Below are 142,481 nucleotides of genomic sequence, written 5' to 3'. Positions count from 1 at the left end.
CTGGCGGGATGACTTGAGACCTCAGTTTAAAACCCCGCGGGCTCTGGTGTTTGGCACCATCTTCACCCCCCTCCCCTGGGCCCTGAGTAAAGGTCCAAGCTAAAAGCTGTCTCCATGGTAGCTTCTACACAGAGCTCTGTCTAACACTACACTGACCCCTAGGTGCAGGTCATGTGTTCTCTTACATTACGGTGTGGGTGGTACTGTATTCAGTCCCATGTTATTCCTTTATATGCCAGGCCCTTATACTACAGTTTCCACATGCATGCTGCCAATGCTCAGCTTTCTTACCATCACTTCACTTGACCCTCCACTGCCTCTAAGTTGTCAGACTGCTTGTCCAACAGTCAGTTGGGTGAGCAGGAATTTCTTCTAATTAAATATTGGGAAGTCCAAAGCCATTGTCTTTGGTCCCTGCCACAAACTCTTTCCATAAGCCACTGACTCCATCCCTCTCCCCACTAATAGTCTGATGCTGAACCAGGCTGCTCGTAACCTTGGTGTCATATTGACCTTGAGATGAACTTCTGACCACATTTTCATGCTGTCACTTAGACTATTTCCACCTCTATCATCGCCAGACTGTACCCTCCCCAACCCCCAACTTATCTACTGAAACCCTCATTCATGCCTTTGTTACCTCTGGATTTGACATTCCAATGCACTCTTGGCTGGCCTCCAGCAAGTTGTTGTTGTTGGAACAATGAGCCATTTTATGAAGAGGAAATGGTTCGGGTCCAATCTAGGTACATTTTCACAGGTGGAAAGTGAAGGCAACTAAAGCCAGACCTCCCTGGAAGATGGAGTTAGGGTGTTGGATGAAGCAGAAAACAAAAGTGTATGACAGTACCAATTTGATAATATACAGGAGATTCAGACTGAATCTAAAATGTACAGAGGAGAAGTGAAAAAGAAACGAGTGGCAAAGAGTCAGTATAAGAATAGATTGTCAGCTAACAAAAAAGAGAATCCAAATGTTTTCTATAAACATATTAACAGTAGAAAGGTTGACAGAGGAGTGGTGGTGGTGGTGGTGCCAATTAGGGGCCAAAATGGAAATCTATTGGTGGAGGCAGATAGCACGGCCAAGTTATTAATGAGTACTTTACATTGGTATTTACCAAGAGACAGGCTTTTGCCAAAGCTATGGTAAATTAGGAGGTTGCTGTAATACTGGATAAAAATGGATAGAAATAATGTACTATGAAGAAACTTACAAATGGATATGGACAGGTTAGGTGAAAGGGCCAAAATTTAGCAGATGGAGTTTAATGTGGATAAGTACGAGGTTATCCATTTTGGTCGGAAGAATAAAAAGGTGACTTATTATTTAAATGGAGAGAAACTTCAGAATGCTTCAGTGCAGAGGGATCTGGGTGTCCTCGTGCATGAATTGCTGAAAGATAGTTTGCAGGTACAGTAGGTAATAAGGAAGGCAAATGGAATGTTGGCATTTATTGCTAAAGGAATAGAGTATAAAAATAGGGAAGTGTTGTTGCAACTGTACAAGGCATTGGTGAGACCGCACCTGGAGTACTGTGTACAGTTTTGGTCCCCTTACTTGAGGAAGGATGTAGTTGCTCTGGAGGCAGTTCAGAGGAGGTTCACTAGAATGATTCCAGAGGTGCAGGGCTTGTCTTATGAGGAGAGATTGAGCGGTTTAGGTCTATACTCGCTAGAGTTTAGAAGGATGAGAAGAGATCTAATTGAGGTATATAAGATGCTAAAGGGGATAGACAAAGTAGACGTGGAGCAGATGTTTCCCCTTGTGGGGCATTCTGGAACGAGAGGCCATAGTTTTAGGCTAAGGGGTGGTAGATTTAAATCAGAGATGAGGAGGAATTACTTTTCTCAAAGGGTTGTGAATCTGTGGAATTCACAACATCAGAGTGCAGTGGATGTTGGGACGCTGAAAAAATTTAAGGAGGAGATAGACAGATTGTTAATTAGTAATGGGTTGAAAGGTTATGAGGAGAGGGCGGGAAATTGGAGTTGAGGCCGAAATGAGATCAGCCATGATCGTAATGAATGGTGGGGCAGGCTTGAGGGGCTGAATTGCCTACTCCTGCTCCTAGTTCTTACGTTCTTATGAAGGCTGGCAGTACTAAAAGTGGATAAGTCACCTGGTCCAGATGAGGTGCATCCTAGATTGCTGGGGGAGGTAAGGGAGGTAAGAAATTGCAGGGGTGCTGGCCACAATCTTCCAATCCTTCTTAAAGACGGGTCCAGTGCCAAAGGACGGGAGGACTGTAAACGTTGTACCTTTGTTAAAAACACAGGAGAAGGATAAGCCTGGCAATGACATCTTAGTCAGTTTAACGTGTATGGTGGGGAACCATTCTAAATAATAATGAGAAAAAAATAACTACCACTTGGATAAGCAATTCAGGGCCAATGAAGAAGAGCCAGCACAAACTTCACAGAATCTTAATGGCACAGAAGGAGGCCATCCGGTCCATCATGTCTGCACCAGCTCTCCAAAGGAGCATTATGACCTAGTGCCATTGCCCTTTTTGCCGTACCCTTGCACTATTTCTATTCTATTCTATGCACTTTCTATTCAAATAATCATCATCTAATGCCCTCTTGAATGATTCGATTGAGCCTGCCTCCACCACACTTCCAGGTAATGCATTCCAGACCCGAACCACTCGTAGTGTGAAAAAGATTTTTCTCACCTCACACTTGCTTCTTTTGCAAATCACGTCAAATCTGTGCCCTCTTGTTCCTGATCCTTTTACGAGCAGGAACAGCTTCTCCCTATCTAGTCTGTCCAGCCCACTAATGATTTTGAACGTCTCTATCAAATCTCCTCTCAGCCTTCTTCTGTCCAAGGAGAACAGTCCCAACCTTTCCAATCCATCGTCATAGCTGAGTGTTTCTCATCACAGAATCACAGAATCACACAGTGCAAAAAAGGCCCTTCAGCCCATTGAGTCTGCACCTACACGTGTGAAACACCTGATCTACCTACCTAATCCCATTTACCAGCACTTGGCCCCTGGCCTTGAATGTTATGATGTGCCAAGTGCTCATCCAGGTACTTTTTAAAGGATGTGAGGCAACCCGCCTCCACCACCCTCCCAGGCAGCGCATTCCAGACCGTCACCATCCTCTGGGTAAAAAAGTTTTTCCTCACATCCCCCCTAAACCTCTTGCCCCTCACCTTGAACTTATGTCTCCTTGTGACTGACCCTTCACCTAAGGGGGATAGCTGCTCCCTATCCATCCTGTTCCATGCCCCTCATCATCTTGTACACCTCGATCAAGTCGCCCCTCAGTCTTCTCTGCTCCAATGAAAACAACCCAAGTCTATCCAACCTCTCTTCATAACTTAAATGTTTTATCCCAGGCAACATTCTGGTGAATCTTCTCTGCACCCCCTCCAGTGCAATCATATCATTCCTATAATGTGGAGACCAGAACTGCACACAGTACTCCAGCTGTGGCCTCACCAAGGTTTTATACAACTCCAACATGACCTCCCTGCTTTTGTAATCTATGCCTCGATTGATAAAGGCAAGTGTCCCATATGCCTTTTTCACCACTCCACTAACATGCCCCTCCGCCTTCAGAGATCTATGGACACACACGCCAAGGTCCCTTTGTTCCTCAGAACTTCATAGTGTCATGCCGTTCATTGAATACTTCCTTGTCACATTACTCCTTCCAAGTGTATCACCTCACACTTTTCAGGGTTAAATTCCATCTGCCACTTATCTGCCCATTTGATCATCCTGTCTACATCTTCCTGTAGCCCAAGACACTCAACCTCAATGTTAACCACCCAGCCAATCTTTGTGTCATCCGCAAACTTACTAATCCTACCCCTACATAGTCATCTATGTTGTTTATATAAATGACGAATAATAGGGGACTCAGCACAGATCCCTGTGGTACGCCACTGGACACTGGCTTCCAGTCACTAAAGCATCCTTCTGCCATCACCCTCCGTCTCCTACAACTAAGCCAATTTTGAATCCACCTTATCAAATTACCCTGCATCCCATGTGCATTTGCCCTCTCAGCCCTTTACACAGTCACTGTCCCAGTCTATATTTGGGTAATTAAAGTCCCCCATTGTAACTACTCTATAATGCCAGCATCTCAATGTAATTTCCCTGCAGATTTGTTCTTCTATGTCCTTCTATAGACTACACCAACCAATGGAATTGCATCCTTTTTGTTCCTTAGCTCTAGCCAAATTGGTTCTGTCCTTGAACCCTCTGGGATACCCTCTTTCTCCATATTGCCACCCCTCCTCCTTTCCTATCTCTTCTGATCACCTTGTACCCGGGAATATTTAACACTCAGTTCTGCCCTTCCTTGAACCAGGTCTCTGTTATCACCACAATATTATATTTCCACATGGCAATCTGTACCTTTAACTCCCCAATCTTATTTACTACACTCCGTGCATTCACATACATGCATAGTAACCCTGATTTAGATTTTGGTACTTTCTCCCTTACCCCAACTTTACCTATTAACTTACTATTCTCTATGCTAGTGATATCTGTCTCTCCCAGTATTTTGAGCACCCTGGTATTCCTCTCTAATATTTTCTCTAGGTTCCCACACCCCTGCCAAGTTAGCTTAAAGCCCTCCCAATAGCACTAGTAAAACGTCCCACAAGGAACTCAGCCCAGCTCTGTTCAGGTGCAACCTGTCCGGCTTGTACAGGTGCCATCACCCCCAGAGCCAGTCCCAGTGTCCCAGGAATCTAAAGCTCTCCCTCTTGCACAATCTTTCCACCCATGCATTCATCTGCCTTATCCTCCTATTTCTGTACTCACTGGCACGTGGCACTGAGAGCAATCTGGAGATTACTACATTAGAGGTCTTGCTTGCTAATTTTCTTCCTAGCTCCCTAAATTCTAATTGCAAGACCATATTCCCCTTCCAATGTAAGTCATTGGTAGCAATGTGGACCACGACCTCTGGCTGATCGCCCTCCCCCAGAAGAATGTCCTGCAGCCGCCCTGTGACATCCTTGACCCCAGCACCAGGAAGGCAATATACCATCCTGGAGTCATGTCTACGGCCACAGAAACGCCTATCTGTTCCACTAACCTACGGCCACAGAAACGCCTATCTGTTCCACTAACCAAAGAATCCCCTATCACTATAGCCCATCCTTTCTTCTTTCTCCCCCCGCACCGAACAGCCATAAAGTCTGACTGCACTCCTCTGAGGAACCAGCGACCTCACCAGCTCCCAAACCAGAAAACCGATTTGTGAGCAGGACCCAGGAGACTCCTACACTACCCACCTACTTCTCTTGGACTGTCTGGTGGTCACCCATTGCCTCTCTGTCTCCAGGCTCTTAAGCTGACCGCCTCTCTGAACGTGCTATCCATGTAGTTCTCAGCTCTCAGCCATTGTGCCACAGTGACTCCAGCCACCGCTCGAGCTCTGAAACGAGCTCAAGTTTCTGATCACATGTGCACTTCTTGCACATGTGGTCAGCTAGGACAGCAGTGGCGTCCATGACTTTGCACATATTACAGGACCCGCATTCCAGTTGACTGTGTTGCCCTGCCTTGTCTTAACTCTACTTCCTTTACGTTGTCGTTATTCTACATTGGATTATTTATATTACTTTATTATATTGGCAGTTAAATTTCCCTTATTTCCCTCATCTGCAAATTTGGAGATATTACATTTAGCTCCCTCATCTAAATCATTAATATATTGTGAATAGCTGTGGTCCCAGCACCGATCCTTGCGGTACCCCACTAGTCACTGCCTGCTATTCAGAAAAAAACCCGTTTATTCCTACTCTTTGTTTCCTGTCTGCTAACCAGTTTTCTATCCACCTCAATACACTACCCCCAATCCCATGTGCTTTAATTTTACACGCTAATCTCTTACATGGGGCTTTGTCGAATGCCTTCTGAAAGTCCAAATAAACCACATCCACTGGTTCCCCCTCATCAACTCTACTAGTTATATTCTCAAAAAATTCCAGTAGATTTGTCAAGCATGATTTCCCTTTCGTAAATCCATGCTGACTCTGTCTGATTCTGCCACTGTTTTCCAAGTGCTCAGCTTTTAAGTCTTCTGTAATGGACTCTAGAATTTTCCTCACTACCGACGTCAGGCTGACTGGTCTATAATTCCCTGTTTTCTCTCTACCTCCCTTTTTAAATAGTGGGGTTACATTAGCCACCCTCCAATCTGTAGGAACTGTTCCAGAGTCTATAGAATCTCGGAAGATGACCACCATGCATCCACTATTTCTCGGGCCACTTCTTTAAGTACTCTGGGATGTAGATTATCAGGCCCCGGGGATTTATCGGCCTTCAATCCTATCAATTTCTCCAACACCATTTCCCTACTAATAATGATTTCTTTCAGTTCCTCCCTCTCACTAAACCCTGTGTTCCCCAACATTTCTGGTATGTTATTTGTGTCCTCCTTTGTGAAGACAGAACCAAAGTAAGTATTTAATTGGTCAGCCATTTCTTTGCTCCCTATTATAAATTCCCCTGTTTCAGACTGTAAGGAACCTACATTTGTCATCACCAATCTTTTTCTCTTCACATACCTTTAGAAACTTTTACAGTCAGTTTTTTATGTTCCCTGCAAGCTTACTCTATTTTCCCCTTCTTAATCAATCCCTTGGTTCTCCTTTGCTTAATTCTAAAGTGCTCCCAATCCTCAGATCTGTTGTTTATTCTGGCCAATTTTTATGCCTCTTCCTTGGGTCCAATACTATTTCTAATTTCCCTTGTAAGCCATGGCTTGGCCACCTTTCCTACTTTACTTTTGTGCCAGACAGGAATAAACAATTGTTGCAGTTCACCCATGCGCTCTTTGAACATTTACCATTGCCTATCCACCATCATCCCTTTAAGAAACGTCTCCCAATCCATCATAGCCAACTTGCATCTCATAACATTGTAGTTTCCCTTTTTAAGATTCAGGACCCTAGTCTCAGAATCAACTACATCACTCTCCACCTTGATGAAGAATTCTATCATAATTATGGTCGCTCATCCCCAAGGGGCCTCGCACAACTAGATTGCCAATTATTCCTTTCTCATTACACAATACCCAGTCTAGGTGATGGCCTGTTCTCTAGTTGATTCCTCAACATATTGGTCCAGAAAAACATCCCGTATACACTCCAGGAATTCCTCCTCTATGGTATTGTTACTAATTTGATTTGCCCAATCTATATGCAGATTAAAGTCACCCATAATTACAGATGTTCCTTTATTGCATGCATCTCTAATTTCCTGTTTAATGCCATTCCCAATATCACCACTTCAGTTTGGGGTCTGTATACAACCCCCACTAACGTTTTTTACCCCTTAGTGTTTCTCAACTCTACCCATACAGATTCCACATCGTCGGAGCTAATATCTTTCCTCACTATTGCGTTAATTTCCTCTTTAACCAGCACTCTACCACCTTTTCCTTTTTGTCTGTCCTTCCTAAATGCTGAATACCCCTGGGTGTTCAGTACCCATCCCTGGTCACCCTGCAGCTATGTCTCCGTAATCCCAACTATATCATACCTGTTTACATCTATTTGCACAGTTAATTCATCCACTTTATTGTGAATGTTCCTCGCGTTAAGGCACAAAGCCTTAAGGCTTGTCTTTTTAACATTACGTCCCGTTCCCATTATTTTTCACTGAGGCCCTGTTTGATTCTTGCCCTTGATTTCTCTGCCTATCACTTTTCTTATTCCCCTTTCTGTCTTATGTTCTTGTCCTCAATTCCCCCTCCTCTGACTCCTTGCATAGGTTCCCATCCCCCTGCCATTTTAGTTTAAACCCTCCCCAACCACTCTAGCAAATATTCCCCCTAGGACATCAGTCCCAGTCCTGCCCAGGTGTAACCCGTCCAGTTTGTACTGGTCCCGCCTCCCCTAGAACCGTCCCAGGAATCTGTAACCCCCCCCCACTCACACCATCTCTTCGGCCACATATTCATCCAATATATCCTGCTATTTCTACTCTGACTGGCACGTGGCACTGGTAGTAATCCTGAGCTCACTACCTTTGAGGTCCTACTTTTCAACTTACTTCCTAACTCCCTATATTCCTCTTTTAGGACCTCATCCCTTTTTTTTTACCTATGTCGTTTGTACCAATGTGTACCACAACCACTGGCTGTTCACCCTTTCCTTTCAGAATGTCCTGTAGCCGCTCTGAGATATCCTTGACCCTAGCACCAGGGAGGCAACATACCATCCTGGAGTCTCGTTTGTGGCCACAGAAATGCCTATCTATTCCCCTTACAATTGAATCCCTTATAACTATTGCATTCCTACACTTTTTTACTCCTCCCCTGTACAGCAGAGCCAACCATGGTGCAATGAGTTTGGCTGTTGCTGCTTTCCCCTGAGAGGCCATTCCCCCCAACAGCGTCCAAAGCGGTATATCTGTTTTGCAGGGGAATAGCCACAGGAGATTCCTGCACTGTCTGCCTAGTCCTCTTGCTCTACCCATTCCCTTCCTGCCTGTGGACTCTTAGCCTGCGGTGTGACCACCTATCTATACGTGTTATCCACGATACTCTCCACCTCATGGATGTTCCACAGTGTCCCCAGCCGCTGCTCCAGCTCCGAAACCTGGGCTTCCAGGAGCTGCAGCTGGAGACACCTCCCGCACACATGCTGGCCCTGGGCACTGGAAATGTTCCGGGCTTCCCACATAGAGCAGGAGGAGCACACCACAGCTTTGAGCTCTCCTGCCATGACTTACTCCTTTAAATTAAATTAAACCTTTTGGAAGATACTTAATATCAAACAATATCAATTACTTCTTCCCTTCTTCCCTGCTCCTCATTGTTACAGAAGATAACCCTTACAAACGATGAACCACAAAATAACACCTTAAAAACTATAAGCGATAAAAGTAGTAAATACTTATCCGACCATACTCACAGTACTCAAAGCATCACCTCGTTCCCTCCTCATCAAACTCCCTCAGTCACCTCTGCTCTCCCGGCTCCTTTTCAACAACGCACTCCTCTCGCGCTCCTTTTCAACTCCCGACTCCTCTCGCCCTTCTCTTCCTTAATCCCTAATCACTCAGCACTTACCAGCTACTGCAAAAAGTTGCAGGAAATAAAACAAGCCCAGCAATGAGATGAAGAATGTCTTCAAATCCAAGATTATTGTCTGGAAGAATGGCCAAACTATAGTCCCACCTAATCTGATACTACGGCAGTTCTTTGAACAACACCTGACTAATCTTCAATGAGAGAATAGTCATATCAAGAAAACTTTGTTTTGATATTCTTCAAAGACTTCACCAAGGTCATCTAGGAATACCAAAATATGCAAGAGCACAGCAATTAGTCTGATGGCCAGGCAATACTTGCTTTATAGAAGAAATTATTTCTAACTGTCTTACTAGTGCCGTGGCAAAGAACAAAAGAACCGTTATTACCTTCTGCTTTTCCATAAAGCTGTGGGAACACCTGAGAATGGACTTATTTGAATTTAGAGGGAAAACCTTCCTTATTATCATTGATTACTACTCACAATGGATTGAAGTAAACAGCTTAAACAATATCTCAGCAGAAGCAGTCATCCAATCCCTCAAGAGAATTTATACAACACATGGCATCCCTGACATTGTAGTGTAACAATGGGCCGCAATTTTGCAAATGAATATAGCTTCGTTCAAATAACCAGTTCACTTCGCTATCCTCAAGTGAATGGAGAAGCTGAGAGGGGTACAAACTCTCGAAGATTTATTGAAGAAAAACAAAGGCCTTAATCTAGCTCTTCTGAGTTATTAAAACCTCACCACTACAAAATGATTTCTCACCATCAGAGTTACTAATGGGTGGGAGATTTCATTATGTATATAGCTTCCATCTCTAACGAGAAAACTCAAACACAACATCACCACGAACGACACAAGAGGGTAAAATAGTGTGAGGAAGAACAGAGAAGCAGCCAGGCTCGGAACTTTAATCACAGGCATAGAGCATTTGTGTTATCAGTGCTGAAGCCAGGGGAGAGTGTATGGGTCTGAGACCAACAGAAGGAAGGCACAATCATTGAAAAAACTCCACAAATCTAGATCGTACAGGATTGAGGCAGACAAGGGTATCATAAGGAGAACTGGCAGAGCCCTAATATCCTTGGAGAGAAAACCAATAGAAACTTGGGCTTACTGCTCAGGTCTTGATGATGAAGAAGAAAGACTACAAGCTGTACAGCCACCCTGGAGAAGATCACTCACACTGACAGAAGGGAGAGTACGGAATATCCTCGATCTTAAAAAGTAAATCAAAATGAGATCAAGGAGATTGATCAAGGCTCTTCAGAGACTAACCCCATAAACTCTGAGACTTTGGGGGGAGGTGCAGGATGATGTAAATATGATAGGGATAAAGACTTAGTGGGGAGATGTAGAGTAAAGGGTTAACATTAGAAGCATACATGATGTTGATGTAATAATAGTGTCAGATTACATGACAGAGAAGTAGGAGAGATCTGGAAGGAGGAGAAACTCCAACCTCATATAGAGGTCCAAATGTGTAAATATTTGCTGTAAATAAAGTGTAATGGTTTTGAGAAACTACAGACTCAAGTAGCATACTTTGGGAGAATAGACAGTCCCCAAAACCATGTCTAGACCCACGCACACAATAAAACAGTTACTGGGTGGCAAGGTCTATCTGCTGACCACCTGGCACATGACTCCAGTATGTAACCTGTGCGAACATGTACATAATGAAAGCTATGCTGCTAAACGGCATGTCATTGAGCAGATCACTGAGGTGATTAACCAATGCTTCTGCTGCCTGAACCTTGTGCTTGAGGAGCCCTGCAGTACTCGAGAGAGTGCGAGTCATGATTCATCGTGGCATTTTGCACAACTTCGCTATCATAAGAGCACAGCCCTTTATACCAGATATAAGATGAGCAGTGGAGAAGGGGGAAGAAGGGACAAGGGAACCAACACATACTCTTCAGGCTGCCCATGACTGACTCTTCTGACTGTGATATAAATGAATACCACCCCAATTTCTCATCTACCAACAGTCTCACACCTTCCCTTCACTCTGTTACTGATCATCACAACATCCTCTTGGCCACAATACTAAAATAACAGCCACAAGAAAACAAGCATTCAAAACCAGCTTTATAAAACAAACTGTTCAATATTCCAAACAAAAGTCAACTAATCACCCTTGTGCATTCCCTTAGTGCCTATCTTCTGTATGTATTTGCCTGGCCACTGCTCTTACACAGTGCTGCCCCAGTGGCTGCAGCATAGTTGGTGGAAGGCTGCTGACTTTCAGTGGGGGAAGACTGCAGATGGCCTTGCAGGGCAACCTAGCATCACTCTAGCCTGAGAAGGCCAAGCTTTGGACTGTACTACCTTGGCATGGACAGCTGCAATCTGGGCTGGCTGGTTGACAGGCAGTGGTGGAGTGGCCATTGTGGGACGACGAATGCTATCATCCTGAGGACAGCAGGTTCATGTTCCCATGGATCCACTGTCACTCCGCCAGGTGGTGCCTCAGCAATTCTAGTAATAAGCTGGAGCACAGATTGCTGAACTGCTGTGAGACCCCGAAAGCCTCTTTGAACACTGGTATCCACAGCCATGATGGCATAAGTCAAGACTGTGCTGCAGTCAACTGGAAGTCACGGACTGGTGTTCCAAAGTGAACTGACTGCTTCCACTGCTTTTGCTAAGTATTATGTTTTTGTACTTATTGTAATTAACTTAATAGATTCTGTGAAACTTGTGACATTATACTCATTCCCAGCGTGGTCTGTAGCTAGTTGGAACTCCAAGTCCCTTTCAGATCCGCTCTCCCAACTCACTCTAACAATTGTAATTGACTTAAGTCTTACAATTAAATTAAAGAGTACCCCAGATCTTACAAGGGTGTGCGGGAATGATGTGACCTCTGTCCTCTGAGGTCGACTGTCCACTGAGTATTCACTGACATCATTCTCAGAGGTGGGGTTCTGGCTTGCAGTAGACTGCAGGCAGCATGTCTACTGACTGCAAGCAGCTGTAGTGGAGAACACAATTAGCTAGAGGTAATGCAAAATCCCATTTCCCAGTGCAGTGTCACGCGTGTCTCTTGTATGCCCGGTTCTCTATACCAGGTTGGAAACATCCTCACTCTGTTGTCTTCACAATCTGGCCTCACCATCCATAACTAAGCACCTGCCCTGCTCTCCAGTCAGGTTGATCACCTCCTCCTCTGCAGGGGTCAATATGAGAAGTTCAGGGATAATGCCACCTGTCTTCAAGCGCTCCCTGGCGTTATGCACTCTTTTGTCCTTTAAGCAGACAATAGACAGCAAACCCCTTTAAGAGCATGCATGCCTATGACAATGAACGTCACTTCCTTAGTAAGTGTTCCACACGCACTGTCCTACAAATGGCACAACTTTCACAGCATGAACTGGCTCCCACACATTCACTGCACATCTCCCACCTGGTACTGAGGCCTAGAACCCAAACTCCTGCATAGCATACATACCTCTCTACTTACACAGTTATATTGATGCCATCATGAGCACCATTTTGCAATGACTACAACGTGTCACTTACGATTGCATGAGGTTTTTTTTATTCATTCATGGGATGTGGGCGTCGCTGGCTAGGTCAGCTAGCTCATCCCTCATTGCCCTTGAGAAGGGGATGGTGAGTTGCCTTTTTGAATCGCTGCAGTCCATGTGGTATAAGTACACCCTCAGTTCTGTTAGAGAGGGAGTTCCAGGATCTTGTCCCGGCGAGTGAAGGAACAGTGTTAAATTTGCAAGTTAGGGTGGTGAGTGGCTGGGAGGGGAACTTCCAGGTGGTGGTGATCCCATTTGTCTGCTGCCTTTGTCATTCTAGATGCTAGTGATTATTGGTTTGGAAGATGCTGGTAAGGAGCCTTGGTGCTGGTACACATTGCTGCCACTGTGCGTCGGTGGTGCAGGGAGTGAATATTTGTGGATGGGGTGCCAATCATGTGGGCTGCTTTGTCCTGGATGATGTTATGCTTCTTGAGTGTTGTTGGAAATGCACTCACCCACGCAAGTGGAGAGTATTCCATCACACTCCTGACTTGTGCCTTGTGGATGGTGGGCAGGCTTTGGGGAGTCAGGAGGTGAGTTAATTCTGTACAGAATTCCTAGCTTCTGACCTGCTGTTGGAGCCATTTATATGGCTACTCCAGTTCAGTTTCTGGTCAATAGTAATCCCCAGGATGTTGAAAGTGGGAGATTCAGCAATGGTAATGCCATTGAATGCCAAGGGGCGATGGTTAGATTCTCTCTTGTTGGAAATGGTCATTGCCTGGCACTTGTTTGATGCGAATGTTACTATCTACTTGTCAGCCCAAGCCTGGATATTAGCCAGGTCTTGCTGCATCTGGACAACTGCTTCAGTATCTGAGGAGTCACAACTGAACATTGTGCAATCATCAGTGAACATCCCCTTCTGACATTATGATGGAATAAAGGTCATTGATGAGGCAGCTGAAGATGGCTGGGCCTAGGACACTACCCTGAGGAACTCCTGCAGTGATGTCCTGCAATTAAGATGATTGATCTCCAACAGCTACAACCATCTTCTTTTGTCTAGGTATGACTCATCAGTGGAGAGACTCCAGTTTTTTAGGACTCCTTGATGCCACACTCGGTCAAATGATGCCTTGATGTCAAGGGCAGTGACTCCCACCTCACCTCTGAAGTTCAGTTCTTTTGTCCATGTTCTCATTTGGAGCTTCAGGAGGAGGAAATTTAAACTGATACAAGTGTATAGATGTAGAAAAATGTGATGTCCAAATACCTCACCTGAAGTGTGATGCGCATATACCATTTCTGCCATAAGTCTAGCATATTCCCAGTTATGTTGCTCACAGTGGCCCAAATCTTCTGGACTCCGGATCATCGGAGCACCTGACTACCACCCCACAACCACCTGACTATCTGCATGACCCGAAGGCCACTCAGATCCAAACCGACTACTGCCTCAAACCATCTACCCCAACCCATCCCAGCTACCCCCCGACCAGCCAACTATCCCCCAACCCGACTACCACCCCAACCCAATTCAACTACCTTGCAGAACCAACCTGACCCAATCCGACTATACCCCTGAACCGACTACACCCTGACCACCCACTGATCTATCCCGAATAGCCCCTGACCACCCTTCCCAACCTCCCAATTTCCACTGCGACCCGACTACCCCGACAGGACCAGACTCCTCCTGACCACACTAATACCCCCAACCCGTCCCAAGTAGCCCCTCAACCACCGAACTAATCCCTGGCCCGTCTCGACCCAACTCAACCCGATTACACCCCCCAACCATCTGAAAAACCCCCTGACCTGCCTGCACCCACGACCATCCCCACAACCAGACTACCCCACCCAACCCAACCATCCCCCAAACCAACCAGACTATCTGAATACCCCCTCGACCACCTGACAACCCTCTGACCCAACCCGACTACCCCCGGACCCAACTACCCCCTCATCCACCAGCATATGCACCCAGCTCAATCACCAACACTCATCCACCTCATCCACTCAACCACCTATTCACATACCCACCTACCCACTCATCCACTAAAAGACTGGACCTTTAAATACTTACCACAATATGGTAACTAGTGCCTAAAAAGGGTGCATGTCCCCTCTTCCCCAACTCTAATCCACTCCAACGGAGTTCCCTGGCATACACTGTGCTGTACATTTCCTTGACAGCCAGGATCAGAAGATCCCGAAAGAAAAACGCAGCAGCATTGGGTCAGGAGAACCGTCATGTGCAGCATTAATGCTCAAAAGATTCAGGCCAGTACGTCAGATGATATCCTCTGCTGAAAGGGTAGGAATGTGTAGCATATATTGCATATTGTGTTATTCTGTTACTAAGATGAAGCTATGGGCGGAATTTTCCAAGCCCGCTGGCGGTGGGGCATGATAGGTGGCATGCTCGGAAAATATGGCACAACCTGATTCACGACGGCGTGAAGGCAGGTCACTATCATCCGCTCAGCCCGCCAATGGCGGGCCGCGTTTCCTGCTATCGGTCGGCAGGGAGCTAATCGTAATACATCAGCATTTAATTAAAAGGCCATCCTGCCAGGCTCTTGGAACCCTGCCGTATTGTCAGTCCTCGTTGGTGGGAAAGTAGCCGACGTGATTCACAACAACACGCGGGTGATGTGCACTTCGTGGCCTTCACTTTGGGGAGCAGAGGTGAATTAAAAATTTTTTTAAAAAATTACAAAAAGAGTTTAGAAGGATGAGGGGGGATCTGATTGAAACTTACAGAATACTGAAAGGCCTGGATAGAGTGGACGTGGGGAAGATGTTTCCATTAGTAGGAGAGACTAGGACCCGAGGGCACAGCCTCAGAGTAATGGGAAGACCTTTTAGAACAGAGATGAGGAGAAACTTCTTTAGCCAGAGAGTTGTGAATCTATGGAATTCATTGCAACAGAAGGCTGTGGAGACCAGGTCATTGAGTGTATTTAAGAGCGAGATAGATAGGTTCTTGATTGGTAAGGGGATCAAAGGTTACGAGGAGAAGGCGGGAGATTGGGGTTGAGAAACTTATCAGCCATGATTGAATGGCGGAGCAGACTCGATGGGCCGAATGGCCTAATTTCTGCTCCTATGTCATATGGTCTTATGGGCGGGGGCAAGTCCTGGTCAGCCTGCTGAGGGTGGGGGCGGGGGTGTCCAGGGGTGTGCTAGCCAACCTCGGAGGCGGCTGCTGAATGACACGGGATGTCCGGGGGCAAGTGCTGGCAGCCTCAGAGGCAACCGTTGTCGGTTGGGGGGTCAAGTGCCGACCTGGCGCTGCAGTCTGTGCACAGGCAATCGAGTGGGGGTCAGGGTAAACAAGGGAGGTAGCCCACGCATTAGGATCAACTGTATAAACTGACCATGGCTCTGGAACTGAGACAAATCAGGTGCAGTCACAGTGATATGAATGGGGTCAGGCTGCTAGCCTGCCTGTCCATGGAAGCAACGCGGAGGCACCAAAGGGCCACCAAGCACTTCATGCCTTACCCCCACCCCCCCAACCTCCTGGCACAGACTTTGAGTCCGCCACCACTTTATTGGACTGTGGAGCAGTTGGACTGCACACGTTGTACAATCTTCTCGCCAATGCTGGCCATGTAGCAGTCACTGCTGGAGGTGCTCACAGCCCCTTGCAATCTGGTTAGGACCTGTCTCCCCCATGTTGCAGGTTGACAAGCCCGAGGGGTGACCAGCACTCTCCGGGAAGCATTAGGAGGAGGTCACACAGGGCCAGGAAAGGTGATAATACAGTTATGATAACCACATCTCTCTCTCTCTTTCATGCTGGAGAACCACGACAGGATCACGGATTTTGGTGACCTAACCGTATGCTTGATGGTCTACAGAGACTGTAGAAGACTGAGGAGAGAGCGACTGAGGCTCCTGACTGCACAAAGGCAGGAGCAGCAACGGCTCCCGCACACGCTGCCCAGGAGTGACAGCAAGCTGTGGCTGGTCGGCGCCTAGCGACTCCCAGAGTCTATAGACGCCGCCTTCCATTCCTGAAGCTGACTGAGAACCAGTGTTGCTGACGACTGCACATGTCTAGGGACCTGGTGGCTCACATCTGCCACTTACTGCAGGGCTTGGCGCCAAAGGAACATGAAGGGCATCCACTGCTAGTGGCTGTGAAAGTGACCGTGGTGCTCAATTTCTATGCCAGTGGCTCCTTTCAGGGATCCACAGGTGACCTCTGTGGGATCTCACAAGCAGCCACCCACAAATGCATCCATGAGGTCACGGATACCATCTTCTCCATGGCACACAACTTTGTGCATTTCGCCCGGGACCGGGACAGCCAGGATGCAAGGACCATCGGATTTGCCCTGATCTCGGGATTCCCACGGGTGCAGGGTGTGATTGACTGCATTCATGTGGTGCTTGGGTTTCCGTTGCTACACTCAGTGGACTTAATCAACCTCAAGGGCTTCCACTCACTGAACGTGCAGCTGGTATCCTGCAGGTGTGCGCACGGTTTCCAGGGAGAGTGCACAAAGCCTACATCTGGAGTTGCTCGTAGTTCTCTGCAGTCTTCCAAGGTCCACAGAGGCTGCAGGGCTGTCTCCTGGGGACAAGGGCTACCCGCAGAGGCCATGGCTGAAGACACCTGTGTGGTGGCCTCAGGCTGCAGCACAGTGACGCTAGAATGAGGCTCATGCAGCAGCTTGCAACTTGGTGCAGCAGACCATTGGGATGCTGAAGATGCGATTCCAGTGCCAAGATTGGTCTGATGGAGCCCGGCAATACAATCCACAGAGGGTGTCACGCATCATCGTCGTCTACTGCGCCCTTTACAACCTGGCATTCCAACGGGGAGTTGAGCTGGCTGAGGAGGTGATGTAGGAACTGGAGGTCTCCTTGGATGAGGACGACGCTGATGAGGGTGAGGGGGTCCTTGGTGGTGATGATGACGGGGATGAGGCTCTCGCACAGACTCGGCGAGACAGGCGCGCTCGGGAGGTCCTCATAGCTGCCAGATTTGTGGAGGATGATGATGGCATGCAGTGATGTGTCCCCATTGATCCTTGCCTCACAGTTGTGAATGTTTGATTCCAGTCTGGCTTATGGTAGCGCCAATACCCTCTGAGAATGCTCCTGTCATGGAGAATCAGTGGAGGCACTAATTGTCGCTCGATCGCAGGATGATGACAACATGCAGTGAGGACACTCCATAGATCTTCACAAAGCCTCTGAGAATGTCTGACTCCGGTCTGACCGAAGGCAGCTCGCTTATGCTCCATGATCAGGGCCATCTCAGAGACGCAGCTATGAAACTTTAGACGCATCTGATGCTGTGTCTGCCTTCAGCACCTCAGCCCTTCAGGAGCTGGTGCACAGCATCAGTGGTCATAAGTACTAGTGTGATGGGGGCCAGCCCCACCTTAAAGGTGCTGAGAGCACCTAGAGAGAATGAGAGTGCTCTGTGGCACCTGCTCACTACATTTTGGCAGCAATGACCAGAACCGTCAAGGTGCAGGCATCAGTAATGTTTCCAGGGACTGTGAGGCTGGACCATCACTGTGGTCTGAAGGCTGCATGGAGCACAGGGAAGAGGCCATGGACTGAGACACCTGCCTTTTATCTTGTGCAGAAAGGTTTCACATCTGAGTGACAAGAACACAGAACAAGGAGCCACAGGCAGGAAGACATTCTTAGGAGATTATTGACAATAATGAACAGAATGTACAAGTGATCAACACCTGTGCCCAGGCTGTGCAACTACTTTTACTTAATTCCTGAACCCTGCCGCTACATCTTGGTGCACCCCGGACATCCACAGCAGAGGTGCAGGCAGCCTGTTGACTGTGATGCCATATCTGTGATGACTTTGGCGGGTGTCTTCTCGGGGGCTGACACTTGGTGGGCCCCAGCCTGTTTTCGGGGTCCTGCTGTGTGGCAGTGACACCCTCCTCGGCCTGTGAAGCTGGAGCTGTGGAGTTCACGGGAAGTGGGAATTTGGATGGGCCAGTCACTACCAGAGTCACCAGGGTGGATAGCGCTGGAGTGTGCACCTGCCAATCCTCCTCCCTATGGTGCCCAATGGCTCCTGGCTGACTCCGTGAGCGGAAGGGGCAGCAGGAGTGAGATCGAGCTGCCCAGCACTCCTCTCGCATACACACTGGAGGCCAATTATAGTACCAGCAATGGAGTTCAGCCTGCACAGCAGTGACATCCTGGACCAAGGCAGCCGCCATCCTGCCAGTGTTGATTTTGGTGCATTGCAATACTAGTGCTATGCCTCAGCCTGAAGACGGACAGACTCCTTCATTATGCCTTTCAATCTGAGGGATGCAGGGGACATCCCTTCCTGATGTTCCCTAGCTTGCCTTTGCAGCTCCAGCAACTGTGACATGACCAAGCCCAGTGGCTCGTCATCTGACTCAGACTCAGCAATATTCTGGCCTCCAGCAGTCCTCGGAGTGCCAGGGACCTGGGAAGTCCCTGCTTCCGCCTGCTGTAGATCAGAAAGTGCAAAGTACTGACCAAATTGTGATCCCGAGGCTACTCTAAAGCTAGGTCCCACCGAGGTGTTTGTATCTGCGCTGGTGGAGGATGTGGTTGAGAACTGTGTTGGGACTTTAGGAAGTGTGCCTCCAGATTCCTCTTCTGAGGTTCCTTCAGGGCTTGATTGGAGGCCCTGGATCATGGACTCTGTCAGCTGTTTGGCAGGTGTGCCTGCGAAAGCAAGGGGAGATAATTAGTGCATGGCAGTGGCCTGTGAAAGAGGACACATCACTCATGGTATGGTTGTCTGATGGATGTTGCACTGCTGGATCCTCACTTGGTAGAGCAGCACTGACCACACCATTAGCACAGGACCAGTCCCAGTCATCGCCGGCCAGCTGGATGGCTCTGTTTTCGAATTCTGTCAGAACTTTGATCTCTGGCATCCCTCCACTTGTCTGTGACCTTTCCCTCCTGTTGTGTGCCAGTTTATCCTGCATGGGTGGAGGTGGGGAGTGTGTACCAGGACGCTTGCCAGGCCAGATGATAAATATGTCTGGCTTGTGTGGGTGGTGAGTGGTCCCATGGACGGGCTGAGGACAATGCAGGCGTGTGTGAGAGTGAATTGTGATGTCTCTTGCACTGGCAATGAGTGAGGGCCCTGTGGATGTGTGATGGGTTTGTGAGTGTGTGAGTTGGGAGTGATGAAAAGAGTGACTTACCCTGGCGGAACAGAGGACATAATTCATCCTTTTACGGCACTGGGTAACTGTCCTCCTCTACAGGGCATTTGCGCTGACCACCACTGCCACTGCCTCCCAGTCGGGAGCCGGGTTGGTGACTTTGCTGTCCATCCTGCGGCCAGAGTGGGGGTAGAGCACATCCTGGTGGGCCTCCACTGCATCTAATAGTCACTCAAGGGACCCGTTGAATCGGGGGGCTGCAGTCTTTTCTCCTTTGCTGGCCATGTCTCCCGAGCAGCAGTGGTGAGCTGGTGGCGATGAGCGCTTTGCTGGCGGCTGCCTTTTAAAGATAGCGGCCAGGCAAATGAGAGCCTGCCTACCATGTTTCATGGGAGCGAATAACTAATGAGGTGGGCTTGGAACGTTACGGCATGAAAATCCGCCATTTTCGTTGGCGGATAGGACTCCATCTTACCCACCCGCTACTGCACTTAGTGCAAATCTGGGAAAACTCCACCCTATGTCCTTAGAAGGCCATAAAATCTAATTAAGTCAAAGGGGTTGTGAACAGAATTTAATTGCTCTCCAGGCTCAGGGCTCTAACATTTTATACTACGCTTGGTTAATTAAGTCAGACATTACTGGGGTTCTGGCACCTAGGTCAACCAAAGTGTTTTCAATTGCCAATGGACTTTTTCTGTACTTGTTGCTTTTCTAGTGAAAATTGATTGAAGAATTTAATTTGTGCAAATTGCCAGTTGCTAGTGTCCATTGAAACTAAACAAAATAGGCTCTCCCAAAAGCAAATTTCTCCAGTTGTTCTGGGAGTGGATTGGATCCATTCATCTACCATTCAAGTTTGCCTTCTAGAAGGTAGGCTATCTCTCTCACAACTAAAAAAGGTTAGCATAGATATGGGAGGCTAATCTAGCAAGGAAAAGTGTAAAATTAATCATCCAGTTTGCATGTTGTCATTAGTAGACAAATACAAAGAAACAAGCTTTAAAATAACTCTGGAAACTTCTATTCAGTTGTGATATAAATGTATATTGCCTGCTCCTTTCCCAGCCTCTTCACTTTTTGTTTCACTTTTCCAAAATCGTACTAATTCATGAAGATAAAGCCAAAATGGCTATTATAATGCAGTAATCAACAGCAGATTAATTTTATGAGCTGTGTAAAGGTTAGATAAGCAGGTTCCGTATTAATTCATTATGGCTGATTATGCATTAAAGGTAGAAATAGTAAATAACTGGGCTAGATTTCCTAGCCTGAGAGTTTTTCACCAAGTGTAATGTTTTGGATTGACTAAAATATATTTATATTGTAACTAAGTGGATTATTTTTATGTACACCTATTAACTTGTTCTCAGTTTCTGAATCCATTTACCAAATGCCTATATAATACGTAACAAAACTACCAGTTCAAAAAGATATTAAGCATTTTATCAAACCCTATTAATCTTACTGGGTCTAAATTGTATCTGTCTAAATATTACAAACACTGTTTAATAGAACAATGATTCTCTATTATTTTATTATTTATGTTAAGGCAATATTTCATGACATTGGACATGATATAAATGAAGATAGTTTCCAAATAGGGCAATTAATCAGCAAGCCTAATGCGAATTGTTGTTTTAGTTTATATTGCATAATAGTATATTTTGTTAATTAAAAAAAACAATCACTGTGAACTATTTGCAAGAGCAGAACCGGTTATCCTGTTAGAGTATAGTGTCACAAGAATTTTGGAGGCTGGCACGGATCATGAGCTGCATCAAGGTGAAGGAACAAGGTCCATAATGCCGGATACAACCAAAGTTAAAGCTAAAAGAAGTTGAGGTGAAACAGGGAATCGGTAATGTACATTGCAGTATTGTGTTGGTTACGACTTCTCTTGATTTGTTTGTTATTCCACTCCCGTTCAATGAACCATTGAAGCACTGTTCATGTATGAACACACCCTGCAGGTACAATCATTTCCTGTTAAATGACTAATCTATTTACCAAGTATAGATTCATGTAATGTGCATGAATGCATCTGGAATTGTAAATACCATAAAGTACTATACATCAGATGCAATGGTGCAAGTAAGTGATCAGCGAAGATGTGAATTGTTGGATTTAATTTAATTATACATCATGAGAAAAACCTAGGATTTTAATTCACTGGCCAGTACTCATTAGGGTAGATTTTTCACTCCATTGATTTCAATGGAATGAATATCAGGTAGATTCTAGAATGTACAGATGATCTGCTCTGTTAAATTATGACAATTGGGTGGTGAAGAGTAAAATCTACTCCATTATTTCTTGAAACATTGTTCAGGTGGGGAAATTTTTTTTCTTGCATTTATACTTTCTCACCACAATTTATTGACTTTGGGTTGGATTTTCATGGAGTTGGGGGGACTCCACAGGAGCTAAAAAATGGTGGATGGAACCTGTATTTGGAAATCCCATTCAATTTCTGGCATGCGACATTTTCACAGCTGGGGAAAAGGGGCACACAGGCTAGGAGAAAGTGTAGCATAAAGGCACCATTTAGAAATCGGCTGCACCATTTAAGCATAGTATAGAGAAGCTGACACAATTTTCGCTCCAAGAACGTCCTCAACTTGCAGTGTGTGTTCCATGATTTTGTGCTGGAAATGTGAACGGCTCTAAAGGCCTTAGTGAATGGTTCTTAAGACTTAAAGAGAGCTGTACAAAGTACCATCTTAAAAGCTGTTCTTGCCTCTGAGATTGAGGCTGCAGTCTGACCTGCAGTCAGTGACAGTAGCCCAAGCAGCTTTGGCTCAGAGCCATTGAGCTGGAGGCTAAGCTACAGACACTGCAATGCATCAGGGAGGGGCAAAGTTACAGCGACACTTTGCCTGCTGGGACAATCATACACCTTAGGACAGAGTTCTCTGATTTGGTCCAGGACCAGGGACAGGAGGATATACTGTGAGTGAGCCAGGTAATGGGACCAAGAACGTAGAAGTGGAGGAGCCTCAGCCCTCGCAATTGCCCAACAGGTTCAATGTTCTTGCAGCTTGTATGATTGAGAGCAGGGGTTGCAAGGTGATGAGCGAACTGACCATGGTACCGTGGTACATGAAGACATTTAAGCGGGGGAAGTAATTAGCAAAGTAATGGTAGTAGGAGGTAGTATGAAGATAGACGCAGTTCTGTGTAGCCGAGAGCGAGAGTCCAGAGGCTGTGTTGCCTCTGGTGCCAGGGTTCAGGACATCTGAGGCTGGAGAAGAACTTGCAGTGGGAGGGGGAGGATCCAGTTGTTGTGGACAACGTACGTACCAACGACGTAGATAGAACTAGGAAAGAGGTTCTGTATAGGGAAAATGGGCAACTAGGGGCCAAATTAAAAAGCAGAACATCAAAGGTAAAAATCTCTGGTTATATTACCTGAGTCACGAACAAATTGGCACAGGGTAAATGAGATTGGAGAGATGAATGCATGATTCAAAGACTGGTGTGGGAGAAATGGGTTTCGATTCATGGGGCACTGACACCAGTACTGGGGAAAGTGGGAGCTGTACCATTGGGACAGGCTTCACCTGAAATGGAACCAGTGTCCTGGAGATTTGCACAACTATGGGGGTAGAAAGAGCTATAAACTAAGAAGTGGGGGGAAGGGATCATATTAGAAGAGATGTGGTAAATCAAAGGAAAATAACAAGGTAACAGAGCAGAGGAGCAATTTGGGTAATGATAACCCAAATGAGTGTGTGGCAGGAAGGGACAGAGCACACAAACTCGAGAGAGTACCAGCAGATAAGGCCAGACTTTGCAAACATGGTAGATAGACAGAGTTAAAGGCTCTCTGAATGCGCATAGCATTTGTAACAAAATAGATGAATTGTTAATACAGATTTGCATGACCTGATGGCTGCTACAGAGACATGGTCACAAGGTGACTGAGGCTGGGACCTGAATATTAAAGGGTATTTGACATTTTGAAAAGACAGGATGCTGGGAAAAGGTGAGTAGCTCTGTTGATTAAGGATATCATTAGTACAGAAGTGAGAGATGACCTTACCTTGAAAGAGCAAGATGTAGAATCAGTTTGGGTAGAGTTAAGAGATTCTGCTGAACCCCCTCCCTCCGACCACCGGTCTCCCCACTGGACCCCTAGACTACCCCACTGATCTCCTGACTACACCCCTCCCCAACCACTGGACTACAGCCCGACCCAATTGCCACCTCTAAGACCCCACCACCCCCTGACCCCCGACTAACCCCAACCCGACTACCCCTAGCCACCTAACCACCACACTAAACCGCGCACCCCGCCGCCACCCCCCCCCCCCCCCCCCCCACCCCCAACCTCCCGGCCACCTGATTGACCGCCCAACACAGCACCCCTGATTACCCAACTTCCCTTCCGAACCAACTACCCTCTGACTGCCCCCCCCCACTAACCCTAACTACTCCCTGATCCAACTATGCTGACCACACAACTACCCGACCCACCCTACCTCCTCACTCACCCAACTGTCATCCTACGTCCTCACCTACCCACGTGCCACTCTACCACCCACATAATTTCCACCCTACCCCCCCATCTACCCACCTTCCATCCTATTCCCTCACCCACTTACCTTCTATTCGTAGCTTCTCAACGTGGTTTTGGGACCTTTAAACTCTCTGCTTACCAGAATACATCAGCATGTGCCATAAAAAAGAGGTTTAGTGTTGTAAATTCACTGCTCATTCATTGAGTAAAAGGGGAATATGGAGCCACTCCTTCCTTAACTTATGTTTATTCACAAAACCCCAGAGAACACAGGCACAGATTTCCTTTTTCTTTCCCACACACAAATGGAAACCAGTTCTTATATATACTTAAGAATAATGCCCTAAGCTTTCCCCAGTTAGTTACAGCTTCTCTCATTTACAACTAGAACATGCACTTCTTTGTGACAGGATTACAACATTTAACATTTCTTAAAGAAAAAAAAAGTACATATTTACAGATAAATTTTCAAAACAACTGGAAGAGAAATAAATTGTACACTCTCAAGACTCATATCATGAATCAACCTTCTTCTAAGACGCCCAATAACTTCTTACTGGAAGTGTTCCTTTTTGTAAAGCAATCAGACAACTGAGGGCTTGTGTCAACCCATTTAAGTTTGGAGATCTCCTTTTCTCCAACATCTGTTTCAGACTTGTGATTTCAATTTTTAATCTCTTCTCATTCGCACACTTTGTGGAGTGCACATTACCCCAAAGGGAACAATTGTCAAGATAACATTCTATTGGTACGGTTTCTTTGGCATCTCCCTGATATCCTAATATCTTTGATAAAAAGAACGCCATGTCAATTTCCTCAACAAGTGCAAGAGTTTCGGCAGCCAGGGTACTTTTTACTACTTTCTTTTTTTTTGGCTTCCTAAGCCAAGGGGCAACATTTCCTACTTTTTCCCATAAGAAATATTATAAAACTGGCGGCGCTTGAAAACCCATCACAAAGGTTTGCATGAGAGGCATCACGAGAAACGATCAATTTTATATTCTTAGGGTCACCCAAAGATGGAAATTTTAAGCATAAGTTTCTCCATCTTTAATTTTTAAAATTTTTGTTCCTCCATAAATTTCCTCGAACTTTGGATGTTTCATTACAGTACTCGGTTCTAAGACATAAAAACTTGCATCTGGCATTGTCCGTGTGCCCAGCCAATTCAATTGCCCAGTTAAAATTCGCAGCTGGTCCGTCTCAGCTTTGGAAGCATCTGCATCTTTTTGTAAGGACCTGGCACCTGTGATGAGGTTAATACTTTCCATGTAAGATTGTTGATGTAAAACATCAGACCCACACTGCCTTATTTCAAACCCAATACATTTAAAGGTCCCAGAAGCCTGATTTCCAATCTTAAATTCCGCTCTAATTCTGTTAATAACATTGTCTTGGAACTTCCTAGTACCACCCCATAAGAAGTAATCAACATGCATCATAAATGTCCCTGACAGTTTCCCACCGTGGTACCAATAAAAATGGCAGGATCTGCCTTCAGTTGGAGTCAACCCAACCTTAACAAAACTGATCTAACTGAAAAATATCATGCTCTAGAAGCATTGTTCAAATCATAGACACACTTACTTAACTTCCAAAGTCTTCCTTTAACATCTGGCACCTCCTTGGGAGGTTTGAGAAACACTTCCCTCTGGAGGTGATCCCCCTGCAGAAATGCCGCTTTTATGCCTATTGACTTACATTCCCAAGAAAACATTGCTAAAAGGGCCAAAAAAAAAATTCAATATTACCTTTCCTGCTGTGGGCTAGTCCACACTGACATCTTTATCGCCAAAGCATTCTTCAAAACCCTTGGCTACATATCCTAGCCTTAGCCTTATAAGTTCCAACCAGTAGGACCTTTTCTACTCCCTATGCCACTCTCTCTTGCAATGAACTAGATCACGGGAAATAAAGTCTACCTCAGAGGCTCTTATGCGATGTCGCACTGCTCTCCAAATTCTTTCCAAAACTTCAGCCTTGATAAAAGCTTTCCTGCCTGCATGTAATGCATTCAAGTTGGCAGAGAAAATAGAACTAATGATGCTTTCCCCTGTCCTAGGAGGAACTATCAGAAAGCACTGAAGGCAACTTTGGATTCCTTTCATATACCAGTTGGTACAGGTTATACACTCCCACCCCCAACCATCTCCCATGCCAGCGCCATTTGCAACTTGCAATCCGGTTGAATGGCCAGTATCTTATGCAAATCTTATCAATTACTGTGTGATTCCTCTCACACAAACCATTGCTGAACAAGATCTCAGCTGCATATTCATGTATATAATATTCAAATTCCCACATGTCCTGAAATCCATCATTTCTGAATTCTCCTGTTATCCATCAAAAGTTTCATTGGCATTCTTAGTCCAGCACCAACCCACTTCTCCATGGCCTTGTCTACGATGGTCTGCTTGTCCTTGCCATTTATCACCGGAGATAGGTTGAATCTAGTTGCCACATCCAGAAAGTGTAACAAAAATTACCTCAATCCTTGTCCCATGTCTTCATGTCCATAGCCACTACGTCATTAAATTAGCAGGTCTGGCAGCATCGGCGGAGAAGAAAAGGGTTGATGTTTCGAGTCCTCATGAATGGTCATGAGGACTCGAAACATCAACTCTTTTCTTCTCCGCCGATGCTGTCAGAACTGCTGAGTTTTTCCAGGTAATTCTGTTTTTGTTTTGGATTTCCAGCATCCGCAGTTTTTTGTTTTTATATTTACGTCATTAAATTATCTGGCCAGTGGAAAATTTACAGCAGGAGGTGTTGGTGTCCCCCGATATTTGACACAAATGTCACATTGAGACATAACTTGCTCAATAAGAGTTTTGTATTCCCTATCCAGCATCCCGCAGCAGAACTTTTAATTTAGTGACTAAGGATGTGTGAATTGTCTATGTAATTTCCAAATAATTATTTTCCTGTCAGCCAAACTCTTATTCCCTGAAGTCAACAATACTGCCTGAACTTCTCGATGAGAAACATCTGGTTTCCTCAATGGTATGCAATAATGCCCTGATCGAATGAAATATAAATACACAGCTTTCCCAAATATAAGAGCCTTGATATTTTCCATATCTAGTTTCAACTGTGTTTTTTTTTCACTGGAGGACTTGCTCAATAATAAAGGTAACTCACTGGAGACCGCATCACAACTAATGAAGAGACTTATCCCAGCTATCTTGAATGGGGAAAACACTCTTTTGAAAGTCTTTAGCATATTGTCGTCCTCAAACCTAAAGCAGGCAAAACAAAAACAGAAAATGCTGGAAAATCTCAGCAGGTCTAACAGCATCTGTGGACGGAAAAAAAAGTTAATGTTTTGAGTCCGTATGACTCTTTAGAGCAGACTTGAAACATTAGCTGTTTTTTTTCTCTCCACAGATGCTGTTAGACCTGCTGAGTTTGTCCAGCATTTTCTGTTTTTGTTTCAGATTTCCAGCATCCACAGTATTTTGCTTTTATCTAAAGTGGGTGAAGCTTTCACACTCTATCCATATGCTGAAATTTCCTGTCAAGAGATTCCAAGTAGCAACTCAGCCAGTACACCCCACATACTGTAGAGATGCAACTGCTATCCAACACCGCACAGTTGAACTAATCAGCGACCAAAACGGTCATCCCTGGACTCAAGCTTCCAGTAATCAATACAATTCCTTCAGGCCAGTCATCCTCATCATCTTCAGCATCAGAATTGTCTGTTTCATGCGTTACCTCAAAGATTCGATTTTTGCGCTTTGGGAAATTCATTGCATAACAATATTTGGAAACACAACAAAAACATGTTTAAGCATTTCCCATGCATTTCCACGGTTCAAACACCTACGGTCACCACCCAGACCCGGTTTGTCTTAATTCTCAGGTGGACTAAAAGTGTGGCCCTCTTCAGACTGCCTATCAGCAACCCCATTGTCGTACCGATGTCTGTGTCTAGTATTTAGGCGATCTCAAAATTCAGCAACCATGGAGTCCTCCATTCTTTGCATCACTGCATAGTTGCCTGTATTTGATCTGGAAATAGCTGGAAAATGGCTGCTTTCCCAAAAAATCTTTTTAGGGCAGCAGCCTTTTGGTCTAGAAGAGAGTCTTTTCCATGAAACAGAACCCCTGTCAATACCAGAAATCTATTTATATGCAAAATCTGTGCATAATTCAGTAACTTGAATGCAAGCACAGACTTGGGGATCTTTAGGCTTAACTTTGTCAATCTCTTATACAACCTATCAGAGTTCACGGCTGGATTTTCCATGCCTGCCAGCATTGAGCATGTTCGGTGGCGTGAGCAGACAATATGGCGTGATTGGTTTCATGAAGGCGTGAAACCAGTTCGCAATCGTCTGCTTAGCATTCTCCACCATCGGATGTTGGGAACCTCATTGTAATACATCAGCATATCATTATTAGGCCCGCCCCCACGGAATTGTTCTTCCCCTGCTGGATCGTCTGACCATGTCGGCGGGAAAGCACACCAGTGTAGAACACATCTTGACAAATGTGACGTGCAGAAGTTGGGCTTTTCTCATATCGTTGCCATCCGAGGAAAAGGAAGATGCTGAAGCCCGACACCAACGGCATACTGGAGGAATGTCCATGGATGCTGGGTTGATTCTCATAGGCATGGCTCTGGTGCAAAGCAGCTCACGGAAGCTGGATAATCATCGCTGATGCTCACAACAGGTGATGGTCAAGGGGGTGGGAGAGGAAGGGCTAGGATCGGCTGGGAGAGGAAGAGGTGTCTGGACGGTGAGGTTGGCGGGGGTGGGGGGGTGTGGTGGGAATGAAGGTGTCATCATTTTCAGGTATACAGTGAGTCAGTATGGTATGTAATTGGAAAAAAAAAGGCATATTTGGGTAATGAAGGCACATTTGGGGACAATGGAGGAATTCAGCTGTAAGAAAGAGGGCTGGTATAATTCCGAACAAAGGTTACACATTTAGCTGAAAGCGAATAAAATAAGAGATGAGGAGAAAGTAAATGTTCTTCTTACCACGATGGGGCCAGATGCTTTTGAGGTAGTGCCAAATCAGTACCGCCCGTGAGAACCCAATACTATATAATATGCTGAAATTAACAAGTTGAAAATCAGTGAATGGGCTGCACCCATTGTGCTAGTTCAAAATGCAGATGGGTCTGTTTGGATTTCGCGACATCACAAGCAAATGGTAAATAAAGTGGTTGAGACTGATACCTACCTGTGAAGATTTGGTTACTAATTTAGTCAATGGAAAGCTGTTCAGCAAGATAAATTTGTCAAATGCATATTTGTAATTAGAATTAACTGACAAGAGCAAGGAACTGCTTATCAATGAGTTGTACCAGTATGAAAGGCTGCTATTTGTGATGTTTACTGCTCCCGCAGTGTTCCAGGGCATCATGGGTCAAGTACTAAGTGTGATGAAAAGCAGTGTGCTGATTCTTAGATGAATTTTAATTAGAAGTAAGACAGAGGAAGAGCACATTGTAAGTTTGAGCAAAATCCTAGATCGCCTTCAAGAGTATGGCATCAGAGCTAAAAAGTACAATTCATGGTGTCAAGTGTAACACACCTGGGTCACCAATTAGATGGTGAAGATATCTACCCAACACAGGAAAAGGTTGAGGGGATTTTAAAGCAAAGAGGACAGAGAACAAATAAGAACTTAGAACATTCATATGGGTTGTTGTGTATTATTCTAAGTTCATCCCTGACTTAGCTAACATATTCGCTCGATAGCCTGCCAACTCCTCAAAGATTAAATAGCTAGGGGGTGGTCTGTCGAGCGTCAGAAAGCATTTGAAGAAGTGAAGTTGTTATGCCCAATGAAGGCATGTCCTATTCATATGGACTGTGTTTGCATGGAACATAGCTGCAGGAGTAGGCCATTCAGCCCATCGAGCCTGCTCTGCCATTCAATACAATCATGGCTGATCATCTATTTCAATGCCTTTTTCCCACATCAACACCATATCCCTTTATGTCATTAGTATTTAGAAATCTGTCAATCTCTGCTTTAAACATACTCAATGACTGAGCTTCCACAACCCTCTGGGTAGAGAAATCCAAAGATTCACAACCCTCTGAGTAAAAGAATTTCTCCTCATCTTAATCCTAAGTGGCTTTCCCCTTATTTTGAAATTGTGTCCCCTGCTTCTAGATTCCCCAACCTGGAGGAAACATCTTACCTGTATCTACCCTGCCTATCTCGAAGTATTTTAAGGGTTTCAATGAGATCACCACTCATTCTTCAATATAGGCCCAATTTCCCCAATCTCTCTTCATAGGACAGTCCCGCCATCCCAGGAACAAGTCTAATGAACTTTCATCGCACTCCCTCTATGGCAATAATATCTTTCCTAAGGTAAAAGGACCAAAACTGCACACAGTTACTCCAGTTGCGGTCTAACCAAGGTTCTACACAATTGAAGCAAGACTTCACTACTCCTGTACTCAAATCTTCTTGAAATAAAGACTAACATACCATTAGCCTTCGTAATTACTTGCTGCATCTGCATGTTAGCTTTCAGTGACTTATTGATGAGGACACCCAGGTCCCTTTGTACATCTACACTTTCTAATCTCTTACGATTTAAGAAATACCCTGCACATCTGTACCTCCTACCAAAGTGGATAACCTCACATTTTTCCATATTATATTTCATCTGCCAAGTTCTTACCCCCTCACCAAGTCTGCCCAAATCCCCTTGAAACCGCTTTGCATCCTCCTCAGAACACACATTCCCTGTTAGCTTTGTGTCGTCCGCGAACTTGGAATATTACATTAGTCCCCGCATCCAAATCATTGATATATATTGTAAACATCTGGGGCCCAAGTACTGATCCTTTTGGTACTCCACTAGTCACAGCCTGCCAATGTGACAATGACCTGTTTATTCCTGCGCTCTGTTTTCTGCTTGTTAACCAATCATTAATCCATGTAAGTATATTACCTCCTATCCCGTGTGCTTTAATTTTGCTAACCAAACTTTATCAAAAGCCTTCTGAAAATCCAAGTATACTACGTCCACTGACTGCCCTTTATCAATTCTGTTAGTAACATTCTCAAAAATCTCCAATAGGTTTGTCAAACATGATTTCCCATTCATAAATCCATGTTGATTATGCTAAATCAGATCATTATTATCCAAGTGTTTTTTATCACATCCTTTAAAATAGATTCCAGTATTTTCCCTACTACTGATGTAAAGCTAACAGGTCTGTAGTTCCCTGTTTTCTCTCTCTCTCCCTTCTTAAATAGTAGGGTGACATTTGCTGCCTTCCAATCTGCAGGAGCCATTCCAGAATCTATAGAATTTTGGAAGATGATCTCCAATGCATCCACTATCTCCATAGCTACCTCTTTCAACACTCTGGGATGTAGAATATCAGGTCCTGGGGACTTGTCAACCTTCAGTCCCAACAATTTTTCCAATACAGCCTTCTTATTAATACTAATTTCCTTCAATTCTTCATTCTCCCTAGTTCTTTGGATCTCTAATTCTGGGAGATTTCTTGTATCTTCCTCAGTGAAGACAGACAGAAAGTAATCATTTAGCTTCTCTGACATTTCTCTATTCCCTATTATAAATTCTCCTGACTCTGCCTGTAATGAAGCCACATTTGTCTTAGCCAAATGCTTCCTTTTAATGTACCTATAGAAGCTTTTACACTCCGTTTTTGTTTTTTGCTAGTTTACATTCATGTCCTATTCTCCCTTTCTTTATCAATTTCTTGGTCCTCCTCTGCTGTATTCTAAAATCCTCCCAATTCTCAGGTTTACTATTATTTCTGGCAACTTTTTGGTGTTTTTTTACTCTTATACAATCCTAACTTTCTTTGTTAGCCATGGGTTAACTGACTTTTCTTTTTGGGTTCTTGTGCCTTGAAGGAATGTATAGTTGCTGTACACTATGTAATAATTCTTTAAAAACTATCCGTTGCCTATGTACTGTCACACCTTTTAATGTATTTTCCCAATCTAGCTCAGCCAATTTGCCTCTCATACCTTCATAATTTCCTTTGTTCAGGTTGAACGCCCTGGCTTCAGGCTGAACTACTTCGCTTTCAAACATAATGTAAAATTCTATCTCATTCTGGTCACTCATCCCTAAAGGTTCTTGTGTTTTCATTACATACTATTAGATCTAAAATAGCCTGTTCTGTAGTCGGTTCCTCAACAGACTGCTCTAGAAAACCATCCCTAACACACTCCAGAAACTCGTCCCCCACAGCATTAGTGTTCATTAGGTTTACCCAGTCTATACGTAGATTGAAGTCACCCATGATTACTGTCTTACCCATGCTACATGCTTCCCTAATCTCCTGTTTAACACCATTCCCCACTCTACCACTACTGTTTGGTGGCCCTTGCTGTTTCTTAGCTCCACCCAAATAGATTCCACATTTTGTTCTTCCAATCTGAGATCCTCCCCAACAGCACTAGCAAATCTCTATTCAAGGATGTTAGCCCGGTCCTGTTAAGGTGTAACCCATCCATCTTGTACAAGGCTCACCTGCCCCAGAACCGGTCCCAATGCCTCAGAAATCTACTGCCCTCTCTCTTATACCAATTCTCCAGCCATGTGCTCAATCAATCGATCCTCTTATTCCTATGCTCACTAGCACGTGGCAATGGAAGTAATCCTGAGATTACTGCTCTTGAGGTCCTGCTTTTTAATTTCTTTCATAGCTCCCTAAAATCTGCTTTCAGGACCTCATCCCTCTTCCTAGCTCTGTAATTGCTATCAATATGGGCCACAACTTCTGACTGTTCACCCTCCCCCAGAAGGATGTCCTGCAGCTGCTCTGTGATATCCTTGACCCTGGCACAATGAGACAACCACCATCCTGGAATCAAATTCACCGCCACAGAAATGTCAGTCTGATCCCTTGACTATCGAATCCCCATCATTATTGCTCTTCCACTCTTCTTCCTCTCCTTTTGTGCAGCTGAGCCACTCATGTGGTGCCACAGTCTTGGCTCTAGCTGTACTCCACTGAGGAACCATCGCAAGTATCCAAAATGAAAAACCGATTAGCAAGCAAGATAGACTCAGGGGACTGCTGCCTGGTTCTCTTAGACTACATGGCGGTCACCCATTCCCTCTCCACCTATACGCTCCTAACTTGCGGTGTGACCACCTCCCTAAACGTGCTATCCATGTGGTTCTCAGCCTCGTGGATGCACCACAGTGACTCCAGCTGCCGCTCGAGTTCCAAAACCCGGAGCTCAAGCTTCCGTAGCCGGTGACACTTCCTGCAGATATTCTCATCTAGGGCACGTGGTGCACTCATGACTTCCCACATACTTCAGAATATACATTCCACTGAGCCAAGCTGACTTGCCATACTATAACTGTAAAAAACTATTTATTACAATTAGAATAGGTAGAATAGCTTACCAGTTACTCACCAATCAGCTTCTTCCTCTGTACAATTACTGGAGGCTGAGGAAAAGGTAGAAAAAAAAAGTAGCACCTCCTTCCCCTCTTCACCAAACTCCCTCATTCACCAAACTCCTGATTAACACTCTGCACTCAAAACACCAGTCACGGCAGATGAAACAGCACTGAGGAAGGCCTGTTTTTATACTTTCTGAAAAACAACTGATTCAAGCTTCTGAGAACCAGTTTAAGTTAGCTACCTAGCCCCTGGAACTGTCTTTTTTTTTAAATGAACACAAACAAGGTGGTTAAGATGGCTGCCAAGAGTCAGGTGACCATTACAACTTTGACACAAGATTATTTCAAACTTCCAGAAAGTTCCTAATTGAATCACACAGGGTGGAGTCTACCTGCTGAATGGAGATGCCCAGACAATGAATGCCCCTCTGTGGAATTCACACTTGTCACTGTTTGAAGTTTATTCCAAACTCAAGATCAATGGAGCTGCAGACTTCACGTCTCCCAGTTTGCTATTTAACAAAAGAGAATGCAGAAAGCAAGTTAACTACGAGTGGGTATGAAGAGCCATCATCCATCTCCATTATATTGCGGTGGTTCTCAACTTTAAGCCATTCTGGGTGGACAATAGCAGTTGATCACGCAACCAAAATTGGCTTCCGATATCAAAGTCCTTTATCATCCAAAGACCCAGAGCGACATGGGCAGTCTGCAAAGAATACCGCTGCAGAATATCAGCTGCAGACCAAGGCACTAACATCAAAGCCTTTTTAAACATAGCGGCTGCTACATCTTAAAAAAAAGCCTCCCAGCCTGATTCCTAAATCCAAGCCTACTTTTGAAGAAATCTGACCTCCTGGTACAAAAACCAAAATGCCCAACTTCATGACCTGCTAAACATCATCTCTTCAAGGGAATCCTGCAATAATCCTGATGTCCGACTCCAGCTATTTGAACCCATCTAAATTACAACTACCGGATTGGAAAAGACTTCTTTCTTTAATGGGCCCACAATGACTGCGACCTTCCAAGACGAGGCAAACATGTGAACTGTTAGCTACAATTTTGTTCACAACTTGTAAAAGTGCATTATTATAACTATAATTTCTCTCGAGCATGTGTTCGTGTGCTGAGTGACATAGCGTTTGACTATCGGGTGAATGTGTCAATAAATGATCCCTTTATTTAAACCCATGAAAGCTTGCTGCTGTTAATCAAATCAACGACTCACTCAAGGGGCTAAGAGACACGCACACCTTCTTTTCCAAAGCCACATTGATTACTGACAGCAAGGGAAATAGTATAAGGGTTTCAGTTCTCTCCCGACCCTGTCCGTAACAAAGTATTGAATAGTCTTGCCCACTATGAGCCCAAGAAACAATTGGTTTTAGCCTGCGATGCCTCACCACAGGAGTTAGGTGTGGTGTTTTCTCACATAGCGGAAGATGGTGTGGAGAAGACAGTAGTATATGCTTCACCTACTTCAACAAAATCAGAGCAAAATTACTCAACTTGAAAAAGAGGTATCATCAATCATATATAGTACTAAGTTTCACAAATACTTGTAAAGTAGGAAGTTCACTTTGTTGAATGACCACTAAGCAGTAGGAAGAAGCTATTTTTGGTATCCAAAGGTAGCTATAGTGTGAAAAGTTGTGGTGTGTCTCAGAATGAGCAATGATCCAATCAAGGTTCCTTTCATGCATGGTCAAACACAAGATCAGATCTAAGTTCTGCAGTCCTGCCACATCCAGTTGTGAATGGTGGTGGACAATTAAACAATTCACTGGAGGAGGAGCCTTCACAAATATCCCCATCCTCAATGATGGGGCAGCCCAGCACATCAGTGCAAAAAGTAAGGCTGAACCATTTGCAACAATCTTCAGCCAGAGGTGGATGATCCAACTAGGCCTGCTCCAGAGTCTCCAGCATCACAGATGCTAGTCTTCAGTCAATTCGATTCACTCCAGGTGACATCAAGAAATGGCTGAAGGCACTGGATACTGCAAAGGCTATGGGGCATGACATATTCCGGCAATAGTGCTGAAGACTTGTGCTCCAGAACTTGCTGCACCCTTAGCCAAGCTGTTCCAGTACAGCTACAATACTGACATCCAGCCAGCTATGTGGAAAATTGGCCAGGTATGTCCTGGACACAAAAAGCAGGACAAATCTAACCCGGCCAATTACCTCCCCATCAGTCTACTCTTGATCATCAGTAATGGAAAGGGTCATCAACAGTGCTATCAAGCGGCACTTGCTTAGCAATAACTTGCTCACTTACGCCCAGTTTGAGTTCCGCCAGGGCCACTCAGCTCCTGACCTCATTACCATTTAATCCCAAATCCTGACCATTTAGTTCAAACATGGACAAAAGAGCTGAACTTCCAAGGTGAGGTGAGAGTGACTGCCCTTGACATCAAAGCAGCATTTCACAGAGTGTGGCATCAAGGAGCCCTAGCAAAACTGGAGACAATGGGAATCAGGGGGAAAACTCTCCGCTGGTTGGAGTCATACCTAGCACAAAGGAAGATGGTTGTGATTGTTGGAGGTCAGTCATCTCAGCTCCAGGACATCACTGCAGGAGTTCCTTCAGGTAGTGTCCTCGGCCCAAACATTTCAGCTGTTTTATCAATGACCTTGCTTCCATCATAAGGTCAGAAGTAGGGATGTTCGCTGATGATTGCACAATGTTCAGCACTATTCGCAACTCCTCGGATACTGAAGCAGTCCATGTGCACAATGTTCAGCACCATTTGCAACTCCTCAGACACTGAAGCAGTCCATGTCCAAATGCAGCAAGACCTGAATAATATCCAGGCTTGGACTGACAAGTGGCAAGTAACATTTGGCCCACACAAATGTCAGGCAATGACCATCTCCAACAAGAGAGAATCCAATCATCGCTCCTTGATGTTCGATGGCATTACCATCACTGAATCACCCACTATCAATATCCTGGGGGGGGGTTACCATTGACCAGAAACTGAACTGGACTAGCCATATAAATACTGTGGCTGCAAGAGCAAGTCAGAGGCTAGGAATTATGTGACGAGTAACTTACCTCCTGACTCCCCAAAGCATGTCCACCATCTATAAGGCACAAGTCAGGAGTGTGATGGAATACTCCCCACTTGCGTAGATGTGTGCAGCACCCACAACACTCAAGAAGCTTGACAATGTCCAGGACAAAGCAGCCCACTTGATTGGCACCACATCCACAAACATTCACTCCCTCCACCACTGACGCACAGTAGCAGCAGTGTACACGATCTGCAAGATGCGCTGCAGGAATTCACCAAGGCTCCTTAGACAGCACCTTCCAAACCCATGCCCACTAGCATCTAGAAGGACAAGGGCAGCAGATAGATGGGAACACCACCACCTGCATGTTCCCCTCCAAGTCACTCACCATCCTGATTTGGAAATATATCGCTGTTCCTTCACTGTCGCTGGGTCAAAATCCTGGAACTCCCTTCCTAACAGCACTGTGGGTGTACCTACATCACATGGACTGCAGCAGTTCAAGAAAGCAGCTCACCACTGCTGTCTCAACGGCAACTAGGGATGAGTAAAAAATGCTGGCCCAGCCAGCAAAGCCCACATCCTGTGAATGAATAAAGAAAAATGGTGTTTGTTGTGGAATTGCTTAGCTCTGTCTACCGCTTGCTGCTTATGCTGTTTGGCACATAAGTAGTCCTGTGTTGTAGCCTCACCAGGTTCATACCTCATTTTTATGTATGCCTGGTGCTACTGTTGGCATGCCCTCCTGCACTCTTCTTTGAACCAGGGTTGATTCCCCCTGGCTTAATGGTAATGGTAGAGTTGGAGATATGCCAGGCCATGTGGTTACAGTTTGAGATTGTGTACAGTTCTGCTGCTGCTGATGGCCCACAGCACCTCATGAATGCCCAATCCTGAGTTGCCAAGTGTGTTTGAAATCTATCCATTCGGCATGGTGGTTATGCCACACATGATGGGGGGTATCCTCAATTGAAGATGGGACTTCTCTCCACAAGGACTGTGCAATGGTCATTCCTACCGATGCTACCATGGACAGATGCATCTGTGGTAGACAGGTTGGTGAGGATGAGCTATGTTTTTCCCGATTGTTGGATCCCTCACCACCTGCTGTAGACCCAGTCTGGCAGCTGTGTCCTTTATGACTCGGCCAGGTTAGTTTGTTGTGGTGCTACTGAGCAACTCTTGGTGATGGATTTTGAAGTCCCCTGCCCAGAGTACATTCTGCACCCTTGCCACCCTCAGTGCTTCCTTCAAGTGCTATTCAACTTGGATTAGCATTTGGGAGTGGGGTGGGTTTACATGGTAATCAGCAGGAGGTTTCCTTGCCCATGTTTGACCTGATGCCATGAAACCTCATGGGGTCCAGAGTCGATGTTGAGGACTACCAAGGCAACTCCCTCCTGACTGTATACCATTGTGCCGCCGCATCTGAAGGGTCTGTCCTGTCCGTGGGACAGAATGGAGATGGTAGTGTCTGGGACATTATCTGTAAGGTTATGATTCCATGAGTACGGCTATGTCAGGGGGTTGCTTGATTAGTCTGTGGGACAACTCTCCCAATTTTGGCACAAGCCCCCAGATGTTAGTAAGGAAGACTTTGCAGGGTTGACATGGCTGAGTTAGCCATTGTAATTTCCGGTGCCTGGGTTGATGCCGGGTGGTCCGTCCTGTCTCATTTGCTTTGAGACAACAGAGTGGCTTGCTAGACCATTTCAAAGGGAATTTAAGAGTCAACCACATTACTGTGGATCTAGAGTCACAAGTAGGCCACTAATGAACCAGATGGGTTTTTACGACAATCAACAATGGTTTCATGGTCATCATTAGATTTTTTAATTCCAGATTTTTATTGAATTGAAATTCTACCATCTGCCGCAGTGGGATTAAAACCTGGAGCATTACCCTGCATTTCTAGTCCAGTGACAATACCACACACCACTGCCTACCCATATGGATTGCACTGCAGACCTGCCCTGACATGTTGTTTGGGGTTGTCAAGGTCCACTTCAAAAAAGGACTCTTTGAAAAGAAGGCATTAAAAATGCAAAGTGCTTGGCTTTAATCAACTGTAATCCTGTTAAGACAATGGGAACTGCTAACTAGCCAGATACCCAACAGACATTCAAAAACCCCTGTGGAGGACAAAATTTCCTATCTCCTTTTGGTTTCTACTATCTTGAAATGTGTCAAAAGTTTTTGAGATGAAAGATCAAACATTTGTTTGACTGTAAGACACGTTAATCAAATTCCTTCTTGGAATATACAGACAGTAGGTTTAAGAATTGATTCTGCCAAGCCAGAAAAAAGAGAAGTCATCTGGAAATACTGCTGAACAGAGCAGTAAGGAATCACTCACTCTCTCTGAAGCTAAGACTGATTCCAGCAAAGTGCAGTTACTGAACTTCAACTCAACTCCAGGATTTTAAAGCAAGCTAGCTAACTTCAAATGGCTGAAATGTTCAACAATCTATACCTCAAGGACAAAGAACTTAATTGTATATTCTTTTAACTTTTACTTGGACTCTAACCTTTCTTACTTTTGATATATGTGTGTGTGTGTCTTTTCTTTGGGTTCAGTAACTAATAAACTTTCTCTTTGACTCATGAAAACCTGGTTTGATTGGCTCCTCATTAAAAAGTAAATATATTTGGATTGGAAAAGACATTTACAAGGAAAAGAAAAAAAAACCTTTGTTGTGACTAACTGAGGGGACTAAATAAAGGGGAGCCAGCTCACTCCTCCTCACCCGGTCGTAACAATAGCAAGTGGATAAATGTTGAGTCAATGCCCAACAACACAAGCGTCAAAATTATTAAGGTTTTGAGAAGTTGGTTTGCAATTTATATATTGGCAGAGGTGTTGGTGTCATACAGTGGTCCACAGTTTACAACAAAAGAGCTTGAAATGTGTCTAAGGAAAAATTGAATCAAACACACTCCAATGCCACCATATCACCCAGCACTGAATGGTGCTGCAGAAAGAAGCATACAGATTGTGAAGAGGTCTTTGCAGGAGTATTTGTTAGGTGGCAAGCTAGGCAGTAATTTCCATGTTTCTCTTTGACAGAGCCTGGACAATTTTCTGTTCTCTTACAGATTAATCCCACAGTCTAAAGCAGGTTGCTCACTTTAAGAGTTAGTGTTTAAGCATGCTCTTCGAACAAGGTTTGGTTTGTTTAAGTCTGATGTCAATAGCTAAGGTGAATAAAAAGCAAAACGGTGAAGATAAATTAGGGTACACGAGGCACGAAACTTAGGGCTCCCATGCCAGCATGTTTGAAGGTGGGGAGTGGCTCGTAAAATTCAGCAGGTGACCTTCAGCAGATACTGCCCACCCACAACCCAACTGAAATTTTATGGGTGGTGGGGCGTGGGGGTGTTGTCGGAGGGCTCGCATGCCCTTGGACCTATTGAGACCCTTAAGTGGTTAATTAATGGCCACTTAACAGCCTCATACCATCCCTGCCAATATTTTACCCATGGTGCAAGGAGGGGCCTGGCCTCTCAAACCATACTCCTACCCCTTCACTGGGGCATGCCAGTCTAGCCCGAGTGATACACCAGACGTACCTCAAGAGTCCAGGCTCCTCTTCGTTGGACTACCTGCAGTCCCAGCAGCAGTCACCTGGTGCTAGGGACTGCACCAACTCCCGAGATAGGGGTGGAAGTCTCATCTTAAAGCAATTGACCCTGCTCCCAGCATTAAATCAATGTGGGGCAGCAATCAGAATTTTGGGTGGGCTTGCCACCAATGTTTTTTCTGGGGGTGGAGGGGTAGGGGTGTGTGGTGTGGAGAATTCTGCACTTCGCAGCTTCCAGCCCTTAGAGTTTGACGCTAGTCAGAAGATCATGGTGAGAAACCATTGAGGTGATAATGAGAAGTATGTGATTGGTGCTGTTGTAAAGAGACTAGGTGTATTCACATATCTAGAGACGATTGCAGAGCGAATCTGTCGTGCAGGTCTTTGTTTTAACAAGCAAATCGGACAAAGGGAGAGCATGAGAAACCTCCTATAGTCCAGAATTTTCCTCTGCCCAAAGTAGAAGTCAGAAACCAAGGGAAAGTCACAAAGATAATGAAAATTTGCTAGTATCAGAGTCCACCAGTAGAGCAAAGTAAGTCAGGGTTTTGATGAAGTCAAATCAATCAACGTAACAGTCCCAACAATTAAGTGAAGTCAGTAGACAAAGTTCAGATTTGATACAGTCAGGGAGCGCAGAGTCAGAAATAGGAGATATTCAGACAAAAAAAGAACCCAGATAGGTTAACTGATAGTCTGTAAGAAGGAAGAAGAAACAAAGTTCTTTTCATTACTCCTTGTCAAATGATGAATTTTTTTGTTAAATGCATACTGGTGTTAAAGAAAACCATTTTTTAAACATATGAGCAAAATTATCAGAATAATTTATATGTTATTTTTCTTGTCATTAAAGTAAAAATAAATACGTAACCCAACCTGTTAAATTTCAGGTAATGCTGGATGTTAGTTTAGTCATATTGAATTTTGGAAATGTCTAAGTTTTTTGAAGTTGGAAGGGAATGTGTTATATTGTGATATCTGAGCATTTTATTCTGCTGCTCTCGCTGCTGCCTTCTCCGTTGGGGAGGTGTAAATAAAGTTCTGTTGAAGGGTCATTCGGACTCGAAACGTTAACTGTGTTCCTCTCTGCAGATGCTGCCAGACCTGCTGAGTTTTTCCAGGTATTTTTGTTTTTGTTTTGGGTTTCCAGCATCCACAGTTTTTTGCTTTTATCTTAGTTCAATAATAGCTGCCTGTAGCTGAATGTGTAATCCTACTCAAGTCCTTGACTTGTAACCAACCAAAACAAAGAAGGTTAATCTGAGAAGGCAGTGAACACAAGCAGACTTCGTCAGGAATTGTGCAAAGTTGAGGTGTCAGAGTGCGCAGAAACGGCTACCCAACCCTTCAAGCACCACCTGCCCTGCATGTGGTAGAGTTTTCAGATCGTTCATTGGACTTCTCAGAACCTAACAAACCAGAGTAAGACATCCTTGATCTCGAAAGACTGCCTGAGAATACACAACAGGATACATATTTCAACCATAAGCTATAGTGCCCTTGTGAAATCAGTATTCATAAGAACACACTAATTCTCAACATCAAGTCGCATAGTTAGAACAGATGATAAAGTTCCAAGCCACAATAACATTTAGCTGAGAAAAAAACAGAAAAACAAATAACCACTAGCAAGTTTTGGCTTTAAATTTCGATATAATTAGTTACTGCTCGCAATAGGCCAACATTCCGAAATAAAATCAGAAAATTCATGGGAACACGCAATTGTACAGGTATTATCTGTTGTGAGAAGACGGGGTTAACCTCCGTCAACAACATTCTGCTATGGATCTGTTGAACCTAACCTTCAGTGCCTGCCACGTAGCACTTTGTGCCGAAGAGGAGCGCAGCTCCCACTCTATGTCCTCTACTGGCCCTGACACTGGCTTGGACAATAATGGGACCCTGTGTATAGTTGGACTTCCTTTCCCTTGTGGTTCCCATGTGATATCGTCTTCTTCTTAGAGCCCCTCCTCCACGGAGAACAGACATTCTTCGCATTTTCTCGGAACTAACACCAGCAGCTGGAATTAGTCTATCTCCATTGTGTTTGGCTTCCCTAAGCGCGGCCTTAAAGGGATGGTGGACATTCCTGCTCGCGCTACCCCACCCCCTTATTATTGTGATGTCAGCGATCCCCGCCCGGACCCCACGCGCTCTCTGCGTGCTGACGTAGGGACGTTGATCCAGGTCGTCGTTGGAAGGGACGCTGCCACCGGGCCCCGGCTTCCCTGTCGTGTCGTTGTTTGCGGGGGTGGGTGAGTTTGCTTTAGGGGCCCAAATAGCAGCAAAAGTTGTGCCGTTGGTAGCCGCCATTTCAGTCCATCGGAGGCTTTGATTTATCCCGCTTAGTTAAGAGGAGCAGGAGGGGAAGGAGAAAAAAAACTTGGTTCGTTGAGCTGTCGCAGACTTGTGTGTTTATTATTTTAATAGAAATTGTTGAAAAATTACAATGAGAAGGACAAACAGCAGCTGCGGTCGCCCTAGTCTGTATCTTATGATTGAAGCGCTGTCTTGCTAATCCCGGTGTGACGAGACGGAGGAGTGAGCCGGGCCGGACCGCCGAGAACCTGGCAGCGACCATGTTGGGTAAGGGGAAATTCGGGATACAATGGAGGGATCGACAGCCGCGGGGGGGTGGTGGTGGGGGGGTTAACATGGAGCACTTGGTAACCGGCCTCCTTCATCACAACTCTACCAGTGTCACGATTGTTTTATACGATTGATTTTGTTTTGTTGGTTCTTAAGCTTTTTTCCCTCCCATTTTTGCATGTATTTTCTGGGGGACTGGAGCGGTATGATCCTTCATTGACCTGTTAATATGTTTTGAAACAGTTTAAAGAATCCTTAAAAATAAAATGATTATGTAACTGAATTGGAATTCGCGCTTATTTGATGCACAAAAATATGTCTCGATAAAAATAAGGATTCTGGGTTTCTGCTTATAGTGGGGGAGGGTACTAGGCCTGCAGGAAGATGTCTGTAGGAGATGACATTGGAATGCCCAGTACAGCACTTAAGATGGTTGGAAAAGGGAAACTATGAAAATCATCAATGGTAATTTATACACTATCATTTTATTTCATCTCTCATTCTGTGGATCGAGTTACAGTCATCGTAAGTCGGGTGAAATGATGCAACGTATTTTTATGAATTGTTATACACCAGGTTGGTGTTTTATAAACCTGCCGTAATGCACTATGTGAAGCCCGGGGAATTTTACATTTTGTTTGCGGTGAAATTGCCGCAGCTACCTGTGTAATTTTAAACCTCAGGCTCGTTTAGTTATACGGTGCTGTAGTTTTTTCTGGTAGTTTGTTCCGTAATCTGGATCTATCAAATGAAGAAAAATTAAGCGATGAATTTACATATACCTGTAAATTTGATCTATGTAAATCTACAAGGGAAATTCGCAGTTTCAGTCCTGAAAAATATTGCTAAAACCAATGATAGGTAGCTCAAATAATTGTCGATTATATTTATATTCCTTCAAGTCGATAACCATTAGGAGTTTGTACAGTATAGGTCAAGCCAAAAGAACTTGAACATTCCAATAAAACATACCTGCGACAATGTTTTTCAGTGAGTTTTAAAATTTCACTAATGAGTGATTATATGATTGAGAACTACAAAGGGTGGTATTGCTTTTGGTGGAATACAAATTCCAGTGAAAGGCTTTGTCATACTTATAATTATTTGAGTGTTTCAAGTTTTAAATTGATTTTTTTCGACTGCTTTGCTTCTGAAAGTTAAATATGAGATCATATTTTCACTTATGTCACTGCCACAATCTGATTGCATGAAGCAATGCAGTACAACATAATGCACAGCCAGTAGTCAGCTGGTAACTTTGTTCAAGTATGGGGCTGATCGAAAACCCATTGTAGACTATTTCATCTTCATATCACATTGATAAGATATGTCATTTTATTTATCCTGTGCAAGTTAAATGGAAATAAGTAATTAATCACTAGTTTGTTTGAGGCAGTTTTTTTTGGAAGTGATCAATTCAGCTAACTATCTGTTTGTTTTAAACAGAAATTAAGTTTTGAGAAGCTGTGGATAGAAGTAAAATTGAGGAGGAAAAGTGCATTTTCAGTGAAATGGAATTCAAGTTGACTGGTCCTGAACAGATGCACTGTGCATGGGCTCACTACAGAATAAGAAGCACTTTCCAATGCTGTCTTTAAATGTAATGGGATGAGTGGAGAAACATGATGGCGAAAAACAAAGAACTGCGTCCCCCAACATACAGTATTAGTGTGGTGGGATTATCAGGGACCGAGAAGGAGAAAGGTACAAGTGGTGTTGGAAAATCTTGTTTGTGCAATCGATATGTGCACCCAAAAGCTGATGATTATTATCCAGAGCATACCTCTGTACTCAGCACAATTGACTTTGGAGGCCGTGTTGTCAACAATGACCATTTTCTGTTCTGGGGTGACGTAAACCACACAAGTGAGGAAGGAACTGAATATAAAGTACAAGTCATTGAACAGACTGAGTTTATTGATGACCAAACTTTTCTGCCTCATCGAAGCACAAACTTACAACTATATATAAAACGAGCAGCTGCATCAAAACTGCAGTCAGCTGAGAAGTTGATGTACATTTGTACTGATCAGCTAGGTTTAGAGCAAGATTTCGAGCAGAAGCAGATGCCAGATGGAAAATTGACCATTGACGGCTTCCTCTTATGCATTGATGTAAGTAAAGGGTGCAATAGGAAATTTGATGATCAGCTTAAGTTTGTAAATAACCTTGTTGCTCAGTTGGTTAAAACAAAAAAACCTGTTGTTATAGCAGCAACAAAATGTGATGAATGTGTTGATCATTACCTGCGGGAGGTGCAAGCTTTTGCAACAAATAAAAAGAATATGCCTGTGGTGGAAACTTCAGCACGTTTTCATGTGAATGTAGACTTGTGTTTTGCTACTTTAATCCAGCTGTTGGATAAAACACGGGGTAAACCGAAGATTATTCCATATCTGGACGCTTATAAGCAGCAGCGACAACTTGTTGCTTCATCAACAGACAAGTTTGAAAAGTTGATTGTCCAGGCAGTGAAAGATTATCATTCAGAGTGGAAAACTGTGAGTAATAAATTGAAAAACCACCCTGATTATGAAGAGTACATAACTTTGGAGGGGACAAAGAAGGCAAAAAACACTTTTTCGAAGCACACGGAGCAACTCAAACAAGAACATATTAAAAAACGACGGGAAGAATATATCGCTTTGTTGCCAAAAGCCCTTAATACACTGCTTCCTGAGCTTGAAGAAATTGAGCACCTGAACTGGCCGGAAGCTCAAAGTGTTTTGGAGCAAAAGCCTGACTTTCCCCTCTGGTTTGTTGTGCTAGAAAAAACACCCTGGGATGAAACTGACCACATAGATAATATGAATGATAAAAGACTTCCCTTTGATTTGCTGAATACATCAGAAGGAGAAAAGGTTTATCACAATCATGTGCAACATTTAATTTCTGAGAGGAGAAGGCTTGAAATGAAGGAAAAGTTTAAGAAACACCTTGAAAAGGTACAATTCATAACACCTGGTAAGCCCTGGGAGGAGGTTTTATGCTTTGTCATGGACAATGAAGCCTGCAAGTTTATAACTGATGCTGATCGTAGAGAGGTTTATAGTAAACATCAGCAAGAAATAGTTGAAAAAGCAAAAGAGGAATTTCAAGAAATGCTTTTTGAACACTCTGAACTTTTTTATGACCTGGACCTCAATGCAACACCCAAAATGAGTGAAATCAATACTGTCCTCAGTGAAGAACCAAGATACAGAGCTTTACAAAAACTTGCACCAGATCGAGAATCTCTTTTGTTAAAGCACATAGGATTTGTGTATCATCCAACTAAAGAAACTTGTCTAAGTAGCCATAATTGCATGGACATTAAAGTAGAACAGCTGCTTTCTACCAACCTTATAGAGTTTGATAACAACCGGCCAAACATTTATCAGGATAGTGCCAATATTGATAAACTTAACCTTGTTCTCTTGGGTCGGGATGGGCTTGCACAAGAACTAGCCAATGAGATTCGAGCTCAATGCACTGATGATGAGTACACTTTGGATGGTAAGATTTATGAACTGGATCTTCAGCCGCTTGATCTAAACACTTTTGTAATGTCCGGTTTGACGTCGACCTATCAACCTCATGGATACTTCTGTGTTTATAACTCTACAGAGTCATTTAGTTGTATGGCAGATTGCATAGAACGAATAAGAAGTGAAAGTACCCCAAGCAGGAAAGGCAGGTTTATAGCCAATCTTCCATTTACACTGATATTAGCAAACCAGAGAGACATTGGTTGCAAGAACTTGCCTATTTTAAGACTACAAGGGCAGCAACTTGCTAATAAGTTGCAATGTCCATTTGTTGATGTACCCTCTGGAACCTATACTCGCAAATTTCATGAATTCCAAATAAAACAAGCTCTTAGAGGACTTCTTGAAGCATTGAAACACAATTTGAATGTTGTTAGTTCCTTGCCTAGTATTAAAGATCTATCAGAAGCTGACTTGAGAATCGTAATGTGTGCCATGTGTGGGGATCCGTTCAATGTTGACCTAATTCTTTCACCATTTCTGGAATCCCAGTTTTGTAGTGCTGCTCAACCTGGTCACAATAATTCACTTCTGCTTGAAAAGATTATTGGTGAAAAACGTAAACGAATCCAGATTACAATACTTTCATACCACTCATCCATTTGTGTAAGGAAAGATGAGTTAGTCCATGGGTATATCCTAGTTTATTCAGCAAAACGAAAAGCATCCATGGCAATGCTCCGTGCGTTTTTGGCAGAAGTACAAGACGTCATTCCGGTTCAGCTTGTGGCAGTTACTGACAGTCAGGCTGACTTTTTTGAAAATGAAGCAATTAAAGAGTTGATGACTGAGGGCGAGCATATAGCAACTGAGATATCTGCAAAGTTCACTGCTATATATTCTTTATCACAATATCACCGGCAGACAGAAGTCTTCACACCATTCTTCAGTGAAGTTCTGGAGAAGAAAAATAGTATTGAAAATTCATATATGTACGATAACAACAGGGAATCCACAAATGTTAGTGAAGACTTCTCCTTATCACCTCGGGCAAGTTCTCCAACTTACAATTATTACCCAGATTCAGAAGATGACAATGAAGCACCCCCACCATACAGTCCTATTGGAGATGAGGTACAATTGCTTCCATCATCCAATGATCGTTCCAAACATCGACCAGATTTTGAAGGAACTGAATATCCAGTTCACAGCAGTCCAGTTGTTAATCATGATAACCATAAAGTGCCTCCACCCATTAAACCTAAACCTGCTATTTCGAGGCACGATGTGAGAAAACTTGATCCAAATCTTGTGAAAACCATTGAACAGGTTATTGGTAAAAATCCAAAGAGACACAATCGAGGACCTTTTGGCTATCTGGATGATCTAGATCCATCTGACAATTACTCTGTCCCAAGAGATGCTGTGTTAAAACCCAAAGTGGACGATGAAATATATTCGACCCCCCAGGATTCAAAGACTAAAATCATGCGAAAGCCAAATTTGATTGGGGGAAATAATTCTCAAGGTGAGGAAGAAAATGGCTTAATTGATAGATTATCAAAGCCACCGATAACACGGAAGCCTTCAAAGTACAAGTACAAATCACAGACTCTTTTTAGAAAGGCCAGATTGTACTATAGAAGGAGAGAGCGCTTTGATGTTAGTGACGATGAAACTGTGCCGCCTTCCTCACGTAAGCCAAAGAAGGGAAAAACTCATCGTGGGAGTGAGGAAGATCCTTTACTGTCCCCAGAAAATTGTGGGAAAGCGGGAATTGATAACCCTGCTATTGCATCTGATCCAGAAGTTGATGACGTAAGGCGGCACAGAAAAGATAAGAAGCCAGCAAAACCAAAGTCACAAAAGCCAAACAAAAAGGCAAGTTTTATAATTGAAATTTGTATTGCTTGCACATAGTTGTGCGTTATAAATAATAGCCTGAATGATTTAAAATTATTCAGATACTTTAACATTATACACTGCTTAGATTGTTTTTATTAAGGAAAGCTGAATATTCAGAAAGTAATTTAAATTATAAAATAAACCTGGACTGTAGCTTGCCCAAGTTGGGTGGTGGATTATTTTATCAGAGTTTCATTTTTTAAGATGCAGCTGTTCCCATTCTCTCTTCCCACCCAACCTCAAATCTGCTCCTCCACCCAATTGTAGATGTATCAGTTTTCCAAATATCTCCTTTTCAATTTGAGTTTGTTATACTCTTATTAGAATGAACAAACTAGTTATCTCTCTATCATGTTTCTAATTTAGAATATCTATTAATATTTAAAGGCAGTATTTTAGAGAAATGAATGGACTCTTAAGTACATACGTTTTTGGATCATAGAGATTATTTCTACTAGAAAACAACAGTTGATAGCAGTCTGACCTGACTGTTGTCTTCCAGCATGTACAATATTCTCCAGATTTGATGAAAGGTAAAGAGCATTAAATTTGTGGAAATTTACTGTCATTTCTGGGGGGCAAAAAGTAGCAAATTGACAAGCAATGCCTCTTTTACAGAATGCACCAAATGTGAAAGGCTTTTGAAATAATTTTAGTTACCCGATAGACCATCAAGTTCTACTCCACATGAGCTCTACGTATGGAAAGCTAATTGAATTAACATTTTAGTTTTATAATTACATACCAAACTAATTGGATTGACAATTTTGCGTTTTTATAATTGTTACCCTTCAAAGGGACAGAAACCTACATTACCATCAAGAAGAAATTGGGACAGCAATTACTTTGGAGTGCCCCTTGAAGACGTGGTTACTCCTGATCACCTTGTACCATATTTTATTGAAAGATGTGTGGAGTACATTGAATCTACAGGTAGGACCTGTGTATTATACTGGAAATGAGATCTAACAGCATCTACAAAATATTTAATAAAATCATTGTTGGAGCACAGAAGAAGGCTATTCTGACCGTTGTGCCTGTGCCGGATCATTGAAAGCGCTCTCCAATTAATCATACTGCCCTGCTCTTTCCAGTATAGCCCTTGCAAATTTTTTCTTTTTGAGTATATATCCAATTTCTTTTTGAAAGTTACTATTGAATCAATTTCCACTAACCTATTAGTTCCAGATCATCATAACTTGCTGCATTTAAAAACAAACTCATCTACCCGCTGGTTCTCTTTTGTCTAATAATCTTAAGTTTATGTCCTCAAGTTATTGACTTGCTCACCAGTGGAAATGGTTTCTCCTTATTCACTCATTATAATCCCCCATAATTTTGGGTACCGGCATTTGATCTCCATAACCACTGCGCAAAGTATAACAATCCCAGTTTCTCTAGTCTCTCCATATAATTGAATCTTGGTACCATTGTGGTAAATCTCCTTTATATGCTTCTCTCTAGTCTGAAAAAACAACCAAATGCCGCTATTCTCAGTTTTCTGTCCCTGAGCCAACTTTGTATCTGAGAACTGTCGGCGTGACATTAATCGTCTCAATTTCTCTGCTCCTCTCACCCATTCTAACCTGTCTCTCTCTGAACTTACTGCACTCCGTTCTCTCAGGTCCAACCCTAACATTGTCATCAAACCCGCTGACAAGGGTGGTGCTGTTGTTGTCTGGCACACTGACCTCTACCTCGCGGAGGCTGAGCGTCAACTCGCAGACATTTCCTCCTACCTCTCCCTGGACCATGACCCCACCACTGAACATCAAGCCATTGTTTCCAGGACTGTCACTGACCTCATCTCCTCTGGAGATCTTGCTCCCACAGCTTCCAACCTGATAGTCGCCCAACCTCGGACTTCTACAACCCGCTTCTACCTCCTACCCAAAATCCACAAACGGGACTGTCCCAGCAGACCGATCGTGTCAGCCTGTTCCTGCCCCACGGAACTCATTTCCCGTTATCTTAACTCCCTTCTCTCTCCCCTTGTCCAGTCCCTTCCCACCTACATCCATGATTCCTCTGACACCTTACCTCACATCAACAATTTCCAGTTCCCTGGCCCCAACCGCCTCCTCTTCACCATGGACGTCCAATCCCTCTACACCTCCATCCCCCACCAGGAAGGTCTGAGGGCTCTCAGCTTCTTCCTCAAACAGAGGCCCGAACAATCCCCATCCACCACTACTCTCCTCCGTCTGGCTGAAGTTGTTCTCACACTGAACAATTTCTCCTTTAACTCCTCTCACTTCCTCCAAATAAAAGGTGTGGCTATGGGTACCCGCATGGGCCCCAGCTATGCATGTCTCTTTATGGGGTAAGTGGAACATTCCTTGTTCCAGTCCTACTCCGGCCCCCTTCCACAACTCTTTCTCCGGTACATTGATGATAACTTTGGTGCTGCTTCATGCTCTCGTCGGGACCTGGAAAAATTTATTAATTTTGCTTCCAATCTCCACCCCGCCATCATTTTCACATGGTCCATCTCTGACACTTCCCTTCCCTTCCTTGACCTCTCTGTCTCAATTTCTGGTGATAGACTGTTCACCAATATCCATTACAAGCCTACCGACTCCCACAGCTACCTCGACTACAGCTCCTCACAACCCGCTTCCTGTAAGAACTCCATCCCATTCTCTCAGTTCCTTCGCCTCCGTTGCATCTGTTCTGATGCTGCTACCTTCAAAAACAGTCCCTCTGACATGTCTTCTTCCTTCCTTAACCAAGGTTTTCCACCCACGGTCGTTGACAGGGCCCTCAACCGTGTCCGGCCCATCTCCGTGCATCCGCCCTCACGCCTTCTCCTCCCTCCCAGAAACATGATAGGGTCCCCCTTGTCCTCACTTATCACCCCACCAGCCTCCGCATTCAAAGGATCATCCTCCGCCATTTCTGCCAACTCCAGCATGATGCCACCACCAAACACATCTTCCCTTCACCCCCCCGGCGGCATTCCGTAGGGATCGTTCCCTCCATGACACCCTGGTCCACTCCTCCATCACCCCCTACTCATCAACCCCCACCTACAGCACCTTCCCATGCATATACAAAATACGCAACACTTGCCCCTTCACTTCCTCTCTCCTCACCGTCCAAGGGCCCAAACATTCCTTTCAAGTGAAGCAGCATTTCACTTGCATTTCCCCCAACTTAGTTTACTGCATTCGTTGCTCCCAATGCGGTCTCCTCTACATTGGAAAGACCAAACGCAAACTGGGCGACCGCTTTGCAGAACACCTTCGGTCTGTCCGCAAGAATGACCCAAACCTCCCTGTCGCTTGCCATTTTAACACCCCACCCTGCTCTCTTGCCCACATGTTTGTCCTTTGCTTGCTGCATTGTTCCAGTGAAGCTCAACGCAGACTGGAAGAACAGCACCTCATCTTCCGACTAGGCACTTTACAGCCTTCCGGATTGAATATTGAGTTCAACAACTTTAGATCTTGAACTCCCTCCTCCATCCCCACCCCCTTTCTGTTTCTTCCCCCTCCCTTTTGTTTTTTTCCCCCCAATAATTTATATAGATTTTTCTTTTCCCACCTATTTCCATTATTTTTAAATTTACACCTTTTATGCCCTTTTAGTCTTATTTCACCCCACCCCCACTAGAGCTATCTGTACCATGCTATCCATTCTTAATTAGCACATTCTTTTAGATAATATCACCACCTTCAACACCCCTTTGTTCTTTTGTCTGTGACATCTTTTGATTATCTGCTCCTATCACTGCTTGCTTGTCCCTACAACCCCAACACCCCCCACCCCCCACTCCACTTCTCTCCCCCCACCCCCCCACCTTAAACCAGCTTATATTTCACCCCTCTCCTATTTTTACTTAGTTCTGTTGAAGGGTCATGAGGACTCGAAACGTCAACTTTGTTCTTCTCCGCCGATGCTGCCAGACCTGCTGAGTTTTTCCAGGTATTTCTGTTTTTGTTTTGTATCTGTGCTACTATTGCCCTTTTAATCACATGGGCTTCAACTTTGCTAGGACATTTACTATGTGGCATCCTATGCAACACCTTTTCAACAGTCCATATATGCAACACTTCCAGTAAAAGGTGCTATTGTGACTTCAGGAAACATTGTTTTTAATTGTTTATTTTAGGTGTACACAAAACTTGGGTACTCAAGTTTTAAGTTACGTTGTGATACAGTATAGGAAAAAGATAATGTGGAACAAAATTACTCCTTGTGTATTTTCCTAGTTGGAAAATTTCAGTAGAAGCAGTGGTGTTCAGGACATTTTGGCATACTGTGAGAATCCTGCTTAAGGATGGATGGAAACTTGTGTTTTGCTGTTGAGGTGTGATGGTGGAGTTCATTATGAATCTGTTTATTGTCATGATGCCAATTCTGCAATACTATAATTTTTCAGTTAATAATTGTCAAAAATTATAATTATCTCATGTTATGCCAGCACAAGTTTGCTTAAAATTAAAGTTAATTTGATGCAGAGCACAGCAGATTTCCAGTTACTTGATCACCGGGTAAAGAACTATGACCATTCTAACTGCTTTGTGCAAAAAGAACGTAAACTGGTTAAGTAATGTGTAAATAAAAATTCTGTCTTTGGAGCTTTTTTGAGGATTCTTGGAAATCACGGAATTCCATGCTTGTTACAGCACAGAGGGAAGCCATTCAGCCTGTCATCTCTCTGCTGGCTCTCTGAGCAATGCAGTTAGTACCATTCCTGCCTTCTCCCTGTGACCATCCACATTCTGCCTTTGCAGGTAAAAATCCTTCATTGAATCTGCCTCCACTATATTCTTAGGCAGCACAGTCCAGATCTTAATCATTCGCTGCATGAAAAATTTTCTCCTCCTGCCTCTGTTGCTTCTTTTACCAGTTACCTTAAATCTGTGCCTTCTCTTTCTCGATTCTTCCACCAGTGGGAGCAGTTTTTTTCCCATCTACTCTGTTCAGATCCTTCATGATTTTGAATACCTTGATCGAGTCCCCTCTCAACCTTCTCTTCTCTAAGGAGAACAATCCCAACCTCCAATTTTTCAAAGTAACTGAAGTTCCTCATCACTAGAACCATTCTCGTGAATCTTTTCTGCACCCTTTTTGATGGCTTCACATCCTTCCAAAAGCATAATGCCCAGAACTGAGGACAAATGAGCGTTTTGTACCAGTTTACCATAACTTCCTTGCTTTTGTCCACCGTGCATGTATTAATAAAGCCTAGGATGCTGTGTGCTTTTTTAACTGCGCTCTCAATCTGTCCTGCCTCCTTCAAGGACTTAATGCATGTATACATCCAAATCCCTCTGCTCCTTTTAGAATTGTACTCTTTATTTTATATTGTCCCCCTGTGTTCTTCCTACCAAAGTGAATCACTCCACACTTCCCTGCATTGAATTTCAGCTTCTACTTCATGGGTTTACAACGTTCCCAAGTTTTGTATCATTTGCAAATTTTGAAATTGTGCCCTGTACATTAAGGTCTATGTCATATATATCAGGAAAAGCGAGGGTCCAATACTGATCCCTGGGGAAGAAACCTTCCTTCAGTCTGAAAAACATCCTTTGACCTCTGTTTCCTGTCACTCAGCCAATTTAGTTTCCACGTTGCTACTGTCCCTTTTATTTCATGAGCTATAACATTGTTCGTGAGTGTTGTGTGGCAGTGTATCAAATGTCTTTTATAAGTCCATGTACACCACACCAACAGCATTACCCTCATTAACCCTTCCTGTTACCTCTTCAAAAAGCTCCAGCAAGTTAGTTAAATTTGATTTTTCCTTGACAAATCCGTGCTTTATTAACCTGCATTTGTCCAAATGACTATTAATTTTGTCCTGAATTAATGTTTCTAGAATTATCCCCACGACTGAAGTTAAACTGGCTGAGTTTATCTTTACATCCTATATTGAACAACAGTGCAACATGAATAGTGGTAAATGGTTGTTTTTCAGATTGGAGGAAGGTTTGTAGTGGAGTTCCCCAGGGGTCAGTGCTGGAACCCTTGCTCTTCCTAATGTATATTAATGACCTAGACTGTGGTGTTCAAGACATGATTTCAAAATTTGCAGATGTTACGAAGATTGGAAACATTGTCAATTGTGATGAGGATAGTCCTTTAACTTCAAAAGGACATAGACATGTTGGTGGATCGGGCAGACAAGTGGCAGGTAAAGTTCAATGCAGCGAAGTGTGAGGTGATTCATTTTGGCAGACGAGTATGGACAGACTATAAAATAAAGGGCGAAACTCTAAAGGAGGTGCAGGAACAGAGGGACCTCGATGACATTGAAGATAGCATGGTATGTTGATAGAGCCGTTAATAAAGCATAAAGTTTCTATAAAGCATTATAATAGAGCATATAGTAGGGCGCAGATTCAAAATAATTGGCAAAAGGAATAGTGATGAGGAAAAATTTTTCACTCAGAGGGTGATTGAAGTCTGGAACGAATTTCCTGAGAGGATGGTGGAGGCAGTTTTGATTGAGGTATTCAAAAGGGAATTGGATTGCTATCCAAAAAAAGAGAATGTGCAGGGTTATGGTGATAAGATGGGTATGGGACAATGTAGAATGCTCTTTTCAGAGAACCAGTATAGACTCAAATGGGCCTCTGCACTGTAAAGATTCTGTGATGTGCAATTATCCAGCCCTCTGGCATCACCCCTGAGTCTAAGGAAGACTGGAAAATTATGCCAGTGCCTCTTTCACTTCCTTCGATATCCTTGGATGCATCTTCACTGGCTCTGGAGTCATTTTCAACTTACAAGCGCAGCTAGTCTATCCAATACCATTTCCTTATCAATTTTAAACTCTTCCAAGTATCTGAATTACCTCCTCTTTCACTATGACCTGGGTAGCATCTTACTTGATAAGGTATTCATTGAATAACTGTTACGCTCCTGCCTCCATGGTAAATTTCCTTTTTGGTTCCTAATTGGCCCTACTTCTCCTTTTATCACCCTTTTGCTATTTATATGCCTTTGCAGCCTTTTGAATTCCCTTTTATGTTGGCTGCCATTTTCCTTTCATTCTCTCTCAGCTTCTCTTCTTTGCTTTTTCAACTCCCCCCTGTACCTTCTGTATTCAGACTGGTACTCAGTTCTATTATCCAGCTGACATCTGCCATAAGCACATCTTTTTCCCGCCTTCATTTTAATCTCTATCTCTTTTGCCATCCAGGGAGCTCTGGATTTGTTTTGCTACATCCTTCCCCTTTGTGGGAATATACCTTGAGTGTGCCTGATCTATCGCTTCTTTGAAGGCAGCCCATTGTTCCATTACCATTTTTCCTGCCAACCTTTCAGTCTACTCCAGATAAGTTGGAATCATTCTTTATCACATTGAAGTTTGCTTTCCTCCAGATAATCGTTCTTACTCTAGATTGTTCTTTGCACTTTTTCTAAATCTTAAGATGCAACGATCACCAAAATGTTCTCCTACTGAAACCTGATCCATGTGGCCCACCTTATTCCCAAGAATCAGGTCTAGTAGTGTCTCCTTTCTTATTGAGCTGGAAACATACTGCTGTAGAAAATTTTGCAGAACGTGATATAGGAACATGCCTCTTTTGCCCTATACTACTATCCCAGTCTGTCAAAATAATTAAAGTCCCCCATTATAACTACTCTATAAGTCTTGCACCTCTCTGTAAATTCCTTGCAAATTTGTTGTTCTTCAACTTTCCACTAGTTGGTGGCCTACAGACTACACCAAGCAATGCAATTGTACCTTTCTTGATCCTTAGATCCAGGCAAGTAGATTCTGTCCTTGACCCATCTGGGACACCCTCCCTCCAGCACTGAAATGGTCTCCTAAATCAATACCAACACCCCATCCCATCTGTTTTTCTTTCCTATATTTCCTGAATATCTTGTATCCAGGAATATTTAATACCAATCCTGCCCTTATTGCCAGGTCTCTGTTATAGCCACCACGTCGTATTTCCACGTGGTAGTCTGCATCGATAAACCACCAGTCTTAATTACTCTGTGCACTTCCGTGCATGCACAAGTAACCCTGATTTAGACTTTATTACTTTCACCCTTCATCTGAATCCATCTAATAACTTAGGATTCCCTATTCCAGTGCTATCTATCTCTCCTAGCATTCTGTGCACCTCGGTATTCCTATCTGATATTGCTTCCTGGTTCCCACACCCTTGCCAATATAGTTTAAATCCTCCCCTGTGCCACAAGGAACTCAGTCCCAGCTCTGTACAGGTCCAATTTTCTCGAGAGCTGGTCCCAATGGCCCTGGAACCTAAAGCCCTCCGTCCTCCACCATCTTTCCAGCCACACATTCAAATGCTGTATCCTCTTACTTCTAGACTCACTTGCGCATGGTGCTGGGAGTAATCCAGAGAGTACTACTTTTGAGTTCTGCTTGCTAATTTCCTATCTAGCTCCCTAAATTCTGACTGCAGGACCACACCCCTCTTTCTGCTTATGCCGTTTGTAACAATGTGGACCATGACTGCAGGCTGTTCATGCCCCCGACTCCCTTCCTCCCCACACCACAAGGGTGCAGCACTTCAGTGACATCCTTGACCCTGGCATCAGGGAGGCATCACATCATCCTGGATTCACTTCCTATGGGTGCAGAAATGCCTGTCTGTTCACCAAATTATTGAATCTCCTATCACTATTATTCTTCTAGCCATCTTTGTGCCTCCCTGTAGAGCTAAGCTACCTATGGTGCCATGAACTTGGCTCTGGCTGCGTTCCCAGGTGAATCATCATTACTGGGCGGAGAGTGCATGCACTCGGGAGACTCCTGCACTACCTGCCTGTTTCTTCAACCATTCCCTCTCTCCTTGCATGTTCTTAAGCAGTGGGATGACCACATCTATTAGCATGCCATCCGCGAAGCACTGAACCTCATGGATGCACCGCAGTGACGCCAGCTGCTGCTGAAGTTCCGAAACCCAGAGCTCGAGATGCTACAACTGATGACACATTCCACACAAATAGTTATCCAGGACATGGGAAGCATCCTAGAGCATAGCATGGGATGTGCAACTTTGAGGTTGGAGCAGCCCTGCCATTACTGTTAGATAATAAACCTTGCTACTATTAATAAACTTTACTGCTGCTCATAAACCTTACTCCTATTAATAAATTCACTCACTACTATAGTAGGCCGATTTAAATTCTTCATTTCTTAGTTCCAAATTTGAAACAAATACATAGAAAAATACTCACCAACTAATCACATGCCCAGTTTCCTGTGATGCCACTCTTGATTTTCTTAGGAGTCTTCTGATGGCCTTGTAGTGACTTTCTCTCGCTGTTCCTTTTATCCCCAATGTGCCTCTCCAGCAGTGTGACACTCTCTCTCTCTCTCTCTCTCTCTCTCTCTCTCTCTCTCTCTCTCTCTCACACACACACTGTCCGCCATTCCTTTTATTTCTCACGTCTCTTGCTGGCCTCGCAGTGACTCAGCTAAAATTTGGATCCACTCCAGCAAAGACTGAAAGGACTAGCCGCTCAAAACTGGAGCCAGTGTTAGATGTCAAGAAAATAAATGTCGTTGCTTTTATTTTGATCAATCTAGCTTTACAAATTACTGTATTTATGAAAGTGTGATGGTGCCTGCTTTTATGGAAGAAGGGGAAATTATGCCAGGTATACTGCGTTCATTCATTTCCATCATTTGCAGCAATTTGTAACTGCACTGTTATTATCAGTTCAAAGACTTGTTTTTGCTGTGAAAATATATTGCTGTTTGAATGTATTTCAAATATGTCAATATAAAGCATATCTGAAGGACTGTCAGCTGAGAGCCAAAGGGCAGTTTCTGGGTGGCAGGAGGTGCCTATAAAGCCTGTAAGACAGGCGAGTGGATTCACTGCTACTATTTCTTGCATCACTACATGAAATGCCGTGTTGCAACTAAATCCGAAGGCATTGTGGCATTGATGACAAGGATGTATGGCTGTCTCAATTTTTTCTTGGTCATTCCACATCTGAAAATAGAGAAAATAGAGGAGCATTATGGGCAAGGCTGATTATCAGACAACAGAGTATATGAATCCCGAGTATGAACAGTTGCTAAATCATTAGACTGTTGTCCATTGCCCTGTATTGGATGATCAGCAATTTCCTCCAACTCAACATTGGGAAAACCAGAGTCATTGCCTTTGGTTCCTGCTGCAAACTCTGTTTGCTGTCTGCTGCATCCATCCCTCTACCTGGCAACTGTCTTGAGCCTGTTCACAACACTGAGATGAGCTTCTGACCACACATCTGTGTCATCACTAAGACGGCTACTTCCGCCTCCATAATATCATCCGACTCCACCCCTGCCTCAGCTCACCTGATAAAACCCTTACTTTTGTTATTTCTGGACTTTACTATTTCAATGCACTCCTGGTCAGCCAGTCACATTCTCATTCTCCGTAAACTTGAGGTTATCCAAAGCTCTTCTGCTAGTGTCCTTATTTGCATCAAACCCCATTCACCCATCCTGCCTGTGGTCTTGGTCAAGCAACAACTCAATTTTAAAATTCTACTCGTTTTTAAGTACCTCCATGGCTGGACCTTCCCTACAGGCTGGAAGTCTGCTGTGTCTTCCAGCCCCACAACCCTCAGATAGCTGCACTCGTCTACCTCTGGCTAATTCTGACCTCTTGAGTGTCCCTGATTTTAATTGTGCCCGTGCCTTAAACTTATTTGGTCTAATGGGTGTATGAGCGTGTGTGTACGAGTGTGTGTGTGTATATGTGTGATGGTAATGCCATTGAACATCAAGGGGCGATGACTGGATTCTCTCTTGTTGGAGATGGTCATTGCATGACACTTTGTGGCATGAATGTTACTTGCCACTTGTCAGCCCAAGCCTGGATATTGTCCAGGTCCTGCTGCATTTGGACATGGACTGCTTCAGTATCTGAGGGGTTGTGAATGGTGCTGAACATTGTGCAATCATCAGCGAACATCCCAACTTCTGACCTTATGATGGAAGAGAGGTCATTGATGAAGCAACTGAAGATTGTTGGGCCGAGGACACTATCCTGAGGAACTCCTGCTGAGATGACTGACCTCCATCAACTACAACCATCTTCCTTTGTGCTAGGTATGATTCCAACCAGCAGAGAGCTTTCCCCCTGATTTCCATTGACTTCAGTTTTACTAGGGCTCCTTGATGGCACACTTGGTCAAATGCGGCCTTGATGTCAAGGGCAATCACTCTCACCTCACCTTGGGAGTTCAGCTCTTTAGTCCATGTTTAAACCAAGGCTGTAATGAGGTCAGGAGCTGTGTGGCCCTGGTAGAACCCAAACCGAGCGTCAGTTATTAGCAGGTTATTGCTAAGCAAGTGCCACTTGATAGCACTTTTGATGACTCCTTCCATCTCTTCACTGATGATTGAGAGTAGACTGATGGGGCGGTAATTGGCCAGGTTGGATTTGTCCTGCTTTTTGTATACAGGACATACCTGGGAAGATGACAGTGTTGTAGCTGCACTGGAACAGCTTGGCTAGGGGCATGGCAAGTTCTGGAGCACAAGTCTTCAGTACTTTTGCTGGAATATTGTCAGGGCCCATAGCCCCCATGGCCTTTGCACTATCCTGTGCCTCCAGCCATTTCTTGATATCACATGGGAGTGAATCAAATTGGCTGAAGACTGGCATCTGTAATGTTGGGGACCACCGGAGGAGGCCGAGATGGATCCACTTGGCACTTCTGGCTGAAGATTGTAGATAGATTTTTGTAAAATCGGGGAGTTGAGGGCTACGAGGAGCTGACACACGAGGAGTTGAGGCCGATCATCTATGACCTTATCGAATGGCGGGGCAGGCTTTAGGGGCTGAATGGCCTACTCCTATTTCTTATGTTATCTTTTGCACTGATGAGCTGGGCTCCTCCATCATTGAGGATGGGGATGTTTGTGGAGCTTCTTCCTCCAGTGAGTTGTTTAATTGTCATCCACCGTTCACGACTGGATATGGCAGGACTGCAGAGCTTACATCTGATCTGTTGGCTGTGGGGTCGTTTAGCCCTGTTTATCACTTGCTGCTTATGCTGTTTGGCACGCAAGTGTTCCTGTGTTGTAGCTTCACCAGGTTGACACCTCATTTCTAGGAATGACTGGTGCTTCTACTGGCATGCCCTCCTGCACTCTTCATTGAACCAGCCTGATCTCTGTTCATCATGGCTGAAAGTGGAAACTCAGTAGCCAGGGGAGTTATGCCTGAGTTCGGCATATCTACAGTGTCATCATTTAAGTGGTGGGAAATTTACTGCACTTGGCTTTTCACAGTGGAATCGAATATCAAGGATATAATATTTTCAGGCAGAGTAATCAGATGGGATGGTCTGGGCTTCTACCTTCTGTGCAAATGCCTTTCTTGATATGTTGTGATCAACTAACATGGAACTGTCTTGTAGGGTGGGCATGGTCTTTTTTGTTTTTCCTTTATTCTTTGGAAAGTTACTGTAAAATTCTTCACAGTCTCCTCATTTTGAAATTGCTTAATCAAATTGTATTCTAAAATGGCTTGTATATAGTTTAAATGACTGAATAATTTGACGTACTTTTGTAATTAAAAAATGACAAAGAATTAACAAGAGTAGACTCTACTTCTCTGGTAGAGAATACGTGAAATGGACAGCTTATGTAAATGCCAGCAATTGAATTTGGAGTTCCCAAGTTCACTTCAGGTAGGTTTGGCGAACCCATTCATACTGGAACCTCCAAAATTTAATCTGAGACCTTTTGGATTTGAGTGGTGATGCCATGCCATGATAGTGCATGCACAGTAAATGCTTAAGCCAATTTTAGATGATTTTTAACATCATCCCAGAAAGGGTAAGGAAATTTAAAAATTGCTGGAAAAAGACATTTTGTCAGAGCTTTTCGCCTTGCACTCATCAGGTCAATCGCAAGAATACCAATGTCAGGGGAAGCATATACTGTATGAGGAGAGAGTGTTGATTGGTTGGCAAGTGGACTCAGTTTGGTAGAGGCAGTGCCATGGAGAAGGTACCAATTAATGGTGACTGACTGCCAAACATTGTTTGAAATTTTAAACTAGGCAGCTTGACTCTGGTCAAGGCATTGCCCTGAGGAGTGAACCAACAAATGGCTTTCACTTATTTTGTTTAGTTGAAACAAGTGCAATGTGTGTACGTGTTCTCTCCTGTTTGCAAAGAACAGGGTCCTGTGTATTAATGTATGTGGCTTCCAGTACACGCAAATGCGCCACACTGTGAGCCAAACTGACCATCTTAAATTGGTTGTTAGCGTAATTTTTAGCACACAGAATTATTTAACAAATGTTGTCCAATCGCGGAATCACATCTAATGTTGTACACTGTTTTGAGTTTTGCAAGCCTGGGCTGGTTGGGTATGGTCTGTACCTTGCCCATTGCGAACAGCAGAAGGGACATGCTGTTGCACTCCGCCAGTCTTTGGGATGTATGGCCTACATACCTAACATCACACTGGCACTGAAATTCATATACCACATTATTCATTTGTGTTATAGTCTTTTTGACTTGATGGCAGCATACTGTTAGTGGCGAATACCACTCTTGTTGCTACTGCATAGTAGCAGTGTGAAACAGCTAACTTCATCTGTTGCTCAAATTTTTTGAGATACCTTGCCCTTCCAGGGTAATCTGAGGTAGATTGGGCACTTTTCGAGACTGAAAGTGACGGCCTTAAGCCTGTTTATGAGTTTGCGAACATACGAACAAGGAGCAGGAGTTGGCTATTCAGCCCCTCGCGCCTTCTCCGCCATTTAATAAGATCGTAGCTGATATGGTAGTAATCTCAAATTTGTATCCCGCCTACCCCTGATAGCCTATCATCCCCCTTGCTTACCAAGAATCTATCCACCTCTGTCTTAAAAATATTCAAAGACTCTGCTTCCACCACCTTTTCAGGAAGAGTGTTCCAAAGACTCATGATCCTCAGAGAAAAAAAATTGCCTCATCTCTGTTTTAAATGGGTGATCCTTATTTTAAAACAGTTCTAGATTCAGATTCTAGTTCTAGATTCTCCCACAAGAGGAATCATCATCTCCACATCCACCCTGTCAAGACCTTCAGGATCTTATATTTCAATCAAATTGCCACTTGCTCTTCTAAATTCCAGCAGATACAAGCCTAGTCTGTCCAACCTTTCCTCATAAGACAACCTGCCCATCCCAGGTATTAGTCTGGTAAACTTTCTCTGAACTGCTTCCAAAGCACTTATATCCTTCCTTTAAAAAGGTAACCAATACTGTACAAAGAACTCCAGATGTGGTCTCACTAGTGCTCTGTATAACCTTGCTACTTTTGTGTTCAATTCCCCTTGCAATAAATTATAACATTCTATTAGCTTTCCTAATTACTTGCTGCACCTGCATACTAGCCTTTTGCCAGATCCCTCTGCGCGATATACAGCGTGAAATGATCTGTTCCGGGTAGCCATTATTCCGCAGGATGCCTTTGATGCGCCCTATTTCAGCATCAAGCTTGCATGGTGAGCAAATGGTTTTGGCCCAATTTACGAGGTTGCCAATAAGGCCAATCTTATAGCGCACGGAACTGCAAGAATCCCAATGCGTGTATTGACCAGTGAAGTTAGGCTTGCAGTAGACCGTGGTAGAGAACCCCCGGGCAGATTTCTCAACTAGTACGTCAAGGAAGGGGAGTTCATTTGACTGCTCCATTTCAAAGGTGAATTTGAGTGCAGGATGGAGCCCATTAAGACATGCAAGGAAAGTATTACATGCTGGTATGGATTTAAATATAGCAAATGTATCATCCACATATCGGAAGTATGCAAGTGATAGGTTAGGTGTCATTCCATAAAAGACACGTTTCTCATGGAACCCAACAAAGATGTTTGCGAGAGCTGGGCCTGGTTGGGATTCTATGGCAACACCATGTATTTGGGCATACATGGTGTCGTTAAAGCTGAACTCAACTGCGCGAGTTGCTGAGTTCATAAGCTCAGTGAATACTGATTCACGTAATGGTGGCAGGTCTAGATCACCATGATATAGTGCTGCAACACAAATATCTATGGCTTCCTTAAGTGGAACATTTGTGAATAGGCTGACAATGTCAGATGAGCACATGGACACAGCATTGCTATCGTATTGCAAGTCCTGTATCCTCTATGCAACTGTGAAGGAGTCCTTCACCGTGTATCTGGAAAACCTGTTCAAAACTGGCTGTAACAACTCGCCCAACCACTTAGCCAATTCATGTTGTGCAGAGATCATAGATAAGATAGAGCGAAAAGGGACATCGCTTTTGTGTGTCTTGGGCATCCCGTACATACGTGGACACACTGAGCTGTGAGGACAAACCCTGTCATATATATCATGTGGCAGCTCATTGCTCTTACACAAATTCAGCAAGCCTTTTTTTAAGCTTACTTTTGAACAAGGCTATCCGGTCATGTTGAGCAGCAGGTCCAATGAATACGAATTTGGGCCCGTCATTAAGAATGGCGTATGTTTTGTTGATATAGTCACACTTGTTAAGGATGACTATTCCTGTCCCTTTGTCAGGTATACTGATGTGTATATCCAGGTTAGTCTTAAGGCCTCGCAATGCTGTAAGACATTCATGTTACATGTGAAAATCGGACAGGTCGTTCAGAATCCCGCAATATGCAAGTGCTAGGTGGAATGGCACCTAATCTCCTAGATTATTCCTGCCCTGATGATTTTATGATGTACCTACCTTTTATATGACATCCCAGCCAGAAACTGGTCCAGCTCTCAATTGAAAGAATTTGGCAAATTTGTGTCCAAACTCACAAGCAGGCATTCTGTTCCAGATATCCATTATTCTCCAGGAGTCGAACCACTTCCTGTTATCCATCAGCCTTGTGGAGCTTAAAACTGTTGCCCCTAATCCTTCCAAACATATTTAATTGGAACAAACTGTCAACTGAGATACACATTTGTTTCCCTCATCATCTTCTAAACCTTGATTAGATCATGCCCAAGTCTACACTTCTGTAAAATGCAGAATCCCAGCTCTTTTATTCTATCTTGATAATTTAAGATGCTTTAATTAATCTCATGACCTTCCTCTGTGCCCTTTTCAACGCCTCAATATCACTCACCACGTGAGGAGACCAGAACTGGACACAATGATCTAACTGTTGCTTGACCAAGATCTTGTGAAGGGAGAAGTTCTATGTTTAGCCTCGTAACCAAGTGTCCAATGAATGTACCCATAACACACTATTTGTACTAACAATTGCTTCATGGCATTGTTCGTGAATCTTTAGAGATCTATGTGCTTGGAGCACTCATATCTCTTTCTCTGCTTGCTTTAATGTTTTTCCCTGAAGGGTATATGTGTGTTCAAAATTCACCCTTTCACATGCGTAACATTGTACTTTTCCAAGTTAAACATAATTTGTCAGACACAAACCAAGCCCCCGATCTTTAAGATCCGCCTGAAGCAGTCAAGCACCATCTTGACACTTGCACAAAACTTTCATCAGCTGCAAACTTGCAAATTGTATCCTCAGCACTTACATCTAGATCATTAACACCTGTGGGATACCACGGATGCCTCCAAGAGATTAAAGCATATCTGTAATTACTACCTGCCTATGGCCTTACAGCCTGTTCTCAATACATTACCATTTAATATAATAGACTCGTTAATAAAATTAAAGTCCATGGAATTAAAGGGACAAGGTTAACAGCATGGTACAAAATTGGCAAAGGAACAGAAAGCAGAGAGTAGTGATAAATGTTCATTTTTTTTTCAAACTGGAGGGACGTATGCACTAGTGTTCCCTAGGAGGTTGGTATCAGGCCCACTGTTGTTTTTATTTTGGACTTGGGTTGTACTTTATTCTTTCATGGGTTGAGGGTGTCACTGGCAAGGCCAGCATTTGTTGCCCATCCCTAATTGTGTTTGAACTCTGGCTTCCTAGGCCACTTCAGAGGGCAGTTAAAAGTCAACCACGTTACTGAGAGTCTGGGGTCACATGTAGGCCAAACCAGGTAAGGGTGGCAGATTTACTTCCCTAAAGGACATTAGTGAACCAGATGGGTTTATATGACAATTGATAGTTTCATGGTGACCATTACTGAGATTAGCTTTCACCTCCAGATTTATTAACTGAATTCAAATTCTAGCAGCTGCCATGAACCCATGTCCCCAGAGCAATAGCTTGGGTCTCTGGATTACTAGTCCAGTTACCACTAAGGCACTGTCCCCTCTATAGGTAATAATTTAAAAGTTTGTAGATGATACAGAACTCTGAAATAGAGTGAACAATTAGGTGGACAGTAACAGACTTTGCGTAGAATATACAGTATGGAAGTAAGCTATTCAGCCCAACCAGTCCCAACCTCTCCTTACCCTTTCTCATCTATCTACCAGCATAATCCTCTATTTCCTTGTCCCTCACATGCTTATCCAACTTCCCTTTAAATGCATCTATTGTATTCGCCTCATTACTTCCTGTGATAGTGAGTTCCACATTCTCACCAATGCAATGGGGCTAAAACCTTACACTATATTTTTATGCAATATGTATATCATCATGACTAATTCTGAAAATTTTAAAATTGGAAAATGACCTTTTAAAATGACTGAAGCCATCTCTGGCTGTGACCTTCGAACAATAGGAACTAATCAGGCAGTACTGAAGAAATTTATACATCTACATTTCATATGCCAGGCCTGGCCAATCGGAGTCTACTAGTCTGCTAGGACAAAGAACCCTGCAATCTTCCTTTCAAGTTCTTAATGGTTGGAACATGAACAATCTCAGGAACCCAGCCAAAGGGATTATACACCCTTTGTCAAAGCCAAAGTGGAGCGGTGGAAGTCATGTGACATGACCCTCCACCACAGTTGATGGAACCTCCAATATTGCCTTGTGGAGCTGCAAATCAGACTACCATCTACCAAACTGCAGCACAGAAAATGGGCTCTGCCCAGTTTTGAATGCCTAGCCCCAATATACACTTTGTACTGGAACTTCTGAACTTCTATACAATCGCCTTCAAGACTAATTAATCTCTGTGTGCTTATCTCATTGTGGAAGCCAACACTACTGGAATAGTGAATTATCCAGCATCAGTTCAACCCCTGCCAACCCCTGAAGGAATTCTCCATTGGACTTTTGATTCTGGACTCATGTGAAAGAATAATTCGTTTCTCTGTGGTCCTTTCCCCATAAATCTTTCTTTCTCTATCTTTTATTGTATGAATACACAGGACGCTACGTTGCGACCCTCCTCCTGCGTTTCAGTGTATGCAAATAAACTCTCAGTCCATCCTATCACGAGCTTGCTGTGGGATTATTAATAGAACTGGATAATACCAAAACTGAGGGATTGGGAATTATGCCACCGCTTATAATACTCAAAATCAAAACACCTTTCTGTTTGCGGGCAGGTGGTGAGAGGAGAAATCAGGACTGTTTAAGTTATACCCCCTCCTGTCTGTAACACCAGCCTCTTGAGTAAAAAAGTTTCTTCTTAATTCCCTACTTGATCTCTTGCTTGCTCGTATTAATGGTCTCTAGTTTGCTCTTCACTGGGATACTATTTCTGCCATGACAAGTAATTGGCAAGTTGTGTGGTTGCTCTTTAATATGTTTTAGTAACACAATGCTTTACCAATTATTTTCCAGGCAGGCATGCTTTAAACAGAGGACTTTTATCTCTCCTCATCCCTCTTATCCACCTCCCAGGCACCCTGGGATCAAAAACATGTTTTTGATTTTGTACTGGTAGAATTTCAAACTCCTGCTAAAAACTTAGACAGTTAAAGGGAATTACAAACATAGATTCATTTTCAGTGTGTAGATGTTTCAAGTTGCCTGTTTGTACCTGTGTAAATGTTTCTCTTGCCAATTTTTAACTGGAGTATATCCCAATGAAGCAGTCAGCCTTCTAGTGCCTTCATTTTTTATATGAGAGTTTTGAGAGAAAGTATAAGCAGGCTTTTCAGCTGCCTGAGCATATTGCAACTAAGCTTGAGGATGTGCCACCTGACACTCACACATGCCCACTTCTAGTTTGGGTTGTTCATTTGCCACTCCGTAACCCACTGAAACCAATGGAGCACCAATACTGGTACTCCAGGTATGGACTGGAGATTGACCTGGCAGCCTTATTTTTTTTTTGAGGGTTTGGATTGTAATTGTACTTTCTGCTGTTATATTTTCAACAACATGATGCTTACTAAGTAGTTTGAAAAGCCAGATCTCCTAAAATATATAAATGTTTGTCAAACATTTTAATTTTAAGATTTTCATGTCTTGTGTACAATCTATGGACCTTAAACTAGACATTTTTTGTCACGTTTAACAAGGGTAATGTGCCAACAAATTGAAGTTGACTGCTGGAATTTAAGTAATCAGACTCAAACAAACATCATTTGCAGTTTAGAACTTTTATTTGACATTTTGTGGAAACCCTTAAGCCTTTTAACACTGTTCTTCAAAAATTCAATTTAATTTTTCAGTGGAACTGTAAAATTGAACCAAACTAATTTGCCTAATAGTGGTTATTTGCTTTTGACTTGTCCATAAGTTGGTAGTAGGCAATACTAAATACAACCTTGAATTCTATAACTGGAGAAATGCAACTTGTAGGCAAGACAAAAGGTTTGTGCTGAATTTTATGCAAACTCTGCCTAGCTATATTACTGAAATACTTAACATCTTCTAACAAGGTGGATACCAACATATACTGATGGTAAAATATGGGTTTGAAAGCCTGCTTGAAATGCATCAGGCTTAGGGAAGAGAAGACTGTCTCTGCAGTGACCAAAATTGTTGTGATCATTTCGTCAGCCTGATAAGTAATTGAGCCAAGAGTTTTAGGGAAAGATAGAAGTTATAAGCTGCAGAGTAGTAAAACCCATATTGCAGTAGTTCGGCACAAATAAAAACTAAACGTTTTGCACTTATCAATGGAATCATAAAATGGTGCAACATAGGAGGAGCTCATTCGGCTCATGATGCCTATGTCAACCCTTTGGTAGAGCTATTCAATTAACCCCACACTGTCACAATCCTTCTTGTTCACTACAGTCTTCCTCATTGATGCTGTGTTTGAAGGTTTTTAGTAATTTGCAAACTTTGGAAATTATGCCCTGTATATCCAAGCCTGATTTTTAATATATATATTGAAGAGAGCAGTGGTCCAAATGCCAATCCCTGGGGACATCAGTATATACTCCAGTTTGAAAAGAACAGTTCACCACCACTGTCTGCTTCCTGTCCTTAGCTAACTTTGTACCTATGCTGCCACTTTCCTTTAATCCCATGTGCACATAAGTCTATTATGTTGTACTTTGTCAAATGCCATGCAAAGTCCATATGCACATCAGTCACACGAGCATCATTAACCTTCCTGTTACTTCATCAAAGAACTCAATCAAGATAATCAAACACAATTTATCTTTTTTGTGTTCTTCAGGTTTTCATTGCAAAGCTCAAACAAACTCATAATGAAATGATTTTATTGATTGTTTTCTGGCTCAGTTGAACAGTTAAATCTGTTTTCTGTGCTGTGTATACAAAAAGTTATTCCATTTAGTGCAGAATGACTGTTAACGGTAAAACTTTGTACATTTCATTATGATTACAGAATTAAGAGCCATTTAAGGCATAGAAGGAGGCCATTCAGTCCACTAAGCCTATGCTGGCTCTCCGTATAGTGATCCAGTCAGTCCCATTCAGCCTGCTTCGTCCCCATAGCCTGCAAGTTTATTTCCCTCAAGTGTCTATCCAATTTTCTTCTGAAATCATGGATCATCTCTGCTTCCACCATCCTTATGGACAGCGAGTTTTGGGCCATTACCGCTCACTGCACAAAAAGGTTCTTTCTATCTCTGAAGTAGAGTCATATGGACTCAAAATGTTAACTCTGTTTCTCTCTCTCCAAATTTGCTGCCAGACCTGAATTTTTCCAGCATTTTCTGTTTTTATTTCAGATTTCCAGCATCTGCAGTTATTTGCTTTTATTTTCCTCGTGTCCCCTCTGCATCGCTTACTTAAATCTTAAACCTGTCCCCCCTCTAGATCTTAGACCATCAGCTATTGGGAACAGTTTTTCCTTGTCTAGCTTATCCAAACCTATCATAATCTTGTACACTTCTGCTGTCAAATCACCCCTCCAATCTGCATTGGTACAAGGATAACCACAAATTCTTCAACCTAACCTTGTAGCTAAAATCCCCCACCCCGGAAGCATTCTGGTAAATCTCCTCTGCACTTTCACAAGGACCCTGACATCCTTTCTAAAGTGTGGTGACCAGAACTGGATGCAAAGCTCCAGCTTTGGCTTAACCAGAACTTTACAAAGGTTCAGCATAACTTCTCTACTGTTGTACTCAATATCTCTATTTATGAAGCCCAAGATTCCATATGTTTTGCTAACCACTCTCTCAGTGGGCCATAGCATCACTGCACACTGAATTCCACAGATTCACGACCCTTTGAGAAAAGTAATTCCTCCTCACCTCTGATTTAAACCTACCACCCCTTAGCCTAAAACAATGGCCTCTCATTCTAGAATGCCCCACAAGAGGAAACATCCGCTCCACGCCTACTTTGTCTATCCCCTTAAGCATCTCAATTAGACCTCCTCTCATCCTTCTAAACTCTAGCGAGTATAGGCCTAAACTGCTCAATCTCTCCTCATAAGACAAGCATCTCTGGAATCAATCTAGTGAACCTCCTCTCAACTGCCTCCAATGCAACTACATCCTCCCTCAAGTAAGTGACCAAAACTGTGCATAGTACTCCAGGTGCGGTCTCACCAATGCCTTGTACAGTTGCAACAACACTTCCCTATTTTTATACTCTATTCCTTTAGCACTAAATGCCAAAATTCCATTTGCCGTCCTTATTACCTGCATACTAGCTTTCAGCGGTTCATGCACGAGGACACCCAGATCCCTCTGTCACTGAAGCATTCTGAAGTTTCTCTCCATTTAAATAATAAGTCGCCTTTTTATTCTTCCGACCAAAATGGATAACCTCACACTTATCCACATTAAACTCCATCTGCCAGATTTTGGCCCATTCACCTAACCTGTCTATATCCATTTGTTAATTTCTTATTTCTTCATTGCAACTTACTTTCCCACCTATTTTGGTGTCATCTGCAAATTTAGCTATAGTACCTTCTATCCCTGAATCCAAGTCATTAATATAGATTGTAAATAGTTGGAGCCCAAGGACCGAACCCTGTGACACCCCATTAGTTATAGCTTGCCACCCAGAAAAAACCCATTTATCCCGACTCTCTGCTTTCTGTTGGTTAGCCAATCCTCTATCCAAGCTATAATATTACCCCTAACTCCATGTGATCTTATCTTCTATATTAATCTTATCAAAGGCCTTCTGGAAGTCCAGTTATACTACATCTACAGGATCCCCATTATCCACTTTGCTTGTCACATCTTCAAAGAACTCTAGCAAATTAGTCAAACACGATTTACTGTTCATAAAACCATGCTGACTCTGATGGATTGCATTTTGACTTTCCAAATGCCCCATTACTACTTACTTAATAATGGATTCCAACAATTTCCCAAAGACAGACATTAAACTAACTGGTCTATAGTTTCCTACTTTCTGCCTCCGCCCCCTCCTCACCCCCCTTTTTGAATAAGGGTGTTATATTAGCATTTTTCCAATCCACTGGAACCTTTCCAGAATCCAGGGAATTTTGGAATATTATAGCTAATGCATTCACTATCTCCGCTGCCACTTCCTTTAAGACCCTGGGATGTAGGCCATCAGGCCCTGGGGACCTGTCACCCTTTAATCCACAATAGCTTGCTCAGTACTTTTTCTCTAATGATGCTGATTGCTCTAAGTTCCTCCTTCTCTATACCCTCTGCACTACCTGTTACTATTGGGGTGGTACTCGTGTACTCCACTGTGAAAACTGAGGCAAAATATTGATTAAGCATCTCTGCCATTTCTGCGTTCCCCACTATTAACTCCCCAGTCTCATCCTCCAAGGGACCAACATTCACTTTAGCTACTCTCTTTCCTTTTATATACTTGTAGAAGCTTTTGCTATCAGTTTTCACATTTTGCGCTAGTTTTCTTTCATAATTTACCGTTGCTCTTTTTATTATTTCTTTTAGTAACTCTTTGTTGATCTTCAAAAGTTTCCCAATCTTCCAGCCTGCCACTGACCTTTGCAATTTGGTATGCCTTAGTTTTTGCCTTTATTTTATTTTTAACTTCCTTGCTTAGCCATGGGTGCTTTTCCCCCCTCTTACCATCATTCTTCCTCCTTGGAATATATTTTACTTGGGAGGAATTGACTATCTCCTTAAATATCTGCCACTGTTTATCAACTGTCCTACCATGTAGTCTTCCTGCCCAGTCGACTGAGGCCAAATCTGCCCTCATGCCTATGTAGTTAACTTTGTTTAACTCCAGAACACTAGTGTGGGACTCAAGTTTCTCGCTCTCAAACTAAACTTGAAATTCTAGCATGCTATGATCACTCTTCCCAAGAGGATCCTTTACTATGAGATCATTAATTAATCCCATCTCATTACACAAAACCAAATCCAGAAAAGCCTGCTCCTTGGTTGGTTCCACAACATATTGCTGCAAGAAACAATCTCTAATACACTCTATGAACTCTCCCTCGAAGCTACCCTGGCCAATTTGATTAGTCCAGTCTATGTGCATATTAAAATCACCCATGATTATTGCCATGCCTATCTTACATGCTCCCAGTATTTCCTGGTTTATACTGTGCCCTACTGCTGAACTACTGTTTGGGGATGAATAGATTACTCCCACCAGGGATTTCTTTCCCTTGCTATTTCTTATTTCTACCCAGACTGACTCTATTTCTTGCTCTCCAGTGCCTATATCATTCCTCACTATAGCACTGATCTCTTCCTTTACTAACAAAGCTACACCACCTCCTTTTCCTTCCTGCCTATCCATCTGAACCACTGAATACCCTTGGATATTCAACCAGCTTTGTACTTTCTGCACCCCCCCCCCCCCCCCCCCCCCCCCCGCCCCCGAATAAGGGCATTACATTAGCTTCCAATCCACTGGAACCTTCCCAGAATCCAGGGAATTTTGGAATATTATAGCCAATGCATCCACTATCTCCACTGCCACCTCTTTAAGACCCTGGGATGTAGGCCATCAGATACAAAGCCTTTAAGTTTGCCCTAGTGTCAATTTTCCCTACTCTTATGTGATTCTTTGGTGCAGTATGGTGTTCACACAACGTTCCTTCCTTTCATTTTTTGGTAACAATCAGCCTTGTCACTAACCTGCACTCTTACCCTCTCCTTAACCTTTGAGTTTTTATATTTCCATGCAACTGAACCCCCCCCCCCCCCCCCCCAAACTATTTAGTTTAAAGCCCTATCTACAACCCTAGTTATGCGATTCGACAGGATACTGGTTCCAGCATGATTCAACTGGAGCCTGTCCGCATGGAATAGCTCCCTCTTTCCCCAGTACTGGTGCTGATGTCCCATGAATTCGAACTCATTTCTTCCACACCAATCTTTGAGCCACGCATTTACCTCTTTAATCTTATTGACCCTGTGCCAATTAGTTCGTGGCTCAGGTAGTAATCTGGAGATTATTACCTTTTTGGTTCTGCTTTTTAGTTTAGCCCCTAGCTGCTCGTATTCCCTCAGCAGAACCTCTTTCCTCGTTCTGCCTATATTGTTAGTACCTACGTGGACCACGGCAACTGGATCTTTCCCCTCCAACTCCAAGTTCCTCTGCGGCCCAGATGAGATATCCTTAACCCTGGCACCAGGTAGGCAACACAGCCTTCAAGACTCTCGATCCTGGCTACAGAGAACAGTATCTATTCCTCTAACTATACTATCCTCAATTACAACTACATTTCTCTTTTCTCCCCCCACTTGACTCCCTATACCACGGTGCTATGGTCAGTTTGCTCATTCTCCCTGAGCCACAATTTTCTTAACCAACCTTTTATTTTATGTTATACTTTGTCAAAAACTTTCTTAAAATTCATATAGCATATCTATAACACCCATTGCATTCCTTCCATTAACATTCTCTGTTACTTCATCAAAAAATTCAATTAGGTTAGTCAAGCACTATTTGCCATTTGCAAATCTCTGTTGGCTATCCTTAATGAACTCAGACTTCTCCAAATGCCTGTTGATTTTTTCCCCCTGATTAAAATCACTCATGTCTAACAAATTGTCCTGTAAATAACAGGACTGTCCTTACACCCTTTCTTAAGGGTGTCACATTTGACTCTCTCCTGATTTAGGAAAGACTAGAAGATTATGACAAGTCCTTCCTTCCAGCAACCTGGGACGCAAGCCACCCAGTCCAGGCAACTTATCCACATTGAAGATAGCCAGCCTTTCCAGTACCTTCTACCTCTCAATTTTCACACCACCCATTACCTTTACCATATCGTTTGTCATCATCCTCTTCTTTACTAAACACTGATACAAAGTATTAAGTATTCTAGCCTTGCCCTGCGCCTCTATGCATAAATCACTCTCTTTGTCCCTATTTGAACCCACTCCACCTTTTACTATCAGCTTACTGTTTACATGCCAGTAGAAGATTTTTGTGTTCCCTTTTATGTTGAGTCTCCTTGCCAGTATTAATTCCTCCTTCACTTCCCCCCTCAACCTATTGTAATTGACCTGGTCCTCGCTTGAAAAATTCAGCTGATAGTCATCATATTATCATTTTATCATATTCTCTTTCTCCCTTAACATCCAGTGAGTCTTGGCTTTAGTTGCCCTACCTTTCGCCCTTCTTAGAATGTACCTAGTCCGCCCCTGAAGAATTTCCTCCTTAAAGATCGCCCATTGTTCTGTTACAGTTCTTCTTGTCAGTCTTTGGTTCCATTTTATCCTGGCTATATCCCTTTTCATTGCATTGAAATTGGTCCTCTTCCAATTTAGAAGTTTTAGTTTAGATTGTTCTATTTTAGATTCCTATCCAAGCGTTCTCCCATAGACACTTGGTCCACTTGGCCCACCTCACTCCCCAGCACCAGATTCAGCAATGCCTCCTTTCTAGTTGGACTGAGAATGTTTACTAGTCAAGGAAGTTCTCCTGAACACATTTCAGAAATTCCTCCTCCTCCTTACCCTTTATCCTATACCTGTTGGAGCCTCCCAATATCACCTTTATGTAGTCCTTGCACATCTGTGATTTCCCTACAGATTTGCTCCTCTATATCTCTCTCACTATTTGGACGTCTTTTCTTTCCAGCACTACAATGTTTTCCTTCCCTACCTTTTCTGAACACTTTATATTCTTGAATATTAAGTGCCCAGTCTCACCATTTTCAAGTCATGTCTCTGTTATTCCTGTTACATAATTTATGTTCAACCAAGTCCGTTTCCTCTCTCCAGTTGTAAATATTTGGCCCAACTTATTCCAATAATCCTATTTCTGTACGGTTATTTGTGCTTGTAGCTCATCAGCCTTATTCTTTTGAGAGTTTACATGCATGCATTGTGAACCTTTCCTTGTATTCCTCGAAGACTTTCTTAGCCCATCCCTACCTAATGTAGAAGAAAAAAAGCAAAAAACTGTGGATGCTGGAAATCCAAAACAAAAATACCTGGAAAAACTCAGCAGGTCTGGCAGCATCTACGGAGAGGAGCACAGTTAACGTTTCGAGTCCGAATGACCCTTCAACAGAACTAAGTAAAAATAGAAGAGAGGTGAAATATAAGCTGGTTTGGTGGGGGGGACAAGTAGAGCTGGATGGGTGATAGGTGGAGATAACCAAAAGATGTCACAGACAAAAGGTCAAAGAGGTGTTGAAGGTGGTGATATTATCTAAGGAATGTGCTAATTAAGGGTAGAAAGCAGAACAAGCAAGGTACAGATAGGCCTAGTTGGGGCGGGGTGAAGGAATCGAAAAAGGCTAAAAGGTAGAGATAAAACAATGGATGGAAATACATTTAAAAATAATGGAAATAGGTGGGAAAAGAAAAATCTATATAAATTATTGGGAAAAAAGTGGGGGGGAATCAGAAAGGGGGTGGGAATGGAGGAGAGAGTTCATGATCTGAAATTGTTGAACTCAATATTCAGACCGGAAGGCTGTAAAGTGCCTAGTCGGAAGATGAGGTGCTGTTCCTCCATTTGCGTTGAGCTTCACTGGAACAATGCAGCAGGCCAAGGATGGACATGTGGGCATGAGAGCAGGGTGGAGCGTTGAAATGGCAAGCGACAGGGAGGTCTGGGTAATGCTTGCGGACAGACCGAAGGTGTTCTGCAAAGCGGTCACTCAGTCTGCGTTTGGTCTCTCCAATGTAGAGGAAACCGCTTTGGGAGCAACGAATGCAGTCGTCTAAATTGAGAGAAGTGCAAGTGAAATGCTGCTTCACTTGAAAGGAGTGTTTGGGCCCTTGGACGGTGAGGAGAGGGGAAGTAAAGGGGCAGGTGTTACACCTTATGTGGTTGCATGGGAAGGTGCCGTGGGAGGGGGTTGAGGTGTAGGGGGTGATGGAGGAGTGGACCAGGGTGTCCCGGAGGGAACGATCCCTGCGGAATGCTGCCGGGGGGGGTGAAGGGAAGATGTGTTTGGTGGTGGCATCATGCTGGAGTTGGCGGAAATGGCGGAGGATGATCCTTTGAATGCGGAGGCTGGTGGGGTGATAAGTGAGGACAGGGGGGACCCTATCATGTTTCTGGGAGGGAGAGGAAGGTTTGAGGGTGGATGTGTGGGAGATGAGCCGGACACGGTTGAGGGCCCTGTCAACCACCTAATGTAGTACTACCTTCTCTAGTACTGTCCAACACTCTTTTTTTTCACCTTAATCCTCTTTTTTACTTATATGCGCTGGTGCCCATCCCCTGCCAATTTAGTTTAGAGACACAGCCTGTCCCTTTAGCCCAAGGACCTGAAGACCTCCTTTCTGCATCATGCTTCAAGCTACGCATTGATTCTTCCTATCTTCCTATTTCTACTCATGAGTTCCAGAGATTACTGCCTTCAAGGTCCTACTTTTTAATTTCTCCCTGGCTCCTGAAATTCTGAATGAGGGACCTCAATACCAATGGAGTGATGTATACCACAACTTCAGGCTCAGTCCCTTCTGCCTGCAGAGTATTCTGATGTCCTTTACCCTGACACCAGGGAGGCAACGTACTCAGGACTCACACTGATGGTTGCAGAAATGTCTGTCTGTCCCCCAGACTATGGAACCTCCTGTATTGACTGTGTTTCTACTCTTTACTGTTCCCTCCTGTGCAACCCTTTGCCTGTTAGTGTCATGGTCTGAACTGCACTCCTTCAAGGTGTCGTCCTAGCAGTTTTCAATGCTGAGTACCTGTTTAAGAGTGACACACATTCCGAAGACTCTTGTACTTCCTGCCTCTTCCTACTCTTACAGGTAGCCACCCATCTACTATCCTGAACTCTTACTGCCTGTGGGTGGTCACTTCTTGGAATTTATAACCCAGGAAGTACCCCTCTTCCCAGATTTTTAAAAATTCGTTCATGGGATGTGGGCGTTGCTGGTTAGGCCAGTATTTATTGCCCATCCTTAATTGCCCTTGTTCAGAGGGTATTTAAGAGTCAACCGCATTGCTGTGGGCCTGGTGTAGGCCAGACTGCAGATTTCCCTAAAGGACATTAAGTCGCCAATGGTTTTGTGGTCATCATCAGACTTTTAGCTCCAGATTTTTACTGAATTCAAATTTCACCATCTGCCATAGTGGGATTCAAACCCGGGTGCCCAGACCATTACCCTGGGTCCCTGGAATACTCGTCCAGTGATAATACCACCATGCCACAGTGCTTCGCATTGACTCGCGCATAAATGCTATGAAGCTTTCTGGATTAATTGGCTTTGGTATGGAAAAACTATTAAGTACATGTTATATGGCCATTTCAAAAATGGAATCAGTCATTAAATAATTGTTGATTAAATTAGTCATTCATATGAACTCTTTTTTGCTTTGATTGCCTCTATTCATCCTGCTCTACCAAATTGTTGAGTTGGCAGTGTTAGCTTCTGACACAAGAACTACCTATAACTATGCATTAAGTGGGTGCACTGCTTACTGGAAAATGCTTGTTGATATGGAATGTAGTTTCCACAACTCAAGCAATCATTAAACGTATTCAGGGACACATATTTTGTGTAACTAGGTAACAATCTTTTGAATTAGTAAGATTTAAGGAATTATATTGCTTGGTATTACGTACATCATCCATCCATGCTAAATTGAATTATGGCAGCAAGTGTCCTTTTCAATGCGGACATTATTGATACAAATATTGATGTTCATTCTACTCCAAATCCTTATCATTGACTATAAGCCCCTCCACAATTTATGTAACTTAGAAATCTCTTCTCGACCTACAACCTTGCTTTTAACTTTCGCTCATTCAACTCTGATCTCTTGTGCATTTCCCCTCTGTGCTTTTCCATCAATGACACAACCTGCAGCCATTTTGAAATGACTTTATTGAACTCTCTCCCGAACCACGTGGTTTAATCTTTCCTCACTACCTTGAAAACTGTTTCCCCCCCTCCTTGTGTTGTCATGCCTTGGGTGATTTTACGCTGTTAAATAGGCTGTGTAAATACAAGTTGTCTTCATTTCACTTCATTAATGGTCTCCAAGTCTGTTTCCTCTCTACAGTTGTAAATATTTGGTCCAGTTTATTCCAACAACCTTGATCAGTTTCAATTTCTTTTTTTTGTTGGCTAGCTGAAGATTGTAGAAAGGAGAAGTTGCTGGAAAAATTGGAGGGGAAAAAACAGAGCTAGAGTCACAGAAAATTTGCAACACGGGTCATTCAGTCCATCATTGTGCCAATTTGGGGGAAAAAATCACATTTTCCAGCTCTTGGTCTGTAGCATTGTAGGTTATGGCACTATTAGTGCATCTCCAAATATTTTTTGAATCCAACTAGGATTTCTGTCCCTAACATTCTTTCAGACTGTGTGTTCCAGACTCCCTCTGGCTGGAAAAAAATTTGCCTCAACTTGCCTCTAATCCTTTTGCCAATTACTTTAAACTATTCCCTCTGGTTATTGACCTTTCTGCACAGGGAAATAGGTCATTCCTCTCCTCCCTACCTGGGCCCCTCATAATTTGCACACCACAATTAGATCTCTGCTCAGCCTTCCCTTGCAAAGAAAACAACCCCTGCCTATCCAATCTTTCCTCATAGCTAAATTTTCCATTCCTGGCAGCATCCTCATAAATCTCTGCTATACCCTATCTAGTGTAATCACATCCTGCCTGTAATGCAGTGACCAGCACTGTACGTCATAAACGTCATAACCTCGCTGTGGCTTAACTAGTGTTTTACACAGTCTTAGCAGAACTTCTCTGCTCTTGCGTTCTATGACAAGGTTAATAAAGGAAAGTATCCCGTATGCCTTCTTGACCACCGTGTCTACCTGTCAAGCCATATTCGGAGATAATCCGAATATTAATTTGTGTTTGTATTTGCTTGAGTTCTTGTTTATACTGAACACACATGACTCTCAATCAGTTGTAAAAGTTGTTTTGTCATTGAATTTGCCTCTTCCTCCTCCTCCTCCCCACCACCCCCCACCCTGATTTAAAAACCTGAATATTCCTGCCTCAGTTGCTTTCCATTTTGATTGTGTGAGATTGTCAGGTCACAGAATCAGTGACTCATAATAGAAACTACATTAACTGGATTATTCTTTGTTAGAACTGAAAAGGGTCCTATTTTGTAAGCTCTCATCTATCTCTGTTCTTCCACACCTGCCCCCTGTTTAATAGCCCCCAACACCAACCACCCCCCCCCAGCCAATATACCAAAATAAAAGGCATGACACCCCACTTGTGTGGCATTTTGCCAGTTTGATTGACATCTCAGTCGATGGAAGCAAGCTGCTCTAAGTGATAGCTAGCCATTGACCCCTTGGCTTTCTTCTTGGCAAACAAATGCTCAACAGCATCAAATGAGGGTGGGGTCGAGAGAGACGGTGGGGTGGTGGTAATGTCATTGGACTAGTAATCCATAGGCCGAGGCTAATTTTCTAGGGACTTGGGTTCAAATTCCACCATGGCAGCCGGTGGAATTTAAATTCAATAAATTGGGAATATAAAGGCAGTCTTAGGGATGGTAACCATGACAACTATCGTCCGTTGTTGTGAAAACCCATGTGGTTCACTAATGTCCTTTCGGGAAGGAAATCTGCCACCCTTTCCAAATCTGGACTACATGTGACTCTAGACCCACAGCAATTCTTAACAGCCCTCTGAAATAGCCTAGCAAGCCACTGAATTCAAGGGCAATTAAGGATGGACAATAAATGCTGGCCTTACCAGTGATGCCCACAGCCCATGAAAGAATAAAGAAAAAAAAATCTGACGCTGGTCACTAAAGTCAGTTCGTGGTGTCAAATGGAGGGTAATTTTTTTCAATATGTTTGGACCCAACACGACAACACCCCAAAAAATATTACTTTTGATATGTGCAATACATAAAGTACTGCCTTTTTTATTTCTCTTTATCTGCTTGAACTGATTCCTTTTTATTTAATTGATGATGAGAGACTCATAAAATATAACAGAGGAGTAAAGTTCAGTTGCCCTGAAATAGAAAGCAAATAGTACAAAAATGAAAAGTCTATGTAGGTAAATTTGAATTGACAGTAGAATTTTAAGTATTTTTAGTAGAAAAATCATGTGACATCGCACAACAATAGCAAATAGCTTAGTTGTATTGTAGGATTGGTTTACTGATGAAGATGTTGACAGACAACAAAAGGCGACATGCCAAAGGGTCAGTCCCATTAATGTAATAGTGAATTTGCAGCGTACCATGAAATACACTTGTTTTAATTTGCCATTCTGTCTATAAAATACTTATTTTTGAACATTAGCTATCCAGAAAGACTTCCATGTAAAATGTCTAGAGATTGTGACAGATTAATTTTTGAAAGTATTTCTGTTAATATAAATTTAAGTTATGACTGAACTAGAAGCATTTTCCCAGTAGCAACCTTACACACTATTCAGCTACATACAGGCACATTGTCATGGTCATAATCTTCAGGGCTGAGTCACTCAGCTTTATTGCTTGCTTGGAGACACAGCTCTGTCAGAGGGCTATGCTTTATTTGTATGTCACTTTACATGAGCAAAAATGTAATAATTGTATCAGCCATGTGAACAAACTGAAGGACATAAATTTGTGTGAAACATTTAAGTACTGGAAGGATATTTGTCCCACTGTGTGTGTAGGTATTAATGGGTAGGTGCGAGGTGCAACTGGGAGAGAGATTTCATTTTTTTTTAAAGTTCAAATTTCGTGGATATGAGTTGTACTTTTTTAAAGTTTTTTTCAAGATGATTTGCAGATTCTCTCTCGAGCAGTTTACATAGAATTGATTTCAACTTTTATATTACATAAAATATAGAGTACAGGAAGAGGCCATTCAGACAAACTAGTCTGTGCTGGTGTTTATACTATGACTCCCCCCTGATCCCATCTCTCTCAAATTAACCTTTCAGCATATCGATCTAATCCATTTTCTCTCGTGCTCATCCAGTTTCCTTTTGAAAGCATCCAGGCAATTTGCCTCAACTACTTGTGGTAGCAAGCTCGACATTCTGACCGCTCTTGAGTAAATAAATTTATCCTTATTTCTCTATTGGATTTATTAATAGTTATCTTGTGTTTGTGGTCCCTAGTTTTAGATTTTCCCACAAGTGAAAACATTTCCTCCATATCTGTTCTATCCAACCCATTTATAATTTTAAAGATCTCAATCAGGCCAGCTCTCAGTCTTCCCTCTAGTAAAAAAAAAAATAAAACCCAACTTGTTCAATCCTTCTGAAAGCTGTAATCTCACTTCTGGCACCATCCTTGTAAATCTTTTTTGTCTTTCTCCAGTGCATCTAATTCTCTATGTTGTATAGTGACCAGCACTGTGCACAATACTCATGTGTGGCCTGACCAGATTCCTATACGAGTATAACGTTACTTTTGACTTCTGTTTCCCTAGAAATAAATCCCAGCGCTTTAACATTTTTAATTACTTTGTTGATCTGTGATGCTTTTGAAGATTTGCCCACCTGTATTCCTAGAAACCTTTGCTCTTCTACCCCATTCAGTTTCTTACTTTTCTAAAGTTTAAGTGATATTTCTATTTTCCAGTCAAAATACGTCACTTCGAATTTGTGTTCAAGCTCTTTTACCACTTCACTGTCCAGCCTGCAAGTTTTATAATGCTGTTTATGTTATGTTGCATTCTTGCTCACTGTTAGCTATATCCGCAGTTTGGTATCACTGCAAAGTTTGATGCTGAGTTACTTGTTCCCAAGTGCAAATTATTAATATTAGGAGAGGTGACCAAAAGCTTGATCAAAGAGGGTAGGTTTTAAGAAACCTTTTCAAGGAGGAGAGAGGCAAATATTTAGTGAGGAAATTCTAGAGCTTGGGGCCTAGGCATTCTGAACATGTATTAGGAATGTAACAGCAATACCCTTACTCTTGCCCTGGTTTCCATCAGCTAACTCAGCACACACTGTGGAATGAGCACAGGACATTCCTAGTCACCGTGGCTCTGCCACTTAATGGCTAAATTTATTTATCTAGTAGGAAGTAGAGCAGATGCACATTTATTATCCAGAACACATTCCCTTATTCTTAAGTCTTTGACTGATTTCACACGTACAACTGTCAGTCAACATCAACTTCATGACCGCCCTTTGCAGCAGTTTTGTTTTATGTGACTAGAGTTGCCAACTCTGGACATATTCCTGGAGGTTCCATCACATGCCATGCCAACCTGCCATGCCCTCATCCGTTTGAAACGGCTTTTCCCTCCTTCCCCCATCTTCCAACAACTTTTTCATTCAGTGCAAATAATTCAGAATATTTTAATTTTTTCAACCCATTGTTTGCATAGTTTGATAACAAGCTCTTATTTTCTTAGGTTTGAACACTGAAGGACTGTATCGTGTAAGTGGAAACAGGACTGATCAAGATAACATTCAAAGACAGTTTGATCAAGGTAACATTTAGTACCATTGTTTCCAAATTATAAAAATGAAACATTTTTCCTCCAATAGTATTGACATTATTTTGCAACTACCAGGGTTCAAAATACACTGGGGTGGTGGGCGAATTCTCTCTTGAAAGCCCCCAAAAATGCTGGGAAAATTCAATCACAGGATGACCAATGAGAGAAAAGTCATCTTCATATGTGGAAGTGACATAATCTGTGAGGAGTTGTTCCAATGACAGGCTGTTTCTCTCCCATGCTTGCCTGCTGATAGGCTAAGTTGCAGCTCATCAGCCTGAGCAGTGGCAGTGGGAGGGGCTGCGAGGGTAAGAGCTATTTTAAAATGGGTTAGGCAGGTTTAAAGGAATACTCAGCTAACTTGGGAGCCAGGAAAATGTCAAGTCACTGAGGTAATGAATTTCTTGCAAATGATTATGGAGTCTTTAGCTTAAGGCTGCATATGTTCAGAAGCCACTGTAGGAGGAAAAATGTAGCAGATGCTATTACGATGATCATTCTGTTAAATGGGTAATTTAATACAGAACATAAGAAATAGGAGCTGGAGTAGGCCATTTGGCCTTTTGAGCCTATCCTGCCATTCAACTAGATCATGGCTGATCTTCTATCTCAATTCCATTTTGCTGTACTATCCTCATATCCCTTGACATCTTTAGTATTTGGAAGTCTATCAATCTTTATCTTGAATATACTCAATCACGGAGCTTACACAGCCTTCTGAGTAGAGAATTTCAAAGATTCACCACCCCCTGAGTGAAGAAATTCCTCTTCATCTCAGTCCTCAATGGCCTATCTCTTATTCTGAGACACTGTCTCCTGGTTCTAGACACCCCCCCCCCCCCCCGCCCCCCAGGGGAAATATCCTTCCTGCGTCTACCCTGTTGAGCCCTGTAAGAATTTTATATGCTTGAATGAGATCACCCCTCATTCTTCAAAAATCTAGAGGATATAGGCCCTGTTTCCCCAAACAACAATCCTGCCATCCCAAGGATTGGTTTGGTGAATGTTTGTTGCACTCCCTCTCTGGCAAATATATCCTTCCTTGAGTAGGGAGACCAAAACTGTGCACACTACTCCAGCTGTGGTCTCACCAAGGCTCTAACAATTGCAGCAAGATTCCTTTAGTCCTGTACTCAAATTCTTTTGCAATGAAGGCCAACATACCATTTGTCTTCCTAATTGCTTGCTGCACCTGCATGTTAGTTTTCAGTGACTTATGAAGAAGGACATCCAGGTCCCCATCTGCCATGTTCTTGCCCACTCACTTAGCCTGTCTGAATTCCTTTGAAACCTCTTTGTATCCTCCTCACAATTCGCACTCTCACCTAGTTTTGTGTCATCAGCAAACTTGGAAATATTACATTTGGTCCCCAGATGCAAATTATTGAGAGAGATTGTGAACCCAAGTATTGATCCTTACAGTACCCCACGAGTCACAGCTTGCCAAACTGAGAATGAACCATTTATGAATGAACCCTCTTTTTTTTCTCTGTCCTTTAACATATCCTCAATCAGTGGCAGTATATTACCCCTAATACCATGTTTTCTAATTTAGCTTTCTAACCTCCTGTGTGGGACCTTATCAAAAGCCTTCTGAAAATCCAGATACACCAGACCTGCTTTAACCACCCCACCCCCCTCCTCTCCGCACTTATCTATTCTGCTAGTTAAATCCTCAAAAAACTCCAATGGTTTCTCAAACATCTTTCCTTTTTATAAATCCATGTTGATTCTGCCCAATCCCACCATTATTTAAAAGCAAAATACTGCGGATGCTGGGAATCTGAAACAAAAACAAAAATTGCTGGAAAAACTCAGCAGGTCTGGCAGCATCTGTGGAGAGAAAGATAGTTAACGTTTCGAGTCCGTATGACTTTTCTTTAGAACCCACCATTATTTTCAAGTGTCCGGTTATCACATTCTTTATAATAGATTATAGCATTTCCCTCCTACTGGCAGGCTAACAGGTCTGCAGTTCCCTGTTTCCTCTCTCCCTCCTTCCTTAAATGGTGGGATTATATTTGCTACCTTCCAATCTGCAGGAACCATTCCAGAATCTGTAGAATTTTGGAAGATGATCGCCTACACATCCACCTCTACAGCCACCTTTCAACATTCTGGGATGTAGATAATCAGGTCCAGCTGATTTATCAACCTTCAGTCCCATTAGTTTCTCCAGTACACTTTTTTACTATTAATTTCTTTCAGTTCCTCATTCTCATTAGCCCCTTGGTTCTGTAGTATTCCTGGGAGGATTTTTGTATCTTCCGCCATGAAGACAGACACACAATATTTGTTTAACTTCTCTACTGTTTTCATATTCCCCATTATAAATTCTCCTGTATTTGTCTGTAGCCCGCCCACATTTGTCTTTGCCAATCTTTTCCTTTTTACATACGATAAAAGTCTTTACAGTCCATTTTTAAGTTTCTTGCTAGTTTACTTTCATATTCTGTTCTCTCTTTCAGTTTCTTGGTACTCCTTTGCTGATTTTAAAAATGCTTTCAATCCCGAGGCTTACTACTTTTTTTGGCAACTTTCTAAGCCTCTTCCTTTGATCTAATACAATCTCTAACTTGTTATCCATGGTTGGATCACCTTGTCTGCTAGGATTTTGTGCCTCAAAGGAATGTAAATTTGTTGTAAGCAGTGTATTACTTGTCTACTGTTGGACCTTTTAATGTAGCTTCTTAGTCTACCACAGCCAATTTTCCCCTCATACCTTTGTAGTTTCCTTTGTTTAGATTGTGACTCCAGACCCACAACAATGTGGTTGACTCTAAAATGCCCTCTGAACAAGGCCAATTAGGGATGGCAATAAATGCTGGGCTAGCCAGCCATGTCCACGTCCCATGAACGAATAACATTTTTTAAAAAAAATTAAGACCCTAATCTGGGATTGAACTTCATCACTTTCAAACTTAATGTAAAATTCTATCATATTACGGTCACTTTTCCCTGGAGGTTCCTTTACAAAGAAATTATTAATTAGCCTTTTCTCATTGCATAATACTAGATCTAAAGTACCCATTCTCTGGTTGATTCCTCAACATACTGTTTTAGAAAACCATCTTGTATACATTCCAGGAATTCATCCTCTACAGCATTAGTGTTAAATAGGTTTTCCCAATCTTATGTGGATTGAAGTCCCCCATGATTACTGCATTAACCTTATTACGTGCACCTCTAATTTCCTGATTTAGACAGTGCCTACTACTATTCTTTGACCTATAAAAAACTCACCAGTGTTTGTTGCCCTTGTTGCTTCTTAGCTCCACCCAAACTGATTCTACATCTTGATCTTCTGAAGAAGAAAGATTTGCATTTGTCTATCATGTCTCAAAGCACTTCATATACTGTAAATTATTCGAGTGCAGTAACTGTTAGAGACAACCATGCAACCATTTTGCATAAAGTAAGATCCCAAACAGTAATGAATGACTTGCGTTTTTTTATAATCCTTTTTATGACCTTAGGAAATGCCAAAATGCTTTACAGTCAATGAAATACTTTGGAAGTATAGTCATTGATGTAAAGAAGTAAATGATCAATTAATTTAGGGGAGTCTAGGACTAGGGAGCATAATTTAAAAATTAGGACCAGATCTTTCAAGGATGAAATTAGCAATCAGTTCTCCACACACAGAGTGATAGAAGTTTGGAACACTTCCGCAAACAGTAATTGATGTTAGATCAGTATCAATGCTATATCAATTGTTAAATTTAAACCTGAGATTGAGCACTGAGATACAGTAAAAAGGACAATAGCTGCCCGGTTTAAAATCTTCCAATTTTGTGCCCATGCAATGAAAATGCATTAGCTGTGACATCACGAGCCCGTGGAAGGTTTGAGGCTATCAAGCAGCCTTAGAAAGTATAGAACAAGATATTTTCTAAATGGTGAAAAGCTAGAAACAGTGGAGGTCTGTAGAGATTTGGGGTCCAGGTACATGGATCATTAAAATGTCATGAATAGATACAGAAAATAAGCAAAAAGGCTAATGGAATGTTGGCCTTTACATCTAGAGAACTGGAATACAAGGGATAGAAGTCATACTTCAACTGTACAAAGCTCTGGCTAGGCCACGTCGAGGTACTGTGATCAGTTCTGGGCACCACACCGTAGGAATGGCATATCGGCCTTGGAAGAAATGTAGCATGGATTTACCAGAATGATACCTGGACTCCTAAGGGTTAAATTACACAAGGTTTTATTCCATTGAATTTAGAAGATTAAGGGATGATTTGATTGAAGTTTACAAGATATTAATAGGAACAAGTTAAGGTAGACAAAAATAAACTCTTTCTGCTGGTTCAGGAATTCAGGGCTCTGGTCGTAGTCAAAAGATTAGAGCTAGGCTTTTCAGGAGTGAAGTTAGGAAATTACTTTTCACACACAGATTAGAAGTTTGGAAATCTCTTCTGTAAATGGCAATTGATGCTAGATAAATTATTAATTTTAAATCTGAGATTGATTTTATTAACCAAAAGTTTTAAAGGACATGGGGCAATGGTGTTAGACTGCAGATCAGCATCATCTCATTGATTGGCGGAGCTTGCTGGAGGGGCTAAATGGCCTCCCCTTGTTCCTGGATTTCTATCCATAACTACTTAATATTGCCACCTTCAGTTTCACTGAACGTTTAGAACATTGGGTCAATTCGTTTGTTTTCAGCTCAGTCATTGAAGCTCAAGGGAACAAGAAAAAAAATTACAGACATTCCCCCTTTAGAGTGCATTCTAAGAACGCGTTTTTGTTTTACAGTGGTTCTAAAAGTAGAGAGCTTTCCTGACTAGCACTGGCGGCCATGACCTTCATTTTCACTTTTTAGCACTGTTACCACGCATGCATCTAGAACTGGTCAGTCATTGCTAGGCATCAGTCAAAAAGAATGCTAATACTGTGTCAGCGAAGACACTAGTTCGAAGGAAGATTGTGCAATTATTTTCATTCATTTAAAATTTTATTTAACATTCATAGAAAATTGTGCATCTCACTGTGCTGTAGTGTAAATGCTCTAAATAAAATTAATGCTAATGGTGTCTAAGCAACAGTCTACTTGAACTAAAACAGAATTACCTGGAAAAACTCAGCAGGTCTGGCAGCATTGGCGGAGAAGAAATCAGTTAACGTTTCGAGCCTTCATGGCCCTTCGGCAGAACTGAAGCATAGTTAGAAGAAGGGAGAAATATAAACTGGTTTAAGGTGGGTGGGGTTTGGGGGGGGGGGGGAGACATTGAGGGTGTGGTGATTGTGGAGATGAGCAGATAATCAAAAGATGTCACAGACAAAAGGGTCAAAGAGGTGTTGAAGGTGGTGATATTTGTCTAAGAAAAGTGCTAATTAAGAATGGAAGACAGGATATTCAAAGTACAGCTCTAGTGGGGGTGGGGTGGAAAGACTAACAAGGTTTTAGTTTTAGATTTAAAAATAATGGAAATAGGTGGGGAAAGAAGAATCTATATAAATTATTGGAAAAAAAAGCGGGGGGGTGGGGGGTGAGAAACGGGGTGGGGATGGGGGTAGAGGGAGTTTAAGATCTAGAGTTGTTGAATTCAATATTCAGCCCGGAACGCTGTAAAGTGCCTAGTCGTTTCTCACCCCCCCCCCCTCCGCTTTTTTTTCAATAATTTATATAGATTCTTCATTCCCCACCTATTTCCATTATTTTTAAATCTAAAACTAAAACCTTGTTAGTCTTTCCACCCCACCCCCACTAGAGCTGTACTTTGAATATCCTGTCTTCCATTCTTAATTAGCACTTTTCTTAGACAAATATCACCACCTTCAACACCTCTTTGACCCTTTTGTCTGTGACATCTTTTGATTATCTGCTCATCTCCACAATCACCACACCCTCAATGTCTCTCTCCCCCACCCCACCCACCTTAAACCAGTTTATATTTCTCCCTTCTTCTAACTATGCTTCAGTTCTGCTGAAGGGCCATGAAGGCTCGAAACGTTAACTGATTTCTTCTCTGCCGATGCTGCCAGACCTGCTGAGTTTTTCCAGGTAATTCTGTTTTTGTTTTGGATTTCCAGCATCCGCAGTAGCTTTTTGTTTTTAGTCTACTTGAACTCCCTTGGTCGCTAAGAGGAAGCCCATTAATTTAGAGGTTAAGCGTAATGTGCTTAGTTGTCTTGAGGAAGGTGATCGTGTGGTTGATATTACTAATTCCATGAACTTGGCTGAATCTACTGTGCATTCTTTTAGGAAAAACAAAGATAAGATAAAGATCAGTGGTCAAAATGTAACTCCTTCACTTGCCTCAAGGTTATAACATCTGTGCAGTCATGTGATGGAGAGAATGAAGCACTTGGTAATTAAGTTGAAGATCAATCCCAATGGCAAATTCCTTTGAGCACAGCTGTAATTCGGGAGAAAGCAAAGAGTCTCTTTGAGAAGTTGAAATTAAAAAAGGGTGAAGCAGCCTAAAATGAATCTTTTAAAGCAAGTTAAGCCTGCTTTGAGTGTTTCAAGAAGAGGGCAAATTTAGATAACCTGAAGTCTACTGGTGAGGGAGCAAGTACTGACCCAAGTACCGTGGATGTATACCTGCAACTTTAAAGGCTATTACTGGAGGAGAGAGGATGTTAATCCTGTCAACTCTTCAATGTTGATTAGACAGTTCTTTAAAAAAATATTCCTGAAGAGAGCTCGCATTTCTGCAGAAGAAGCACATGCTCCTGTGAAAAATAGGCTAACAATTCTTCTCAGGTCCATTGCTGAGGGAGATATTAGCTTGAAACCTGTGCTTGTGTAGTACAGTAAAAATCCTATTATATGGTGTTCTAACAAGAAGGCAGACAGGAAGATTTTTGAAGATTGGTTTGCTTGCTTCTGCCATGCTGTTGAAAATTATTGCAGATCTAAGAACATTGCCCCTAAAGCATTCCCGCTTCTAGACAATACCCTGATCATCCTGTAAATTTCATTGATTTGTCTGATAACATCAGGGTTGAATATCTCCCAAAGAATGCTATGGCTTTAATTCAGTCTACGAGATTAAGATGCCATTTCTATATTTGAGGCTTATTATTTAAAGAAAGGCATAAGCCCAACTGATTTGAGAAAGTGATGGAGAGAATAATCTAACAGTTTGAGTTTCAACATTATGCCATGAAGTCCAACCATCAGCAATTAAATGCAGTTTGGCACAAGATTTGGCCAGAATGTGTTCATGATTTTCATGGGTTTATCCCTAGTGAAAGTGCAGTTAATATAAATGAGATTGCTGACCTTTCACATGACGTGAGTTTTGATGAAGTTTTTTCTATTCGTTCATGGGATGCCGGGAGTATTTATTGTCCATCCCTAATTGCCCTTGTCCATAGGGCATTTTAAGAGTTGGCCACATTGCTGTGGATCTGGAATCACATGTCAGCCAGACCAGGTAAGGAAGGCAGATTTCCTTCCCTTAAAGGACATTAGTGAACTGAGTGGGCTTTTACGACAATCGGCATTGACTTCGTGTGCATCATCAGACTTTTAATTCCAGATTTTTGTTGAATTCAAATTTCGCCATCTGCCGTGGTGGGATTTGAATTAGGTCCCCGGAGCATTACCCTGGATCTCTGAAATACTATGCCATTGCCTCCCTCAGTTGATGCAGGTGATATGGAGGAGCTGTTGGAATCTCACAATGACGATCTAATGGAGTTGGAGAAGATGAAAGCAAGTTTGGGGGAGGATGATAAAGATAATAAAGAAACAGAAGTAACTTGTGAAATTACAGAAGAAATTAAGGAAGTTATTCAGTTTAGCTTAAGAAATGAAGCCTGTCATTCAAGATATGGACCCCATGGTAAATCACAGTTCCAGTGACTTGGATAAATACATTCAATGTTACAAAGCAATCTACAGTGAAAGGCAGAAGTTTGTGTTGGAGACCAAGATGGACTAGTTTTTCAAGTAAAGTCTTGAGCTGACTTTCCATCAGCTCTACCCCATCAGCACTTCCGGTTACCGCTACTGGGTCAGATAGCAACGAGTCTTTTACAGACTCACTCAACTAATCTTCAGTCTCCTCCATGCAGTACTTTGTTTTTATTGCCATTTAATGTCCATCCCCATTTATTATTTATCTGTTTGTGTTTAACTAACATAGATTGAAACCCTTTTTTTGTATTAATTAAAAAAATTACAGGCCTGGAAACTTAACCCAACCTTTATTACATGCTTTCTTACAGGCAAGTGATTGTCATTCAGCATGCCATTTTTCAGAGACATGCTAGGAGTGCTAAACGAAGGATAGCTGTAAAATAGTTTTTAGGTGCTGCAGATAATTGTTTCACCATGCGTAGGTTAACATTAAATGTTAGTTGTAAATGTTACACCTGATTGTAAACTTAAAACATAGAACATTAAAATAAAGCAAGGGTTTCAACCTGATGGCAGAACTGTAGTGTAAACAAAGAATCAGTTTGATTTCTGGACATTGTATTGCTGGAACTGACACAGTGGACCACTAAGAGCAGGAGAATTCCTGGCCAGGATTTATTTCTCAGCTGACATATCCAAAATAGGTTAAGTGGCCTATGATCACATTGCTCATTGTGCCATTTCTCTGTGCAAATGGCTGTAATGATCCCTGACCAGACCCCCAAGTATTTGGTAGGATTCGACTAGGGACCAATAACATTTTGTTTAAAGTAGACAAACCTTGAGATTTGAGACTCTTGCTAATAGAATAAAGCCACAAGATGTAATGGGTTTTGAACAAACAAAAATAAACTTTACTATACAAGGTCAGAAAGATAAAACAATTTACAATATATATCTTATATTCTAACATCCAGGGTTAGTATGAGGTACATATGAATCAACAGGCAAACTGCGGTCGAACACACCACACTGCACAATAAATGGCATGCGACCAAATCAGATTCCACATTTCTCAACAACCCACCCAGATGTCAGTAACACTCAGTCGGCCAATCTCACTGAAACTGTCTCTCTCATGAGGGATTTTGTCTTCACCTTCGAAGATCTCGCCTTGGAAATCTCTCCAAAGGTCACTCCAACTTGGACGGCTTCAACAACAGCCCACCTCGCAGGGTTTCAGTCTCGTCTCCTGAGATTCAGTTCCCCTGGATTCCTGAATACTCACTCAAGCACCAACTCACAAGCACAACTTCAGCTCTTTGGCTGTGTCAAGCAAAACACCATTGCTCCAAAAGGCTCCCTTTGCCTCAACATGGAGTCACCAACCTTTGGCTGCCTTCTCGGGATCTTCAGGGCTTCGCTTGAGCCCTCTTCAATTACCAAACTCAAATAGCATCAACAATGGCCCACCTCGCAGGGTTTCAATCTCGCCTTCCACAATTCCGTTCCCCTGGATTCCCGAATATGCACTCAGGAACAGCAAATTGCAGTGCAGAGACAACTTCAGATCATCGGTCATGCCGATCAGAGCACTATTACTTCAAAGGGGTACCTTTTCCCCAACAGCCCATAGCACCTTCAGCTGCCTTCTTCACTTAGAAATCTACTCTCCATAGTCCTTATCCCGTTTGGAGCCTCTCTTTGGACTCCTCTCTTTTTCCTTCACTTAACCGAGACCTGTTTCTGTTGCCTGTCTCTGTACCTTACCTGGGACTTCCTTTTGGGACATCTTCCGGTCCCTTCTCCCCTTTTTGGGGCCTCTCCCCGCCCCCTGTCTTTCATGGCGTTTTGACCCAGTCACCTGACCCAGGTTTTCGTGCCGTTTTCCTTTTTTTCCTTTAAGCGCAGGCACACTGGATCTGTCCTGGACCCAAAGAACTTAGAGATGCAGAATGGCTCATGTGCAGCCCACTCCCGACCTGCACGGAAAGTCTGAGGTCCTTCGGGAGGTGAAGATGCTGACTTCTGCTCCCCAACGAGGTCAGAATAGTTTTCAAACATGACCTACTTGGCAACCATAGCCATGTTTCAAAATCATTCCCTTGCCTCTGATGTATTTTTGAGCATTTGAGGGTTTGAAAGGTTCTACATGAAAACGATTTTTCTTTCTAGTAGATCTTAATGGATGTAACCCAATTCTGCTACACCGAATTCAGTGATTGTATACTGAAAGTAAAATCATAGAAACCCATAGCACAAAAGGAGGCCATTCAGCCTACGTCTGTGCCAGGGAAAGAACTATCTGGCTTAATCTCACTTTTCAGCTCTTAGAACAAATCAGGCACTATTCCATCCTAAGTTCAGTAGCGAGTGTGAAGAAAGATGTTTTACTTGCCGGTCGCAATGGCAGATTTTCCAGCCTCATAAATTATGCAGTCACGGGAAATACACCGGATCGCTGGCAGTCAGCCTCTGATTTGCCCGCTGCACTGTTACCTAACTGCTTCTTCGCTCTGGGTGCCATATTTAAACTGCAGCCTCGCGCACAATTCTCAATACTTGCAGCCCAAGACTGCTCTGGTGTACACATGGCCCCAAAAGCCAAGAAGAGTGCAGCCCCCCGATTCAGTGACTCATCCCTGGGGCACCTTTTGATCGCAATGGAGGCCCACCGCGATGTCCTCAACCCCCACTCTGGCCACAGGAGGCCCATCAAGCTCACCACTCCGGCTTGGGAGGTGGTGGCAGAGGTGGTCAGTGCCAACGCTGCACACAAGAGGTAGACCATTCAGTGCTGAAAAGGATGCATGTCTCATCTGTGCCGCCAGGCCAAGTCAACCATCTCATCAATCTCAACTTAACCACTCACAAGCCCATCGCACATTCACGGGCATCTCACACTCACTGTCAGCTCAAGGGGCATCACTATTCACTCTCTCTCGCACCTCCATCAGGCCTCATCTCCTCTGGCGATCACCTCCTCATCCCATCCGTGGTTCCACTCAGCACAAGCACACGCCTGGCATCCTTTTCATTTGGCCTGGCATGCACCTTGCTCACACTCTCCCCACCTGTCTTTATGCAGGGCAAGATAGCGCTCAATCAATGCGAGAGGTCCCAGACCTGGGATGGAGTGCTGGACATCAAGGTCCTCACTCCGTTTAAGAGTTGTGAGTTGGAGCTGGCCGGAGAGGATGTGGACCGTTCCTGTGGCGAAGGTGCGGTCGGCAGCAAGCATCCATGTGAGAATCCTGCACCAGATTATCCCCCTCTCAACACTACTGAGTGCACTGTTCTATGTGTAACGTGGCTGCCAAGCACTAATAATCTCCACCTTCTCTCCTAAGTACACCTGCCATGTCACCCTCGGGCAACCTTGAGCCCAACCCCAGCGCCGAAAGCACCTCGGATGAGGACCCTGAGGGCAACATCATTGGAAGACCTGTCAAGGCGCCCACGCACACCCTCCTCCAGCACAGCGAAACACACCACGGTGGGACCTACATGTAGAGCAGCCACAGGATCGCAACCTGGTGAGCACAGCAAGCGTTCTGTTCCACAGCAAGCAGAGGCAGGCTATCCGAGGTCACTGGCACTCGGAGGACTGCTGGAGGCAAGGAATCTTCTGAGTCCGAGTCAGATGATGAGCCTCTGGACTCGGTCCTCAATCAGTTGTTGGAGCTGCAAAGACTATCACTGGAACATCAGGAACGGGTGCACTCCTCAGATTACAAGGGATGTTGGAGGAGTCTGTCCGCCTTCAGTCTGAGTTGGAAGCGCCGGCATACCAACGCACCAAGGCCAACATTGATAGCATGGTGGCCACCATGGGGACCTTGGTCCAGGACATTGGTCCTGTACTGCTATGGGGGCTGAACTCCATCGCTGATGCAATAGTTGACCTCCAACAGTGTCAACGCGAGAGGTGTGTGGGGCAGTTCAAACTCTCTCCAGCTTCCCCTTCTCATGGAGTCAGCCTGGGGCCATCAGCCACCCATAGGGAGGAGGACCAACCAGCAGCTTGACACCCTGGGGCCATCACCCAGGTGACCCGGGAATGTCTGGCCAATCCAAATCCCCCCCTTCCTGTGACCCCATCACCTCCACAAGCCGAGGAGAGTGCACCTGGCTGTCAGCGGATACCCAAAGCAGGCCAGGGCCCACCAGATCTTGGCCCTCCAGAGGATGCCCTCCAAAGTCATCACAGACAACAAGGCATACCAGTCAGCAGGCTGCCTCCACCTCCACTATGGATGCCAGGGGAGCACCAAGACGTAACGGCCGGGTTAGGAAGTTTAAGATGTAACTCTTTCGAGTTATCAACAGTCACAGATTGTAACTCTTTTGAGTACATTCACAGTTCTTGGTTTCCGGGAGTGGGACATGAACCCACAACCTTCTGATTCAAAGGCGAGGGTGCTATGAACTGAGCCACAGCTGACACCTCAAGTTTAAGATGTAGGTGCACAATGTGGGCACAGGTGTTAATCATAATGTTGACTATTGTAAATAAACTCCCAAGAATGGCTCCTTGTTATGATGAGCAGTGTTCGTTCATTCAGATGTGAAACCTTGGTTCCTGCACAAGATAAAGGCAAGTGTCTCAGTCCAACGCCTCTTTCCTCTGAAATGTGTAACCTTCAGAGCAAAGTGATGGTTTGGCTTCGCACTCACTGGACACAGTAGTGATGCCTGCACCTTGATGGTGCTCGTCATTGCTGCCACAATATCTTGGGCAGGCGTAACAGAGTTCCATCATTCTCTCTGTGTGCTCTCAGCACCTTTGAGTTGGGGCTGGCTCTTCAGCATCTGTGTCCAGTGGCGGTGTGGTCCTGATGGGGCAGGTGCTGAAGGCTGACAAAGGATCAGGTGCATTTAAAGTTTCACAGTCACAGGGTCATGATATGACCCTGATCACAGAGTGCGAGTGAGCTGCCCTCAGCCAGACAAGAGTCAGACATTCACAGAGGCAATGTGAAGATCTATGGAGTGTCCTGACTGCATGTCGTCATCATCCTCCTGGAATCTTGTGATTTATTAGGGTGTTTGCTGCACCTCCATGACATGAGCCTGAGCACCTGGGCAGTAGATGTGCTCCATGTCCTCGTGGCGCCAAATCCTGCAGAGTATGTGCACTGCCATCAGCCACACAGGAGTCAAACATTCACAACTGCAAGGTGAGAATGTCAGGACTGACCTCGCTGCATCTTGTCAACATGCTCCACAAATTTTGCGGCTATTAGGGCCTCACTAGCGTGCCTGCCTCGCCTGGCCAGTGTTATGGCCTCATCGCTGTCACCTCGCCTTTGAGAACCTCATCCCTTCAACGTCGTCCTTGTTGGAGGCTCTTCCATCTCTTCCTCAGCCAAGTCCTCCCACCTCTTGCAGTGCCAGGTTGTGTTACATGCTGCAAGCTATGATGATGCGCAACACCCTCTGGGGACTGTTTTGCAGTGCTCCACCAGACCTGTTGAGGCACCAGAACCTCGCTTTCAATATACCTATCATTTGCTCCACCAAAGTCTGGGCTGCGGCATGAGCCTCATTATACCATCTCTCTGTTGAAGTTTGAGGCAGCTGCATGCGCGTCATAAGCCTCATCCTTGTAGCCCTTGTCCCCGAGGAGTCGACCCTGCAGCCTCTGTGGACTCTGGAAGATGTCAGGAGTCTGAGACCTGCCTAGGATGTAGGAGTCATAAACGCTCGTTGGAACTCGTGCGCAGACCTGTAGGATGCCTTTGTGGTGGCCGCAGACCAGCTGAACACTCAGCAAGTGGAAGTCCTTGCGGTTGAAGTAGTTGACTGTATATTGCCATGAGACCTAAGCGCCATGTGAGTGCAGCCGATGGCACCGTGCACCTGTGGAAAACCCAGAGATCGCTGCAAATCCCTGCGTTCTTGCTTCCTGGCTTGCCTGACCCCGTCACAATGCACAAAGATCTGTGCCTTGGAGAAGTTGGTGCCTGTGACCTGGATGTACTTGAGGGTGGAGGCTTGCGAAATCTCTCACAGGAAGGAGCCACTGGCGTAAAAATTGAGCCCATGGTCGCTTTTATGGCCACTAGCAATGGATGCACTCCATGTCCTCGTGGCGCCAAATCCGGCAGTAGGTGGCACATATGACCAATCAGTTCCTAGACATGCGCAGTTTTGGCGACACTGGTTCTCCGTCATCTGCAGGAATGATAAGCACCGTCTATAGACCCTGGGTTGAGCAACGACTTGTGGATCTTCAGCTGTGTGAGCAGTGGGCCCAGCCACACCTTCATCTTGAGGGTGTTGCTCCTCCCATTGGTGAGCCAGGCACTGCAAGGCTGCACTATTAGCTTGACCCATGAGGGATACTGATTCAAACCTTAATAAAGACATTGCAAGGGGCTCTGATCACATCCACCAGTGACTGTGCCGTGGTGACCTTTCTCAAGGGAATTCTACAGCTTGCCCAGTCGTCCAGTTATCCTGCTGCCCCCTAAAACGCACATTAATTTGCAGTCTGCGCCCAAGGGGTGAAATGTTCTGGAGTAGTTGGTGGCACATTTCATGCTTTTTCATTGCTTGAGTGGGCAGAAATGCTTCGTAGGCCCAACTCCAAGCATGTCAATGGAACTGCTGCTGAATGGTCTCAGCTGCAGAAGAACGCTCACTTTTGAAAAACAGTTAAGTGCATGGCCACTTCCCTGAACGCACCCACCAACCCCCCACCACGCCCCCTGGGTATGTGCTTGTGTCCTTCCTTCAGTCTGTGCTGCCTTGCCCCCTTCCGGCCCCACCTGCACTGGAGCTCTTGCCCTGACACTGCACTGAAAGTCAGCCAGGGAAAAAGTGACTTGTCTGTACCCACCCCCCACAACCCTCCCCTCTTCCTTGATGTCCTACGTGTGATCCTCATGAGCACTGCGCAAGGCTGTGTGCGCTCACCTCTGAGTTCCCTTGAAGTTCAGCCCGTAAGATGCATGCTTTTTAAAGGCAGTCATAAATCATGCCGTTCTGAAGTCACACAAAGCGGATGATTGCAAACTGCCTTCACCACGTCGTGAAACCGATTTTTGGCCTTATTGTCCACTCACGCCCGCCATGACCCCTGCTGCCAATGCGAGTGGAAAGTTTTGGTCTTAGTCTTACCACACTTCAAGTACATATACAAACGTTATTTAAATGCAATGAGGGTTTCTGTTTCTAGCATCTTTTGAAGCAGAGAGTTCCAGACCTGCAGCACCCTATGGTGACCAAAGTTTGTCCTCAACTTCCTTCAAATCCTTCCACCAATTACTGTAAATCCATGTCCCCTGGTTATTGACTTCTTCGCTAAGGTGAATAGATCCTTCCTATCCATTCTATCTGGGACCCTTGTAATTTTATGCACCTCAGTTAAATCTATTGGCTATTCTGTTCCAATTCCAGCCTATCCCATCCTTCCTCATACCTAAAATTCTACAGGCTAAAAGTTTTTTGGATTTATAAAGCCCCTTTCACATCCTCATGATGTCCCAAATTGTTTCACAACTAATTAAATACCTTTTTAAAGAAAAATGTAATGATTGTTGTCATATAAAAAGCGCGACAGCCAATTTGCGCATAGTAAGGTCCCACAAATAGCAATGAGATAATGGCCATGTGTTCTGTTTGTGTTGTTGGTTGAGGGATGATAGATATCATTTAGGGTATTATGGAATAACTTGGCTGCTCCTCTTCTAATAATATCTTGGGGTCATCTACTTCAAACTGATAGCACCAACGGAGCCAAGTTCTAATGTATCATTTGAAAGATGGTATTTTTTTGTGGGAGTTTGTCTTTATTATTATAAGAGCGTCAATAACCAAATGGAAATCCCCCCAGAATCACTTTTATGAAATTTCTCCTTCATGTTGGTTGAAGCCAAGTTATGCTACAGGTGGTTCTGCCAGTGTGAGAAAAAGATTGACATGGTAGGAAAAAGCATGGTTGTTACTAAAGCTTCTGCCTCTCACTTCAATCTCAGCCTCCACTTAGTATCACCTGAGGGAAAAAAGGATCTAGCTATGTTTTGAGATGGGGCAAAAAATGTTAATACAAGTGTTTCATTTTCAAAAAAAAAAATTACATGCAGTGCAGAAGGTAGGCTGGCAAAGTGTGTTAATTTTCAACTGCCACATTTTTTTGGTTGGGGGGGTGGCCCTCTATCTTCGGCATAAATGCAAACTAGATAAGAAATAGGTTATGTTTTTCATGATTCCTTTAAATTTATACTAAATATAGTGATACAAGGGGATCTGATTCATTTAGGTTTGTTTTGGCTTGCTTTCATGTTAGACATTATATACAGAGTTTTAGAAATACAGAGATTTTGAGTTTTAATCAGCAATATCAGGAAAAATCTATAAATACAGAATGCCTGCGTTCAAACTTTTATGCAGAATTCAAGACCTAGATTTTATAGTAAGAAATGCCATATGATTCACACTTAAAGTTTATAGTTATGTTCATAGCCATGATAATTAAATTGGTGACCTGGTGACTTTATTGGGATGGTGATAAATATTTTTGAATTTAAAAAACTGTATGGCTAAGTAAATAATAAAAGCTTTCATATGCTTTTTGTTCATTAACTTGGATACATTTGTTGTTGAAAAATACAGTTGGGTGTGAGAACCTTAGAGCATTGTCATTTGCCTTTCTGCCTTCATTAGAGTTTCTGTATATTTTGTTCAAACTAGCTTGTAGATCATAGATCTTCCTTAAATGGTGGTTTCTCAGGAAAAATGATGAGACAACAGAAACTTTGTTTACCAACGGGCCAATTCATTTAAATGCTTTTCATTGTACTTTAGATTTTGTAGAGCTACAAAGAGTTTGGCTGATGTAGCATTTATGGAACTAAAGGGAAACTTTGCAGATAGCTGTTTGCATTTGTTTCCCCCATAGAAGGCACCTCTGTATAATGAAAGTGATCATTTCTATCTATTTATGTTACTTGATTCTATCCTTTAGATCACAACATTGATCTCGTGGCAATGGATGTGACTGTCAATGCAGTGGCAGGAGCTCTTAAGGCTTTCTTTTCTGATCTACCTGATCCACTTATTCCCTACAATCTACATTCAGAGCTATTGGAAGCAGCTAGTAAGTAACATGAGATTTGATTATTCTTTTAAGTATATGCTGCTAAGACATTAAGGAAATTCAGCTGTTGGTTACTGAGAAGTTCCACGTTCAGTATTGATTATATTTATGATTCATGATATTTCAAACAATGATTTTGAAGGTAAATTTTATATTTAATAAAATGTAATCGAAACTAATTTTGAACATTGATCATTGGTGTTATTGAATACTGTTGCTGAGTATCTGTTCAAACCCTTCTCATAGGTTAATGCGTCTCCCCCGCCCACCTTTAGAAACATGCCTGCTGTCGGTAGGCCCAGATGGCATGAATCTAATGTTTTCTGTCCTTTATTAGTACTTTGTAACACCTGAGGAAATACAAGAATTGACATTCTTTTATTCATTCATTGGATGTGGGTGTCGTTGGCTAGGCCAGGATTTATTGCCCATCCCTAATTGCCCTTGAGAAGGTGGTAGTGAGCTGCTGCCTTGAAATGCTGCAGTGTGTGATGTAGGTACACCCACAGTGCTGTTAGGAGGGAGTTCCAGGATTTTTGACCCAGCGGCAGTGAAGGAATAGTGATATAGTTTGAAGTCAGGGTGGTGAGTGGCTTGGAGGGGACCTTCCAGGTGGTGATGTTCCTATGTGTCTGTTGCCCTTGTCCTTCTAAGCGGTAGAGGTAGTGGGCTTGCAGCACATTTTATAGATGATACACACTGCTGCCACAGTGTGCCCTTGGTGGAGGAAGTGAATGGTTGTGGATGGGGTGCCAATCAACATGGCTGCTTTGTCCTAGATGGTGTCAAGCTTCTTGAGTGTTCTTGGAGCTGCACTCATCCAGGCACATGGATGTTTCACATTCCTGACCTGTGCCTTGTAGATGTTGGACAGGTTTTGGGGTGTCAGGAAGTGAGTTAATCGCTGCAGGATTCTTAGCCTCTGACCTGCTCTTGTAGCCACAGTATTTACATGGCTAGTCCAGTTCAGTTTCTGGTCAATGGTAACCCGCCCCCCACTAGGATGTTGATAGTGGGAGATTCAGCAATGGTAATGCTATTGAATGTCATGGGGTGATGATTAGATTCTCTCTTGTTGGAGATGGTCATCGCCTGGCACTTGAGTGGCACGACCGTTACTTGCCACTTGTCAGTTCAATCCTGGATATTGTCCAGGTCTTGCTGCATTTGGACATGGACTGCTTCAGTAGCTGAAGAATCGCAAATGGAGCTGAACATTGTGCAATCGTCAGGAAGCATTCCCACTTCTGACCTTATGATGGAAGGAAGGTCATTGATGAAGCAGCTGAGGATGGTTGGGCCTCGGGCACTACCCTGACGAGCTCCTGCAGTGATATCCTGGAAGTGAGAGGATTGACCTCCAACAACCACAGCCATCTTCCTTTGTGCTAGGTATGACTCCAGCCAGTGGAGAGTTTTCCCTCTGATTCCCATTGACTCCAGTTTTGCCAGGACCATACTCAGTCAAATGCTGCCTTGATGTCAAGGGCAGTCACTCTCACCTCGAGTTCAGCTCTTTTGTCCATGTTTGAAGCAAGGCTGTAATGAGGGCAGGAGCTGAGTGATCCTGACGCAACCCAAACTGTGTGTCAGTGAGCAGGTTATTGCTAAGCAAGTGGCGCTTGATAGCACTGTTGATGACCCTTCACTGATGATCGAGGGTAAAATGATGGGCTGGTAATTGGCTGGTTTGGATTTGTCCTGCTTTTTGTTCAGGACATACCTGGGCAATTTTCCATATTGCTGGGTAGATGCCAGTATTGTAGGTGTACTGGAACAACTTGGCTAGGGGCGCAGCAAGTTCTGGAGCACAAGTCTTTATAACTATTGCTATTATATTGTCAAGGCCCATGGAGTGAATTGGATTAGCTGAAGACTGGCATCTGGCATGTGATGCTGGGGGGGCTCGGAGGAGGCTGAGATGGATCATCCACTTGGCACTTCTGGCTGAAGAATGTTGCAAATGCTTCAGCCTTACCTTTTGCACTGTGCTTGGACCCCCATCATTGAGGTTGGGGATATTTGTGGAGCCTCCTCCTCCAGCGAGTTGTTTAATTGTTCACCACTATTCACAACTAGATGTGGCAGGACTGCAGAGCTTAGATCTGATCCGTTGGTTGTGGAATCACTTAGCTCTGTCTGTCACTTGCTGCTTATGTTGTCTGGCACGCAAGGTAGTCCTGCGTTGTAACTTCACCAGGCTGACACCTCATTTTTAGGTATGCCTCGTGCTGCTCATGGCATGTCCTCCTTTCCTCCTCCCTCCTTCACTCCTCACTGAACCAGGGTTAATCCCTGGCTTGATAAGGTAATGGGAGAGCGGGGGATATACTGGGCCATGAGGCTACAGACTCTGGTTGAGTACAGTTCTGGGTTTGCCCACAGCGCCTCAAGGTTGCCCAGTCTTGAGTTGCCATTTCTGTTTGAAATCTATCGCATTTAGCACAGTGGTAGTGCCACACAATACAATGGAGGATATCATTGTTGGCGAGGAAGAAGTATGTTTTTCCCCCTGGTTAGTTCCCTTACCAGCTACCGCAACCCAGTTTAGTAGTCCTTTAGGACTGGGCCAGCTCGATCTGTACTGAGCCACTCTTGGTAATGGACATTGACTCCCCCATCCAGAATATGTTCTGCACCCTTGCTACCCTCAGCGCTTCCTCCAAGAGATGTTCAACATGGGGGAGTACTCCATGGTACATACAAATGGTACATGATAATCAGCAGGAGGTTTTCTTGCCCAGATTTGACCTGGTGTCATGAGACATCATGGGGTCCAGAGTTGATGTTGAGGAAACATGAGATGGTGATGGTAGTGTCTGGGACATTATCTGTAAGGCATGATTCCATGAGTATGACTCAGCTTGACTAGTCTGTGAGACAGCTCTCCCAATTTTGGCACAAGCCCCCCACGCTCATGAGTTTGCCGTTGTTGTTTCCGGTGCCTATGTCGATGCCGGCTAGCCCCATCTGGTTTCATTCCTTATCAGCTTGCTTAGGCCATTAATGAGTTGCATGTAGGCCAGGCTAGTTAAGGATGTCAGATTTCCAGAGTGAACCAGATGGGTTTTTACGACAATCAACAATGATTTCATGGTCAGCATGCCCTGGTGGGATTCGAACCTCAGTCCCCAGAGCATTACCCTGGGTCTCTGGATTACAAGTCCAGTGACAATACCACTACGCCACCAACTATGATTTTTTTATTTACTATCTGCCTCTTCCTGTGTGGGGAGAATTTGAGATTGCTCTTTTCCTCCCTCCACCACTGTGAACGTTTGAATAATGAGAATCTTAGCTTATAGTGGTGGGTTAAGAATGCTAGAAAATATGCCAGCCAGGAAAGTAAACCAATTTCAATTGCACAGGTATGGGTGAACAGTTATTTAGATAGAATACCAAACACTTCTAATTTTAACGTGGCAGGACCTGATCATGACCTTGATATCAGTTTCAACATTAATGTAAATTGTGAGAAAACTTAGTCCTTAATGTTTGCAGTGCATTTTTTAAAGTTCTTACATTGGACCCACTTCGCTGTGGAAATGGTAGGGCAGTGAATGAAGGACAAATTGAGGACAGGGGACAAGAAAAAGGAATTAGGAACTTCTGTGCTCTCTTATTTCAATTCTCTCAAAAACAGAGCTTAAAGAATTAAACTGACAATTTTGGATTATGTGCTTTATTAATATGTAATAACAGGTCTGTTTTTCAACATACGCTAAAGCCCCGCCAGTCGTGGGGTTACATTACCGCGATACCTCGTGAACGGCGAAATCACAAACAAATATTCTTTTCCATGGGGCTGAATTAGATAACTTCCAGCCATGCGAGGGGAGCATTGGTTTGGGCAGTTACTCTACTCTAAACTGTGATGCAGTACCTGTATCCGACAGTCAGGGGAGTCTCCGAGCAATACATCAGTGAAGATTTCAAAATGAACACAGCCATTATTGCAGCGAGACTCTGACATTTCCGTGTTAATCCCTTCACTCCATGCATTCACATTCAGGCACAGTAACCCTGATTTAGACTTAATTAATTTCTTCCTTCCTCTCAACCTACCTAATAACTTTATATTTCCTACTCTAGTACTAGCTATCTTTCCCAGTATTCTGCGCACCTTGGTATTCCTCACTGGTTTTATTTAATTCATTCATGGGATGTGGACTTCGCTGGCTGGACCAGCATTTATTACCCATCCCTAGTTGACTTTGAGAAGGTGGTGGTGAGCTGTCGCCTTGAACTGTGGTAGTCCATGTGGTGTAGGCTGTAATTACCTCCTGCTTCCTACACCTCTGCCAAGTTAGTTTAAACCCTCCCCAAAAACACTAGTAAATTGCTTTGCAAGGAACCCAGTCCCTGCTCTTTAAGTGTAAACTGTCTGGCTTGTACAGATCCCATTTCCCTCAGAGCTTGCCCTGAAGTAATTTAAAGCCCTCGCTCCTGCACCATCTTTCTAGCCATGCTTTCATCTGCTTTATTCTCCTGTACTCTATACTCACTTGTGCTTGGTACTGGGAGTAAGCTGGAGATGACTACTTTTGAGGTCCTGCTTGCTTATTTTCTACCTAGCCCTCTAAATTCTGACTGCAGGACCATATCCCTCTTTCTTTGCCCTTCATACCACTGTGTGGATTGTGACCGCTGACTCATCACCCTCCTCTCTTGATGCTCTACAGCCATTCAGCCTTGACCATGGCACCATCCTGGATTCAGGTCTGCAGTCGCAAAACCACCAGTCTGTTCTCCCAACTATCGAACCATCTATCACTATTGTTCTTTTAGTCGTCTTTGTGCTCTCCTGCACAGCTGAGTCACCTGGCTCTGGCTGCACTCCCTAAATGAACCATCATTTCCTCAGTATTCAAAACTAAATACTGGTTAGAGAGTGGGATGCACTCGGGGGACTTATTGTACTACCTCCCTGTTTCTTCTTGACTGTCTGGTGGTCATCCATTCCTTCTCTCCCTGTGTATTCTTAAGTTGTGGGTTGACCACGTCAATAAACATGCAATGCATGAAGCTCTGAACCTCTGGATGCACTTCCACGATGTCAGCTCAAGCTCCTAAACCTGGAGTTTAAGCTGCTGCAATTGATGACACTTCCTGCGCAAATGGTTATCCAGGACACAGCATGTGCCCTGGAGTTCCCACATAGAGGTCGGAGTAACTGCCATTACTATTGGATAATAAGCCTTGCTGCTACTACTAATAAAAGTTACTACTGCTAATAAACTTTTCTGCTAATACACCTTACTATTATTAATAATTAATAAATTCACTCACCACTGTAGTAACCCAATTTAAATTCTTCATTTTCAGCTTCTAATTTGAAATAAATACCTGAGCTTCGATAGAAAAAAGAAAAATACTCAACAACCAATCACTTGCCTGGTTTCCTGTGACATCGCATTTTAATTTTCTTGGGGTTCCTCTCACTGGCCTCAGTGACTCTCTTCCTCTCTCCGCTGCTCCTTTTATTTCCACTATGCTCTCACCTCTCCCACTGGTCTTGCAATGAAACATTTAATATTGTGATTTTTATGACAGTGATTCTATGGTCGAATGGAAATAGATAATGGATAAAGAAACAATGAACTGTGGATAGTACAATAGAGTCTGATATTGAAATGATAGAAAAAAAGGCACAAAAAATGGCTCTTCAGTAAGAGAGTCTTAAACACATTTTGATGGTGAATGCGGTTTGTTGTATAACTAATAAAGTTGCAGTAATTGAAAAACAGAAATTATGCTAAACTTGTTCAGAACCTTGGTTAGATCACACTTGGAGCAGTGTGCCCATGTTCTGGTCTACGTGTTATGAAAAGGATATGGAGATACTGAAGGCACAAAGATTTACAAGATTCAACAGGCTTGAGGTTTTTTCCTGTAGAAAAGAAGTGCCTGAGGGATAACCTGATAGAGGCCTTTAAGGTTATGAAAGTGTTCAATAGGGTGGACGTGGAGAAGACACTTCTACTGGTGATGGTGTTCAAAATTAGAGGCCATACATGTATGATGGTCACTATTAAATCTAATTAAGGAATTCAGGAGAAACTTCTTTACTCAGAAAGTGGTTAGAATGTGGAATATGCTACAACTGGAGTAATTGAGACAAATACTATGGATACATTTAAGGGAAGCTAGATGCACAAATGAGAGAGAAAGGAATAAAAGATTATGTTAACAGGGTGAGAAGATGTTTCCATTAGTAAGAAAAACTAGGACCCGAGGGCACAGCCTCAGAGTAAAGGGAAGACCTTTTAGAACAAAGATGAGGAGAAACTTCTTTAGCCAGAGAGTGGTGAATCTATGGAATTCATTGCCACAGAAGGCTGTGGAGGCCAGGTCATTGAGTGTATTTAAGACCGAGATAGATAGGTTCTTGATTGGTAATGGGCTCAAAGGTTACGGGGAGAAGGCGGGAAAATGGGGTTGAGAAACTTACCAGACATGATTGAATGGTGGAGCAGACTCGATGGGCCGAATGGCCTAATTTCTGCTCCTATGTCTTATGTTCTTATGAAGCAGGATGGGAAGAGGATTGTGTGGATCATAAACAACAGTATGGACCAGTTGGGTCAAATAGTCTGTTTCTATATATTCAGGTTTATGCTGCTCTTTTGTTTTTTAAATGGGTAAATTAATTTCATTTAAATGTTTTAATCCATTTTATGAACGAAAATGAATGTTGCTACGTTTTCAGTAATTAAATTTGTAAGCACGTTTGTTTTGGCCTTCATACAAGTTAGCTTTGCCTTGTGTACAGTGGTATGCATCTGTTCCACTTTACACAGTTGCTATGTAACCTGAATATTTCCAGCATTTTCTGTTTTCATCATAGTACACTTACTGTTTGATGCATTGTTGAGGTTCACTTTGGACAGGCCTGAAAATATGTTTATAAATAGATCCCTCCGTTTGGTTTGAAAATAGAGCCCATGTTTTCCCTCCTGTGCTTGAGCCAGAAGTGAAATATATATTAAAGCCATTTCAGTTTTGAGGAAATGAATTTGATAATATGTACATTAATGCCTAACAAAGTGGCCATTATGTACAGAAATTGTGAAATGATGATCAATGATTTTCATGGCATTAAACATAGATGATGTGCAAACGAATGGAGAGGATAAAGGGTGACATAAGGAAATTCATTGTTCTTCTAGTTCAGGGACTTTGCTCTTCAGAGACATTTTCTTAAGGCATAAGTGTGGGAGAGGTTTCATATTTTTAGCAAAGAACATATGTTCCTGTACCTGCCTGCCACAATGTGAAAAATATCTGAGATTGTTTGTACAAAAGGAGAGTTAGATGTACAAAGGATCTCCTGTCATGGTCCAGAATAATTGCAAATACTTGGGTGTTTAGCCTTGTTTAGTAGATAAGTGTATTGTTGCTCCTCAAGATGATGCAAAAGGGACCTTCCAGGATGTTTTTCCAACCTTTGATAAACAGTAATTTATTGAGAAGGTGAAATTCCTACCAGATGTTCCAAGAATTATAATTTATTGAGGCATAGAGTTATTACGGCATAGAATGAGGCCATTCAACTCATGGGTCCATTTCGGTTTCCTGTAGAGCAATCCAATCAGCCCTTTTCCCCCCTGCTCTACCTGATAGCCCTGCAAGTGCCCATCCAATTTACTTTTAAATCATTCATTGTCTCCACTTCCATCATTCTTGTAGGCAACCAAGTTCCAGGCCGTTAAATTTCACTGCTTAAAAAATTTCTTCCTCACATTCACCTTTGTATCTCTTGCCCCAAACTTTAAACCTGTGCCCTTCATCTTTGCATCATCAGCTAATGGCAACAGCTTTCCTTTGTCTACCATATCTAAGCCTCTCATGATTTTGTTCACCTCTATCATATTTCCTCTCAATCTGCTTTGCTCTAAGGAGAACAGCTCCAGCTTCAGCAACTTAATCTTTTAGCTTTGTGGTAATACTTTTTGGCATTTCATAATCACCCAAGGATATATCAATTCTTTGTCTCTTTTCTGGGTTCAAGAAAACAATTTTCTGCAGATTTTGACTTTATGACCACTATTTACATTCTTCTTATTCTTTGCAAACCATGCATTTCTAGATCTGAGGTGGTATGATTAGGACAATTGGACCCAAGGTAGATGGTAAATTATTGGAAAGGTAAAATACTACAGATGTTGGATATCTCAGCAGACAGTGCAACATCTGCTGTGAGAAACAAAGTTAACGTTTCGGGCCAGTGGGTTTTCATCAGATTCAGTTCTAACATATAAAATGTCTGATTTCCAATGTAACAAGTGGTGTTTTCTGAAATGAACATTTAAAAAAACACAAACCAAAATTTGCCCTAGCAATATAAATTATAGGGCTTGGAATGTACAAAAAATTGTTACATATTAAAAATAATATAAATAGACTTATGGTAAAATCGCAAGTCATGGTACTCTGACATTCTATGACTTAATTAAGACCTCCCAGTTGCACTTCTAGAGGCAAGGGCTGTTTTTGTTGGAAGAGCAGATTTGACATGTAATATCAACCCCAGCCCCCTCAAAATTATGTGGTAAAAGTAGTCATAATTTCTGTGAAAGCTTTTGAAGTAGATTCTGGGCAGTAGCAAAGTTTGTGATGCTAAATGGGACAAGCTTATCAGTAACAAAAACAGAATTACCTGGAAAAACTCAGCAGGTCTGGCAGCATCGGCGGAGAAGAAAAGAGTTGACGTTTCGAGTCCTCGTGACCCTTCAACAGAACTGAGCAATATTAGGAGAAAGGTGAAACATAAGCTGGTTTAAGGTGGTGTTCGGGGGAGGGTTGTAGGGACAAGCAAGCCGTGATAGGAGCAGATAGTCAGAAGATGTCACAGACGAAGGAATAAAGAGGTGTTGAAGGTGGTGATATTATCTAAGAGAATGTGCTAATTAAGAATGGATAGCAGGACACTCGAGGTACAGCTCTAGTAGGGGTGGGGTGGAAAGACTGACAGGGCATTACAGATATAGATTTAAAAATAATGGAAATAGGTGGGAAAAGAAAAATCTATATAAATTATTGGAAAAAACAAAAGGGAGAGGGAAGAAAAGGAAAGGGAGTGGGGATGGAGGAGGGAGTTCAAGATCTAAAGTTGTTGAATTCAATATTCAGTCCGGAAGGCTGTAAAGTGCCTAGTCGGAAGATGAGGTGCTGTTCCTCCAGTTTGCATTGGGCTTCACTGGAACAATGCAACAAGCCAAGGACAGACATGTGGGCAAGAAAGCAGGGTGGTGGGTTAAAATGGCAAGCGACAGGGAGGTTTGGGTCTTTCTTGCGGACAGACCGCAGGGGTTCTGCAAAGCGGTCGCCCAGTTTACGTTTGGTCTCTCCAATGTAGAGGAGACCGCATTGGGAGCAACGAATGCAGTAAACTAAGTTAGGGGAAATGCAAGTGAAATGCTGCTTCACTTGAAAGGAGTGTTTGGGCCCTTGGACGGTGAGGAGAGAGGAAGTGAAGGGGCAGGCGTTGCATCTTCTGCGTGGGCATGAGGAGGTGCCATAGGTGGGGGTTGATGAGTAGGGGGTGATGGAGGAGTGGACCAGGGTGTCCCGGAGGGAACGATCCCTACGGAATGCTGCCGGGGGGGTGAAGGGAAGATGTGTTTGGTGGTGGCATCATGCTGGAGTTGGCGGAAATGGCGGAGGATGATCCTTTGAATGCGGAGGCTGGTGGGGTGATAAGTGAGGACAAGGGGGACCCTATCATGTTTCTGGGAGGGAGGAGAAGACGTAAGGGTGGATGCGCGAGAGATGGGCCGGACACGGCTGAGGGCCCTGTCAACGACCGTGGATGGAAAACCTCGGTTAAGGAAGAAGGAGGACATGTCAGAGGAACTGTTTTTGAAGGTAGCATCATCAGAACAGATGCGACGGAGGCGAAGGAACTGAGAGAATGGGATGGAGTCCTTACAGGAAGCGGGGTGTGAGGAGCTGTTGTCGAGGTTGCTGTGGGAGTCGGTAGGCTTGTAATGGATATTGGTGGACAGTCTATCACCAGAAATTGAGACAGAGAGGTCAAGGAAGGGAAGGGAAGTGTCAGAGATGGACCATGTGAAAATGATGGAGGGGTGGAGATTGGAAGCAAAATTAATAAATTTTTCCAGGTCCCGACGAGAGCATGAAGCAGCACTGAAGTAATCATCGATGTACCGGAGAAAGAGTTGTGGGAGGGGGCCGGAGTAGGACTGGAACAAGAAATGTTCCACATACCCCATAAAGAGACAGGCATAGCTGGGGCCCATGCGGGTACCCATAGCCACACCTTTTATTTGGAGGAAGTGAGAGGAGTTAAAGGAGAAATTGTTCAGTGTGAGAACAAGTTCAGCCAGACGGAGGAGAGTAGTGGTGGATGGGGATTGTTCGGGCCTCTGTTCAAGGAAGAAGCTAAGGGCCCTCAGACCATCCTGGTGGGGAATGGAGGTGTAGAGGGATTGGACGTCCATGGTGAAGAGGAAGCGGTTGGGGCCAGGGAACTGGAAATTGTTGATGTGACGTAAGGTGACAGAGGAATCACGGATGTAGGTGGGAAGGGACTGGACAAGGGGAGAGAGAAGGGAGTTAAGATAACGAGAAATGAGTTCCGTGGGGCAGGAACAGGCTGACATGATCGGTCTGCCGGGACAGTCCTGTTTGTGGATTTTGGGTAGGAGGTAGAAGCGGGCCGTCCGAGGTTGGGTGACTATCAGGTTGGAAGCTGTGGGAGGAAGATCTCCAGAGGAGATGAGGTCAGTGACAGTCCTGGAAACAATGGCTTGATGTTCAGTGGTGGGGTCATGGTCCAGGGAGAGGTATGAGGAAGTGTCTGCGAGTTGACGCTCAGCCTCCACGAGGTAGAGGTCAGTGCGCCAGACAACAACAGCACCACCCTTGTCAGCGGGTTTGATGACCATGTTGGGGTTGGACCTGAGAGAACGGAGTGCAGTAAGTTCAGAGAGAGACAGATTAGAATGGGTGAGAGGAGCAGAGAAATTGAGACAACTAATGTCACGCCGACAGTTCTCAATGAAAAGATCAAGAGAAGGTAAGAATCCAGAGAGAGGGGTCCAGGTGGAGGGAGAATATTGGAGGTGGGTAAAAGGATCCGTTGAACGGGGAGAGGACTCCTGCCCAAAGAAGTGAGCACAGAGACGAAGACGGCGGAAGAAGAGTTCAGCATCGTGCCGAGCCCGAAATTCATTGAGATGAGGGCGTAAGGGTATGAAACTAAGTCCTTTGCTGAGCACTGAACGTTCAGCATTGGAGCGGGGAAGGTCAGGGAGTATAGTGAATACACGGCCGGGGCTGGGATTGGAAGATGGGGTGGGGATGGAGGGACAGGCAGGGGTGGAGGGTCCTAGATGGGTGTTGGTGTCGATGAGTTGTTGGAGCTTGCGTTCCTTAGCACTTGAGAGAAAGAGAAAAAGTTTCTTGTTAAGGCGTCGGTTGAGACGAAGAATAAAATGAAACTGGGGGCACGCGCAGCTTTGAAAAAGGGTGCGGCGGTGCTGCTGGAGGGAGAGGTCGAGTGTGTTCATATGGCGGCGCATGGCACTGAGCGTGGATCTCAGAATGCGACGGGAACAGCAGTCCGAGAAATGTTTTATGTCCCGGAGGTACCTGTAATCCTGGGTCGGTTCGAAACATGAGGGATGGAATTTCAGTTGAAATCCACGTGGGGTAAGTCGGAGACGGAGACAGTCACTGAGAAAGGAAATATGGCTGTGAAAGCGGCTTTTAGTAAACACCTTGTCAAACACCAGGAGAGAAATGGAAAGCAATGAAGGTGAACAAGGCAGAAGAGAGATACGGAAATCCTGTCGGAGAGCAGAGCAGTATTTCTTCAAGGTAGGCATTTCTTGAAGAGGAGTGACAGTCAATTAAACACAGAGATAAAAACAAAAACTACTGCGGATGCTGGAAATCCAAAACAAAAACAGAATTACCTGGAAAAACTCAGCAGGTCTGGCAGCATCGGCGGAGAAGAAAAGAGTTGACGTTTCGAGTCCTCGTGACCCTTCAACAGAACTGAGCAATATTAGGAGAAGGGTGAAATATAAGCTGGTTTAAGGTGGGGGGAGAGAAGTTGGGGCGTGGCGGGGGGGTGGTGGTTGTTGGGACAAGCAAGCAGTGATAGGAGCAGATAATCAAAAGATGTCACAGACAAAGGAACAAAGAGGTGTTGAAGGTGGTGATATTATCTAAGAGAATGTGCTAATTAAGAATGGATAGCAGGACACTCAAGGTACAGCTCTAGTGGGGGTGGGGTGGAAAGACTGACAGGGCATTACAGGTATAGATTTAAAAATAATGGAAATAGGTGGGAAAAGAAAAATCTATATAAATTATTAATAATTAAGCTTATCAGTGTTTGAAACAAAGCTTAGTCAAGATACTTCAATTCTCAAACCTTTGCTTATTTTGAGGTTTGAGTATGGACTTTGGAAACCCTGTTCTCCTGGAAATTGTTTAGTTCCTCCATATGCCTTGACGTTGTTGCTGCATAAACTCCTGTATTAACCCTCTTGAACATCATCACATCTTGATTCGAAGTTTGTTGCAGGGAAAGTTACATCCCTTAATTTCAGTAAAGGAAGATGGCTTTTTTAGGTCCATCACACTTTTATTCAATGCTAAGCTAAGTCCTTATTCCAGTTCTTGCAAAGTCTCACTTTTTTTCTTTTTCTTCTCTGCCTGATTTGAAATTTAAGTGGCATTTTGATTCTATGGATGATGAAGGTATTATTCTTCTATGTGAATATGACCAGATCTCTTCCATTGTTTGTGGAATGTAAATGATGGGAAAACCAATCTCTAGATGGATGGTACCTGATTAAAATTAAGATTGTCCACTGTTGTCACTTAACAAGGTAACACACTATTAGAAACTTTTGGGCCAATTCGATACATGTTGGAGTAAACTAGAAGGAATAATCCTAGAAAATATCTAACGGTAATGTTCTGGTTGATCACTGGATTTATTTCACCTAAATATTTCTTAGTAATTCAAACAGATATAAAGTGTAACAGAGCAGATTTTGAGTTTGGCATTAAGTACTCAAAAGTTTCTAGCTTTCCTAATGTAGTATCTGGTTTTAATCCCATGGTATGCAGAGAATAATCTTTCAGATAGAAATCAAGTTTTATCCACCCTGTATTTTCTACGTGGCCTGCACTTGTCCCTCCTGTGGCCTGCTCACTGCCTCAACCTTGTTCACTGCCTCTCTCCTGCTCATGGCCTCCTTCCCATTCGCAACCCTTCCCACTCCCTTGCTCGCTTCCCCAATCTTGCTTACCCTCCCCTGAGCCCTCACACAGCAAGGGTTGGGGAGAGGGAAGTGGCCAGCAAGCAGGAGGGTCAGTGAGCAGGAGGGATGCACCAAACGGGAGGGAGGCAGCAAGTGGGAGTGTTGGGAGGGAAGCAGAAAGCAAGAGAAGAATGGCGAGCAGGAGGGTCAGGCTGGAAAGCAGCAAGTGGGAGGTAAGTAGAGTTAGTGAGTCATTAAGAGTTAATAAGTTATTAAACAGAGCAACTGCACCCTTGGCCTACTGTGTACAGTTACCAATATGTTTATCTTTTAATATTCATTTTTTATGTTTTACAAACCAAGGTACCTTTTTTTTGAAGAATAAATCGCAATGAATCTATAAGTATTTTTAAAATTCTACTCACGGCTCGATTGAAATTTTCCAATCTCCCAATTAGGTCTCATAATTTTTCTATTGAAATATGCATGTATGTGTATTTTTTTTAGTCTATGGTCTTTCCTGTTTCTTGAACAAATCCTCCTTCATGTCCCAAGCACAACCAGGTATCCTTTTCTGACCTGTAAATTGGGTTAGTTCAAATTTCAGTAATATCACCTTTAATGTTTGCTTCTCTGGGCAGAAAATGAACTGGGAATAGATCTAAAGGAGTGCACCGAAGGGATTTGGGAGAGGAAGAAAGCTACTGACCAACTAGGTCATTATGGGGTCCAAGGAAATACCAAGCAATAGTTAAGAACATTTATTTGCAAAGAGTCACAGTGATGGGGAAGCTTCAAACTGAGAACCAGTCTTAAGTGGCATGCCCCAAAGTACTATCTTTGGCTACATTTGTTTCTCCTCTTTATAAATGACGTCCAGGAAGGAATATCAAGCTAGATCAGAATCTTTACAGGTGACTGCCTAGTCTGCAGAGGCATTACTGGAGCAACAGATTAGGTTAACCTTCAAGAAAAAATCTCATTAAATGCACCAATATATGGAGAATGAAATTCAATGTAGAGAAATGTAACATCATGCGAGTCAGCAATACTTGATGTCCATCAGTACCCAACTACACAATGCATGATTCCTCCTTTTGAAGTTATCAAAGAATGCTGTTACTTGGGAATCCACATCCAAAACACTTTAAAGTGAAATGTACAAAGTCAATGTGCAGCTTTCAAAGCATCCAAAATGCTTGGGTTTGTGAAATGAAACTTGCATCACCTTTAAACTGCACTGAAGGAGATGCTGTACCAGACATTGGTTAGAGCATGGTGTAGCCGCTTGGGACCCATATGCTACCAAAAACATTACCCCCCCTTGTGAATGTTCAACTGATGAAGCTTTATTTCGTTACAAACAATTATTCGCTAGATTCTAGTGTCTCCTGATTAGTCATATTGCTAGGCTGGCACAGCTCCAGAACTGAAGGAAACCCCATAGGTTGATGTGCCTTTATAAAATTTTGAATGAACAATTAAATATTTCTAAGCAGTACATTAAGCCTACAAGTGACCGAGCTTGAAGAGTTCATAACCAAAAGCGCCAACTGTATACTCCCAAACATACTTCCTTTTGCTAACCTCTTTTTCCCCCAAGAACAATTAAAGACTGGAACAATCGTCCACAAACCTTAATCTCCATGCCCTCTAAGGACTCATTTAAGGAAAATCTGTTGAACGTTTTCCATTAAAGTGACCATCGACTGAACTCAATGTGCACCTGTGTAAAAAAAAAAAAAAAAAATTTCCTGGGGCGGCCTGAGCGTGAAATAGTGTGTGATGATGCCGGGCGAGCGTCCCGATGTCATCGCGCACTTGCATGATATTTCAGTTGGTGGGCGCGCGCGAGTCGGCAGCGCGGCCGTCAACAATTAAGAGGCCTATTATGGCCATTAAAGTATTAATTAACGCTATTTTTCGCTGCCCATCCAGCCTTGTGGTTGGTGGGTGGGTGACTCAGTCAGATGGCCTTTGGATTTTTGAGGAAACCTCATTCACTGACGGGATGAGGTTTCCGATATTAACTTAAAAAAATGATTTGACATAATTTTTTATTATGTTTCTGTTCATGTGAGTGAGTCCTATGCGGGGACATTTTTTCCTTATTTCACATTTTTTCTTTATTTTTGATTTGAAAATTCTTCAGCTTCTTGAAGCACTTCCCTGCCTTCAGGGAGCTTTCAGTGCATGCCCCCCCACGCATGAGCAGACTTTTGCACTTGCCCTCCTCCTGCCCCCACCCCGGCAGCGCTGAGCATCTCAGCATGCCTTTCATGCTGGCAGGCCATTAGTTCGCCAGCCAGTGTGAAATTGCGTTAAGGGCCAATTGGAGGCGGTGGGCCATTTCCTGGCCGCTCCACCTGCCTGATAACCTGAATATCCTGCCCCTGGTGGAAGACTACGGAGAGAAACCTTACTAAGTACCAACAATCACCGAATTGACATGCCGCTGATGTCAGTGTCCTGACAATGTCCCTGTGACTTTTCTCTTCCTCGTGTTCAGTGTGAAAATTCTTTAGGTACTTTAAAGATGAGTACTTTAAAGATGAGTCGCTAGAGCAGCAAAGGCACCTTACAAGGCGCACAGCTTCAGAGCTGGTTGGTTATGTTTATTTCACCTGTACAGCCATAGGTTTATACAGTGACTCTACTGGTAATACGTTTTATCTTGGAACCAGTTATTTAGTCAAAGTGTTTGCCAGAAGAAATTGACATCAAAGGACAAAGCAATAAAATAGTTTATTTTTATCTTGCAGGACTGACGGATAGGACAGAAAAACTGAATGCTCTTAAGGAATTGTTGAAGAAATTTCCTACAGTAAACTATGAAGTTTTCAAATACATTATTACCCATTTAAACAGGTAGGTCAGAACTTAATCTGGTCACTGAAAGAATAAGATCATAGTGTTTCAAGAAAGATTCAAGTCTGGAGGAACTTGTCATCACAAGGCTACATTGAATACCCATTTTTTCAGATTGGGTTAAAACTTGTTCATTTGGGTGCCTTTTCCCAGTTGGCGAGGGTTTGTTAGCGATCTGAGTGTATGCCTGGCATACCATGTACAACACATTGTATTGGATTTTGCTATCAGTAGCGAAGTGACACTGCTTGCTGCTGGCCACAAAGATCTCCTAGTCTCTATTGTGTGTATTTAACCTTTGCTGGCATTAATTTGATTCTGGTGCCAACTAAATGGGACCTCCGATGTCCAGAAACAGTGGTGTCAACTAGGCTAAGAAGCCAACCACACTGAAGAATTCTCACATCAAGCAAATCAGAAAGCAAAATACACTGATTATCCTTGAGTTTTTAATCATTTACAAAGAGCGAAATAAAAATTGGGGCTTGGAGATTAAGGCAGAAGTTGAAGGATCATAAACTAACAATAACTTTCATATTTAAAAACCAGTGAAACTTCTATCATAATGGAGAAATTTGACATTCCACAAATACAAAATTAGTTTCCAGGGCCAGAGAGACTTGTACACCTTTAAAAACTCAATTGCACCTCATTCAACAGGGTTTTTTTTACAGTGAAATTGTAAGTATAAAAAGTGAAAGTTCACATCAATTCACGTAATTTCTTAAGATTTCCACCTGCAGGGACTTAACAACCCACCCAGTGGAGGAGCTTGAAACCACCTACGTTTCCACATTTAACTGCACATGTACGGATGCCAGAATTGCTGTTGGCTTCATCGTTGTAATGACGGTGAATGCTGACCGTTTTGTTATCATTACAACAGCTAAAATCTGGGTCATTGTGATAAAGATCCAGAAATACATTCAGTTGCAGCCCTAGAAGATATTGCAATGTTCTGGATTCAATTCTAGCCCTGCTATGTCTGATTTGCTTAGGTACAATTGCCCAGTAAGGTTGAATTGTGAAAGAGGGTGGGGGGCAGAAAATAGTCAGAGGTTTGCAACCCCTCTAGCATTCAGAAGGTAATGAGACGTTCCACCAGAATAAAAGAAAAAACTTGATTAGAGCACCTTTTACTACTGAACAAGTACTTTTACAGTGAAGTAGCTTTTTTTAAGTGTAGCCACTGTTGAAAGAAACATGGCAGCTAATGTGCAATGAGCAAGGTCCCACACACAGCAGAATGGAAATGTCCTGATAATCTGTTTGTGTTATTGGCTGAGGGATAAATATGGACCTGGCACAGGGAGACCTCCCCTGCTTTTGAAATAGTTCCATGGGACCTTTACATCCAACTGAGAGGGGAGACGGGGCTTTGATTTTACATCTCACCTGAAATACAGGACATCTGACAGTGTGGCACTCCCTCAGTACAGCACTGAAGTGTCAGCCTAGATTATATGCTTGAGTCTCTGAAGTGGGACAGTTTAGAAGTGAAGCTGCTATTATTGAGCCAAGCCTGGCACTGTAATCACACAATTCAGATGATCGAACATTATATAACCTGCACGGTACTGCATGCATCTATGAATCCTTTCCAAACCCATAAAAATGCAGTAATTCTTTTAAATTGAAAAGCTTGAGTATTGGCAAATGGAGCATCAAATCCCGATATGATTTCTGAGCAGGTATTTACTGGCAGTTTTGAGCTAAAGAGGCAATTATATTGCATCTCGTTGCCCTTCCTTGGTAGTTGATCAGTAACTTCCCCTGTCTGACACAAACTGGGCTGGGGGTGGGTGAGTGAGGAGGTGCCATTAAAATAGAGTGGATACTCTGTCCCATCCCAATAGGGCTGACTGCATTTGCACACCCACTTAAAGCTTTACATACAAATATGGGGCTTTGATGGGACAATTGAGACAGACTGCTGATTTTAACAGCTCTGAATGAGACAGTAGGAATGACTTTTTGTCCAGCCAAATCTGTTGAGATCAAGGGCCGGAAGAAGGTCAGATATTAATTATTACAGTCTTTATGGGCCATATGAAGCAGGAACGGTGCTCCGGGCCCCACAAATAAACCTTGGACTGCTTGAGCCACACCTTTCACCTCCTCTCCTAACTGCAATTCTTTTCCAGTGCTGAACCGATTCACTTGGCTTGTGCCAGGGATCATTCTTCCAGGACTCTGGCAGCAACCTCCAAGCCACCCAATTGTAACTCCCATTTTAGTTGACAAGCAGCTTGCTAATGAGGTTTGACCCTTAAAGCTGACCAAGTATCCCTGCCACTACTCCCAGATGAGCCAGCCATTCAACAGGCTGCATTCCCACCTGCAGTTAAAATCGTAGGAGAATAGGAACAAGCATTCCTCAAGTTAATTGAAATAAGACTAGAGTAAAATAAAGATTTTGATTTCCTATCTGTTAAATTGAAAGCAAAGAAATCCCTTGATGTCATCAAAGGCTAATACCATGAGTCCTGATCTCTGGTTTAAAAAAAAGTAATACTTTCAGATGTAGCTGTACAAACTACCATCTTCAAAATGAAAGTGGCTTTTCAGGCATAATATGATCAGAGCTTTTCCTCATCAAATAACTGGTAAAGGAACTTCCAAGCTCTTACCTCCCCATCGTAAATCTCTTTGGGCTGGATTTTTAGGTCGGCACGCAGGCACGATCAGCAGGCCCAGGAGCGGCCAGGCAATAGACCACTGACTGCTATCAGCCCCTGACCGCAATTTCACGTCAGCTGGCCAATTAACAGCCAACCAGCATGAAGTGCTTGCTGAAATGCTCAGGGCTTGCTGGGGTAGGAGCAGGAGGAGGGTAGGTGCTGACGTGAGCGCGGGATGAAAGCTCCCTGAAGGCAGAGAGCTGCCTCAGGGAGCTGACTTCAAAAGTATTAAATAAAGATTTTAAAATCAGAACAAAAATGTCCAAGCATCACAAACAGTCACCTGAACATATACATTATAAAAATTCTGTCCATAGATTTTTTAATATTTAATAACGGAAACCTCATCCTGCCCTTAGGTGAGGTTTTCTTGGAAAATGAGAAGGCCGCCTGGCCGATTCGCCCGTCCGCCAACCATAAGGTTGGATGGACTGTGTAAAATCGGGGACAATTACAACTTTAATGGGCTTAATTACCCTCTTAACTGTCGGCGGACGCGCTTCCAACTTTTACGCGTGTCTGCCAACCAAAATATCGCCCAACATCATCACACGCTATTTTACACTCAAGCAGGTTGGGTGCACGCCGACCTGAAAGTCCTGCCCTTTATGTTTAAACCCCATATACATTTTCCCATTGTTAATTATACATACATGTATACATATCGACTGCATTTTCATAGAAAAAACACTTTCAAAACCATCAATCTAATTGATAGTAAAACAGGCTGATAAGAAAGCCCCCTTCATAATGATGAACGACTTGTGCAGCAGGAATTAACTAGACCTTATATAGTGCCATGCCTAACCAGAAACCATTCTTAAATGTGACATCTGGTTGATCATCATAATAAGTTAGCTAACAGCTATCATAGTAGAAGCACCACAGATGCTTCTAAATATGCAACAATGGGCTCACAAACCACTTGAGACACATTGCTTTTATTTATTAATTCATGGGATGTTGGCATCACTTGGCAGGCCCATGCCCTGTTAACTTTTGAAAGGTGATGAAGCAGATTTGTGGCATGAACACTACTTGTCAAGACTGAATGTTGTCTGGGTCTTGCTGGACATGGGCATGAATTGCTTCAGTACCCGAGAAGTTGCGAGTGGAAGTGAAACTGCGCAATCATCAGCGAGCATTCCCACTTCAGACCTTATGATAGAGGGAAGGTTATTGATAAAACATTTGAAAATGTTTGGGCCTAATGAATCCCTGCAGTGATGCCTCAGAGCTGAGAGTCTCCCACGATTGCAGCCATCTTCCTTTGCTGGGCATTACTGCAGCTGATGGAACGTTTTCCCCTGATTATTTTTAATATTACTCGAGTTCCTTGACGTCAGCCAATGTTGCCTCGATGCCAAGGGCAGTCACTTGCCTAACTGCTGGAGCTCGGCTCTTTTGTCCATTTTTGGCTGTAATGAGGGTCTGGAGCTAAGTGGTCTTGCGGAACCCAATCTGAGCATTGGTGAGTAGATTATTGGTGAGTAAGTGCTGTTTGGTTAGTGCTGTTGCGACTCCTTCGATCACTTTGCTGATGATTGAGAGTATGCTGATGTGGCAGTAATTGGATGGCTATGATTTGTCCTGCTTTTTGTGGACAGGACATCCCTGGACAATTTTCCACTTTAGATACTGGTATTATGAATGTTGTAGAACAGGTTGACTGGAGGCATGGAAAGTTCTGGACCACAAGTCTTCAGCACTACAGCTGGTTTATTGTTAGGGCCCATAGTCTTCTGCTGTGTCCAGTGTGCTCAGCCATTTCTTGATGTTACATAGATGGAATCATATTGCCTGAAGACTGGTTTTGGTGATAATGGAGGCCTGTTGGTATTGGCAGAAGATGGTTGCAATCACTCCAGCTTTGTCTTTTAATAGCTGGGCTCTGCCATCTTTGAAATGTTGCTTAATTGTTCATCACCATTCATGCCTTTGGAAAGAGAAGCAACATCCAAGATGGGAAAGGATGAATAATACCCCTGTTCACCCTGATGGATTGACTACCCTCAGATCAGTTTGTGCATAGTTTATACGCAATAAGGCAATGCATTCCTTTCTTACTTAGATATTGGGTATGGAGAAGAGTGCAGATATTCAAGATGATTCGTGGACATATCCATTTCATGGAAATAGCAAATCTGATGGTCTGCAGGATAATGAACCAGGAGCATTTGAAATATGTGGAAGAAAAGGGGGGAAAACATTGGAAGTTAAGCACACTGAACTCTGAACAATAAAAGTGACAGTGCAACCCAACAGGTTAAATCATCTTACATATTTTTGGAAAAGGAATTGATCCTATTAGGTCAGTCATTTTTCCCCAGGTATTTGAAATCCATGCTACTGTTCACCTCGAGGGGAGTTGGTCTTTAACACCAAGTGCAAATGGCAGACATTGAGCTATAGCCACTGTCCTATGATAGTTATTGTTGTGCAATCCAAAAATAAACAATGGGGAAAGCACTGGGGTGGTCTTTCTGGTGCATTTTACATTGACCAGAGCTGATTTTGATGCCTGTTTTGCTTGATGCTGCAACGCTTTTGTGATTCACTGTACAGTTCTATTTCAGTTTGGGCTTTTCGTAGAATCATAGGTTACAGCACAGAAGGAGACCATTTGGTCTGTCATGTGCGTGCTGGCTGTCTGCAAGAGCAACTCAGCTAATCCCACTTCTCTGCCCTTTTCCATTAATTCTGCAAATCTTTTGTCTTCAGGCGTTTATCCAATTCCCTTTTGAAAGCCATGATTGAAGCTGCCTCCAACATTCTCAGCAGTGCATTCCAGATCCTAACCTAATTAAACTAAAGGAAGGGGGGGTGGGGGGAAGTGATCATGTAGGAGAAGATTGAGTAAATTAAGGGGAAATGACCAGGTAATGGATTAAGATAGCTATAAAGGTAATAATCAGAGTATGGGCAGAAAGGGACAGTAATTGCAAACTTAAAAATATGCCAGCGAATAGGGCCAGAGTTTACAAAAACCGTAAAAGAACTGAATTAAGGGCTCTGTATCTGAATGCCTGTAGCATTCACAATAAAACAGTTGAATTGTCAGCTCAAGTAGAAATTCATATGTATGACCTGATTACAGAGATGTGGCTACAAGGAAACCAAAGCTGGAAGTTGAATATCCAAGGGTATGCAACATTCAGGGAGCTTGGAAAAGGTGGTGGGGTAGCTCCGTTAATTAAAGAGGACATTAGTAGCATAGTGAGAGATTACTTTAGTTCTATTGATCTAGACGTGGAATCCGTTTGAGTGGAGCTAAGAAACAGCAAGAGTCAGAAAGCATTGGTGGGAGTTGCTTATAGGCCACAAACTGCAGTGATAATGTGAATCACAGTATAAATCAAGAATTTAGAGGTGCATGTAACAAGGGTAATACAGTAGTCATTAGGGGATTTCAATTTACATATAGACTGGGTAAACCTAATTAGTACTAATGGAGGACGAATTCTTGGGATGTATGCACGATGGTTTTCCAGAGCAGTACATTGAAGAACCAACTAGGTAGTGGGCTATTTTAGATTAGTTAACCTATCTTTACAATAAATCTCAAATGATATTATGAAAATTATTATATTTTCATGACAATGATAGAATTTTACATGAATTTTGAAAGTGATGTAGTTCAATCAGAGACTAGAGTCTTAAATGTCATAAGGCGCTTAGAAAATAATGTTATGATTGGGCAGAGTCCACATGGATATAAAAGGGAAATCATATTTAACAAACCTTTTTGGAGTTTTTTGAGGATGTAACCAGCAGAATAGACCAGGAAATGTGGCATATTTAGATTTTCAGAAAGCTTTTGGTAAGGTCCCAGACAAGAAGTTGATAAAATTAGAGCACGTGGGATTCGGGGTAATGTACTGGCATGGATTGAGAACTGGTTAACCGACATAAAACAGAGTAGGAATAAATGGGTCATTTTCAGGTTGGCAGGCTGTGACTAGTGGGATACTGTGAGGATCAGTGCTTGGGCCCCAGTAAGTCTCAATCTATATCAATGATTTGGATGTGTGGATTAAAGGTAATATTTCCAAATTTGCAGATGACACAAAAGTAGGTTGTGAGTTGTGAGGAGGATGCAAAGACGTTTGAAGGGGATTTGGAGAGGCTAAGTGAGTGGGCAAATATTCAGCAGATGGAATACAAGGTGGAGAAATGTGAGGTTATCCATTTTGGTAGGAAGAACAGAAAGGCAGAGTATTTCTTAGAGGGGGGCTGATAAGTGTTGAACTTCAAAGGGATAAAAGCAAAATACTGCGAATGTTGGAAATTTGAAATAAAAACAGAAAATGCTGAAAAAACTCAGCAGGCCTAGCAGCATCTGTGGAGAGAGGAACAGAGTTAACATTTTGAGTCCATATGATTCTTCTTCAGAGCTAAAGAGAAGTAGAAATGTGATGGATTTAATACAGAAGGTGCAACACCTACCTCTTTACCTCCTCACCACCCAAAGCCCCAAGCACTCCTTTCAACTGCCTTTTGCTCATTCCGCAAGCATGACCCAGACCTTCCTGTCACTTGCCATTTCAACACACCATCCTGCTCTCATGCCCACATGTCTGTCCTTGGCAGTTGCAAAGTTCCAGTTAAGCCCAGCACGAACTGGAGGAACAGCACCTCATCTTTCGATTAGGCACCTTACAGCCTTCATCGAGTTCAACCACTTGAGACCATGAACTCGCTCCTCCATCTTCACCCCTTTTTTAATCCAATTTTTATTTATTAATTGAAATTTATATTTTTAAAATTTCATTTTATTTTATTTGTTCATTTTCTTATCCTTTTATCGCCAGCCTCCCCCCTTACAGGGCCATCTGTACCTTGTTTTTATGTTTTGCTTTCACAGAGTGGTAACCCTTGTTCTCCTCTTAACACCTTCTGCTATCTTACCTTTATGCCACTATCAGCACCTTCTTCACTCTTTACCACTACCATTAACACTCCCTTTGTATTGTGTCTATGACATCTTTGTCAATCTCTCCTTAGCTGTCACCTATCCCTGACCTTCTATCTTGTCCCACCTGCTGCACCCCCTCTCAAGCAGTATAAATTCCATCGCATTTCTACTCTTTAACTCTGAAGAACAGTCATACAGACTCGAAACGTTAACTCTTGTTTCTGTCTCCACAGATGCTGCCAGACCTGCTGAGTTTTTCCAGCATTTTCTGTTTTTATTAGAGCTTCAGAGGGATTTGGGTGCCCTTGTTCACGAGTCACTGAAAGCTAACATGCAGGTACAACAAGCAATTAAGAAGGCAAATGGTATGTTGGCCTTCATTGCAAAAGGATTTGAGTACAGGAGTAAAGATGTCTTGCTGCAATTATATAACGCCTTGGTGAGACCTCACCTAGAGTATTGTGTCCAGTTTTGGCCTCCTTACCTAAGGAAATATATATTTGCCATAAAGGGAATACAACAAAGGTTCACTAAGTTAATTCCTGGGATGGAGGGATTGTTCTATCAGGAACGATTAAATAGACTGGGCCTTTATTCTCTGGGGTTTAGAAGAATGAGAGATGATCTCATTCAAATATACAAAATTATTACAGGGCTTGATAGTGTGGATGCAGGAAGGATGTTTCCCTTGGCTGGGGGTGCCTAGAACCATACCTTTTAAGATTGAGATGAGGAGGAATTTCTTCGCTCAGAGGCTGGTGAATCTTTTGAATTCTCTGCCCCAGAAGGCTGTGAAGGCTCTGTCGCTGAGTATGTTCAAGACTGAGATTGATTGATAGATTTCCACATATTAAAAACATCAAGGGATAAGGGGATAGTGCAAGTAAATTGTGTTGAAGTAACAGAGCAGCCATGATCTCATTGAATGGTGGAGCGGGCTCAATAGGACTGAATGGCCTACTCTTGCTCCTATTTCCTATGCTCTTAACCACTCGCTGTGTAAAGAAGTTCTTCATGTCAGTGTTGGTTCTTTTGCCATTCACCTTAAATCGGGATCCTCTGGTTCTCGGCCCTTCTGCCAATGGGATTTCTTTCTCTCTTAACTATCCTGTCTAGACCCCTCATGACTCTTCTCAACTTTTTTTTCTCTAAGGTGAACAGCTCAGCTTCTCTAATTTGACCTCATAACTGAATTCCCCTAATCCCTCAAACCATTCTTGTAAATTTTTCTGTAATCTCTCTAAAGCCTTCAGATCCTTCCTAAAGTATGGTGCCCAGAATTGGCCACGATACTCCAGCTGAGACCAAGCCAGTATTTTATAAAGAATCTGAACTCTCTTGCTTTTGTACTTGCCTCTATTTATAAAGCCTGGGGTCCTGTAAAGCTTATTAATTGCATTCTCAACCTTTCCTGCCACCTTCAATGATTTGAGCACATTTACCCCCAGGCCCCTCTGTTCTTGCCTCCTCTTTAGAATTGTACCCTTTATTTTGTATTGTATCTCTTAATTCTTCCTACCAAAATGTATCACTTTGCACTTCTCTGCATTAAGTTTTACCTGCCAGTGTCCACTCATTCCATCAGACTGTCTTATCACTATTTTCCTCACAGTTCACCAAATCTCCAAGTTTTGTGTCATCCACAAATTTTGAAGTTGTGCCTTGCACACCCAACTCAGCAGTGGTCCTAGTAACGACCCCTGGCAAATCCTGGTGTATACCGTCCTCCAGTCCGAATTGTTCACTACTACTGTTTTCCATCTCTCACGTTCCCTTTTATCCCAAGGGCTTTAATTTTGCTAGTAGGACTGTTATGTGGCACTTTATCAAATGCTTGCCTAAAAATAAATACCAGAAAAGATATATGGAAACAAATAATAGACATTATGTTTGTGCACCATAGGAAGAAGCTGGGAAAATTACTGAATAATACTTTATCCTCGTTAAGCTATACTTTTGACCAGATTGTCTTTTCCCAAACATTACAATAAACAGTATTAACTGACTGCCTTGAAAGTATGGTTAATAATTTGGGAGAATTTGAAGTGATACTTTTTCAGGATGAATAGATATCAAATCTATAATTTACTCATCAAAGCTAATTAATTCTGTCCTTGACATTTCTTTGCCAGAAGGTTGCAAACCTTCAATTCTGTAACTGCTGTGTTTTACAAAGTGGTGGTTATTAAAAAGTATTTAGTCATCTGAACTAGAAACCAGCTAGAACAGGAGATCTGAGGCGGACTTCCATAATTAATGTTTAAAGTTAATAATGGTGATGAATTTGTAATTAAAAACAGATCTGACATTTTTCTTGTGTTCTGTTTTGTTGCAGGGTTAGTCAGCAGAGCAAAACAAATCGTATGATAGCAGATAATCTTGCCATTTGTTTTTGGCCTACCTTCCTGAGACCAGATGGCCTTACCAATGCTGCAGTGAATCAATCTGCAATTGAGACATTTATTCAGCAATACCAGTTCCTCTTTTACAATGGGGAAATTGTAGAAACGTTCACCCCTCCTGAGGAGCCTTGTACTGGTCAGTTGGTAGAACCATTATTACCACTGCCATCGTTGCCGCCGCCGCCGCCGCCACCACCATCTCAACAGTTCCAAACACAGATACAGACAGATCAACTTGATATCATATGAGGAAAATAGGAACAGATGTCATTACTGGAAGCACTAAGTTGGATGTCTGACAACCCAATTGCTGAAGTTTGGAAGACCTAAAAAGGTTATGCATTTGCAAACTATAATAGCATCATTGCTTTAAGATCAATCATAATTCCTTTCATCACTTTCCAAAGGAGACAGTTCTAACTGTGGATATTAATGGAATTTCTGAAATTACTGTGTACAAAACAAACTTGCTGCAATAAATACATTCCACTTGCTGCATGAAAGAAAAGCAATCTTGACAGTTTCTGTGGATTTTTTTTTGTGGTTGTTTTCTTCACAAACTTTTCAACAGTTCTGAATAACACTAAATTGTACAAAATGAAGTCAAATATATTTCTCAACCAACAATATAATAGAAAAAAATCCAACTGTTTGACTGGATTTGACCTTTTATTTGTGCTGTTTTGGGAGTCATGGTGTTTGTGTCCTTACATATATGTGTGGGTGGGTAGATGGACATGCTGTCATTAGCAGCCTCCCAACATTTGCACTGCTTCTGAAAATATAGTTTTAAGAAAAATTGCCAGGTCTACTGTAAAAGACTTGATGTCTACTGCACCTTCTGTTTACTGGTAATAGAATTGTGATGATTCTTTTTGTTATGGGAAGAATCCACTTATTTTAATGACCAACAGCACAATAAGGATCAGTTCAGGAGAAAAGACTGAGCTTAAAATTACCGCCATTTTATCCTCTGTCTTACTGCATTTGTTTCATTTAAAGGATAAAATGTAGACTTTTATAGCATCCTTAATCGTTGGAAAATAATGCATGTGTTTAACTCCTGATTGGTCTTGTACCTTATCCTAATGCATTTTTAAAGATAATTTTCCTCTTTGGGAAGAATTGGGAAAATATTGGGTGTATAGGAAAGTCATTTTTCATATGAGATTGTAAATCTTTCCATAATCTTCAATTATATGGCTTTCACATGTTGTGTTTGCAATAAAGATGGTGTATTAAATAGCTATAAGTGCTCCTTGTTTTTGTTAACTCATTTTAATGTGACCCTAACAAGTAAACTGTTATGAATTAAACATTGCTAACACAGCAATAAATATTTTGGGTATTGGCAATTACACACAACGGTTTATGTATAATTTTGTAAAGCTTGTATTCCTGTTACTTCCTGTGGCATTTTGTACTAAAATTTATTTAGATTATTTTACCTTATATTGTTCAACTTACATGTATGTAACATCCTGTTTTTAAAAAAAAACACTTTCTTTTTAAATCGGTACCCATTTTGCTGTAAAATAATTCTGCTTTAAGTAGAAGTTTTGTTAATTTGAGTTAAGTGCTGTAAGTTTTCCTTAAATTTAATGTAAAATAAATTGGTGAGCTGAGTGGGATGTAGTCAGTACTTGGTGGGGAAGCTGGCTTTATGAATGGCATCAATTCTACTTTAGTTCCTAAGCAGTTAAAAATTTGCAGCTATTTGAAGATATTGTAAGAATACTATTTTCAGAGAATTGTTAATCATTTGGTACACATTCCGCAGCTAGTATATGTTTGTGTAGGTTTGGGTGCTAGTTGACTATGAAAACAACTCATTTTCCTCAGTGTTGTCATTTGCCTCAGTGGGACTGATATGAAAACTCTTAAGATTTTGACATATCTACAATGTATTATAGTAAATAAATCATTTGAGAAGCAAATCTTAAGAGTTTGTACTCCACTTTCCTTAATAAAATCCTTTTTCTATGAACTGCAGCATTGCTGAAAAGAACATTTTTTGCACACTGCAACATTCTTTATAAAATATTGAAATAATGCCAAAGAGATTTGTATAGTGCAGGTGACTGTTTTAATTGCTTTCTCAAAAATCATTTCCTTTTCTTGTTTTTCTCTAGATTGGTAGGTCTATTACTAGAAAAGATATCTTCTTTGTGAAACTCTTGGAGCTGTTTCAACTCACTAATTTAGAAGAATTTTGAATCCTGTTTTGAGCCTCTGCGCTCACTGCTGACCATTATTGTAACAATCTACATGCAGTTTTTAGAACAAGGGTTGTCTACTGTTGACTGTTACAAAAAAATGAAGTTTAATTTCATTTTTAAATGCTCGTTTTAGGATTTTAAAAGATGGACTATCAAATAGTACAAGGAACCATTCCTTTTTTATTCTGAGTATGACTGGTAATTTGAGTACCTACAGAATAGGTTAACTGAAATCCATGCCATTGTTCTAGACTTGACTATTCCAGCACACTCCTGGCTGGCCTTGCAAGTTCTACCCTCTGTAAATTTGAGGTCACCCAAAATTCAATGCAATGTAGGACACAGCAAAGTCCCATTCACTGATCACCCCTGTGATTGTTGACCACATGCTGGTTAAGCAATGTCTCAATTTTAAAGTTCTCATCCTTGTTTTCAACGCCCACCATTGCCTCACCCTTCCCTATCTCAAAACTCCTCCAGCCTCACTAACCTCCAGAAAACAAAAACAAAATGCTGTGGATGTTGGAAATCTGATTTCAAACAGTAAATGCTGGAAATACTCAGTGTTTTGGATCTGTGACCTTTCATTAGATATGAGGAAAGGGATGCAACAGATTTTAAGCATGTACAGAGGCAGGGAAAGGGGTGAGGGAAGGATAGGAAAGAACAAAAGCAAGCTCTGTAGTAGAGTGAATGGCAAAAGGGATGATGGTGCAAGACAAAAATGGCTGGTATAAGTAAATAGCTGTTTCACCTGGAATTAGTATTTGGGGCCACGAACAGTGGGAAGTGAGGAAGCAAAAGGACATCTGTGTTTGCACTGGGAAGGTGCTGTGGAAAGAGGAGGTGATCAAGGAGTTGACCAGAGTGCCCTGTCCGAATGCTGCTGTCAGATGTCAGAATGCTCCTTCAATTCTGGCCTCTTAAGTACTCCTGATTTTAATAGCGCCATCATTGATGGCCATGCCTTCAGCTGTCAAAACCCTAAGCCCTGGAATTCCCTTTCAAACCTCTCCCCCTTGCTACCTCATTTAAGACACTTCTTTAAAAACTACCTCTTTAACCAAGCTTTTGGTCATCTGGCTTAGTGGCAAATTTTGTTTAATAACTCTTCTGTGAAATGCCTGGGCATGTTTTACTGTGGCATTGTATACAAAATATTTGTTGAAACAATGGACAGTAGTAATAGGAGGTGTCGCAGATTTAACAATATAACATTCAACCACAGCTCTCTGCCTATTCAATAAATTAGTAGTGCCATTGTGCAAGAGTGTGATAAATTTCTGATAATACATTAATGGGCAAGCATAGAAGAATCTTGGTGGTGAAGAATCTTTCATTTAGACAAGGTTTATTCAGTTGAAACAGTTATGTTCTGAACCAAGCATAACTTCATATTTCAAAATAGCTGGTTAGTTTTTGAGGCTGCTGCATATGCAGAAACTGGGATTATGCTTAAGAAAAATGGAATTGAAATATTTGGTATGGTGTTACATTACAGCAGTGAGTACACTGCAAAAAGTTTAAGATGACAAGGGTGTGGTGCTGTTGCCTGGCGAACTGAACTCTACCTTGCAGAGGCCAAATCCCAACTCTCTGATACTTCCTCTTACCTCCCCTAGACCATGACCCCACTACTGAACATCCGCCAATGTCTCTAGGTCTGTCACTGACCTCAGCACTTCTGGAAATCTTCCCATTGCATCCAACATCATAGCCCCAACCCTAAACAGCCCACTTCTACATTCTTCCTAAGATCCACAAACAGCACTATTTTGGTAAACCTGTCATTTTAGCCTGTTCCTACCTCATTGGACTGATTTCTATCTTGACTTTATTTCTCACTTTGTCCAGTCTCTTCCCATCTACATCCATGACCCTTCAAATGTCCTCCATTACTTTAACAGTTTCCAATTTCCTGGCTCTGTCTCCTGTTCACCATGGATGTCCAATCTCTTCTCTACTCCCACCAAGACTGTTAGAGCACTCTTGGCTTCTTCCTTCAGTGGAGGCCCCAGCAGTCTCCATCCAGCACAACCATCCTTCATCTGGCTGGACCTGTTCTCAGTTCACCTTTAACTCAACTCACTCCCTCCAAATAAAAGATGTTCTTATGGGTACCTGCATGGGTCCTAGGTTTGGCTGCCTTTTTGTAGGGTATGTGAAACATTCCTTGTTTCCTGTCCTACTCAGGGCCTCTGCCCTAACCTCTTTTTCCAGTACATTGATCACCATATTGGTGCTGTTTATTACATTCACCCTGAAGCGGAAAATTTCATCTAATTTTGCTTCCAATTTCTACCCTTCTCTGACCTTCACATGGTCCCTTTCCAAGTCTTCCTTACCCTTATACAAGGGCAAAATAGTACGAATGCTGGTAATCTGAAATAAAAACAGAAAATGCTAGAATACTCCAACCTGGCAGCGTTTGTGGATCGGGAAATCGTGTTATTGTTTCAAGTCTGGTGAAAGCTTATGGGCCTGAAATGTTAACTGTTTTTCTCTCCATAGATTTTGCTTGACCTGCTGAGTATTTCCAGCATTTTCTATCTTCCCTTCTCCATTTCCCTGCTTCCATTTCTGGGGGTAAGTTATCAACCAATATTCACCATAAGCCCATTGACTCCCAGCTACCTTGACTACACTTCCTCACATCCCGCTTCCCATAAGGACTCCTTTGCATTCTCCTAATTTTTCTGTGTCTCTTGATGCAACCTTCCATACCAGTGTTTCTGTTATGGCTTCCCCTTTCTTCAACTGAGGGTTCTGCCCTGACCCCCACACAGTTTATTGACAGGACCCTTGACTGTATCCATCCCATTTTACAAACTTCTGTTCTTTCCCCTTGCTTCCATATTAGCATGATAAAGCATTGGTTAGTTAACAGGAAGCAGAGGGTAGGGATAAATGGGTCGGTCTTGGCAAATGCAGTGCCACAGGGATCAGTGCTAGTGCCTCAACTATTTGCAATCAACATCAATGATTTGGATGAAGGGACCAAATGTATGGTAGCTAAATTTGCTGATGGTACCCAAGATAGGCAGGAAAGTAAGTTGTCAAGAAGTAGAGAGTGCAATAGATATAGACGGGTTAAGTGAGTGGGCAAAAAATTGGCAGATTGTGTATAATGTGGGAAAATGTGAACTTGTCCACTTTGGTAGGAAGAATAGAAAAGCAGTATATCATTTAAATGGAGAGAGATTGCAGAACTTGGTACAAAGGGATCTGGATGTCCTGGTGCATGAATCACACAAGATCAGTATGCAAGTGCAGCAAGTGATTAGGAAGACAATTAGAATTTATTGCAAGGGGAATGGAATATAAAAGTAGGGAAATATTACTGCACCTTTACAGGGCCTTGGTGAAACCACATCTGGAATACTGTGTACAGTTTTAGAACTCCTTATTTGAAAAAAAGATATAGCTGTGTTAGAAGCAGTGCAGAGACTCATTCCTGGGGTGAAGGGCTTTTCTTATAAGGAAAGGTTAAACAGGTTAAGCCTATACCAGTTGAAGTTTGTTTTAAAAAAAAAGAGGTGATCTTATTAAAACATAAGATACTGAGGGGACTTGATAGGGTAGATACCAGGAGGATGTGGCAGAGACTAGAACTAGGGCGCACAGTTAAGATGGCAATGAGAATTTTTTTGTTTCAGTATGTGGAATTCTATAGTAACTGAAAGCATAGCCTCTTCTGCTGTCTATCGGGGTCATGTGATGTTCTTGGAGACCCTGATCAATGAGCCCTAAGTGCGGGTAATCCAGGGAGTGGGGGGGGTCGGGACTCCCTGACAAGGGTTCTGTTTGAGCATGTAACACCTGAAAAGCTCGCTGTAATAAAGTTCATCTGCTTCTTTTTGAAACCTGTCCAGTCCATCAAGTCATTACATTTGGCGACGAGGGTGGGATAGCTCCAATGCTGCACCTCACCTTGTTAATGTGAGTACATCAAATCTTAAGAAAAAAAGAAAATACTACTCACCAGTCATGCCACTCTTTGGCAGAATCGATCCTTACGATGTAACAATAGAAGACTGGAGCCAGTATGTGGAGCGTAATGGTTTTTATTTCATAGTGAATGAAATTACTGTGGAGGAAAAGCTAAAAGCAATCCTTTTGAGTGCATGTAGTAGCAAGGCATGCAATCTCATCCACAGCCTGACGGCCCCAAACACGTCCAATTCTAAGTCCTTTAATGAATTAGTGGACCTCGTGAAAACACATTTCCAGCTGAAGCCATCCGTAATAATGCAGAGGTTTAAGTTTAATCCCAGAGTTAGGGCCCCGGGAGAGTCCATTGCAACCTACGTAGCGAAGCTGAAACAGTTGACAGAACACTGCGACTTCAAGGACACACTAAATGGTATGCTGCAGGACCAATTAGTTTATGGACCTCATGATGACACCATTTTGCACCATTTACTCGCAGAGGTCGACATCGATTTGAAGCATGCCCTGGAAATATCATTTGCCATGTAAAGTGCTGCGAGAGACTCACAGGTTTTGCAACACATACAACATGGCACTGTTCTTCACGTGGGGCGGGAATCTACCGCCGGGTGTGATGTGAAAACCAGAGAGACCGCAGCAAAGTGAGAGGCAATGTCCACTGTTAGAAACATGAAAAGGCCTAGAAGAAACACTTCAACGACTCCAAGGTTAATTTGTTATACATGTGGGTGTGGCCACAGACCAGACACCTGCAGATTCAAGGAGGCAGAATGTCGTTACTGCCAGAAGAAATGTCACGTAGTAAGGCAACACAAGGCAAAGTTGAAACAGCCCATAAAGCAGCAAACCAACATAATTAAGTTGAAAAATACAGCAGAACCTGAAGCTACCGATACCGACATTTATTCCCTGTATAACATCACCACTGTAAAAACCGAACCTATCACTGTCACAACCCAAGTTGATGGGAAGCCACTAATATAGGTAGATACTGGAGCCTCAACCACAGTAGTGGAGAGCACACATTTAAATACCTAAATGAAGGTACCCAGGTACTGAATGGAGCAAGCGCTAAATTGAATATATACACTGGAGAATCTGTACAGGTAAAGGCCGCAGTACCAGTGTCTTATAGGCAACAGACAACTCAGCTTCCAGTTATAATAGTGACAGGAGAAGGACCTAGTCTTCTGGGCCGAGACTGGTTACAGAAAATTAAGCTTGAGTGGTCTGAAATATTTCACCTGAGAACAGGAGGAGTTCCTGAACTGCTAAGGAAATACAACAGTGTATTTTGGGACGAAGTAGGGAAGTTAAAAGGCTTGCAAGCAAAAATATATGTGGACCCTTAGGCGACACCACATTTCTTAAGGCCAGACCTGTGTCTTATGCATTGAAGGAGAAGGAACTGAGCCGGTAGAAAAGTTGGGCATCATCCAACCTGCCCAATTCTCAGAATGGGCAGCACCCATAATTCCAGTGGTTAAGCCTGATCAAACCATATGCATTTATGGGGACTATAAATAGACATATGTAAACATGACAGCCAAACTAGATAAGTGTCCCATTCCAAGGATAGACAACTTGTATGCAAAACTAGCTGGAGGCAAATCATATACAAAATTTGATATGACCCATGCTTACCAACAATTAGAGCTGGATAGCATGTTGAGAGGATATGTGACTTATCAACACGCACAAGGGTCTTTATCAGTATTTTCGCCTACCCTTTGGAGTATCGTCTGCATATGCAATCTTCCAAAGGACAATGCAAGGATTTCACCAAAAGGTAGTGTACCTAGAGGATGTTTTGATCACAGGGTGAACTGAAACCAAACACTTGGCCAACCTGGACGAGGTGCTAAGAAGATTCATGGAAGCCAGTGTACGATTACAGAAAGAAAAATGTACATTCCAAGCGGCAGATGTTACTTACTTGGGTCACAGGGTGGACACCATGAGTTTGCATTGGGAAGAAGAGAAAGTTAGGGCAATCAGAGATACGCACTTACTGTCTAATGTAACCAAACTTGTCTTTCCTGGGTATGATCAACTAATATAGTTGCTCCTTGTCAAACTTATCAACAATGTTCACACCATTACACTTTTTTAAAAAGAATCACCGTTGGTTGTGGAATTCACATAAGGAAGAAGCCTTTGGGAAAGTGAAGAAACTATTGAATTTGTCGAGTTTATTGGTGCACTATGACCCATTGGTATTAACATGTGATGTTTCTCCTTACGGTGTAGGAGTTGTGTTATCACATAGAATGGAAGATGGATTAGAAAAGCCCATTGGTTATGTATCAAGAACCCTCTCCACAGTCGAGAAGGGTTATTTCCAACTAGAAAAGGAAGGTTAATTGGTGGTATTTGGAGTGAAGAAATTCTACTAGTACTTGCAAGGACGACATTTCACCATTGTGTCGGACCATAAACCATTAATGGGTTTATTCAGTGAGAATGAGGCCATTCTGCCAATAGCATCAGCAAGAATACAACGTTGGACTTTGATTGTATATGTATATGAGTATACCTTTATGCACTGCCTGGCTTACATATTGCAAATGCGGAGGCACTCAGTTGTCTCCTGTTACCAGGTGTCATTGTATATGCTCCAGTGCCACAAGAAGTTGCGATTCGACTGAATTTCTTGGATTCTTCGCCTGTATGTGTGTAGCAAATTTGAAATTGGAGCAACAGATATCCAATTTTGTCGGAAGTCAGAGACCTTGTTTTGCAAGGTTGGTCAAATTCACCAGTATCTGAAGAGATGAGACGTGCCATTCCCGAAAAACAGAGTTAAGTTGTCAAGATGGAATTTTGCTGTGGGGATCAAGAGTTGCTGTCCCTTCACAAGGAAGAGAACCACTCCTGAGAGAGCTTCACAGTGCACAACCAGGCATATCAAAGATGAAAGTGCTTGTGCAAAGCTATGCCTGGTGGCCAGACATTGACAGTGACATTGAAAGCATAGTCAAGCACTGCCTCCATTGTCAGCAACAACAGAAGTTGCCTGTTTCAGCTCCACTGCATCCATGGGATTGGCCTGGTCAACCCTGGGTTAGACTACATATCGATTATGTAGGACCACCCTTAGGCACCATGTTTTTGTTGACTGCAGATGCACATTCGAAGTGGATGGATGTAAACGAAGTCAGATTAGCAACACCAAATGCAACTATCGAAAGGCAGTGTCATTGTTTTAGCATACATGGCCTACCAGAAATCATCGTTTCTGATAACAGTACAGCCTTTACCAATCCATAGTTTCAGAGATTCATGAATTTAAATGGAATCAGACATATTAAAACAGCCCCATACCATCCTTCATCAAATGGTTTAGCTGAGAGACTTGCGCAAACTTTCAAATCTGGAATGAAGAGGTTATCAGAAGGTTCTCCAGAAACTCGATTTTCTCACTTTCTTCTCCGTTATTGTACAACATCTCATTTAACTACGGATTCAACACTGTCTGAATTATTGATGAAATGCTGCCTATGTACAAGATTAAACCTGGCATTTCCAAACTTAGAGGGGAAGATAGAAAGGAATCAGAGTAATCAAAAATTGAATCACGATATTCATAGCAAAGCTCGCACATTCATTTTAGGAGACACAGTATTCATATGGAATTTCGGAAGTGGACCTTGTTGAGTTCCTGGAACCATTGTCTCAGAGACTGGTCCCTTATCTTTCCAAGTGGAAGTGGAAGACCGAATTGTTTGAAAACACATGGATCATATTCGTGATAGAGAGACATTCCAATAGCCAACTATTCTACATGTGATTATCGTCAAACCATCAATTCCTGAGGTGACAGATCGACCTAGAATAGACATGCCTGATGTCTCTGCAGAGTTGCCTAACCCTGAACTGCCACTTACTAATGAAGTATCTCGTGCTGCAGTTCCTGATCATGTCGACCCTGTGGAGGAACCTCAAGCGGTAGTGCTATTCCGCTCTAACCGAATAAGGAAAGCACCTCAGATACTTAATCTTTAATCACCTGAAGTTGTATATATTGTTGGATATTCAAATGTTCTCCGTCAATAGAAACTGTAAAATAGAAACTCCTAAAAAAACTAAAAGGGGAGGAAATGTAGTAATTGAAGAAGTATCAGGAGTCCCATGATATTCTTGGAGGCTCCGATGAATGAGCCCCAAGCGCAGGTAATATAGGGATAGTGGGGCTTCCTGACGAGGGTCCTGATCGAGCACGCAGCATCTGAAGAGCTCTCTGTAATAAAGTTGATTTATTTCTTGTTGAAACCTGTCCGGTCCATCAAGTCATTACAGCTACCTACAAAGAAAAGATAGTTCAGGCACAGTCAAGGTATATTCCCTCAAAGGAGAAAGGTAGGGCAAACAAATCCAGAGCTCCTTCAATGACAAAAGAAATAACAAGCCCAGAGAACCATGGATGACCAGAGATATTCAGGATATGATCAGAAGGAAAAGAGAGGCTTTTAGCAGGTACAAGGGAAACAAATCAGCGGAGGCATTAGTGGAGTACAGCAAGTGCAGGGTGAAGCTTAAGAAAGCAATTAGGAGAGCAAAGAGGGGATATGAGAAAGCTCTAGATGGTAAAAGCAGGGAAAATCCCAAGATATGCTATAAGTATATCAATAGGAAGAGGATAACCAAGGGAAGAGTAAGGCCCATTCGGGACCAAGGGGGCAATCTATGGGTGGAGCCAGAGGACATTGGTAGAGTGTTGAACGAATACTTCACATCCATCTTCACCCAAGAGAATGAGGATGAAGGTATGGAACTCGGGGAGAGAGACTACGAGGTTCTTGAGCAAATTGATATAGGGAGTAAGACCATAAGACCATAAGACATAGGAGCAGAAATTAGGCCATTCGGCCCATCGAGTCTGCTCCACCATTCAATCATGGCTGATAAGTTTCTCAACCCCATTCTCCCGCCTTCTCCCCATAACCTTTGATCCCCTTACCAATCAAGAACCTATCTATCTCGGTCTTAAATTCACTCAATGACATGGCCTCCACAGCCTTCTGTGGCAATGAATTCCATAGATTCACCACTCTCTGGCTAAAGAAGTTGTTCCTCACCTCTGTTCTAAAAGGTCTTCCCTTTACTCTGAGGCTGTGCCCTCGGGTCCTAGTCTCTCCTACTAATGGAAACATCTTCCCCACGTCCACTCTATCCAGGCCTTTCAGTATTCTGTAAGTTTCAGTCAGATCCCCCCTCATCCTTCTAAACTCCATCGAGTATAGACCCAGAGTCTTCAAACGTTCCTCATATGTTAAGCCTTTCATTCCTGGGATCGTTCTCATGAACCTCCTCTGGATCCTCTCCAGGGCCAGCACATTCTTCCTGAGATAGGGGGCCCAAAATTGCTCACAATATTCTAAATGTGGTTTGACCAGAGCCTTATAAAGCCTCAGCAGCACATCCCTGCTTTTATATTCTAGTCCTCTTGAAATAAATGCCAACATTGCATTTGCCTTCCTAACTACCGCGTCAACCTGCAAGTTAACCTTAAGAGAATCCTGGACTAGGACTCCCAAGTCCTTTGCACTCCAGATTTCTGAATTCTCTCCCCATTTAGAAAATAGTCTATGCCTCTATTCTTCCTACCAAAGTGCATGACCTCACACTTCCCCACGTTGTATTCCATCTGCCACTTCTTTGCCCATTCTCCTAACCTGTCCAAATCCTTCTGCAGCCTCCCCGCCTCCTCAATACTACCTTTCCCGCCACCTATCTTTGTATCATCTGCAAACTTAGCCAGGATGCCCTCAGTTCCTTCATCTAGATCATTAATGTATAAAGTGAAAAGTTGTGGTCCCAACACTGACCCCTGCGGAACTCCGCTAGTCACCGGCCGCCATCCTGTGAAGGACCCCCTTATCCCCACTCTCTGCCTCCTGCCAGACAGCCAATCTTCTATCCATGCTAGTACCTTGCCTCTAACACCATGGGCTCTTATCTTACTGAGCAGCCTCCTGTGCGGCACCTTGTCAAAGGCCTTCTGGAAGTCCAAGTAGATAACAGCCACTGGCTCTCCTTTGTCTAACCTACTCGTTACCTCCTCAAAGAATTCTAACAGATTTGTCAGGCATGACCTCCCCTTGATGAAACCATGCTGACTTTGCCCGATTTTACCATGCAACTTCCAAGTATTCTGAAATCTCATCCATAATAATGGACTCTAAAATCTTACCAACGACCGAGGTCAGGCTAATCGGCCTGTAATTTCCCGTCTTTTGCCTCACTCCCTTCTTAAACAGGGGGGTTACATTAGCGATTTTCCAGTCCTCTGGGACCCTCCCTGACTCCAGTGATTCCTGAAAGATCACCACTAACGCCTCCACTATCTCTTCAGCTATCTCAAGGTATTGGAGGTGTTGGCAGGCTTAAAAGTGGACAAATCTCCAGGTCCAGATGATTTGTGTCTCAGACTGCTGAGGGAGGCAAGGGAGGAGATCGCAGGGGCTCTGACCCAAATTTTAAATTCCTCTCTGGCCATGGGGGAATTGCCAGAGGACTGGAGAACAGCTAATGTGCTTCCGCTATTTAAGAAGGGTTGTAGAGATAAGCCAGGGAACTACAGGCCAGTGAGTCTTACGTCAGTGGTAGGGAAACTATTGGAGAAAATTCTGAAGGAGAGAATCTATCTCCACTTGGAGAGGCAAGGTTTGATCAGGGATAGTCAGCATGGCTTTGTCAGAGGGAGGTCATGCCTAACAAATTTGATTGAATTTTTTGAGGAGGTGACCAGGTGTGTAGATGAGGGTCGTGCAGTTGATGTAGTTTATATGGATTTCAGCAAAGCCTTTGACAAGGTCCCACAGGGGAGACTAACAAAGAAGACAAATGCACTTGGGATACTGGGTAATTTGATAAGGTGGATTCAAAATTGTCTTAGTTGTAGGAGACAGTGGGTGATGATAGAAGGATGCTTTAGTGACTGAAAGCCAGTGTCCAGTGGTGTACCATAGGGATCTGTGCTGGGTCACCTATTATTCGTCATTTATATAAATGACATAGATAACTATGTGGGGGGTAGGATTAGTAAGTTTGCGGATGACACAAGGATTGGACGGGTGGTTAACAGTGAGGTTGAGTGTCTTGGGCTGCAGAAAGATATAGATGGGATGGTCAAATGGGCAGATAAGTAGCAGATGGAATTTAACCCTGAAAAGTGTTTTACTTTGGTAGGAGTAATTTGACGAGGAAGTATTCACTGAACGGTATGACACTAGGAAGCTCTGAGGAACAAAGGAACCTTGGCATGTGTGTCCATAGATCTCTGAAGGTGGAGGGGCAGTTAGTGGGGTGGTGAAAATGGCATATGGGACACTTGCCTTTATCAATCGAGGCATAGATTACAAAAGTAGGGAGATCATGTTGGAGTTGTATAGAACCTTGGTGAGGCCACAGCTGGAGTACTGTGTGCAGTTCCAGTTGCCATATTATAGGAAGGATGTGATTGCACTGGAGGGGGTGCAGAGGAGATTCACCAGGATGTTGCCTGGGATGAAACATTTAAGTTATGAAGAGAGGTTGGATAGACTTAGGTTGTTTTCGTTGAAGCAGAGAAGACTGAGGGGTGACCTGATTGAGGTGTACAAGATTATGAGGGTCATGGACGGGATGGATAGGAAGCAGCTGTTCCCCTTAAGTGAAGGGTCAATCACAAGGGGACATAAGTTCAAGGTGAGGGGCAGGAGGTTTAGGGGGGGATGTGAGGAAAAAATTTTTTACCCAGAGGGTGATGATGGTCTGGAATGCGCTGCCTGGGAGGGTGGTGGAGTTGTCTCACATCCTTTAAAAAGTACCTGGATGAGCACTTGGCAAGTCAAAACATTCAAGGCTATGGGCCAAGTGCTGGTAAATGAGATTAGGTAGGTAAGTCAGGTGTTTCTCACGTGTCGGTGCAGACTCGATGGGCCGAAGGGCCTCATCTGCACTGTGATTCTGTGATTCTGATTCTGTGATTCTGTCAGGTGGAAAATACAATTAAAAACCAAGCTGAATATAGCAGGTTCAGAGGAAGTCAAATAAAAGAAGCAAAGATAGAATATGAAAGGACACTGGCAGCTAACAGAAAAGGGAATCCCAAAGTCTTCTATACGCATATAAATAATAAAAGGGTGGTAAAAGGAGGAGTGGGGCCAATTAGGGACCAGAAAGGGGATTAACACATGGAGAAAGAAGGCATAGCTTAGGTATTAAATTAATACTTTGCATCTGTCTTTACCAAGGAAGAAGGTGCTACCCATGCCATGGTGAAATAGGATGTAATTCAGACACTAGAATGGTTTAAAGTAGTTAAGGAGGAGTTATTGGTTTGGTTGTCTGTACTTAAAGTTGGTAAGGCACCAGCTGCATTCAGGGATACTGAGGAAGTGAGAATGGAAATTGTGGAGGCACTGGTCATAATTTTCCAATTTCCCTTAGACTCAGGAGTGGTGCCAGAGGACTGGAGAATTGCAAACATTACATTTTTGTTCAAAAAATGGTGTAAAGATAAATCCATCATCGACAGACTAGTCAGTTTAACTTCGGTAATGGAGAAACTTTTAGAAACAATAATTTTGGACAAAATTAATAGTCGCATGGACAAATGCAGGTTAATTAAGAAAAGCCAATATATGTTTCTTCAGGGAAAAGTGTGCTTAACTAACTTGCTGGAGTTTTTTTGAAGAGGTAACAGAGAGGGCTAATCAGGGAAATATTGTTGATATTGTGTACATGGACTTCCAAAAGGCATTTGATGCAATATCGCACAGCAGACCTGTGAGCAAATTTATAGCTCATGGAATAAAAGGGGCATTAGCAATCTGGATACAAAATTGACTGAGTGATCGGAAATAGAGAAGAGTTATAGAGTCATAGAGGTCTACAGCACAGAAAAAGGCCCTTCGGCCCATCGAGTCTGCGCCGGTCAAACAAGCACCTAACTATTCTAATCCCATTTTCCAGCACTAGGCCCATAGCCTTGATGCCATGGCATCGCAAGTGCACATTCAAATACTTCTTACATGTTATGAGGGTTTTTGCCTCTACCACCCCTTCAGGCAGTGAGTTCCAGATTCCTGCCACCCTCTGGGTGAAAAAATTCTTCTTCACATCCCCTTTAAATCTCTTGCCTCTTACCTTAAATCTATGCCCCCTGGTTATTGATCCCTCCACCAATGGGAAAAGTTCCTTCCTGTCTACCCTATCTATGCCCCTCATAATTTTATACATCTCAATCATGTTCCCCCTCAATCTCCTCTGCTGCAGGGAAAATAACCCCAGTCTATCCAATCTCTCCTCATAACTAAAACTCTCCAGCCCAAGCAACATCCTGGTAAATCTCCTCTACACTCTCTCTAGTGCAATTACATCCTTCCTATAATGCGGATTCCAGAACTGCACGCAATGCTCATGCTGTGGCCGAATCTTCGTTTTATACAGTTCCAGCATAGCCTCCCTGCTCTTATATTCTATGCCTCGGCTAATAAAGGCAAGAATCCCATATACCTTCTTAACCACTTAATCTACCTGTCCCGCTACCTTGAGGGACCGGTGGACATGCACACTCTGATCCTTGGTACTTCCCAGGGTCCTACCATTCATCGTGTATTCCCGTGTCTTGTTTGTCCTGCCCAAGTGTATCACCTCACACTTATCTGGATTAAATTCCATTTGCCACTGAGCAGCCCATCTGACCAGCCCGTCTATATCTTCCTGTAATCTAAGGCTATCCTCCTCACTATTTACCACTCCACCAATTATCGTGTCATCCGTGAACTTACTGATCAACCCTCCTACATTCAAGTCTAAATCGTTTATATATACCACAAACAGCAAGGGACCCAACACTGAAGCCTGTGGAACTCCACTGGACACAGGCATCCAGTCACAAAAACACCCCTCGACCATCACCGTCTGCTTCCTGCCACTCAGCCAATTCTGGATCCAATTTGCCAAATTGCCTTGGATCCCATGGGCTCTTACCTTCGTTATCAGTCTCCCATGCAGGAACATATCAAAAGCCTTGCTGAAGTCCAAGTAGACTACTTCAAATGCATTTCCCTCATCTACACACCTGGTCACCTCTTCGAAAAATTCAATCAAATTGGTCAGACATGACCTCCCCTTAACAAAACCACGCTGACTGTCCTTGATTAATCCCTGCCTCTCCAAGTGTAGATTAATTCTGTTGTTAATGGATGTTTTTCAGGCTGGGGGAAGGTTTGTAGTGGAGTTCCCCAGGGGTCAGTTATGCGACCTTTGCTTTTCCTGATATATATTAATGACCTAGACCTTGATGTACAGGGCACAATTTTAAAATTTGCAGTTGATACAAAACTTGGAAGCATTGTGAACTGTGAGGAGGATATATCGTAGAACTTCAAAAGGAGTTGGTGGAATGGGTGGACAGGTGGCAGATGAAGTTCAATGCAGAGAAATGTAAAGTCATTCATTTTGGTTGGAAGAACACAGAGAGACAATATAAAACAAAGGGTACAAATCTAAAGGAGGTGCAGGAATAGAGGGACCTGAGTGTATCTGTGCATAAGCCTTTGAATGTGGCAGGACAGGTTGATAGGCTAAAACAAAACAAAAACAGAATTACCTGGAAAAACTCAGCAGGTCTGGCAGCATCAGTGGAGAAGAAAAGAGTTGACGTTTCGAGTCCTCACGACCCTTCTGTCAGATAAGTGTGAGGTGATGTACTTGGACACGACAAACAAGTCACAGGAACACACGATGAATAGTAGGACCCTGGGAAGTACTGAGGATCAGAGGGACCTTGGTGTGCATGTCCACCGGTCCCTTAAGGCAGCGGGACAGGTAAATAAGGTGGTTAAGTAGAAACATGGGATACTTGCCTTTATTAGCCGAGGCATAGAATTTAAGAGGAGGGAGGTTATGCTGGAACTGTATAAAACACAGGTTAGGCCACAGCTAGAGCATTGCATGCAGTTCTGGAATCTGCATTATAGGAAGGATATAATTGCACTAGAGAGAGTGCAGAGGAGATTTACCAGGATGTTGCTTGGGCTGGAGAGTTTCAGTTATGATGAGAGATTGGATAGACTGGGGTTATTTTCCCTGGAGCAGAGGCGATTGAGGGGGAACATGATTGAGATGTATAAAATTATGAGGGGCATAGATAGGGTAGACAGGAAGGAACTTTTCCCCTTGGTGGAGGGATCAATAACC

General features: G+C 43.0%; 1 protein-coding gene across 2 annotated transcripts; it reads left to right on the top strand.

The window, feature by feature from the left end:
- Positions 1–42,325: 42,325 nt before the first annotated feature.
- Positions 42,326–127,113, top strand: arhgap5 (Rho GTPase activating protein 5). 2 transcript variants are annotated; one of them, XM_078562839.1, is made up of 8 exons: positions 42,326–42,423; positions 42,599–42,754; positions 44,204–48,105; positions 48,927–49,062; positions 82,000–82,077; positions 98,880–99,011; positions 115,018–115,123; positions 125,055–127,113. In XM_078562839.1, the coding sequence occupies exons 3-8, from the start codon at positions 44,380–44,382 to the stop codon at positions 125,368–125,370; spliced, it is 4,494 nt and encodes a 1,497-aa protein (XP_078418965.1). In that variant the 5' UTR covers positions 42,326–42,423; positions 42,599–42,754; positions 44,204–44,379; the 3' UTR covers positions 125,371–127,113. The 2 variants fall into 2 exon arrangements, 1 of the variants encoding a protein (XP_078418965.1); XR_013579498.1 differs by adding an exon at positions 122,953–123,056 and having other exon boundaries at positions 42,341–42,754; positions 125,055–125,177.
- Positions 127,114–142,481: the final 15,368 nt, after the last annotated feature.

This window comes from Cetorhinus maximus, chromosome 18, assembly GCF_964194155.1.
Source record: "Cetorhinus maximus chromosome 18, sCetMax3.hap1.1, whole genome shotgun sequence".
In the NCBI taxonomy this organism is placed as follows: Eukaryota; Metazoa; Chordata; class Chondrichthyes; order Lamniformes; family Cetorhinidae; genus Cetorhinus; species Cetorhinus maximus.
This window is presented reverse-complemented; position numbering and strand designations above follow the sequence as displayed.

What these genes read in the sequence shown, in the direction of transcription:
- arhgap5 (XM_078562839.1), top strand. Translation starts at nt 44,380, where the DNA reads ATGATGGCGAAAAACAAAGAACTGCGTCCCCCAACATACAGTATTAGT. An exon ending in CACAAAAGCCAAACAAAAAG is followed by an intron (nt 48,106 to 48,926) that starts GCAAGTTTTATA and finishes TACCCTTCAAAG; the next exon opens with GGACAGAAACCTACATTACC. An exon ending in AGAGCTATTGGAAGCAGCTA is followed by an intron (nt 99,012 to 115,017) that starts GTAAGTAACATG and finishes TTTATCTTGCAG; the next exon opens with GACTGACGGATAGGACAGAA.